This window comes from Parambassis ranga, chromosome 19, assembly GCF_900634625.1.
Source record: "Parambassis ranga chromosome 19, fParRan2.1, whole genome shotgun sequence".
NCBI classification, from domain to species: Eukaryota; Metazoa; Chordata; class Actinopteri; family Ambassidae; genus Parambassis; species Parambassis ranga.
The window spans coordinates 511,355-633,250 of record NC_041039.1 but is presented as its reverse complement, the minus strand read 5'-3'; the positions used below and the strand labels follow the sequence as shown (position 1 = coordinate 633,250).

Sequence of the window (121,896 nt, the reverse complement as noted above, 5' to 3'; positions counted from 1 at the left end):
TGCATGAAGTATGTGAGGCGTGAAAAGGTTTATAGCAGGGTCACAAATAGGCAAAAAATGGCCACAAAAGTCAAAATGGCGGACTTCCTGTTGGGTTTGGAGGGGGGGTCCAAGAGACTTTTTTGTGCGTCTTGGGGTGATACACATGTGTGCTAATTCTCATGATCCTGTGTCAAACTGGCCAGCGGGGCTACGCATTAGGGCAATAAATACAGTGAGTTCCTTTGTAATGGCGAATGGTCAACTTTGAGGCCACGCCCCCACCACACCGTCAGACTTTTGTAAGAGTTTTGGAATGCGTCTATTCCCTATGGTGTCCTGAGTGGACACAGTGAGTTTTAGCTCATTGGATGAAGTATGCGAGGCGTGAAAAGTTTTGTAGGAGGGTCACAAATCGCCAAAAATTAACAGAAATTTCAAAATGGCGGACTTCCTGTTGGGTTTGGAGGGGGGGTCCAAGAGACTTTTTTGTGCATCTTGGGGTGATACACATGTGTACCAATTTTCATGACCCTACTCAAAACAGGCCAGGGGGGCAGGCAGAAAAACCTATGAAAACACAACATTTTGTGTAGCCAGTAGGTGGCGCTCTGTCAAAGCCTCAATATTGTTGTATAGATGTGTTTAGGGTCAGACTCTGATCATACATGTGACATTTCGTACAGATCGGACAGAAAACGAAGAAGTTATAGAGACTTTCTGTGTCCTCAGAAATGGTCAAACTTTGAGGCCACGCCCCGGCCACACCGTCAGACTTTTGTAAGAGTTTTGGAATGCGTCTATTCCCTATGGTGTCCTGAGTGGACACGGCGAATTTCAGCTCAATCCGATGAAGTATGCGAGGCGTGAAAAGTTTGGCAGCAGGGTCACACATCGCCAAAAATGGCCACAAACCTTCAAATGGCGGACTTCCTGTTGGGTTTGGAGGGGGGGTCCAAGAGACTTTTTTGTGCGTCTTGAGGTGATACATATGTGTGCCAATTTTCATAATCCTGTGTCAAACCGGCCAGAGGGGCTACGCGTTGGGGGCGCTATAGAGCCATTTTCTATGTGCATTTCAAACGTCAGCAAATTTCAAAATTTTTCGGGGGAATGAATTTTTCTACCAAGTTTGGTGAGTTTTTGGGCATGTTAAGGCCTCCAAAAATGCTATCTAGGAGGGGGAAAAAAAAAAAAAAAAAAAAAAAAAAAAAAAAAAAAAATAATAATCCTAAGGGTTTCAATAGGGCTCTTGCACCATTCGGTGCTCGGGCCCTAATTAAAGCTGCAAGCAGCATTGCGGGCCCTCGCGCACCTTGCGATCCGCGGGGTCATCGCAGTCTTCTCTCCTATGCTCTCGTCTCCTATACTCTCCTGTGCTATGCTCTCCTCCTCTCATTTCCACAGATATACAACAAACACATGTTTACAACCAAACTTTCCTGCTACCAGTAGGTGGCGCTATGACCGTATCATCCTATTAGCATATATATCTGTTCAGACTCGGGTCCATAGCAGTACTGTAAGATTTTGTCCACATTGCATGAAGTATATGGGTAGTACTGCATAAAACACAGCGAGTTCCTTTGTAATGGCGAATGGTCAACTTTGAGGCCACTCCCCCACCACACGGTAATACTTTTGAAAGAGTTTTGGAATGCGTCTATTCCCTATGGTGTCCTGAGTGGACACAGTGAATTTCAGCTCAATTGCATGAAGTATGTGAGGCGTGAAAAGTTTTGAAGCAGGGTCACAAATAGGCAAAAAATGGCCACAAAAGTCAAAATGGCGGACTTCCTGTTGGGTTTGGAGGGGGGGTCCAAGAGACTTTTTTGTGCGTCTTGGGGTGATACACATGTGTGCTAATTTTCATGATCCTGTGTCAAACTGGCCAGCGGGGCTACGCGTTAGGGCAATAAATACAGGGAGTTCCTTTGTAATGGCGAATGGTCAACTTTGAGGCCACACCCCCACCACACCGTAATACTTTTGTAAGAGTTTTGGAATGCGTCTATTCCTTATCGTGTCCTGAGTGGACACAGTGATTTTCAGCTTGATTGGATGAAGTATGCGAGGCGTGAAAAGTTTTGTAGCAGGGTCACAAATCGCCAAAAATTAACAGACATTTCAAAATGGCGGACTTCCTGTTGGGTTTGGAGGGGGGGTCCAAGAGACTTTTTTGTGCGTCTTGGGGTGATAAACATGTGTGCCAATTTTCGTGACCCTACTCAAAACAGGCCACAGGGGGCAGGCAGAAAAACCTATGAAAACACAACATTTTGTGTAGCCAGTAGGTGGCGCTCTGTCAAAGCCTCAATATTGTTGTATAGATGTGTTTAGGGTCAGACTCTGATCATACATGTGACATTTCGTACAGATCGGACAGAAAACGAAGAAGTTATAGAGACTTTCTGTGTCCTCAGAAATGGTCAAACTTTGAGGCCACGCCCCGGCCACACCGTCAGACTTTTGTAAGAGTTTTGGAATGCGTCTATTCCCTATGGTGTCCTGAGTGGACACGGCGAATTTCAGCTCAATCCGATGAAGTATGCGAGGCGTGAAAAGTTTGGCAGCAGGGTCACACATCGCCAAAAATGGCCACAAACCTTCAAATGGCGGACTTCCTGTTGGGTTTGGAGGGGGGGTCCAAGAGACTTTTTTGTGCGTCTTGAGGTGATACATATGTGTGCCAATTTTCATAATCCTGTGTCAAACCGGCCAGAGGGGCTACGCGTTGGGGGCGCTATAGAGCCATTTTTATATGTGCATTTCAAAAGTCAGCAAATTTCAAAATTTTTCGGGCGAATGAATTTTTCTACCAAGTTTGGTGAGTTTTTGGGCATGTTAAGGCCCCAAAAATGCGATCTAGGGGGGGGAAAGAAAAATTTGTAGAGGGTCACAAATCGCAAAAATTAAGCTGCAAGACATTCGGGCCTCGTGTCCTGTTCCGGGGGTCTCGCAGCTTCCGGTCCTAGAACTTTGGTTCCTATACTCTCATGTTCCATTTCTGCTCCCCTCCATTTCCACAGGGCAACAGAAAACCTGTTAACACCACAACATTTGCTACCCAGTAGGTGGCGTTTCAGACCTCACCTATTAGCATTATATGTGTTTAGAGTCGGACTCCATGGCATACATGTGAGATTTGTCCACATTGCATAAAGTCATGGTAGTACGCATAAAACACGCGGTTCCTTTGTAAATGGCAAGTCAACTTTGAGGCCACGCCACGTAAACACCGTCAGACTTTTGTAAGAGTTTTGGAATGCGTCTATTCCCTATGGTGTCCTGAGTGGACACGGCGAATTTCAGCTCAATCCGTTGAAGTATGCGAGGCGTGAAAAGTTTGGCAGCAGGGTCACACATCGCCAAAAATGGCCACAAACCTTCAAATGGCGGACTTCCTGTTGGGTTTGGAGGGGGGGTCCAAGAGACTTTTTTGTGCGTCTTGAGGTGATACATATGTGTGCCAATTTTCATAATCCTGTGTCAAACCGGCCAGAGGGGCTACGCGTTGGGGGCGCTATAGAGCCATTTTTATATGTGCATTTCAAAAGTCAGCAAATTTCAAAATTTTTCGGGCGAATGAATTTTTCTACCAAGTTTGGTGAGTTTTTGGGCATGTTAAGGCCTCCAAAAATGCGATCTCGGAGGGGGAAAAAAAAAAAAAAAAATTAAAGCTGCAAGCAGCATTGCGGGCCCTCGCGCACCTTGCGATCCGCGGGGTCATCGCAGTCTTCTGTCCTATGCTCTCGTCTCCTATACTCTCCTGTGCTATTCTCTCCTCCTCTCATTTCCACAGATATACAACAAACACATGTTTACAACCAAACTTTCCTGCTACCAGTAGGTGGCGCTATGACCGTATCATCCTATTAGCATATATATCTGTTTAGACTCGGCTCCATGGCAGTACTGTAAGACTTTGTCCACATTGCATGAAGTATATGGGTAGTACTGCATAAAACACAGCGAGTTCCTTTGTAATGGCTGACTGGTCAACTTTGAGGCCACTCCCCCACCACACTGTAATACTTTTGAAAGAATTTTGGAATGTGTCTATTCCCTATGGTGTCCTGAGTGGACACAGTGAATTTCAGCTGAATTGGATGAAGTATGTGAGGCGTGAAAAGTATTGTAGCAGGGTCACAAATAGGCAAAAAATGGCCACATAAGTCAAAATGGCGGACTTCCTGTTGGGTTTCGAGGGGGGGTCCAAGAGACTTTTTTGTGCGTCTTGGGGTTATACACATGTGTGCCAATTTTCATGATCCTGTGTCAAACTGGCCAGCGGGGCTACGCGTTAGGGCAAAAAATACAGGGAGTTCCTTTGTAATGGCGAATGGTCAACTTTGAGGCCACGCCCCCACCACACCGTAATACTTTTGTAAGAGTTTTGGAATGCGTCTATTCCCTATGGTGTCCTGAGTGGACACAGTGAGTTTTAGCTCATTGGATGAAGTATGCGAGGCGTGAAAAGTTTTGTAGCAGGGTCACAAATCGCCAAAAATTAACAGAAATTTCAAAATGGCGGACTTCCTGTTGGGTTTGGAGGGGGGGTCCAAGAGACTTTTTTGTGCATCTTGGGGTGATACACATGTGTGCCAATTTTCATGCCCCTACTCAAAACAGGCCAGGGGGGCAGGCAGAAAAACCTATGAAAACACAACATTTTGTGTAGCCAGTAGGTGGCGCTCTGTCAAAGCCTCAATATTGTTGTATAGATGTGTTTAGGGTCAGACTCTGATCATACATGTGACATTTCGTACAGATCGGACAGAAAACGAAGAAGTTATAGAGACTTTCTGTGTCCTCAGAAATGGTCAAACTTTGAGGCCACGCCCCGGCCACACCGTCAGACTTTTGTAAGAGTTTTGGAATGCGTCTATTCCCTATGGTGTCCTGAGTGGACACGGCGAATTTCAGCTCAATCCGTTGAAGTATGCGAGGCGTGAAAAGTTTGGCAGCAGGGTCACACATCGCCAAAAATGGCCACAAACCTTCAAATGGCGGACTTCCTGTTGGGTTTGGAGGGGGGGTCCAAGAGACTTTTTTGTGCGTCTTGAGGTGATACATATGTGTGCCAATTTTCATAATCCTGTGTCAAACCGGCCAGAGGGGCTACGCGTTGGGGGCGCTATAGAGCCATTTTTATATGTGCATTTCAAAAGTCAGCAAATTTCAAAATTTTTTCGGGCGAATGAATTTTTCTACCAAGTTTGGTGAGTTTTTGGGCATGTTAAGGCCTCCAAAAATGCGATCTCGGAGGGGGAAAAAAAAAAAAAAAAAAAAAAAAAAAAAAAAAAAAAAAATAATAATCCTAAGGGTTTCAATAGGCTCTTGCACCATTCGGTGCTCGGGCCCTAATAATAATCCTAAGGGTTCAATAGGGCTCTTGCACCATTCGGTGCTCGGGCCCTAATAATAATCCTAAGGGTTTCAATAGGGCTCTTGCACCATTCGGTGCTCGGGCCCTAATAATAATCCTAAGGGTTTCAATAGGGCTCTTGCACCATTCGGTGCTCGGGCCCTAAAAAATTAAAGCTGCAAGCAGCATTGCGGGCCCTCGCGCACCTTGCGATCCGCGGGGTCATCGCAGTCTTCTCTCCTATGCTCTTGTCTCCTATACTCTCCTGTCCTATGCTCTCCTCTTATTTCCACAGAGATACAACGAACACATGTTTACAACCAAACTTTCCTGCTACCAGTAGGTGGCGCTATGACCGTATCATCCTATTAGCATATATATCTGTTCAGACTCAGGTCCATAGCAGTACTGTAAGATTTTGTCCACATTGCATAAAGTATATGGGTAGTACTGCATAAAACACAGCGAGTTCCTTTGTAATGGCGAACGGTCAACTTTGAGGCCACTCCCCTGCCACACGGTAATACTTTTGAAAGAGTTTTGGAATGCATCTATTCCCTATGGTGTCCTGAGTAGACACAGTGAATTTCAGCTCAATTGCATGAAGTATGTGAGGCGTGAAAAGTTTTGAAGCAGGGTCAAAAATAGGCAAAAAATTGCCACAAAAGTCAAAATGGCGGACTTCCTGTTGGGTTTGGAGGCGGGGTCCAAGAGACTTTTTTGTGCGTCTTGGGGTGATACACATGTGTGCTAATTTTCATGAACCTGTGTCAAACTGGCCAGCGGGGCTACGCATTAGGGCAATAAATACAGTGAGTTCCTTTGTAATGGCGAATGGTCAAGTTTGAGGCCACGCCCCCACCACACCGTAAGACTTTTGTAAGAGTTTTGGAATGCGTCTATTCCCTATGGTGTCCTGAGTGGACACAGTGATTTTCAGCTTGATTGGATGAAGTATGCGAGGCATGAAAAGTTTTGTAGCAGGGTCACAAATCGCCAAAAATTAACAGAAATTTCAAAATTGCGGAGTTCCTGTTGGGTTTGGAGGGGGGGTCCAAGAGACTTTTTTGTGCATCTTGGGGTGATACACATGTGTACCAATTTTCATGACCCTACTCATAACAGGCCAGGGGGGCAGGCAGAAAAACCTATGAAAACACAACATTTTGTGTAGCCAGTAGGTGGCGCTCTGTCAAAGCCTCAATATTGTTGTATAGATGTGTTTAGGGTCAGACTCTGATCATACATGTGACATTTCGTACAGATCGGACAGAAAACGAAGAAGTTATAGAGACTTTCTGTGTCCTCAGAAATGGTCAAACTTTGAGGCCACGCCCCGGCCACACCGTCAGACTTTTGTAAGAGTTTTGGAATGCGTCTATTCCCTATGGTGTCCTGAGTGGACACGGCGAATTTCAGCTAAATCCGATGAAGTATGCGAGGCATGAAAAGTTTGGCAGCAGGGTCACACATCGCCAAAAATGGCCACAAACCTTCAAATGGCGGACTTCCTGTTGGGTTTGGAGGGGGGGTCCAAGAGACTTTTTTGTGCGTCTTGAGGTGATACATATGTGTGCCAATTTTCATAATCCTGTGTCAAACCGGCCAGAGGGGCTACGTGTTGGGGGCGCTATAGAGCCATTTTTAGGGCCCGAGCACCGAATGGTGCAAGAGCCCTATTGAAACCCTTAGGATTATTATATGTGCATTTCAAAAGTCAGCAAATTTAAAAATTTTTCGGGCGAATGAATTTTTCTACCAAGTTTGGTGAGTTTTTGGGCATGTTAAGGCCTCCAAAAATGCGATCTCGGAGGGGGAAAAAAAAAAAAAAAAAAAAAAAAAAAAATAATAATAATCCTAAGGGTTTCAATAGGGCTCTTGCACCATTCGGTGCTCGGGCCCTAAAAATAATCCTAAGGGTTTCAATAGGGCTCTTGCACCATTCGGTGCTCGGGCCCTAATAATCCTAAGGGTTTCAATAGGGCTGTTGCACCATTCGGTGCTCGGGCCCTAATAATCCTAAGGGTTTCAATAGGGCTCTTGCACCATTCGGTGCTCGGGCCCTAAAAAAAAATAATAATCCTAAGGGTTTCAATAGGGCTCTTGCACCATTCGGTGCTCGGGCCCTAATAATCCTAAGGGTTTCAATAGGGCTCTTGCACCATTCGGTGCTCGGGCCCTAAAAATAATAATCCTAAGGGTTTCAATAGGGCTCTTGCACCATTCGGTGCTCGGGCCCTAATAATAATCCTAAGGGTTTCAATAGGGCTCTTGCACCATTCGGTGCTCGGGCCCTAATAATAATCCTAAGGGTTTCAATAGGGCTCTTGCACCATTCGGTGCTCGGGCCCTAAATATTTTACTGCTCGCTATTTTTCATGAAATATTTTTCAAGCATATGAGGGAGTTTTAAAGTATGGGCACTGGAATACAGCGTTGGTCATCACATAATTACTTTAAGATGGCTGCTAAATGATGGGAGTTAGCACTCAGTTTCTCTCTCTCAAAAATAAAACTACAAAAGGGTCAAACATTTACTTATTTTACAGACAGAGCTTTGGGATCTAATCACTGAAAAAATAGTAAAAGTAAAGATACTAGTTGCTGAAAGAGAAAAGTAAGGCAATCAGGTCACTTTTGACCTTTGTCTATTGATAAACATACCTGGAGGATGTCTGTGTCTAGGGTGTTAATACTTGCAGTTATGCCTTGTCTTAGCACAATGTGATTAACATGGACCAACAGGGAGAAGTTCAACAGTATTAAAAGTTGTCAAAGGAAGACAAGAAGGCTGCTTTGTTGTAAATACATACAATTTACTAGCAGTTTGTTTTTAGATGGTGCAAACAGTCTTACAGCAAATACTCAGAAACTTCTTGTTCCTCTACAGGTGAAAGAAACACCAACTGTTTACAAGAGAATGATCTAAACCAACAGTGGCAACTACAGACCAGACCAAAAATGCAAAACAACATCACAGCAGACACATAACAGAACAGGATATATATATGGTTAGAAAGGGGGTAGTGATTGAAAGTGTTGCTTGGAAGCATAGCACAGTGGACGAGATACATAACAGAGAACATATTTCTCTGTTATGTCAGAAAGCAGCCAACATATATTCCAATACTGACATATCTGATGGGCTGATGAATGTCCTTAGGGATCTAGTATTCACTGTACATGAGCTGACAGAGTTGTAACTTAACTAGAAAAAACATGATGATCGCTGTTTTTTTAACTGCCTCCTCCAAAGTCTAAATATGTGGCAAAGCAACATAGAGAGGTGTGTTTCTGCCTGAACTGCAGCGTATGTGTAGACCAACACAGGATGTGGCTTTGGGTAGGAACAAGAAGCAACACAAATTCATTCAGAAGACATTTAAACAAATGCATTTACAATACCTGTATATGATGAGGGATCTGGTAAGTGCGTGCATGTGTTTTTAGTATACTTTTTACATAGCTAACATGTGCAGGTATCTACTGCGGCTTCCTTCTTGTTTGTGCTATTTCTGTTTAGGCAAATGGCTGCAAACACGCAAAACATGGGGCAAAAGCAGAATATGTGAAAATATTAAATGTGCACTTGCAAATTCTAGTTGTAGTCCGGCTACATGTGATACTGTGTTTCACGTTCACCGGTCCATCATGCTGAGGATCATCTCAGGTGTCAGGTCTCCATTAGCAGCAGCTGCTGCAGTTTCCTCATTTACACCCAATTCAACAGTCTCCACCCCTTCATCTTCAAGCCCCACTCCCTCCACTGTTAGGGCCACTCCCTGCCTTGTGGGAGTTGTAGAAAAATCACCCTCCTCCTTCTTCACTATGATGTTCTCCACAGCGCCCGTGCTCTCATCCTCCACCTGAATGATGGCAGCAGCTGCAAAACACAACACAAGACACTAGCATTGCATTTCCACGCAAACATTACAGCAATAACTTTACCATCACATAAAAGCAAGACATAAAGCTATATTGCCATATTAAAATTCTTTTAATTGAATGAAAATAGATGAAAATAAACAAAATCCACCACCGCTTTGAATTGCTTCAGTTGTTCATAAGATGTTCTGAAGTTCTGTGAGGAAAGATAAATATAAATGATGCCTAAACTAGGGCTCAACATGTTGTGAGTTTGCCCAAATCTGCTCTTTGTGTTGATCTGCTTTTCTTTGTAGGCTGGACCAATCTGGGGGCCAGATTTATTGGGCACTTTTCTGCCATGTTTACCATTTCTCTGCTGTTATTCTTGCTTCAGTCAGAAACATTAACATGTTTAGAAACATATAAAGACAACAGCTAGCAATGATCCAGCAAAGACTATACAGGTTTATTACAACTCGCAAGTAGCAACTGGACCTGACCTGTTGTGACTTATGAGTAGTTAAAGTGTATTATCTAAATTTACATTATAATATTTTTTTCTTTTGGATCCCACCTTGTCCAGGCATCTTTAGCCCTCAGGCTAGCTATTGACAATGTTACCCTAGACCCAAGGTCAAGAAGAGTCTGCACTTTAACTCTCAAGTACAGGTAACCTGAGGCAGCCAAGACTAAACCCAATGGTTGTGAACTACACAGTGGTATATGAGCTATGTGATACCATGTAAACCTACTTGAATCACAAGACTGAAATAGTTTTTGACAAATGCAGCTTTCAAAAAACATTGTTTAACATCAACATTTATTCTCACCCGAAACAGTTGTTTTGGTAGTTACTCTGACAGACTTGCTGGGTATTGGAGGCTTAGGGGCATTCTTAGGGGGTCGACCCCGTTTCCTCTTGACTGGCGGTTCCTCAGGGGCCGGTACTGGGATGGCAACAGGGGCCTGGTCTAGTTCCATTCTCTCTGGATCCTCATCATCTTCCTGCAGCATTGATGCATCTTCCTCACCTTCGCCCTCTTCCTCCTCATCCAGCTCAACATGTTCATCCTCTGAATGAGAGGTAATACAAACAGGTGTTAGATAATCCAAATTAAACAGTGTATTGCCCACAACTGCAGACAGTTTCTCACCACTGTCATCCTCATCTCTCCTGCTCCTCATCTTCCTCTTTCTTCCTCTCCTCCCCTTTTTTGGGGTCAGAGCTCCATTCTCAGCATCTCCCAGCTCACCGTTGCAGTTTTCAGAATGACGGGCCATGGTGTTCTAAAAAGAACAGACTGTTAGTCTATTAACCTCATGAGAATTTACTTCAGATGTGACAAGTAGAAAGATAGGTGCCCTTACTCTGCGAGTAAATGTCTTGTTACACTTGGGGCAGACAAAGGCAGTAGGGACAAAGTTGGGGTCATGGTAACGTTTGAAGTGCATATCCAGGAGCTGCTTCTGCCTAAAGGTCTTTTCACACTGGCTGCAAGCATATGGTTTCTCTCCGGTGTGGGTTCGACGATGCATTACCATATGGCGCTCCTGGACACAGCAGCATAAGAGACAATGGCATGTAATCAATCTCAAAACCCACACATAAAAAGCAAATACATAAATATGAACAACAAAGTCACAGAACATCTGTAAATCAAAACCCATTCTGTGAAGGGGTATATCTGTTGTTTGCTACAGTACATAAAGCTAAACTAAGTGATGGTGACTAAGGTAACCATAACCCACAAATCCATGTAGTGTTGTTAATGGTCAAAGTACCAACATTTTCAATAGTTTCACTACAAACAAACCTGGCGGCAGCAGTAGTCACACATGTCGCATTTGAACCTTTTCTCATTCTTATGAGACTTCTGATGCTGGATGAGAGCGTAACGCTCATGAAAGACAGCATCACAGTAACGACACTTCTTTCCAGTCTCGATAAATGAGTGCTGCTTACGAAGATGGACACCTATTGATACACACAAATCACAACAGAAAAAATTACAACAGATGATACAATGGCTCATTTTTCTGATAAATTTTTAATACGTTACCCAAATCACTCTTCCGTGCAATGACAGTGTCACAGTGTGGACAATGGAATTTAGCCACATTTTCTGTGTGTTTCTGCAGAATGTGCATCTTCATGGTTCCACTCTGAGTAAAACGGGCATGGCAGATGTAACACTCATAGGGTTTCTCTCCTAGGAAAAAGAGTTAGTATAATGAAGTCTAAGAGATACAATAATAGAGGTAAACCACAATAGCCATGTCTCAATTCAGGGGATGCATCTTTTGAAATCCACATTGACGATGCTGTCAAGTTTAACGCTAATTTATGCACGGGTACGATATCGCACCCCTGCATAGCCCTCTACAGCGACTGAGCGCTACTTGATGCACACCTCCAAAATAGTGTACTACAGGTTGAGACAATGCAGACTACAAGCACTGTGACTGGTTGGTTTGGTAGCAATGTATTTCCATTATTTCGGACTAGCTTGTGATGCGCATATCCCCTTTCCTATAGCAAAGGACACAATAATTGTACCTTGCAAACAACATTTTCTACCATCAAATACAGTGAAGTTCAGCAGGGAAATACATGTTTTAATTAAAGTCCTATTAGCATATATATCTGTTCAGACTCGGGTCCATAGCAGTACTGTAAAATTTTGTCCACATTGCATAAAGTATATGGGTAGTACTGCATAAAACACAGCGAGTTCCTTTGTAATGGCGAATGGTCAACTTTGAGGCCACGCCCCCGCCACACGGTAATACTTTTGAAAGAGTGTTGGAATGCGTCTATTCCCTATGGTGTCCTGAGTGGACACAGTGAATTTCAGCTCAATTGCATAAAGTATGCGAGGCGTGAAAAGTTTTATAGCAGGGTCAGAAATCGCCAAAAATTACAAAAAAAATTAAAGCTGGAAGCAGCGATGACGGGCCCTCGCAGCCCTTGCGGTCTGCTGGACCAGCAGCCGCCACCTCTCCATATGGTCCCACGAACTCTCTCCCCCCGGTGCCGGCAGGAGCTGTGGTGTGCAGGGCAGAAGAGTACAGCAAAACACACATGTACAAAAGACAGGTCCTCCGGCCAGTAGGTGGCGCAGTGACTGTAGCACTGCGCCACCAGTGACTGTAGTTTCCTGGCATGAGGCGACATATCATCGTTCCAATTTTCATGGCTGTAGCTGTTAAGCTGAATATTTTTAAATTCCAGGGGGCGCTGTAGAGCCATTTTCCAAGTCACTGTCGTGGCGACAGTTTCAGATCGCCATTTTTCGCGAACCAGACCTGTGTGCAAAATTTGGTGAGTTTTTGAACACGTTCAGGGGGTCAAATTAGCGGCGAATGACGCGGAAGAAAAAAAGAGAATAATAAAAATTAAAGCTGCAAGCAGCGATGACGGGCCCTCGCAGCCCTTGCGGTCCGCGGGACCAGCAGCCGCCGCCTCCCCTATTGTCCCACGACCTCTCTCCCAGCTGTACCGGCACGAGCTGTGGTCTGCAGGGCAGAAGAGTACAGCAAAACACACATGTACAAAAGACAGGTCCTCCGGCCAGTAGGCGGCGCAGTGACCGTAGCATGTCAGCATGTCAATCTGTGCAGTGTCCGATGTTAAGCATGACTGTAAAGTTTCATCCACATAGGATGAAGTATGTGGGAGATACAGCCACAAACACATCCATTTCCTGTGCATTGGCGAAGGGTCAACTTTGTGGCGGCGCCACGGCCAGACCGTGTGACGAAGTGCTGCGTTTTTGATAACTGTTGGTCCCTAATGCCTTAAGAGTAAGCAGACCAAGTTTCAGGCGGATTGGAGAAATCCTCTAGGAGGAGTTCGTAAAAGTGCGGGGAGTGAAAAATGCAAAATGGCGCAGGTATTGCAAAATGGCGCAGGTATTGCAAAATGGCGCAGGTATTGTAAAATGGCGGACTTCCTGTGCGTTTTAGAGGATACCTCCAAGAGACTTTTTTTCTTGTCTAGAGGTGATACATATGCGTACCAATTTTCATGTCTGTAGGTCAAACGGGGAAGCAGATCTCATTCAAGGGGGCGCTACTGAGGCATGTGGCCACGCCCAAATATGACGATGAGGTGATATGAAAAGGTGCACAGGGGCTGATGTCATGATAGAGTAAGAGGCAGGTAGGATGAACAAATCAAGAAACACAGCAGCTTTCTCTATGGTGGCGAAGGGGCACCTTTGTGGCGATGCCCCGCCCACACGGTGTAACATCGAGCTGCGTTTTTGATAACTTTTGCTCAGCCATGTCTTCAGAACCAGGTGACAAAATCTCAGGTCCGTCAGAGTATTTCCCTAGAAGGAGTTCGTTCAAATATGAGGTGTGGAACATGGATAATCAGCCTGAACACAATTCATACTGCCAGTAGGCGGCTCTTGCACCATTCGGTGCTCGGGCCCTAATTAAAGCTGCAAGCAGCATTGCGGGCCCTCGCGCAACTTGCGATCCACGGGGCTATCGCTGTCTTTTCTCTTATGCTCTTGTCTCCTATACTCTCCTGTCCTATGCTCTCCTCTCCTCTCATTTGCAGACATGTACAACAAACACATGTTTACAACCAAACTTTCCTGCTACCAGTAGGTGGCGCTATGACCATATCATCCTATTAGCATATATATATCTGTTCAGACTCGGGTCCATAGCAGTAGTGTAAGATTTTGTCCACATTGCATAAAGTATATGTAGTACTGCATAAAATGGAGCGAGTTCCTTTGTAATGGAGAATGGCCAACTTTGAGGCCACGCCCCCGCCACACTTCAAAGAGTTTTGGAATGCGTCTATTCCCTATGGTGTCCTGAGTGGACACAGTGAATTTCAGCTCAATTGGATGAAGTATGCAAGGCGTGAAAAGCTTTGTAGCTGGGTCACAAATAGGCAAAAAATGGCCACAAAAGTCAAAATGGCAGACTTCCTGTTGGGTTTGGAGGGGGGGTCCAAGAGACTTTTTTGTGCGTCTGGAGGTGGTACATATGTTTGCCAATTTTAATGCTGCTGTGTCAAACTGACCAGAGGGGCTACGCGTTAGGGCAACAAATACAGTGAGTTCCTTTGTAATGGCGAATGATCAACTTTGAGGTCACGCCCCCACCACACCTTAATACTTTTGAGTTTTTGAATGCGTCTATTCCCAATGGTGTCCTGAGTTGACACGGTGTATGCGAGGCGTGAAAGGTTTTGTAGCAGGGTCACAAATTGCCAAAAATGGCCAGAAAATTCAAGATGGCGGACTTCCTGTTGGGTTTGGAGGGGGGGTCCAAGAGACTTTTTAGTGCGTCTTGGTGTAATACACAGGTGTACCGAGTTTTATAATTCTACACAAAACAGGCCAGGGGGGCAGGCAGAAAAACCTATGAAAACACAACATTTTGTGTAGCCAGTAGGTGGCGCTCTGTCAAAGCCTCAATATTGTTGTATAGATGTGTTTATGGTCAGACTCTGTTCATACATGTGACATTTGGTACAGATCGGACAGTAAACACAGAAGTTATAGCGACTTCCTGTTTCCTGTGAAATTGCCAAACTTTGAGGCCACGCCCCGGCCACACCGTCAGACTTTTGTAAGAGTTTTGGAATGCGTCTATTCCCTATGGTGTCCTGAGTGGACACAGTGAGTTTCAGCTCAATTCGATGATGTATGCGAGGCGTGAAAAGTTTTGTAGCAGGGACTTTTTGCGTTTCAAAAGTCAGCAAATTTCAAAATTTTTCGGGCGAATGAATTTTTCTACCAAGTTTGGTGAGTTTTTGGGCATGTTAAGGCCCCCAAAAATGTGATCAAGGGGGGGGGGATAATAATCCTAAGGGTTTCAATAGGGCTCTTGCACCATTCGGTGCTCGGGCCCTAATAATCCTAAGGGTTTCAATAGGGCTCTTGCACCTTTCAGTGCTCGGGCCATAATAATAATCCTAAGGGTTTCAATAGGGCTCTTGCAGCATTAGGTGCTCAGGCCCTAAATATAAGCACTGCAGCTCAGAGCAGCATGTGATTACTGCTGGTGTTCTGGTGCCTGACATCCTGCCTGCTTAGTCTGGTTAATGCAGAATGGTGTGTATTGGCACGACATAATAGAACCAACACTTTTCTTTAATGGAGCAGAGCATAGGGTTGCTTCTGGGAGAACTAGAACGGCAGTGATTAACAGTGGGTGTCGCATAGAGTATACTATGTGATGTAAATCTGGATCTCCTGGGTTAGGCACAGCTATCTACCCAAGTTTCTTGGAGGCAGTTTTTATCTGATGGTCCTCCATTAACTGCTTATCAAATCTGTTAATGAGGTACTCCAACCAAGCAGTTACTACACCTGTAAGATGTGCACCCCTCTACCTAAACTGCCTGGCAGTCCGACTTTAAGAAAAAAAGGGAAAAATATTGACTTGGTGATTTTCCCATTACTTTCTACAGTATCTAGTAGTCTTCCACAGTGAGTCACTATTTATGTTCTTCGCTACACACTACAGTCAAGCGGACAAAATTGATTCATCACTATGAGTTTTAGACATTTCTCTGGTCCGGCCCCAATTTGTACTTGATGTGACCTTTTCAGACTACAAAGGCTTTACAGATGTCTGAAGGACCCTGAATTGAGACACACCTCAAATATGCCAAAAGTACAGTTTTTTAAAACAATATTGTCACTTAATAATAGTGAAAATGATGACTGTTGGTGCTGACAATTGGAGTTTGACAAAGACTCCAGAAACAACAAGATGCAGAAAAAAAAACGTGTAAAACAAGTGTTCCACCAGGACTGAAGCAACGTACCCCTGTATTAGTACAATCCTAAAAGCATACGCTTTGCAGAAATTGATAAGGAAGTGTACGTAGTGGAAAAAGAAATAAGCAGCCCCAGACTTCAGGAAAAACCTGCTGTCTTTTGGGCGTTATGTGACCAGTGTAAAGAAAATAACCCTCATATCCCCTGACAGAAATCAGTCATATGTAATCAACTTAAAGGTAGGGTAGGTTTTGTTAAATTAGTGTAACTTCTCTTTACAATCCGATAGCAACCAATTAGTTACGCAGTTTCGCATTAAAATGAAGAATATTAATCATCTGTGGAAACTATAAAACACTAAAAACATCACCCAATCCTCTGGGTGGACCCTGCGCAGAGTATTGGCTGGTTGTCACTCTCTTCCTGCTTTGCGCCAACCAGAGAGGTACGTGCATGATGGCAAAATTCACAGACAGCAGCTTGTCTTCAGGAATGTGATTGGAGGCGTGGCTTCGGGGTGAGCTCAGTGAGAAAGGGGCGCGTGTTTACTTTCGAAATCTGGCTGACTCTCGCTGAGATTTAAAAATCTCCTACCCTACCTTTAAAATGAGAAGAGCCACATTCTTGTTTCAAAACATGCTAACAGCTTTTGTTACAGCATTTTAATATGTATAACGGTATCCAAGGAGGCAAGACCAGCTGGCATTATCATTCGGGTTAGAGGAAGATTTTCTTTTTTCAAATGTAAGCATTTATATCATAAAAGAATAGATTTGGTCTTCAAAAAGGTTTTTCCCCAAAAGGGACATCTTTTCTTCTCAAAAAGAGGATTGTCTTATAATTGGTGTCATCTTACATTTGAAACAGTAAGATATACCACTAAGAAAAATATATATATATTTCTGTACAATATTTGCCATGAAACAAAGCAGTTAAGGTGTTGGTTTTACCTGAATGTGTCCTCATGTGCCTCTTCAGCTTGTATGTATCCCTGCTGGCATAGCTGCACAGACTGCACTGAAAGGGACGCTCACCAGTGTGGGAACGAATGTGCCGCTTTAATTTGCTCACCTGCAAAAGTCACACAATAATTGTCCACTCTTTGTCTCTGCAAAGTTTGAATACAATTAAGCAGATAAGACTCTCATACCTCCACACTGGCATAGTCACACATGGAGCATTTGAAAGGTTTCTCATGTGTGTGTTTATAACGACGGTGACGCACCAATTCTCCACTGGTCACAAAAGCCATATCACAATCTGTGCACTTGTGTGGACGTGTTCCTGCATACAGAAAAGAACTGTTATCCTGTCATGTACGTGTCATAAACCAATAAAATATTATTCAATTTTTACAAAAATATTAGTAATATGAGTGTACCAGTATGTGTGTTGAGATGATTTCTGAGGAGGGTGACGGTCCTGAAAGCTCTTCCACACAGGTGACATTTGTGAGGTCTCTCATCAGTGTGGCTCTTCATGTGCCTGTCCAGGTTGGAGCGCCTTGGGCACGTATAGCTGCACAGCTCACACTGAAACGTCTTCTTTACTCCTAACATATGACAATGATACATACAAGCCTTAAATTCAGAAGCAGTGTCCCAAAGCTATTGCATCAGCATGGAACTATAAAACATTGTATTTAGAGTGTTTTTTATTTATTTATATCATTTGTAACATTAGCAGTTGTTGAATGATGCCTACACTTGTATCTGAAACTGCAGGCAGCCTTTTTGCTGTGCCTGCTGTGGAACAAGTCCTCTCGATTTGTTTCTTGCTTTCAAAGCTTATTATGCTTACTTGGTCACTCCAGTTAACATACACAATTTTTACTGTTCCCTTGCCATAGAGACTGAAATGGAAACATGAACAAAAGCCCCTTATACACAATTGGTGGGCTAAAAAATACATTAAGCATTAACAAAAATTCTACTGTTGGGAACTGCTGTTCAGGAGTGATTCCAGCACTGCATATTTTTTAAAATGTAGTCCACTGCAGTCAATGAATGTTACAAAGAATGTTGTAGTTCTGTAACTGTAATTCCTTAAATGTGCTATGACGTGACCTACAGAAGCTAAAACCAACAAAAGACAATAGCAAATGATACATCATTTATAAGCCACCTGAATTGGCATCAGAGACTAAACTCATCAGACAATCATTACTATTGTTTTCTTCTTTACCACTTATAAAGCTGTGATGCTGTTGTGATAATAGAGAGAAAAAATTGTTATTTTAACAATATCCTTTTCAGTTGGTGGTACTGTATTGGCCAACAGCAATTTCTTACCTTTCTTCTTGATCTTGGTAGGTTTAGGTGGTTTCATACTGCCAACCACTTTTTCTGCATTAACCTCAGACAAAAGGCCCTCCTGTTGTTCCTCTTCAAAGTCGTAGACACTGACATCCATATCTTTATCTCCTTCAGCATAACGCAGACGACTCTTTTTACCCTGTAAAAATGGTGAGATCATTTTAGTGGAGAATCTCATATCAATGCCTAACAAAGATAGTTATAAAGCTCAGCAACTTGCCTTTTTGGTCTTTTTAACAACTCCAGATGGAGGCTGATAGTCTGGGTCTTTAGACCAGTTCGGGTCATCATTTGGAGGCTGAATAGGCTCATCATCCCCCTCTAGTAGCTGGTTCCCTACCTCCTCATCATCCTCTTCTTCAAGGTGGCCTTCTGCATCATCCTCCTGTTCTACTGTCTCCACCTCTCCATTAGCACCAACCTTAACGACCTAAACAAATGTATTCGTTGTTTAGCCAGTTTACATAAACATTGTGGGCTTCTGTACATGCCCCTATAGAAAAAGAGGAGCTTTGGCCTTGGAACAGTATATACAACTACTTGAAAATGATATCCAAGTACATCAAATATCCAGCCATGCATTAGTACCAAAGTTATTAAAACTAAACTCTGACAACCTGAAATCCTTCCGGCAATGGCAGGGTGTGGCAAATGACAGGATCTCCATCCTTTGGCATTGCAGTAGTGTCTACATAGGTGCCTTGCTGCAGGTCCTCCACAGTGGCGGCAGAAACAGGTACCTGGACCAGCTGGAGCTCCCCTAGGCCCAAAGCTGCCTGCTCTTCCATGTTTACCACCTGAAAAAGAGGAAACAATGGTCTATATGCATGGGGAATATACAGGTACAATGTTTACTAGAACCAATGCAAGACTTGGGAATGGTTTTCTAAGTATCAAAAAAGCACTTACCTGTAGGGTGATGATTTGACTCTGGTCCACTGTTGTCACAGTTGCTTGGTGAGCAGCACCTCCTACTCCTCCAACCACACCCACTGTAGCTGATGACCCTCGAACTGCAGCATCTATTGCCTGCAAATCCACAACATTGGATGAAGACACAAACACTAACAGGCATTTTTGGTGTCTTGTACACACTCATTTGAAAAAAACTAGGCAACACATAGTGAGCTTACCTCAGTCTTCATCTGCAACATGGTGGGATCCAGTGAGTCCATAACCATCATTTCAACCCCTGCTCCTCCTTCCACACTTACCCCTACCCCAGCTTCCATCAGTTGGTGTTGTGACTGGGCAGCTGCTACTATTCCTTCCCCATGGCCTAAAACACAAAAATGGGAAGCAAATAAATCACCGCATCCTCTACAAAAATTACCCTGCTTACAATGTAATTATACACTTAAATTTAATAATGACACAATTTCACATCTTAATAATAAGAACCTTGTTCCAGTACAACTTCAGTTTGTGCCTCTACCACTCCCCCGGCCTCTGCAGCTTGCTGGAGGAGGTCAGCTACTATGGCATCCTGGCTGTGAATGGCCTGGATAGATGGGAAGTCCCTGCTGGGAACGTCTACCACCCCGACACCCTCTGTTGGCCCACCGTCCATTCTAGGTAGGAACTAAAATATGATGTGTAAAGAGACATCTGAGTATTATGCTATCCAAGATGTGTCAAACCAGCCTATCAATTGGTGCCTTTAAAACAAAAGGAGAGAATGACCTAACCAGACAATATGTGTCAGACTCAAAGCTCTCCCCATTCTTGCTGCTGCTAAAGATGACTGATGGGATTAAAAACAACATTGTGTATAATGAAGTGAAACACATACATATGTCTATATCAGCATATGTACTTGTTTATGTGAAGCTGCTACTACTACTACTGTTACCTGGAACTGCAAGGATAGATTGACTGTAAACATTATTTTGTAGCCTGGTGTGCAGTCTGAAGAACAGCTGTATCAGTGACCTCCCCCTTGCTTTACTGAGCTCTAATCAAATGTCTGCAATCTGTCCCTGCCAACCTTAAAGAAGGAACATGGATATATTACACATTAAGACATTTTCCATATTCTGTCTGTACATCTCTGTTTACAACTATTCTGCTCACCTGAAGGTCCAACCAGCTATATATAATATATAATTAATATATATATATATATATATATATATATATATATATATATATATATATATATATATATATATATATATATATATATATATATATATTTCTATTAAAGTCCTTCAATTGTATCTCTCTGCTTTACTCTTCAGCTTAAGTTAAAGCTGCACAAACTATTTTATTTGGTGGTCTTTCCACTGGTGTAAGTAATAAAAGACAAAAAATAGTGAGTGGGAGTGTGTAACTAAGGCTGTAAACGCAGCAGGATTGGAACATCTTTCAGTGTAATTACTGGCTTTACAGGAACAGCAAAGAAATAGGAGTATAGCAACACATATATGATACTGTAAATGCCATTTCAGCAGAGGGATGCACACTTACAGATATCAAAAGAAAGTGGTTTGACAATAAAAATTGAGGTAAAATAGGGTATCTCTTGCAAAAGCAAGAGTGAAAATGTATTGTTCAATTGACGGATGATATTTTCAACCACAAACTAAATAATCAATTATAGAAATTCCTCTAGAATATAAAATAATTTGAATTTGATTGCATTACGCGTTTCTGTGTTCCTGAAAAACGTGTTTCAATGCAGTGAGCATATTTTTTAAATAAATATGAAAACGTTGAATCTTGATTTTTCTTGAAAATTTGATCTCACATGCTTGTTCTTATTTTGATTATGCAACACTGTTCTTCTAAGTAAGAATGACAGTGCATTTCACTTCATGTGTGTGATAGATGTGAGCCATGCAACCGAGCACTCGTTGGTATATGTTAACGTCTTCATGTGACATAAACAAAGAAAACCTATTAGATTACTTTGGATTTAGGTATTGGCAATCATTTTAGGGCATATGTGGGCAAATTAGGTATATGGTTTTGTTTCGGCATTTGGCTGTAAATCATAAGTCCTCAAACTCATTACATTTTGTTTTTAAATTTCGGGGAAGATATCTTGATGTGTAAAGGCGAGTTTAGGTACTTTGTAGTTTGGCACTGTTAAATGACAGCGTTTGCATGGTGGTATGCACATTCTCAGGACAGGTGCAAAATTTGCGTGGCGGTGCACGCAAATCCATGCAAAGCTGAATGCTTTATACATCCCAAAGTGTGCGTGGAACATGGCGCACGCATCCTAAGTACGTGAGGCCTCAGAGCTTTTAAGTATTACTGTGATAGTAAAATTACGAAAATTGGACACTTAATATCCAGATTCTTAAATCAGAACATTATAACACTTGAGTGTAGCTTGAAAGGTTGAGAACCGTTTAGAATTGTCTATATTTTTGCATCATTACAAACATCAGCTAATTTTCACACAAGTCCTGACAAAATATCCAACCCCAAAAACATCCAGGTAAAGAAATGTGCAAAATAAGTACACATCAGATTATAGTAACTGCAATTAACTCTACAAAAATAAAACGCGCATTTTCAGATTTTAGCTGCACAGTGGTTCGTGTACCGGTAACTTAGTAAGTGTAATGGCCAGAAAGTAAGACAGCTGTCCAGTGATGTTGTCGACAATGCATGAAATCTGTGTAAGAGTACCTGTCTTTATGTTGCTATGTGGATGGAAGTTGAGTAGGCTGGAGTAAATGCTGTCATAGACGGCATAGTAATGGCACATGCCACCTCACTGCACTACATACATATGTGGTATTTTTGTAGCTCTCCAAGGCGAGTCGTAGAGGGAGCTCTTTGCTAGAATATATATCTGGGGCTATGAGGCTCTAGGTGGGCTTAGAATAAGACAAGCGGCGACGGGTGCAACAACTCCCTGTCTGACTGCAACGCGATGAGCTAAAAAGAAGACAAATGCGATACTCGAATACAAAAGGTAGCTGAGTTTAGAAGAACACTAATTGTGCATTTCGTTGTGAACCCGTGGCCTTTGATCATTGCGGCTCGTTTATCTGTGAATGCCTAGTCATTCTATTGTCGGCGCTGGCCTCAACATTCCGTGTGTGTACGTTGCTACCAGGAAAACTAGCTACATTGACTTTTAGTTCACAAACGGAATATGCATCAAATACCAGTGCGGTCAAATGGACGCCTAAAGCAAATACATGCTCGGGTCATGTTTTGGACTCTTTGTGTACTTTAGTTACGTTAGGTGGGGATAGCCTTAACCTGTGCTAGGTTAATGTAGCATTAACAAGCAGCTTTCTTCAATTTGGGTCTGGTTGAAGGTTATACAACTTGTCAAAAACTCCAGCAACACCGGCGTCATCGTCGACAAGTCAAGTGTGTCTGTTCCGATTCTGTGTTTTCGTGTGTATAATAATGTTTATTCTATTCTGAGTATGTTAATCCACAGAAGCTAACAACAGCAGTGGGCGTTAAGTTAAACGGGCCAGTTCCGTCTCGTCAAGGCTTGTAAAGACGGGAAACAAAGAAGAGAGAAGATGGACGCCTTGGCCTAAACTCTCCAACCAAATCGACGAAGTATTCGCAATATATCCTCGATTATGTATTCACAGTTTGGCATGAAACACAACAGACTGTGTATACGTTTGATTTAACTTTGGTTATTTAAACGTATTTTAACAGGTTTTTCAATAACGATAGAGGGAGACAAACACTCTCCGAGCAGCTCGAACCCAGAGCCCCATCGTGACACCTAGAGGCCGATTAAAGATCCTGCAAACTCCCCCTTATCAGAAAAGTAGTAATACTTTACCCGTTTTAGTGTGTTTTCCCTCTCGTTAAACTTGGTCGAAAGCACGGAGTCTGTGTTACAAAGTTTAACCGTCTTGTGGAAAAAGCAGGCTTCTTCGCAGTTTGTTTTAATCCCTCTCCCTCTTTAGCAGAGTAGCTTCTGCCACAAAATGGCAGTTGGGAGCTCAGTGCGCCTGTGCGGCCGCTGGGGGGTGGTGTCGAAGCTGCTGCAGACACCCTGATTGGCCAGGAGGGGCGCCCGATGGAATACACTGAGGCTCATTTATCACAGTGTTATGTGAGGGATGCTTTCACTCTCCTCGGAGATATGACCTTTATAACACAACTGTATGGATTTAAGTTCTTTAAATAAAAAGAAGAGGAAGTGTTAATATGCAAAATATAAAAATAACAAGGAGAAGCTGAAACCCACATAAATCTTTATTCACTGATTTAAAAAAATAAACTGAATGGAATATAGGCTACAGGTATTCATCAGATAAAAATCAATGCATTAAAGGTCTGATTTAAGTCCTCACGATGTACCTGCACATGTGAGCTGATCCTAAATAAATGCAGCATATTATATTCTGTTTCCTCCATGTAAAATATTAGTGACAAGTCTTCCTAAGAAAAGTGCAAGATGAAATATGTGTGTGTGAACTTGCCACGAAATAATGAACAAAATGAATGGCACGTGAGACAATCTATAAGCACATTTTAATGGTTTGTATATATTTGGCATAAGAATGGTTAGAACTGTTTTTGAAAAGAAACGAATTCTGCATAAATTTACACTGTTCTTCATAGAGTCTCTTACTATCACACCTTAAGGCACTTAAAAAACTTTGAGAGGTATAGCTGCAGATTTCTGCTGTCGTAATAGTGGTAAATACATTCAGTGTAGTGGCAGCCTTCATATACACAGAGTGAGTCCCTACATGATTACATCAGTCTTATATAACAATTCCAGTAACACTGCATCCTGTTGCTCATAACATCAAAACTGAGCACAAAATACAATTGGGTATTTGTCTTGTCACCTCTCCTTTCTAGCAACTGGAATAATAAAATATCATCTCTATTTAGTGCACAACTGACATGAATAATTCATTATTATCTTTAAATAATCTAAATGCAAGAGACAGGATGGCTAGAGCTTTGAGGAAAAATACTACTGAGAGATGAATCAATGAGTACTAAAATCTCAGATTTCAGAAGTTATATTCAGAATTAGTCTGCATCTATCCATCTTTCACAAATGTCATTTTGACATTGAACTGTAGACCTATATTTCATTTTCAGCCCTGGTCTAATCTTCTGCATAGAGGCCTACATATTAGGCCAACTTTTCAATTCACTTTCATTTACTTGGCACATTGTACATTACTGATCCCTCCAGCTCAAAAGCATATTCTATTGGCAAACTGTACAGTAATCCCATCTGTTTTAGTATATGGCTTTGTCACACTGGGAAATATGATAATGATACAGTTCAAACATTTTAGCAATCCAACTGTTGCTGATTTTTTATAATGTTGGTGTGGAACAATTGTGGAAACTGGTATAAGAAGGGCTGCAAAAACAGCAGCCCAGCAGCTCTGTTAGGCTTTACAAAGGCATAGCAATATTTAAAGCTAAATGCTAATATTGTCACTCTTATAGCCCCACACTGATGTTTAGTTGTCTACAAACTAAGTTTACAATGCTAGTATAAAATCAAACATATAATACAGTGGAGGCTGATGGGAATGTCATTATGACTTTGGTCATGAACAAGTTGGACTGATGATGGCACACAGTAACGTCACCCAACCCATATTGTTTCTGGGTGCCTGGATCATATTTTATGGATCCATCATCGTTGAATGACCAACCTGACTCCTAACTAGCTAACCACCCTAATAATCTTCTGGTGGTTCCTGCAAATATAAATAAGAAAATAAATAAATTCACACGAATAACTTCATAACTTCTATGATAGTAAATCAACACTTTTTTCCTCATTTAAGCGGCCCAGTCCATCGATCGCATGACTGCAGTATTTCCGTCTGCTATTTTTTTTTAGTTCCTGCTCTATCTCAAATGTTTTAACTCACATTATCTTTAACTACTTTAATAGACTGATTCAGAAACCTCCGTTAAAGCAGATTTACAGTGATCAGGGGATGAAAGGCATTGAATGGGTAGTGTTTGTTGTTTGTTGTTGTGTTCTGAGTTAGCTGTGGATATAATTTTAAAGTTGTCTAAAAGGGGCCATTCAAATTGACATGCAAAGTGGAGCCGATGGCTTTAAGATCTACAAAAGCAAAGCCACGTACAGTGGGTAATGTTCTATTTACAGTCATGCTACCTCAAAGAATGAGCTATCCATCCATATTTACTCCAGCTATACTGGTTCATCATGTTCATCAGAGTAACCAGTAAAAAAACACTACAATGTACCACAGAGTTTACGGCAAACAAATGTAACATTCTATTTATGCTTTGAAGTCTTATGCCATATTTTGTACCCGATTATTTTTTACCTGTGGACTTCCTGTGAGTTAAACTGACTCTCCCTCATCTGTTCTATGTGACAGAATTTTTCGCACAGAATAATTTTACCAAAAATATCTATTGTTACCTACATAATAGACTTTAATATAGCCTCCCGAGAGACAACAAAATGTTATTCTTATTATTACTTTTAATTTATTACTATTATTTTTTAAATGCATGCTCATCCTCTGTAACAACATATGCCTCATAAAGCAGTTTTTTGTGGTCTTGAGCACTAAAAAGGCAGTGGAAAAGATTAAAGAAGGCAAATACCTTGCAAAATAATAATAATAATAATAATAATTATGGCATAAGATTAAGCCCACAGATAGATCAAGACCAAGATTATTCCAAATTACCAGAGGTGAAACAATCCCATCCAAATAGGGTTTAAGTGACTTTAAACAGCTTTCTATACTTGATGCATTCTAAAATTTGTGGACAGACAAGAAAATTTGTCTTAGAGTAGTTACTTATATATTAGTGGGATAAGAATTGTTGACATATTGATGTGACTCTGTGTCAATCATATAATCATTCTGGCTTGTTGACTTTGTTGCTGCCCTGTATAGGTGTGTCTTCTTGTGTAGTGTTAGAAAGCAGTACTGGCCATGCTTCCTGGAGTGAGGAATCTTGGTATGCTGTCTTGAGACGTCTCCACATGTCTGTGGGCCATCTTTCCTTCTTCACCTGCTCCGCACAATCAATGGAAGAACAATGAAAAAATCAAAAGAATGAAAGAATGGATGAATTAATAAAAATAAAGTATGAGAAGGTATGCACAGTTCTTAATCAATGTCTTATATCAAAAATATGAATGAATGGAAAGAGAAAAAAGAAAAGTTGTTAGTCACCCAGGTAAGCATAATAGGCACAGTTCATCAAATCAACCCTACCAATGTACACGCACCCTACTGTATTTTTCAATGTTTGGTCATCATTACTACCATTTTCACTATACTTACTATATTACTGAAATTACCAAAAGCAGGTAACATAATAATAATCACATGTTCTCTGCATTATTTTTATTCAGGAAATGTATTGCTGTAATAAGAGGGTTATTATTACCAAGCACCAGCAGTGTTTGTTTAGCAGCATCTCTGACTTCATCCCTGTCGGTCCGGCAAAGGTGCACTAACTGATCAATGCTTTCTTTGGCCTTAAAAACAGACAGAAAGCGGTGGTCAGTATGAAGAAAGCGTATGACACAGTACAAACAAACTGCAGACAGGCTAGTGTTTGTACCTTGAGACAAGCTAAGGCTTTACACCCACAGACTCTTGTGTCCACATTCTCATCTTCTAGCAGTTCCAGACAGCTGACCAAAGCCTATGGAGATAAGGAGAATGCATAGTGTTTACTCTCTCAAGCCCTTTTCACACATCACCTCTGGTTAATTTCCCAAGAATCAAGTTCAGACATGTTTGCAAGTGTCCAGTTCAATCATGCAGCTCACAGTGTGTGGCTGTCTATGCACACTAACAGTGACAGTAGGCACCCCAGCAGTGTGGAGCAGGAACACAGGAGCAGGAAGAGGATTGTTAATTGTTAATAATGAGGATTTGTTGAATTGATATTCAAACTATATGTCATATTTGAACGTAACAAACAAATGGAAAACAATATATGTACAAGCTAGCAGAAAAGCATTGCTAATTCTATGATGGCATCAACATTGTTAGCATACCCTCCTGCTGTTAATGTGTCACTGACTCAAAACTGCATTACAGAAACCTGTGGGTAGCTCCATGGGTCATGGAATCTTTATTCGTGTGTATTTACATGCTGATTGTGTCCTCATAAGGAGGGCCCTCTCACCCTCTCTCTCTGCCTGGGCTGTGCAGCCAGGCTTCTGAGCACAGAGCTGGCAAAGGCTGATACTTTGCCTCGTGGATCTTTCAGTAATTTTGCGACAGCATGAACTCCTTCCCTCTTTAGGCTGCACTCTGCATGATGGCGAAGAGCATGTACAATCACATCCTGGTCACATGATGCCAGGCTCTGCACCAAACACACTGTTAAGGGAGATTATTATGGATTATTACAATAAATCAGACATTTGTCATGCAGTTTCCTTGTGTATGTGTGTGTGTGTACCCTCTTCTGCCAGCTCAGTGATGTGTATCTCCATGTCAGTAATGGCATTAGACTCCAAGTAACTCCACAGCTGGAACAATGTTACCATCACTTTGTCTCTATTGCTGCCTCGCCGTGGTAACCTTTGATCCAGCACTCGCTCAACCAGGCACAAGAACACTGGATGAAAATACACACAGGTGTTAACTTGGCACGCTCACTTAAACATGCACTATATACACACATACATGTAGTGGTACCTAAGTCTGCACTCTCAGGCACTATACTGGAATAGTTCGTAGACAGTGTGGCCAGGAAGCTCTCTGCAGAGATGCTGTACACACTGCCATCTTCCACACACTGCTGCCACAATGACACAGCACCCGCACACAAGCCTAGTTGCGGAATCACTGCAACAGAGAAAAACAAGTCGTTAGTACTCTAACTATTCTTTAGTTTTAGGCAAAACTGTGAGCATGTTTTTCTCAGTGCTCAGTTCAGAATATCAGGTGCCTCATGCAAACACACCTCATTTACACCAATAACATAAATAAATAATTACACAAATTTACATAAGTTGTCATACAAGTTTTGTAAAGATTTTTAGTTAGTTTTCACTTCCAGTATGCCAAAGGGGTGCTACCCAACTCACAACAACTGTCCTGTCAAGTTTTTAGTCAGTGCTCATTGTTCCTGTACATTAAGAAACAGCATGGCTACAAGAGGTGGCAATTTAAAAATGAGTTTTTTATTCCGTTTTCCCTGCCACTATAAGCTATTAAGGAGGTCAGGCTCTGGGTCTCTGGTTGTATTTAGGAAGTTTATATTATTTGATCTGTACATTTTGTCTTGCAACAAGATAATGATTTGAAGCATATGTCACTTCTATTGAAGATGTTGATGAAGATTCTCAGTCATCCAGGTCATCATACGTAGAGAAGATTGAAACAAGGCGTCTGGACTTGTAGAGTTTTCTTGAAGACGTTTCGCTGCTCACCCAAGCAGCTTCATCAGTTCTAACTGTTTGGTGGGGAAACATGGTTTATATGTGGTTACAGACCCCTCAGTGGGTGGGTCTGGGTAAAACTTAAATAAACAATAGCACTAAATGTTTCCATACTTACCTGTGATGTTCTGGCTGACTGGGCCAGGTGTGTCTAACGACTGGCTAATGACTATGAAACTGCCGGAGGGGGACTGGTTGACAGCCCTTTGTTCTTGCTGTGAGTATTTGTAAACTTCCTGGGAATGGATGGAATCACTGCATTGTATGTGGTAGAAAGATGATGTCTGAGGCCACCACCTCTGTTAAGGGAAGGTTTTTCCAGCTTAACATAGATGGCTTCCTTGACTCCTCTTTCATACCACCTTTCTTCCCTGTCTAAAATGTGAACATTGTTGTCCTCAAAGGAGTGTCCTTTGTCTTTGAGGTGGAGGTGAACAGCTGAGTCTTGTCCTGAGGAGGTGGCTCTCCTGTGCTGAGCCATTCTTCTGTGGAGTGGTTGTTTAGTTTCTCCAATGTACAGATCAGAGCATTCCTCACTGCACCTTTACGGACCAGTACCTGTTGTTTGATTCACACCACCCACTGGAACACAAACTGGGAGTCATCAGGACCCTGCAGCACAGAGCACAAACTGTACCAACCAGCTCAGAGGGGAAGAAGAAGGAGCAACACCACATCAGGAAGGCCCTGCAAACCTGTGGCTACCCAAAGTGGGCACTCATCAAAGCCACAAAACAAGACCCCCCAACAACAAGAAGAAGGACAACAACTGGCGGAGAAAGAACATCTCCATTCCATATGTGTCAGGAGTATCAGAGAAACTCCGCAGGATCTTCAACAACCATGACATACCGGTCCATTTCAAACCTATGACAACACTGAGACAGAGACTGGTTCACCCGAAGGACAAGATTCCCAGGAAGAAACACAGCAATGTGATATATGCAGTCCAGTGCAGTGAGGAATGCTCTGATCTGTACATTGGAGAAACTAAACAACCACTCCACAGAAGAATGGCTCAGCACAGGAGAGCCACCTCCTCAGGACAAGACTCAGCTGTTCACCTCCACCTCAAAGACAAAGGACACTCCTTTGAGGACAACAATGTTCACATTTTAGACAGGGAGGAAAGGTGGTATGAAAGAGGAGTCAAGGAAGCCATCTATGTTAAGCTGGAAAAACCTTCCCTTAACAGAGGTGGTGGCCTCAGACATCATCTTTCTACCACATACAATGCAGTGATTCCATCCATCCCCAGGAAGTTTACACATACTCACAGCAAGAACAAAGGGCTGTCAACCAGTCCCCCTCCGGCAGTTTCATAGTCGTTAGCCAGTCGTTAGACACACCTGGCCCAGTCAGCCAGAACATCACAGGTAAGTATGGAAACATTTAGTGCTATTGTTTATTTAAATTTTACCCAGACCCACCCACTGAGGTCTGTAACCACATATAAACCATGTTTCCCCACCAAACAGTTAGAACTGATGAAGCTGCTTGGATGAGCAGCGAAACGTATTCAAGAAAACTCTACAAGTCCAGACACCTTGTTTCAATCTTCTCTACGTTCTATTGAAGATCTACTTTTAGGGGAGCGAAATAAAGGCCTTTACAAAACCCTAACATAAATCTGAGTAAAAATATGTGCAGGGTACTAAAGACCTGGGTTCATGAAAAGTTACCATCAAATCTGGAGAAGCTTGAGAGGAGGAGCAAAAATGAACTTGGATTCCTCAGGAGACGTGTTCAGACATGTTGAAAACTACCCCAAGCTAATCCAGACTGTTATCAAACAAAAATGATAAGCAATTGACTATTAGTATCAGAGAGGCTCATAATTTTGCCTTGTTATTTTTGGGAATAGAATGTATTTATTGTCATTCCATTGATAACTATACAAAGAAATGTAATATATATATATATATATATATATATATATATACATATATATATACATATATATATACATATATATATATATATACATATATATATATATATTAATTCAGACCCCCTTTTTTCTCATTTTTTTGTTATATTGCAGCCAATTGCTAGAATCATTTAAGTTATTTTTTTCCTGATTAATGTACACACAGCACCCCATATTGACAGAAAAATACAGAATTGTTGACATTTTTGCAGATTTATTCAAAAAGAAAGTTAAATATGACATTGTCCTAAGTATACAGAGCCTTTGCTGTGACACACATATATTGAACTCAGGTACGTCTATTTCTTATGATCATCCTTGAGATGGTTCTACACCTTCATTTGAGTCAAGCTGTGATGATACTGATTGGACTTAAATATGTAAGCCACACACCTGTCTAAAGACGACCTTACAGCACCTCACAACTGTGTGACTTAAAAATTTACACCTGACTATAGTCACAACTAACATCAACAGACTGACTCCTTTGCAGGAGGAGCAGTGTGGCACCTTTTTCATTTCCAAAAGGTTGATCTCAATAAATGTGGCTCATTAAATGTTGTATGAACCGAGATCCATTAGAAGGGAACTGCCCCAGTAGTTAGAGGAAGCAGGATAGACTGCTGGCAGATAGAGGCAGGTGAGTCCACCTCGCCCCCAGCTTAAGTAGTTATCCAAGTAACCCATAAGGGTAATACTCTGCAGGCTTAAAGACAGGATTCTAGCAAACAGAGAGCTGGTACATTGTCAATTCGCCCTACTTTTTGTCATTCTGTATTCATGTTGGAACTTGCCATCGCTCTGGGTTGATGTACCCTTCCAGACCTACACTCTGTGTTTAGACACAACTGTAGAACAAGTTTAGAACAAAGACAAGATTAGCCAAGATAGTTATGTGTATATGTTAAATATGTTTCAAATTGTTTCAAATATTTTAATATCATTTTTAAGTTCTTCCTTTGCCCACAAAACCTGAATATTTGGACCCTATGAGGCACAGTGGACTACTACTCCAGTATAGCTTTAAATAAAGAATTTGCAATGTTTTTCCAACCTTGACTTCACAGACACAGTTCCCCTAAAACACTATACTTTATCAATGCCAGGTCAATCTGGGCACAGATCAAGGGGGCACTATAAAATATTATAATAACAGTTACACATGCTGTCACTGGAAGGTGTTATTGGCGATAAAGGTAATATTTCAGACACCACTGCTAATCTTTTCTGCATATGGGAGTGCTGACTGGATCTTACTGCACACAAACAGTCAGACATTAAAGGCCATGTGGATACATAATTATTTCTTACCTTCAGTAGGCTGCCTGAGGTGTTGTGGGTTGTCCTTAGTGATGCATCTGATGATTTCAAGGACACGAGCCTCTCTCAGCAGTCTGTCTAAAGCGTACATCTCTCCACACCGCAGAGGGCCAAACATGCCCAAACGCTACAGAAAGACTTGTTAATTTGAAGGCCTCTCCACATCCAATGGCAAATGATTTAAGAGTAGCAGGTCTCCTACCAAAAGCTGTGCACTGCACTTCTTCAGGTGGACCACCAGGCAGCAGTCTAGAGTGAGACAGCCAGTGGTGAGGGGAAAGGTGTGGATGCCTCTGTCCTGCAGAGACCTACTCATATTCAAAACAAGACTGAGTAGATAAAAAAAAACATGATATGTAGTAAAATATAGTAAAAAATACAGAACAGTGCATAATACTAAGACACTAGGAAAGAATGTTTCATGTATTGCAGGTAATCAAGTATGCTGGAGCAGCTCGTTTTTTTGTGGTAGAACCTCTCTGCAGAAGGCTGGGTCAATAAAGATACACAGAGTTCAGTGCATCATGTGCTCTAACAAGCTTACATTTTTAACAATCAGCTCTTGCTTGGGAGGGCCTTATCTAGTGTCCTTGAGGACAGGTGCTAAGTGAAACTCACACAAACAGTGGAAAAATAGTAAGCAAATAGGTAAGCAATAATTTTTACCACCACAATCTCTTCGGCTGAAAACACTGCAACTCACATTTAAACAATTCAGATGTATAAACCGTACTGCAAACCATAGGAAAAAACATTTTGATTTTGGAGTCTTATAATTTAATTCTATCCAAATTTAAACAAGGTACCTGGCTATTCAAACCTGTTCACATGGTAGTATACTGATGGTACAACAGGCTCCACTAGATGGCATCAAAATACAACAATGACTTGTGCAATAATAGTAGTATTGCATGTTTGTTTGCCATGTCTAAAAAACTAGAGCTTTGCAGTATGGTATAGCCCAACTATAGACTACCACCTGCTTCTGTTGTCATCAGGGACAAAAGGACATACACCATCACAAATGGGTTGCCATTGATAAGTTAACTAATATTTCTTTTACTACTGCTGTAGTTTATCTCTTTATAACCCATTCGATGCATCTCTTGAAAGCTCTCAAAACCTATATCGATAGATTTCAGACTGTTATAAGAACGCCCATTGCATTATTTTATCTTAACAGAATATCAGAGTAATTTGACAAATGTTATTATACTATGCCTATACACTATGATGATTAAACATTAAAAACAGCTCATATGTCAGCACTGACCTGCCCTTTCTACTCCGCTCCTCCTCTGCCTCTTCTTCCCATTCTGATGTGTCAAGGAAGTCAAAGCTACCCAGAGCTGTTTCCACAGTGAGGCTGACTGCACTCGGGGATCGGCTGAGGCTACCACCCTACACATACGTATACACACACACATTGGAAAGTGAGTCAAACAACCTAGTCCCACTTAAAAAGGCAGTCACATAGCTGCATACACCTAGTGCATGGTGTCACAGAGAGCTATATATAAATAAAATGTGTACATACATTGTTGCATTTTCAATAGCATGATTCTTATACACCAATATTTTCAATAAACAATCTGCATGGAATTGTTTTGATACAGGCATGTACTTGGTGCATGTCTCTTCAGAGGCTTCTTTTAATATAAATTAATCACCTGAATGTGTGCCTCTAATTTGACATGAAACATTTGTTTTCAAGATTTGTTTTTACCAGTATACTTTTGTATGCCAATACTGTGTAGTATAGCCCTTCTGAAATATGTAGATATGTAGAGAAAATAAATATGTATATGTCGAGAATGGTGCCATGTCAGTGAAACATACTTGCTACTCTGAAGTTGGACAGCTGCACTCCATTCAAGATGCTATACCCTGTGGTTTGATCTTTGTGAAGACGGATTCATAAATGAGCAGGATAATAAGCCCAAAAACACAGTGACGCACTCTCCCTGGGCACCAGGGAGCAATGAATGTCCCTCTCCGTGTCCATGTCGCTTTAACTCCTGCCTGGGCGAGGTCGGGCAGCAATGAGCGTCCCTCTCTGGGGAATGTGCTGGAGCATTAGTATTGTTATTGATGGGGCGCACGGGAGCGGGCTCCCCTGTGCTCTTGGGGCTCCCCAGCGCTCCAGCCATTCCTCAGAGAGGGACGCTCATTGCTGCGCGGCCCGGGCAAGAGTTAAAGTGACACGATGGACAGGGGGAGGGACACTCATTGTTCCTTGGTGCCCAGAGAGGGTGCGTCCTGGCTGGGGACCCCACTTCCCTGCGCTCTTGGAGCTCCCCAGTCAATACGGGTCAATCGCCCCGTCAATAACAATACTAATTCGTGGCCACAAATTAGTATTTCGTGTGAACGAATTAATATTTCGTGGCCACAAAATAGTATTTCGTGGGAACAAATTAGTATTTCGTGGGAACGACGTAGTATTTTGTGGCCACGAATTAGTATTTCATGCGCACGTTATACATATTGCGTGGCCACGATTTATTTATTTTTTTACCATGTCATCAGAGGGGCTCCGTAAAAAACAGCAAGTTATGCTAATTGTCACTGACTGTCCTCCACAGTTACCTAACCTCAACTCTACTATACCGTAATGGCAACAATTGAAAACTACGAAAGATAAACTTTGTGACATCACAAAAACCTTGTTTAAATCTGTCATGTCATGCTCAGCAACCAGGATAATAAAGTGTGATCAAATTCCATACAGCTCATGTGGTGCTGTCATTAAAGTAGAACAAGGGTGTTTCTCAGTAAACAAGATTCTCAGTCATCCAGGTCATATTCATTCAAAAGCTTAAAGCACGGCATTTGGACTTCTAGAGTTGAAATGTAGAAATAAAGCTCACTGGTGGATAGACAAGTTAACATCTCTCACAAAGAGCGAGTGTGTGTTTCATGAGGCCATAATGTGCTTTAAAGAGACATGGGTGCATGACAACATACAGTTGTCGTGCACTTAGTGTATTCTACTGTGAGTTTAGCAGGCTTTCAGCTGGTATGGACTGTGCCACACAGCTGTGTGTGGACTTCCAACACATCTTCTCCTTGAGCTCGATCCTGATTACTGTCCCTGCCCTGTGGAAAACAACGTGCCTTGTTCCTGTGCTCAAGAACAAACACCCACGTACAAACAGCAACTACAGACAAGTTGCCTTGACTTGCCTTGCCAGTGACTTCATGTGATGAAGTCACTGGAGAGGCTGATTCTAAAATACCTGCGTGCTGTTGTGGAACCATCGCTGGACCCCCTTTGCTTACCAGCCCTGTATTGGAGTGGAGGACGCCATCATCTACCTGCTGCACAGAGCCCACACCTACCTGGAGGAGGCAGGCAACACAGTGTTATGTGAGTGGCCCATGTCTCTTTAAGAGGACTAGGCGGTGTGTGTGGGTGCGTACCTGTGACGAGGTGGATGAGCGAGTGGCGCGAGAGAGAGAACGTGTGTATGGGGAACGAGAGAAGGAGGAAGAGGAAAAAGTTATTGAGAAGAGTGCTTGTTAAACAAAGTACGTGTACAGTGTGGAAGGAAACGAACAATAAAGCTGCCGCTGTGCAAAAGGAGAAGAGTGTTGTGGTCTTCTTTGATCCAGCTGTGTGACGGTGGGGAGTTAACTACGAGCGTAGCTCGTCCCTGGAGCTGTCCATTGCTCCTCTGCGCTTCTCGACTACGGTCGGGAGCTTCAAGCAGGAAAAGGTTAACATTGGCGACCACGAAGGGACTCTTGCACATCTACAAACACAGGACTGGTGAGATAAAGAAGCCCAGAAAATATCAGAGCGGTTAAGCTAGCCGAAAATATTGTTTACAACGCCAGGCGGACCAAGATGGCGGCGCCCAGCGGATACTCGGATGCAGACATGTGCGAGCAAGCTACAACCTATTCCAACCCATTTATGTCGCCAGCCACAGTAAACATGAGTCAAATACAGGGACAAACGGACAATGTGAGTGACATATATGAACGGCATGGACATCACAATCCTTTTCTCTGTGACCATGAGCCTGCTCGGCTGGGGCAGAACGAGCGAACCACCTGAGGTGCTCCGACCCCAGTTAGCATCCACTAACCCTTTCGCTAATTCTATGGGGGAGAGTCGTTGTTTCCATGGAAGTGTACTGAACAGCAGCCCCCCTCTGGATGTGTATAATCATCGGAATCCTGCCCAATCATTAAAGTATCCATACGCAGCTGTTGCGACTCCTCATTCAAACCCCTTTTCTCCTGCCCACCAAAACAGTTATATGCAAAGCACGCCAGCTTCTTGCCACCACCATCCATGTGCCCCATGTTCCAAAGTACACATGTTTTGTGATGACTCATCCAGAGACATTAACTATGGACATTCACCTGTCCAAGTGTGTTGTCCGACAGCACGTGTGCAGGCATCTCCAGTCAGGTGTAAACAACCCAAACCATGTGTACGACAGGCTCCTGATGCGTCTGATCAGCCATCATCTGAGGGCGAGGAGGACTACGACCAACAAGAAAGAGTCCCCACCTTGCGTCCTGGGCAGTATGATGGCACCACCCCCTGGAAAGAGTTCCTGTGCAGGTTTGAAAGCTGTGCCAAAGCTAACCATTGGTCTAGGAAGACCATGGCCATCCAGTTGAAGTTCTGCTTGATAGGAGCTGCGGGGACTATTGTCCACAGGAACCCCCGATCCACACAGTGGGGTTATGCTCGCCTGGTGGAAGAGATGGAGACTGCATATGGCCCCTCCTCCGAGCATGCTGCAGCGGTGGCTGTTGAACTAAGGCAGCGTGTTCGTAACATGGGTGAACCCCTCCATGTTTTATGAGATGACATATATGAAAAAGTGTCAGTGGCCTACAGTGACAGGACTGAAACTGAACAGGACGCCATTGCGTCGTTGAAGAAGTGCGTTGAAGTTTTCAGTAATGCTGTAGGTGATGCAGAAATTGTCCAGAAACTGTTGGAGCAATGGCCCCGCAGTCTCTCTCAAGCTTTTGAAATAGCCCGTCGCCATGAAACTACCAGACGGGCTGCATCATATGTGACTAGCCTCATGCAGTTAGGTGCACGTAGCACAGCGGAACGGAGGCCCAGAGCAGCTGTCATCAGAGAGGGAACGGAGATGGGGGAACCCCAGCCTGCTGCTGCCGCTACTCCCCTGCAGTCTGCCGCTTCAATTCCAGTCACAAGCCAGAAATTTCAATTTCATGAGCCCACCCATACAGCACAGAGATGGAGGGGTCCTAAAAACATCAACTGGGAAGAGGTACGCTGTCACAACTGTTCCGGTGTGGGGCACATGAAAAGGGACTGCCCTTCTACACGCAGAAACACCAGAGGCATGGTTTCAGCACCACCACCGGGAAACCCAGACCCCGCTGTACTCAACATTAAATCTCAGACCCGGGAGATGAGCATCCTTATGCTGGTGAATGGAATGGAGGTGTGCGCTGTCCTGGACAGTGGGGCGACGAGAAGTTTGCTACCTTTGTGTCACTACAATGCCATCCACCCAGAGGCTCGCCCTCCATTGCAGCCTTCTGTTGTAAAGACTGTACAGGGTGTTGGACCTGGTGGTGTGCCTGTTCTGGGTGAAGCTCACATTCCTGTTCAGATCAACAACCAGCAGGTGGGCGTGAATTTCCTTGTTGCTGATATAGCGGGTGCTGAAGCCCTGCTGGGCCATCCATTCCTGACTCATGCCCGGGCTCGCCTTGATTTTGGGAAGGGCCAGATTATGTTGTTTGGGGAAGAGGTGCCATACTTTCAGCCAAGAAATAAAACAAAGGCAAGCACAGTGAGAGTTGCCCGGACTGTTGTGCTGGAGGCTGGTGAGGAGTATGTTGTGCGAGGAAACGTCCATATGAGAGGACCACTCAAAGGGGAGGTTATGCTAAGTCCAACCAGAGGCTTTGTTGAAAAACACAAATTGCTGGTTGCCCGCATAGTAGTGGACGCACAGCCTCTGAAGACTGTGCCTCTCCGCATCTTCAACCCAGGTAACACTACAGTAACCATCAAGGAAGGAGCCATAGCAGGGTTCCTCCAGCCTGCTGAGATTGTGCAGCCACCAAACACCACACCCCAGCCTGAGGAGACTCAAGGAAGCCCCATGTCTGTCCCCCAGCACCTGACAGAGCTTTACATTCAGAGCCCTGCTGAGCTTGGGGAAGAGGAGCGGTGTCAGTTAGCCCAGCTGCTGCACACCTATGGCAGCGTGTTCTCCACCGGGCCCCAAGACCTTGGCCGCACTAGTTTGGTGCAGCATGATATCACCACCAGGCCGGGTGTCCCAGTGAAGCAAGCACCGCGCCGGATGGCTGGAGAGAAACAGCACAGCGCTGACCAACAGGTGCAACAGAGTTTGGAAGCTGGACTGGCCTGCAGAAGCCACAGCAGCTGGGCATCACCAATAGTCATGGTACGCAAAAAGGACGGGGCATTCCGCCTTTGTATTGATTATAGAGCACTGAACGACTGCACTATTAAAGATGCGTACCTGCTGCCCCGGATTCAAGACACACTTGACACCCTCTCTACTGCCAAGTGGTTCAGCACGCTGGACCTGGCCTCCGGCTATTGGCAAGTTGAACTGACCCCCCGAGCACGCAAAGCAGCAGCCTTTTGCACCAGAAATGGGCTGTTTGAGTGGAATGTGATGCCATTCGGGCTGTGCAACGCTCCGGCGACATTCCAGCGTCTGATGGACCGAGTGCTAGCTGGCCTGCAGTGGGAGACCTGCCTGGTCTATCTAGACGACATCATTGTGCTAGGTCGGAATGTGTCAGAGATGCTGAAACGGCTGGACCAGGTCTTTAGTAGACTCCATCAGGCCAATCTCAAGCTGAAACCAAGTAAATGCTGCCTCTTCCACCACCAAGTGACTTACCTGGGCCACGTCGTGTCAGGAGAGGGTGTGGCCACTGACCCTGACAAAGTTCAGAAGGTGCAGGAGTGGCCGACGCCCACAACACTGCAGGAAGTCAGGAGATTCGTCGGCCTTACATCCTACTACCGCCGGTTTGTGAGAGATTTTGCCACCGTAGCGGAGCCCCTCCTTGCCCTGACAGAGAAGCATGCTCATTTCCGATGGACTGTGGAATGCCAGGCAGCTTTTGATGAACTGAAACACCGGCTAACTACCGCTCCAGTCCTTGGTTACCCCCTTGATGAGGGCAACATGATACTGGACACAGATGCCAGTGATGTGGGCATCGGTGCCGTGCTCTCGCAGGTGCAATGCGGCGAGGAGCGGGTGTTGGCCTATGGCAGTCAAAAGCTATCCAGGACTGAACAAAACTACTGTACCACCCGAAGGGAGTTGCTCGCTGTAGTGCGGTTCACATCCCACTTTCGTCAGTACTTGTTAGGGCGGCCTTTCATTGTTCGTACTGATCACAGCAGCCTGCGGTGGTTGACAAAGATGAAGGAGCCTGAAGGCCAGCTGGCTAGGTGGCTCGAGAGGCTGGGAGAGTATAATTTTGTGATTGTCCACCGACCTGGGCAGTTGCACAGCAATGCTGACAGCCTCTCCCGGAGGCCCTGCCGTCAGTCCTGCCCATGCAAGCTGCCAAGTCCCCTCCCTCAACTGGTGAATGTCAGTCATCAGGCGGTGCAGTGCGACTTGGACTCTGACATCAACCCGGTGGTGCCGAGTCCAGTGGGGGTAGCAGAAGCTGTGGCCGCTGATACTGACCACTTACAGCACCCAGAGAGGATCTACATGACCAAGACCAAAGAACCTGAGCTCTTTTGTGGCTGGTCCCTAGGAGAGTTGCAGCAGGCACAGGAGGCTGACCCAGACATTGCACCTATCCGGAAATGGATTTTAGCTAATCAAGAGCGCCCTCTATGGGAGGCAGTCTCGCCGTGCAGCCCAGCCACAAAGACATACTGGAGCCAGTGGAAACGGCTCTACATCCGGGAAGGATTAGTGGTGAGACGTTTCTACTGTTTGGATGATACCCAATTTTACCCCCAAATTGTGTCACCCCGTGCTTTTAGATCTGATGTCATGAGGCAGATGCATGAGCGACAGGTGGGAGGACACTTTGGGGTGGAGCGTACAGTAGCCCGGTTGCAAACCCGGTACTTCTGGTATCGGATGAGGGAGGATGTGGCCCTCTGGTGTGCCACCTGTACCAGCTGTGCGTCCAAAGCCAGACCACACAAGACTCCACAAGCCCCCATGGGCTCCGTTCGAGTAGGGGCACCAATGGAACGGGTTGCTTTGGATATCATGGGGCCACTAAATGAGACGGAACGAAGAAATAAATATGTACTTGTGATACAGGACTATTTTACTAAATGGGTGGAAGCTTTTCCTTTACCAAATGATAAGGCAGTGACTGTGGCTGAGGTACTCGCTGCAGAGTGGGCATGTCGTTATGGGGCACCACAAACATTGCACAGTGTCCAGGGCCGAAACTTTGAGTCTGAGGTGTTCCAGAAAATGTGTGCATTGTTTGGGATTGAGAAAACACACACCACACCTTTCCGACCTCAGTCAGACGGTCAGGTGGAGCGCTTCAATGCAACTCTCCAGAAGATTTTGGCCACAACAGCAGAGCGCTGCCACTGGGATTGGGACATCATGATTCCCTATGCTGTCATGGCATACAGGGCCACCAGGCACAGCGCAACTGGACTCACTCCCAACTTCATGTTATTTGGAAGGGAAGTCAGTGAGCCAGTGGACTTGGTTGCTGGACTGCCCCCAGACCCAGAAGTAAGTCCTTCAGCCCCTGAATATGTCCAGCATCTGAGAGAGCGCCTGGAGCTAGCACATCAGATTGCCAGGGAAGTTCTTGGTGAGTCTGTAAAACGAGCAAAAAGACAGTATGACAAAAACTGTTGTCGCACACAGTACAAGATTGGCGATGCTGTGTGGTACCTGATAAAAGGCACAAAGACTTTCAAAAACAGAGTGAAGAAGTTTCTTCCATCTTATGATGGGCCGTACTTCGTCCTTGGGCAGCTGGATGACCTGATCTACCATATCCAGAAGGGGGCCAAGACGAAAGCAAGAGTGGTGCATCATGACCAGCTTAAGCCATATCGCTGCCGTGACCCCTTGGACAATTCCTGGGCGATTCAGCACGCTCAGAGCTGGACGCCAGTAGAGGTGTCACCCCCAGCTCTGAACAGTGACATTTCCGATCTGGGTCTGTCCCAGTTGTTCTCCAGCATCAACATGGAAGCAGGGTGTGCCCCTTCAGATGGAGTGAGTGATGCTGCAGCTGTACACCCTCCTGCCTCTCCTCATCAGGACTCTTCTGCTGTGTGGGGCCCTCAGGACAGTGGGGGTGGTGCAGCAAGAGGGGAGCAGTCACGCTGTCCTCCCCAGAGCCAAGGCCGCCAGCGCAGGGCGCCAGACAGGTTTGGGGAGTGGGTGACTCACTAAGAGTGTTGAAGGACAGTTAAGAAAATTTGGAGACTGCTGTTGCAGGCTAGTTACGTTGTTCAAGATCAAGCTAATTTTGTTTTCTAAGTTTAGTCCTTAAAAAAAAAAAAAAAACCCTTGAGGAGCAGCAGCAAAATGTTTATTTGTATTCCACTGTACTGATGATTGTTTCTTGCTAATGATAACAGCTGTGAGGCTTCAGCGTATTTTGGTTTTGATATGTTAAAGTTCAATATATATGTTACCATTAGGTGAAGAATATTAATGTTCTTTATTTTGACTGATTTTGCACACAGTTCAGAGGGAGAGAAAAACAAGGACTGCTCCATGTCTTCGTTAGACTGCACTTTCACTAGGGCCTACCTGTACTGGACTCAGTCAAATCTACTGGTTGTGCTGTGATTCCCCTAAGAAACGCAAAGAGGGTTGTGAATTTCAAGTGTAACCTTATGGATGTGAGTGTGCCTGTATGTGGCTATGCTGGATTGTATTTAGGGTATGATATCAATCCAGAGTGGGGGTAGTGTTATGTGAGTGGCCCATGTCTCTTTAAGAGGACTAGGCGGTGTGTGTGGGTGCGTACCTGTGACGAGGTGGATGAGCGAGTGGCGCGAGAGCGAGAACGTGTGTATGGGGAACGAGAGAAGGAGGAAGAGGAAAAAGTTATTGAGAAGAGTGCTTGTTAAACAAAGTACGTGTACAGTGTGGAAGGAAACGAACAATAAAGCTGCCGCCCTGCAAAAGGAGAAGAGTGTTGTGGTCTTCTTTGATCCAGCTGTGTGACGGTGGGGAGTTAACTACGAGCGTAGCTCGTCCCTGGAGCTGTCCATTGCTCCTCTGCGCTTCTCGACTACGGTTGGGAGCTTCAAGCAGGAAAAGGTTAACAACTGTTAGAATCATGTTCTTTGATTTTTCCAGTGCGTTTAACACCGTGCAGCCTGCCCTTTTGAAGAGGAAGCTCCTGGACATGCAGGTAAAGACCCTACTGTTCACCTGGATCACTATCTCACAGGTCGATATGTAATGCTGAGAAACACTGTCTCAGACATTATGGTGAGCAGCATCTCCTAAGGAGACCATGCTGCAGATGTTTTTCCACTCGGTGGTCTTCAGCATCATCTGCAATACTTCAGCAATACTGAGGAAGCTCCTCAGTATTCTTAACAACAGCTCTCACTGCCTGCATGCCACACTGCTGTCCTACAGGAGCACATTCAGCAGTAGACTGAGACTACCCAGGAGCAGCACAGAACGCCACAGGAAGTCCTTCAGACTGTATAACTCCTCCCCTTTTCTGTAGGGAGGAGAGCTGGTAGAACAGATAATGGTCATACTCTCAATCTGTTTATATTTTAGCACCTTTATCCTTACCTTATATACAGTGATACAACATACATTGTGTAGTCATACTGCTACTGCTCACTGTGCTTTGATTTTTGATTTTTAAAAATGTGTAATGTGTAACTTAACCTCTGGCAAAATAATTTATATATAATAAAGTACTACTATACATACATACACAGTTTGAGTATAATAACAGAATATGCACATGGGAGGTATGTGAAGCAGCCTTTTTGTTTCTCACATGTTATCCTTACCTTCAATGTAATCTGCAGCATCTTCAGTTCCTGTTCCAGTAGTTGTAACTCAGGGAACTGTCCTCTGTAATCATCAAGAGAGGAAGCTACAGATCCCAGGGCATCCTCCAGCCTACTGTCCACCACGGCATCACCCTGACAGTCTCCTCCTTCACCCAACATGTCCTCCTCCACAACTACCCGCTGGGCTATGTATTTCACATCCTCACTATCTAAGGGAGTGCTGCACTCCTGATGTGGGTCTTTGTACATTTGTTGCAGAATGTCGTCTTCAGTCTTTAGAGTGGAACATGTGAAGACAGAGCTATTCTGCTGCTCCTTGATAGGGTGCTGATCTGTGACATCATAAACAGTTGTATTTTCTTCTATGACACCAAGCCCCCACAGTGGCATTTCTGTGGCAGCAGAGCCAGGCGGCTCAGGCGTTCTTCTGGGCATCTCCATTTCAATGTCATTGATGGAGACGCCTGAGGCCAGGGACATAACCTCCAGTGATTCTCCTGCTGTCAATACGACACCATCAGCACTACTTTCACTGATGTGGCTCAGAGAGCGTGAGTACTGCTGAGATTTGGTCAAAGAGGCATCCACCAGGGGAGACTGTTTCACTGCAATTTCTTCTTCTGGCCTTGTTATCACGTTGACAGTCTCCTCTCCATCCCTGTATATCAGCACATTATCTAGTAAATAATACATTGTATATAATAATTTATGATAAAAACAATGCAGAGTAGAATCAAAATGAATAAATTTTAGCACCACCTGTTGATCTCTGTTTGATGTTTGGCTGCGCTAGAAACCTCAGTGACAGTGCTGACTTTGTGGTGGGACTTTGGAGTTGAGGAGGATGAGTCTCTATGGCAAAATGAAACATCAGGCTGTAAGGAGGAGCTTCCTGTCACAACTGGCTGAATGTCTGGTGTCACCACTATTGCCTAGAGAGGGAAGGCAGAGAGAAAGGGAGAGAGAGAGAGTTAATAAATACAAATGTAAAGTATTTATTAATAAAGTCAAAAACCTTTTTACATTACCCTGTATTCAACCATTTAGAACCTCTGTAATCAACAATGTTAAATGCTTTGTTCCTAAAGTATTTTGTGTCTATATATTAAGATAGAAAGATCTGAATACAGATGATAAATCTGTAGGAGCTGTGTTGTGTGTTACCTTTTGATGTGTAAAGTTGAGCAGCCTCTGTACAGACAGCTGAGGGCTGGAGGACTCATCAGATGACTCAGATGAATTAGACCAAGGTGTTCCATTTTCTAACTCTTCTCGATGTCGAAGCATATTCTTCTAACAGAAAACAGCACCATGTAAGTGACCATAAGTGACCATATTTCTAGCTCTATCACAGAGCCAGTTGACACAAAACTAAATGGAACTGATCTAAGAGCCATCAGAAAGATTTCCTGCTTTTGCATGGCTTGTTATACAACCTTGCTATACCTAATTAAGAACAGAAATGGTTAACCTTCAAATCCATTTTGTTAAAAAAATATATCAGAATCAGAATTACTTTATTTATCTCTGAGGGGAAATTCTGTAATACTAACTACTACTTAATACTAGCAAAAAAGGAAAACTAAAGGCCTGCTAGCTAGTTGGCTCACACAGTTCATACACAGTAGTCACACCTTCTTATTAATTTCATACATGAGTGACAATGGGCCAATCACACTGCTCATCAGTCCCACATCACAAGCTGTCATTTCTTGCTGTCAAATCCTTTTTGGATCACATGTAAAGCTTTTTGGATAACATCAGATTAAACATTTTGGCAAGGTCAGAGTAATTCTATTAATTATTGTAACAGAACAAACCATTGTGCTTTGTTCTCTGTTCTGTATCAGTGATCTAATTAGGCAAATCAAATCACTGATGCTGCACAGGAACAAGAGACAAGAAATGTCATGGCAAACTTTGATGTATGTGATGTTTCTAATGAAACTCAGTAAACAGTAAATAATAACACACACATACATAATACAAAATAACAGTAGTCAGTTATTTGGCATCTCTTATGATTTTCCTCCCTTATAGGTCTTGTCTAAACTTAGACCAGGTGAAGGCTTTAAGTGCTATTCCTAAGGGGTTGGAAGGTATGTGTGCAGATCTGCAGCTCTACAGCAGCAGATTTTCATCAAACAAACAGTATAATCAGCTGAAAAGGTAGCTAGAAAATATGCATAAATACCCCAAAACATATAGAGACTACTGCTATATATGTGTTACTATCATCCTATTTAGGGGTTCTACTTCCATCATGACTTACTGCAGCTGGCTGTCTCGTTGGTGAGTTATTTCTACAGGAGCAGCTCTGGCTAAGTGTGCCTCTGAAGATGTCCACCAGTGGCCAGTGCTGCCACCTGATTACACTTCGAGGCAGAGACTGCATGTCACAGTGGCAGCAGGTGGAGTGAAGGACAGCAGAGTGGTTATGTACCAACTCTCTCCTGTTATCAATCAGTATACTATGAAATGACCCAGAAAGTTTTTGCTACTTCTTTTAACGTAAGTGGCAAATGAGAATTAAAGTTGCATATTTTTTTTAAATGCTAGTCATACATTATCAAAAAAAGCATTTCGTTCTTTGCCTAATTTTGTGGATGCAAGCAGTGGCTTGCTGGTAAGTATACCTGAATCATAATCAATAATAACAATACGTTTATCCTGTAAATTTGTAGGCTTTTTCTCATACTTGTTTTGGTTGTTGCTGTTTTTTTCCCTCAAATATGTATACTCCCATCCCTCCATGGCCTGAATTTGCAGTTGATGAACTCACATAGAAGGCTTGTTCACGTAGAGATGGTGTATCTGGTGGACTCTGGTTAAAGATTGTTGAGAATCTCTTACTGACAGATGGAGCTTTGTTGACAGTGCTCGCAACTGACCCCTGGTCATCTTTATCAAATGGACTAAGAGGAAAAAATACATTATTAAGTAACCAGACACCTAGACTAATAATCTGAAAAGTCAGTGTTATGGCAACACTTACTTCCAGGTGACCTCAAGGCTTAGTTTAATAGTGCCAAGGTCATTAATGTCCACAGCAACTGACTGGGGTAGTGCACCAAACAAGTCCTTAGTTTCACAGGAAACACTTCCTACAACCACATGATTGGCCAAGCTCTTCAGCTCTGTCACCTAAATCACACAAAAATGTTATTTTAATACGCTGCTACGGTTTGTCAGTCAGCTGTCAGTCACTTAGACTGACATTTACAACCTATCAAAGACATTAATTGCACTGCAATGTCCACACAGAAAAATTGAAAAACAGAAAATACAGGTTTAAAGTAATGAAAGAGACACAGACCTTTACAGAGAGGAAGTCATTGATGAGAGGCAGAAACACCATCTCTTCACTGTCCCACACTTGTTTAGCATTGATCTCTATTCTACCTCTGAGCTTCCACCGCTGTCGTCCATACTTCATAAAGATCTGAATACACACAAGTATTGTATTATACAAGTATTGTTTTGTGCAAACTTGTTTAATGGTTTGTAAGCACGTTATTTTATATCATGCCAGTCAAGATCATTTGAAATTAATATTTGACTTGAATGTAGACCGAGAGTGAGAGAGACACCACAAACCTCATACTGATCACCTGCACACAATCTAGCAAATCCAGCAAGACCTGAAAGACAACAAAGAAAAAGTGGCAACATGCTTCTTATTGCATTTAATATGCAATAAGATATAAGATATATATATACTTTTGAAAAATAGGCAAGTAGCCATTGTAAGTAGAATGAATCAGGGACACGCCATCAGTGTTTCATTCTTACCTTTCATCTTAATGTGAAACTCTCCCAGCTGGTTCTCCAGTTCACTCTCCAACACACACATGTTCTATAGAAAAGGTCAGAGATTACATTATTGCTGTATTATTGCTGTTGTAGGTAATTATTAAAAACCTGATGTTCCGGATGCTTTGACATATCTACTCTGGTAACATGCAATGGCTGTGCCCAGCCACACCGAATTACGGTAATTTTAATTTCATTCTAGTTGCATTCTAGTAGTTTGTTGTTTTGGCTGTGCACTGTATTCTAAATGAGGTGCACATATTTGGTTTACATTGTATTGTCATTAGTTATACTTAACACTTATTCTTTGTCTCTGAGTTGTCCTTACTTCCTGGTCTGAGAAGGGTGGAGTCAGCTGAATATAGGGGCGAGACCTGGCAGCATGGGGTTGAGCGCGATGATTTTGCTTTGATTTGTTGTGTTTGTCTTGGTTGTTTCCCCTTTTGTGTTGTAATGGTTTCATCAGGCCAAAATACATGTTTTCCTTCTCTGTTTGAGTTGCTGTCTTCCTCATTCTTTTGCCTTATTTTAAGTAGAGTTATATTTTGTTGACCATTTGTTTGAAAGTTGATTTATTCTTTGTAATTCAATCAAAGCGCTTTGAGACAAAAAATGTGCTATATAAATAAAATTGAATTGAAATATAATCTGTGTGAATAAAGTCCCAGTCTTGTTGCAGTTGAAAACATGTGTCTGTTCTCCTACTGCTTACATAACAGATAGCCCTCTGCTGCTCTGTCATCTTCATCTTACCTCTGTGTACTCTTTGTATCCTTTATTGGCCTCTGCTAAACTCTCCCTTGCCTCCTTACTTCCTGGAGAAGCTGTGTACGCCTTCACCATTTTGTCTGCTCCATCCCTGAGTCTCCTCTGTAGACAGTAAGCTTCATATAGCTCCTCAATCTAGGAAAAGGACAGAGATGGTTACACAGTTGAGCTTTGTCATTAAGTTATGCTGGTCAAACTGATCTTAACAATAACGCTTGATGTTGATGGAGATTCTCAGTCATCCAGGTCATATTCTTTCAGAAGGTTGAAGCAAGGTAACTGGACTTGTAGAATTTCTTGAAGACGTTTCACTGCTACTCCAAGCAGCTTCATCAACTGTATGTTCTAACTGTATATATTAAACATGGTTTATATGTGGTGGAGGACCTCAGTGGTTGGGTCTGTGAAAAACTATTTGCACTGTTTACACAATCTTGCACTACTTGCACACTAGTACCACCTCACCGACCCATGTGGTACCTGTTACATTACTACGTCATTACACTGTTCCATTTGTTCATATAAGAGTCTATGTTTACCATTTCATCCGCCATTCATTTTGTGTTCTGTTCATTGTATGTCTGTTATGTCATGTAAATTTAGCCTTACTTTAGTTTATTTACTTAATTTTATCTTAGTTTTATCTTATTTCATGTTAATTATTATGTTCTTTGTATGCACCAATCACTAAGGCAAATTCCTAGTAATGTGAACCCCCTTCACTTACATGGCAATAAACACGATTCTGATTCTGATTCTGATTCTGATAGCCAAGTTTATTAGACAACCAACTGCCTGACAACCCAGGGTCAAGGCCAGGAGGCAGAGTCGCTGTCCTACACACCTCTCTGCTGCTTCTAATAATGTAATAATGCAATAATGTACCAAAGTCAATATTTTGGCTAATCTTTGACACATCGGTGACAGATTTAAAAAATAATGCCTCAGCCACCCAACTTTTATTTTTATTTTTTCATAAAAAATTGACTGTGACATCAAGTAATCAAATCGGCATTTAAAGGGTTAAATTCCTAAAAATGATAACATATTTATGCTGAAAAAAGCAGAAAAAATATGAATATGTTAAGTTTTTATAGCAGTTTTTGGAAGTGGACATGCTTGTCCCTAATGACAGAAAAGGGTAGTAAATTAAAGTGTTGCCTGAGGGTTAATTAAAATATTGCAGAATAAACATAAGTGATCTCTTAGTGTCTTGGGTCCTAATGTGCAGTAATATAGCACGATGTTTTTAGGGACCTCTGTACTTACTCTGTAATCACACACTGTAAGCCCAGATTTTGTTTCTAATTAAACTTCCCAGTGATCATTACTTATTCTTTTATGTTTTTTAAAAACCTACTCTCATTACTAATCAACATTAGTTGTTTGTACTATTTAGTTGAAAGATTAAATAGTACAAGATATATAACAGAAAAGATGTTTAGTTTTATAAGAAAGGTGAGGGGAGTAATTCAAAAACCTGCCTGGTCACATGACTAGACCAGCTTTATTTCTGTATTTAATCATTTATTGTGATACTATTTTTTAAAGATGTCAGCATGAAAGTGTTCAGGGTGTGGTTGTGCTGTTGCTCAGTTGCATGTTAGTTTGTATCACTTATCAGTTAGTTGTGAGATTTATTGACTTGCACCATCAGTGAGGAGGGTTGTTAGGGTGTGTATATATGTGTATGTGTTGATATCATGGCAATATCATTCAGACCACTATATATATATTATATATATATATGTATATATTTTGGTAGACATTTCATTGTTCTCCCAACCACCCTCACTCATGGTAAAATCCTCTGTTCATTTTTTTAAATAATTTTATCTTATTACATTTTACAGTGCAGTGACACCTTGTGGTTTACCTGTAATATTGATTTGCACCATAAGTGAAGGGGGCTTTTAGGGTATAGATGTGTATGTTAACATCAGAAGAGCTGTTCTGGTTGGCATGTGGCTCTGCTCACTGAAGTGGACCACTTAGTCTTTCACTCTTGCATCATATTAATAGTACATTTCATAAAAACATATTAAGAATGTTGACATATAATGTGGTAATGAGTTATAATCAATCAGGGTAATGCGACAGCCAAGTGAATAAATGAAACCAATTGTACTCATACATTTTTTTTTTTAATTTCTTGTCCGTAGACATTTTACTGCTCCCCCAACCACCTTCACTCATGGTACAAACTACTTTTAATTTATATACTGAACTTGAGATTCTATGTCAATATAACTAAACCTATTGAGCTTCAGCTTGTGTAAAAAGTTAAGGTTCCATGTTAATAAAACAACATATTTAGTTTCAGCTTGTGTAAAAACTAAAGTGGTACAAGGCAACGGGTTTCCTTATATAATTATATATTATGTTGAAAGTGCTGGACTTACCTTGCTGAGGTGAAACTCCAGTCGTCTTGTGTATCTCTCAGTCACCTTCACTTGCTGTTAAAGAAAGGCACAGAGTGAAGTTTATTCCTACTATTTAACACTGACTTGTATAAATTAGGACACATACAGGCTCCAGCCAGATGAAACAATAAAGCCTGGTGCCCTAACACTGAAGTGGAGTTAACTTCCTGTTACACAATCTTCAATATACAGTATACAACATTTAACACTACAAATCTTTCAAGTTCAAACACTTAGCAAGAAAAGGAGGGATTACATGGTTGGAGCTGTTGGAAGGGTTCTACGAAGAACTGACAGTAGCTCACCTTGTCTAGTTCATACAGGAAACCCTGAAGAGGCAGGAAACATCAAGTTGGATTATCTGACATTTGTAATTTAAGCAATAGAAGCAATATTAAAGTGGTGAATATTTTTGTTCACTTTTTGCAGTGCCAAACAGTGAAACACAGTCAACATACCAGTCTGGAATTCCTTTTTGATTCTTTCATCTGTCTGCTGAGGCTTTCCAAATCCATCTGATGAACCTGCAGGTGAGACCTGAGGAAACACACAGTTGGTAGATAAAACATACCATTATAATGTGTATTCATACATGTTGATGAACACTCTCAGTCATCCAGGTCATCATACGTAGAGAAGATTGAAGCAAGGCGTCTGGACTTGTAGAGTTTTCTTGAAGACGTTTCGCTGCTCATCCAAGCAGCTTCATCAATTCTAACTGTTTGGTGTGGAAACATGGTTTATATGTGGTAACAGACCTCAGTGAGTGGGTCTGGGTAAAAACTTAAAAAACAATAGCACTAAATGTTTACATACTTACCTGTGATGATCTGAAAGAACATCTCCATTCCATATGTGTCAGGAGTATCAGAGAAACTCCGCAGGATCTTCAACAACCATGACATCCCGGTCCATTTCAAACCAATGACAACACTGAGACAGAGACTGGTTCACCCAAAGGACAAGATTCCCAGGGAGAAACACAGCAATGTGATATATGCAGTCCAGTGCAGTGAGGAATGCTCTGATCTGTACATTGGAGAAACTAAACAACCACTCCACAGAAGAATGGTTCAGCACAGGAGAGCCACCTCCTCAGGACAAGACTCAGCCGTTCACCTCCACCTCAAAGACAAAGGACAGTCCTTTGAGGACAACAATGTTCACATTTTAGACAGGGAAGAAAGGTGGTTTGAAAGAGGAGTCAAGGAAGCCATCTATGTTAAGCTGGAAAAACCTTCCCTTAACAGAGGTGGTGGCCTCAGACATCATCTTTCTACCACATACAATGCAGTGATTCCATCCATTCCCAGGAAGTTTGCACATACTCACAGCAAGAACAAAGGGCTGTCAACCAGTGCCCCTCCGGCAGTTTCATAGTCGTTAGCCAGTCGTTAGACACACCTGGCCCAGTCAGCCAGATCATCACAGGTAAGTATGTAAACATTTAGTGCTATTGTTTTTTAAGTTTTACCCAGACCCACCCACTGAGGTCTGTTACCACCAAGCGGCAACCTTCGGGGCTCAAAGTTGAAGCCCATGCGGAAGTGTCAAAACTTGTAATTCACGCTGCAACAGCTGGGGGTTGGCTCCAAAAGCGAGTAATTTCCCATAGACTCCCATGTTAAAATGGCCGATTTCACAGCAGAAAAGAACATGTTTACGGCCTGGTACAAAAAATCGCTGTGGTCTCAGATGATTCTCTTCTAGTGTCAATTGTAGGAGGGGTGAATTTTTTTACAACTCACTCGTTTCAATTGTATTCGGACTTAAAATTACGCTTAATTATGGGCGTTGCCGCTTGAGTGACAGACAGTTGACCTATCACAGCGTGAGTTTCCTGCTTCCACGATCGCCCGCCCCCCTAAACCCCGCTCGTGCTCCCGGCGGTCATCACGTCCCGGAACCTCCCACTGAGACTCAAAACGGCTCTTCAGAAACAAACGGGTGACGTCACGGAGGCTCTGTCCATAGTTTTTACTGTCAATGGTTACCACATATAAACCATGTTTCCCCACCAAACAGTTAGAACTAATGAAGCTGCTTGGATGAGCAGTGAAACGTCTTCAAGAAAACTCTACAAGTCCAGACGCCTTGCTTCAATCTTCTCTACGTGTATTCATACACTTTTCCCCCTGCACTGCTGTTTTTTTTAACCCATTTGCCAGATGTTTTGTTCGATGTGTTTTCTGTCTGTATGCTGGGTAAGGATACATATGACCTTTACAGTAATCATTGTATATACTTATGTATCAAAAAAATTAATTAAAGTTTAACCTATGGCTCTGTTGGTTAAGGATAGAAAGAGTTTTGTATAATTTTTTAAGTCTGTAAGGGTTCAGATCATATTTGACTTTGAAGAACAATTTGGTGGATGGAGTTACCCTATTTTGCATGTAAAAAATTGGGTTGAGCCGTACCTATGCAAGCCACCACCTCATTCACTTCCATGCACAAAAAATGAGATAAACTTGTTGTGGACGACAGTGCCTAATTTTTATTTTTTACATACAGTAGGAACCCAGACTACAACAGAGACATGCCCCTACAAAATAAAAGCTGAATTTTTCTCTATCTAGCAGGAGTAGCTGTTAGTGTACTCACTGAAGGCCATTCTTTAATGCCTCATAGACCTGGTCCAGTCGTTCTGGTTGAGGAACTTTAGGTGGTGGGTTGGACTTGGTAGACATGGTGAACATTCTGGTGGCTCTGCTTGGCTTTCTGCTGAGACCTGGGGTACTGAACACTGAGAGTTTCCTGCAACAGAACATCAAATTCATGTCATAATCCAAGGCCAGCTTGATCTAAAAACTGGCAATGTTATAAAGTTTTAGCAACTTATTGCAAACAATATTTGCAATAAGTTGCTAGAAAATAGAGCAAAGAAACATTAACGCAACATTTTACCATTGTATTTTTCTCAGGAAAGCATTAATTACTGTAATTTGTTTTCACAAAAATCAATCAATCAATGACACTATATGGGCTATGCGTTAGCTCAGTGACCCTGGGTCAGTGACCCAGTAAGCATTTGATTTGTACTTAAAAGTGAGGATTGGTATCACGCAGTGCCTTGACACCATCACATTATGGCAAAAGTGAAGAAATGAGAAAAAGAATTGTTAATGTTTACAAAGCAGGAGAAGTTTATCAAAAGACTTCCACATTTCAAGAACTGGTGTAAGAGGTTTTATCAAGAAGGTCAAAGAGAGTCAAAGACTGGCAGAGGTAGGAAGTGACTACCTGGAGTCACTAGAGTCATGCACAGGAATGTGTGTGTGTGTGTGTGCACCAACATACCTGTAAGCCTTATCGTGTGTGTTGACTCCAGTAAAGCTTTGGCTCCTAGTGATGGATCTGGAGGTGAGGTGTCTGACTGGGCGAATAGACAGTGACATGGTGGACACCGTGCGGGATGGACTTCCTGTCACAACAGAGGAAAAACACATCAGGCTGCTAACACAACATGACAAACTTTCTGTCATCCATCCACTTGGGTATTAAAATCACTATCACTATCACTTGGGAATGTGATTCACATTCATATGTATTAAGCTGTAACAAATACACATTTTACATGCAAATGTCCATTCTTGAGAGGTGTTCTTGTGTCTGGATTTCCTTTTTAATTTCATATTACTTCAAATCTACTAGATTTCAGAGAGAAATATTTTATCATTTACTTTCTCAAGCAGAGTAGGCCTTCATATCCCACATGTTATACTGAATTACATAAAATACATTAAATTGTTAAGTATATATATAGTTAAATCTACAGAGTGCCTAAAGGGACATTGGAAAAGAAAAGAAAAATAAAATCTGGTGCACACGAGAAACTATTATCATTTTCCTTAAAAGCCAAATAAATATCCCCAGCAATATCATTAAGAGACTTAAGGATAAGGTATTTGCTATTTACTTTGCCTACATACCATTAACACCATAGCCTATGGTGTTAATGGTAAGGCAAATTTTTGCCGATATATATATATATATTTTTTGCCGATGTCCCTTTAGGGGTTACGTAGAAATCACCTTATAGCCCACAGTATAAAATAGTCAGGCAGGAGTATTTAAAAGCAGACCTGCATATGAATGAATCTGGAATGAGAATCTTCTACTATAACACTTGAAAGTATTACAGTAGTTTTTAATTAATTACATAGTGTGCAATAAATGCTTTCACACATTTTTCATACAACCTATAAGAAACAAAACAAAGCAAAACATACATCCAACGCAATAATACATTAAAATTAAATCTGAGGTCACAGTTCTATCCCAGAAAAAGTCATGCCATGCTCCCATCAGGCAAAGAGGAGGTGGAATAAGGTGTTAATCTAGTTCACTAAACATTTTCTCAGGGCAACAAGAGAAGCAGACAAGAAGTGAAAGGCGGAAGCAGATGAAACAGAAATTAAGCTGCGCATTATACAATCAGAATTGTCTCAAAGCACTGCACAGAGACCCAGCGCCTGAACCCCCTTAAGAGCAACAGTGACGAGAAAAAATCCCTTTTAACAGGAAGAAACCTTGAACAGGACCCGACTCATAAGGAAAACCTTCCTGCTGACAGTCGGCCGGGTAGAGGAGGAGAAGAAGAGGTAGACAGGACAGAGAGGATGAAGGAGAGAAAGAGGAACAAACATGCACAAACATCATACATTACAGAGAACAAATATGACGGTTGTTGATGTTGACAAGCAAGATGAAACAGTGGTTATATTATAGTAGGTATCTATATATATCTTCAGTCCATAAATAGTAATAGTAATTTGATAGTAATTAAAACAAAGATGAGTAGCAGAGACTGGTGTAGTATCCTCGGCAGTCACGTGGTTGATTTGTTCTCTAATATTAGGGTGTTTTTGGTAAAGAAGCTCATGAAGTCTTTGCTATTAAGAGCTGCAGGAATACGAGAGCCTATCGTCTCGCGTTTCCTCTCCCCTGTTACTGTCATGAGCTATGGTCATTTGTGTACTGATCTGCAGTGAATATTTTCACATTTTAGGGGGCGTGCAGAGCCGTTTGGTAGAAATTAGATTTCTCTGCAGAATGGTTGGCTCTGCATTTTGGTGTGAAGTTTGGAAAAGTAGCTCAAAGCAGATCTGCTGCTTCTTCACATTGAGGAGAGCCAGGTGAAGTAGTTCAAGCACCTGATAAGTGTGCTCCCACCTCTCCTCTTTAGTGCCTTACCAGACATGCCTGCTGGCCCAAGGATCCCAAAACTCACTAGAGGGATTAATTCTTACAGGTGGCCTGGAAGCAGCTGGGGATTCCCCAGGAGGAGCCAGAGGAAGCTGCTATAAATATAAGGGTAATTTCTGCGCATTCTGTCGCTAGCATGGCCTTAATGGACTAAGCTGGAGGAACAGAAATTTCTAAATTTAAAGTTAAATTCAGTTTTATATATATAGCATCTTTACAGAGATTCAGAGCCTGAATCCAAACACCTAAAAGCAGACTATGGTGAGGAAAAACTCCCCTTGAGCAGGACTCAGCTTGTAAGGGGAGACCCCTTATTCAGTTCAAGGGTATTTTAATTTTCCCTGTATTCCAAATGCTCTTTTTTAGCCATGCGTCTTGGTTTAAACCTCAGGAATCATATGTGTACAGTGTGCAAAAACCTTCTTGTCAAAAGTGATGCTAAAAACAACAACAAAAGCTCTAAACATTATACTGTCAGTACACAAAAAAACTGTATAACACACACAGGGAGAAATGACTTTGGTTAAAGTAGTTTTGTACCTGTTCTTGGTTCTCATGTTAAAATCATTCAGTTCTATTACAGTGGCCCTTAAGCAACACTTGAAGTTAGCTTTTGTTATTGTGAGTAAAGTCAGCAGATATTTTTTTCCGTTGGCTAAAGCAGTAATTTTTTTTTCTGCTGCTGGCCTATACTGTCATGCATCCTGTGTCTCACCCCCATAGCCACCGACACCCGCACCACCTCAGAACAGGAAATGTCACAATCCTACAGGAAGTCAGATGCAGCAGGCACTCTGAACAGGAAATTGAACAAAGGGAGATAGTCCTGAGGGCTGCAGTCATCTGGTCACTGAAGCTGAACTGACCAGATGACTGCAGCTGAACAGTGGACATGGGCAGAGTGGTATTACTGTAAAGTTAGAGTGTTAAATCAATTTAGGTGTGGGTTAGTGTGCTGACAGGCTTTCTGGGCAACCAATTGGAGACTTAACCTACTGGTGAACACATTTCAGAGACAGTAAACAGTGGAGTGGAAAGGCTGTATTATACCAAGATCCATCACATTTTCACACTTTACCCTTTGATTTCCAGATAAATCAAATCAAATCAAGTCAAAGCAGTGCCACAAAGACAAAATCAAGCAAGATTGAATGTCTAATCTGTTTTTGGCATGCTTAATTTTCTTGTGGCAATTTTCCTGCAATATGTCAGCCCAAACTACAGTGTCAGACCACACACAATTTACCACATTATGTAAATATCTACAGTGCTCTCCTCCTCCAGCCCGGTAACATATTGCGTCACTTCTTGTTTCTACACTATCCTGCTTGTTCACCTGTTGTGCGGTGGTGTTATGGATTTTCTTTAACCAACATACTTGTGTTTCCTTTTATTGTGGTGGCTGGCCTCCAAGAAGTTCCAACTTATTTCTTTGAAGCCTCATTTGACAGGAGGTAAACATTTCCCTTCTGTTTGTATTGAGTTGCTGGGCCATCACTAAAGTCATGGAGGCGATTGACAAGATCATGATCTTGTCATTGACAAGATCAACATCTTTTCCCTCACCATCTTGTCACCTGGAAGGTGAGATGAAGCAAAAAGTGACTGCTCAGCTGCAGTGTAAAGCACTTCAATATGTAATGATGCTTGCTGGTGAGACCCTTGAAAATGGGCCAGTTGGATTTCCTGAGAATACCTACAGGAGTAGTTCTTACTGAAATCTACATGTAGTAAACATTCATTGTTTTAGGTTTTCTCTGAGGTGTCTATAGGCCCCATACTGCCAGCAGATGTTAAAGATGCGTTGCCTAAACCTGAAAACCCTGCAATGGAATTTGCTTGTAAGTGCATCTTCTGTTGTCATCACATTATTCTTCACAGCAGTTGTTGACTTTTTCCAGACTGCTCTCATGTTTACTTTAGGATTATGTTCTAGAGACCATTGAGTAAGAGCAATCTTAGCACTGAATGTGTCAAGCAGACACCATTTTTACACTCACCATATGCACAAAGTTTGGATTTGAGATTGCACATAGTTAAGTTGGGGGTACCAACTTAAATATTACTCCTGCAGAGCTGGACCGCTTTGTCAACAACACTGCAGACACACTACACTCAGTCTTAAACAGGATTGCTCCACTGAAGAAGAAGAAAACTACAAACCAGAAGAGGCTAGCTCCGTGGTACAACTCAAATATCCGATCACTGAAACGGATTACACGAAGGATGGAGAGGATGTGGCAGTCCTCTAAATCAGATGACTCCCAGAGGGCCTGGAGAGACAGTCTGCTGACGTATAAGAAGGCCCTTCGCAAAGCCAGGATAGCCTACTATTCATCACTAATAGAAGAAAACAAGAGCAACCCGCGCTTTCTCTTTAACGCTGTAGCCAGGCTGACAAAGAGCCACAGCTCTGTGGAGCCTCGCATTCCTGCAGCTCTTAGTAGTGACGACTTCATGAGCTTCTTCACTGATAAAATCACCACTATTAGAGGACAAATCAACCACAATCTCTCTGTGACCGCTGAGGATACACCGCCACTTCTGGAAACGGATCCTGATCTAACTCTGGACTGCTTCATACCCATTGACCTCCCTGAGCTGACCACCAGCATCTGCAAGTCTAAACCTACTACCTGTCTTCTGGATCCGATCCCCTCACGTCTCCTCAAAGATACTATTCCTCTGATCGGAGAGTCTATATTAGGACAGAACTGAACTAAAACTGCTGTGATCATTCCGATACTTAAAAAACCTTCACTGGACCCGGACGTCTTAGGAAACTACAGACCGATCTCCAACCTCACCTTTATCTCCAAACTACTCGAAAGAGCTGTTGTAAGTCAGCTAAATGACCACCTGCATAGGAACAGTCTGCTCGATGCTTTCCAGTCTGGATTCAGAGCCCATCACAGCACAGAAACAGCACTGCTTAAAGTCACCAATGACCTCCTCATGGCATCGGACCGGGGACTCGTCTCTGTACTCGTTCTACTGGATCTCAGTGCTGCCTTCGACACCGTAGATCATCATATCCTGCTACACAGATTAGAACACGAGATCAGGATTACAGGAACAGCACTGCACTGGTTTAAATCATTTTTATCTGACAGATTTCACTTTGTTCATGCTAACGATGTTTCTTCCACAGGTACAAGGGTTAATCACGGTGTTCCACAGGGTTCTGTGCTCGGACCGATCCTGTTCACCCTCTACATGCTCCCTCTAGGAAACATCATTCAGACGCACGGCATAAACTTTCATTGTTATGCTGATGATACCCAGCTGTATTTATCCATGAAGCCTGAAGAAACGGAGCCGCTAGTCAGACTACAGGCGTGTCTAAAGGACATAAAGGACTGGATGTCCTCCAACTTTTTACTATTAAACTCGGACAAGACTGAGGTCATTGTTTTTGGACCTAAACATCTCAGAACTAGTTTATCAGATAATACTTTCTCTCTGGATGGAATTACTCTGGCCTCCAGTACGACTGTGAGGGACCTTGGAGTTATCTTTGACCAAGACATGTCGTTTGTCTCTCATATTAAGCAGGTCTCCAAGACCACTTTCTTTCACCTGCGTAATATTACTAAGATCAGGAGCATCCTCTCTCAGAGTGATGCTGAAAAGCTCATCCATGCTTTTGTCACTTCAAGACTGGACTACTGCAACTCTTTATTGTCAGGATGTCCACATTACTCCATCAACAGTCTGCAGGTGATCCAGAACGCAGCAGCTAGAGTTCTGACAGGAAGCAGCCAAAGGGATCATATCTCTCCTGTTCTAGCGTCTCTTCACTGGCTCCCAGTGGACTCAAGAATACACTTCAAGATCCTTCTTCTAACCTACAAGGCTCTTCATGGACTTGCTCCATTGTATCTGCAGGACCTGATTGTACCATATGTTCCTAATAGGACACTCAGATCTCCGAGTGCAGGTTTACTTGTAGTTCCTAGGATTCATAAAAGTAGAATGGGAGGACCAGCTTTCAGCTATCAGGCACCGCTATTATGGAACCAGTTACCAATCTGGGTCCGAGAGGCAGACACTGCCTCCACCTTTAAGACTAGACTTAAAACTTTTCTGTTTAGTAAGGCGTACAGTTAGCCTCAGACCTAGTGTGTAGCACAGCTATGCTGCTCTAGGCCTACGTTGTCGGGGGGCACAAACATGATCCGCAGAGCAGTTTCCCTCTCACCCTCTAACCTCTCCTTTTCTCTCCTTAGTCTGGCTCACACTGGTCTCAAGACCTGCATGCTGACCTGCAGTCCGGCCGTGAAGTCTCTCTTGCTCTACGTTGTCGGGTGGCACAAACACGATCCTCTGAGCACCCTCTGACCTCTCCTCCACTCTCCTTAGTCTGGATCATACTGGGTAATATCGTCTCATAATCTGTGTTTACTGTTTTCCTCGTAGTTCTGTGCCTCGCTCTCTCTCTTTGCAGGTCTCAAGACCTGCATACTGACCTGCAGTCTGGCCCCTGATCTCTCCTGTGCTCATCGACTTCACTAGCCCCTGCTGCTCATCTTTGCTACCAAATTACTATTCCTACTTATGGACTAACGATATATATAGATATCTATTACAATATAATCACTGTTTCATCTTGCTGTCATGTTTGCTCTGTACTGTATCATGTTTGTATCATGTTTGCTCCTCTCTCTCTCTCTCTCTCTCCTTCATCCTCTCTCTCTCTCTCTCTCTCTCTCTCCTTCATCCTCTCTCTCCTCTCTCTCTCTCTCTCTTCCCTCTCTCTCTCTCTCTCCTTCATCCTCTCTGACTAGCAGCAGGACTGGTTCCCCCTTAAGCTGACGGGTCCTGCTCAAGGTTTCTTCCTCTTAAAGGGAGTTTTTCCTTGCCACAGTGCTCTTAGGGGGGGTTCCTGTGAAGCGCTTTGAGACAATGTCTGATTGTAATATGCCCTATATAAATAAAACTGAATTGAATTGAATCGCATCTGCCATCTCTTCCGGGATTTCTGTTGCTAACAGCCCTTGGCTGTACAGGGTGTTGGCCATGAATTTTAGGCCCCGTTCACACTGGGGAAAAAATGTGGCTTAAGCAGGATTTGGCCGCATCCAGATCAATCCAGATGTGTTTTTTTCCGAGTGTGAACACCTCCAATCCAGCTGAATCCAGTTTGATTTCAAGCCGGCTAGATCCACCCTCGAGAGGTGGATCTAGCAGGATTGGCTCAAATGTGGCTCAGGTGTGAATGCAAATGTGGCTAGCGAATCCGGCTTGCCACATTATTAGCCATATTACGAGGCGCCACCTAGTGGTTTGGAGAACAGCAAACACGCTGGATGAAGCCGGATTGAGTGCGGACACAACTGTGTGCTAGCCAGATTTGAAAATAGGTCTGAACGCATCCAGCTTAAAGGCTGTCTGGGCTCAATCCTACTCTAGCTGGAATGACTTTCTCCAGTGTGAACTCAAGATAACTTCACACTGAATTTTCTTTTTCTGATGTCTTTAATTATCTTTACAACTATACTTTGATGGTAACATTTTTTGTATTCGTTAGACTTTTAATGCATATGTTTTTTGCGGAATGTAGGCATGCTAGAGTGGGGATATGGTGTTTTAGATGACTTAAGCTAAAATAAAGGGCAATATTTTTTTAATTAATAAATCCTGGAAACATATTCTATAGTAGAAATGGGCTAATTGTACAATATGTGCCTAAAAGAAACAATGAGAAAACAATGAGTAAACTTAAAGCACAAGTTATATTCATCCAGGAAACACATTTATCTCAGGAAGAACATGAGGAGATAAAGAAATCCGGTTATAGAAACACCTTTTATAGCACATACAAACGGAGCCGCAAAAGAGGGGTTGCGATAATGATCCAAAATGCAATCAATTTGTAATGATGTAGAGGGAAGATTTTTTCTTGTTAAAGAAAAATTAGAGAACAAGATGTTCACATTAATCAATGTATACGCCCCTCCAGAAAGTGATAAACACTTTTTAAAAAAACTATATTTACAATTATAGCATCAGAATCAGAAGGTATTAATTTGTGTGCTGGGATTTTAACGTTATTCTGGATCTTAGGATGGACAAAACAAGCACAGAAAAAAGTAAGACTCACTAATTCATGAATATATCACAGGAACAGGGGATGGTAGATTTATGGAGACAACTTCACCCAACAGGGACTATACACATTATTCCAACACTTCCAACACTAACTCTAGAATAGACTATATTAATGAATAACTGGGACATGCACAAAGTGAAAGAATGTAAAATTGGAGTGGCTGATATTTCGGACCATAACACAATACATTTAACTGTACATATTAATAATAGACATAAAAACACAACTTGGAAACTAAACTGTGGCATAATGAACAATAAAGTAATAATTGAGCAAATTAGAAAAAAGATACATCGGAGAAAATGCTACTGATGATACAAACCCAACTATCTTATGGGACACTTTAAAGGCCGTAACTAGAGGAAAATTAATAGCTATAACATCAAATCAAAAGAAGCTAAAACAAGCAGCATATCTTGCTCTTAGAGGAAAATTGAAAAGCCTGGAATGAAAATATCAAAACACCCAAAATATTAAACTCCTACAGGAAATGAAAACTATAAAGGGGGAAATAGACAACATTCTGACAGGAGAGACAGAGAAAAAGCTTAGATTTGTGAAACAGGAATATTATGAAACTGGCAGGCAAACAACAGGCACTGAGCTGGGTTTAAAGTGCACTGGGATCTGATGTGATGCAAACTCAGAAGGATTTTCAATGCACATCAGATCCCAGAGATATATACGGGATGACATCCCATATATATATATCAGGAGTTACTGAGAAACTCAGAAGGATTTTCAATGCACATCAGATCCCAGTGCACTTTAAACCCAGCACTACACTGAGACAAAAACTGGTCCACCCCAAGGACAAAACTCCCAGGGACAGACAGAGCAATGTAATCTATGCAGTTCAGTGCAGTGAGGAATGCTCTGATCTCTATATTGGTGAAACCAAACAACCACTACACAAAAGGATGGCACAGCACAGGAGAGCCACCTCCTCAGGACAAGACTCAGCAGTTCACCTCCACCTCAAACACAGTGGTCATTCCTTTGAGGATAATAATGTCCAAATTCTAGACAGGGAGGACAGATGGTATTAAAGACGAGTCAAAGAATCCATCTATGTGAAATTGGAAAAACCCTCTCTAAACAGAGGGGGAGGGCTGAGGCATCAGCTCTCACCTGTTTTCAACTCTGTCCTTTCATCCCTTCCTAGCAGACTTCACTCCCACTCAAACTCTAACGATGGGCCGTCAACTAGCAACTAGTGAGGCAACAGCTCTCACCCGTTCACAACCCTGTCCCTTCATCCCACAGTTTCTGGTCGTTAACTGGCCATTAACCAACTATAGGGATCTTAGTCATGTGAGCTCCTGCAAGATCCACCCACAGAGGTCCTGAACACATAAAACTCAGATTCCCAATCAGAAAAGTAGCAGAACTGAAGAAGCCACTTGGGGGAGTGGCGAAACGTCATCAAAAAACAATCCTTGAGTCCAGTTGCCTTGATTTAAAGTCTTGGAAAGTCCTAAAAATGTTTTAGTGTTATTGGCCATGTGCAAAAAACAATAACAAGAAACTGATACAAGGCTGAACCTCCCACTACAAATCAGTGACTAGAGATCATAAGAGAGGTTTGCATCATAGAGACAATGACCTATCTGCTTAGAATGAGAAAAAATGTCTTAAGGACTACACAGGACAGAACCATGACTGTTGGTTTGTTTAGTGTTGTTTTCTTATCACATATGTCCAAATGTTCACACAACAATGGAACATATAATGAAAATGTGTACTTTTATTGTTTAAAATGCAAAAAAACCCAATAAAATGTGAATTTATAAAAGTAGAATGGGAGGACGATCCTTTAGATATCAGGCACCTCTACTATGGAACCAGTTAGGTTCCATAGTAGAGGAACCTCCACCTTTAAGACCAGACTTAAAACCTTTCTGTTTAGTAAAGCATACAGTTAGCCTTAAACATAGTGTGTAGGGCTGATAGGTATAGATACAGTCACTTGTTGACATCCAACCACAGGTAAAACAGAATACTAACTCTTATTCTTTAAACGTTACCATAGCTATACTGCTATGACCTATGATCCATTATTTCATTTCAGTACTTTGTGTCCAGTCTTCCTTGTAGTTTTGTCCCTCTCTCTCTCTGTATCTTTCTGCAGGTCTCTGTCTCTCCAGATCAACATGTTGAACTGCATCCGGCCCTCTGACAAACCCAGTGTCTACTATCAACATCTTCCTATGTCATTTTCTATGTAGTGCTAATATAATGAACTTATACAACAGATCTGCTAAAAACATATAAATACATTACAGTTTCTCAGCATTTTTATTATAACAACCTGTCATGTTTGTTCTCTGTAATGTATGATGTTTGTTCCTCTCTCCCTCTCTCTCTCCTTCATCCTCTCTGTCCTGTCTACCTCTTTTTCACCTTATGAGCCGGGTCCTGTTCAAGGTTTCTTCCTGTTAAAAGGAGGTTTTTCTTGCCACTGTCTGCTTAAGAGTTCAGGCTCTGACAATTTTGATTGTAAAAGGTGCTATCTAAGTGAATTGAAAAACAAAATATGCTAACAAAACACCAACCTCGATAAGGATCCAAGTCTCTGTCAGGTAAGACGGATAAGACAGGTCAGTGGTAGCCAGCACATTTCTACCTCTGTCTCCTGTGTAGTTCCCTTCTTTATTCTCGCATGAGCTAATTTGTGATTATCCATCAGCTCCATCTTCAGCTAAAGCTCATCCTGACACTAGTCAGTCAAAGCCATCAAACTCAAAATTTGTGTTGTCTCCCTACCTGATACAAACTGTGGTGCACCCCACCCAATGATAACAAGAGTCCTGTCTTCTGCCGTTGATGTGCTCACATAGACAGTGGGACCATGGCTCTGTGCCAAACACTCAGCTGTCAACACACCTCAGTGTGACATCACACCTATTGTTCAAAGCTCTCCCCCAGACAATTCTGGAAACACACTGCCTAGGACCTAAACACCTACACACACATTTGCCCCACAAATGAGAGTGACTGGCAGTAAGTGAAATTGGTGTGATGGTGTGTTTGGTGGTGGCTATGGCTACATATTAATGATCCATAGACAAGATTTTATTTCCACACAATAAAACTGACAAATACACTTAGAAATGAACCCTCAATAAGAAAAAAAGAACCTGATTAAAAACCACTGAAATGAAACTAAAGCATATATACAGAGATACAAATAGATAGTTAAAGTTTAATTTTTACCATGTTCATTCACAACAATAAATGGTGCCAACATCTGTCACTGTACACCAAAAAACGTGAGAATTGTGAAAAAGAGCCGCTAGGATGAAACTTCCCCTCTAGTAAAGTGCAGGCAATGAACACACCTCACTCACCTCCTTATCCAACCAGCTGTCTTATATCACATTATATACAGGCAAAAAGTATATAATTCTAAACACCTTTTTTTTTCTCTATTACCTACATAGCAGTTGAACAGACAGATGAAGTACAGCTATATCTGGAAAACACAAATTCATCTGCAGCATGTTTTCCAATCCAATCCAACTTTATTTACAGAGCACTTTAAAAAAACAAGGTTAGCCAAAGTGCTGTACACAGCCTAACAAGAGTACCGTAGGTTACATCACAAGGTAGGGTGTACTAATAAAGAAATTAAAATCTACCTAGAGTCTTTAAATCATATGATTCATGATTCAGGGTCATGTTTCTTTTGGTCTGATGGCAATTACTGTGTTCTCACCAGTCAAAACAAAATCAACCAGAGCAGACCAGAGTCTCTTCAGAGTACACGTCTAGTATAGAATACAAAAATATGAATTCACATCCACTAAACAATGCTATCTGTTTTTTTTTTCAGGACTACATTTGTGATAAAAAAGGCTAATGCACAGCTTATATGGCTAAAAGGAATGGCTCTTACAAAACAAATATTTTACAGATTTTTGACATATTTTGCAGTTTACACAGCTGTCTTAACTTAGAGGTTACTTGAAACAGAAGACCCCCGAGCTGTTTGTCACACAGGAAGACACACACACAGACATATACCGTGCATTTAGTTTACTTCCAGAATTCAAAATCCTCCCCTCTCTTACATTACTGTCTTTAGAAGAAGGAAACCCAGGAGGGAGGGACATCCTGCAAGAAGGGCAGGGTCAGGAAAACACTTATGGCTATAGTGAGTCACAGGAATAACCCATGCGCACATTTCCAGGAAAAGGACATTAGTGTCATTAAAAATAATTTTAAACTGAGAAAAATGGTATGGTGTGGGGTGTGGGAACAGCAAGAGCACTAAAGGAAATATATACTATATCTATCACATTAAGTAGATTGATAAAAGGTCAGAGGAGGACTAGTCAGACTGGACCAGAGCTGGAGGTTGTCACACTGGGGCTGTGTCTAAAACCACTCACTCGTTCACTACTGCCTGCTGACCATATGAGGAGTTTGTCAAAGGGGACGTTGTAAGGTCATCAGCACTTTTGGACTTTTAATTAAAATGACATGACATAAATGAATATTGAAAACAATACATGATGGTATATAATGCTAATGTTGTGAATTAGTTCTAGCTTGCTTTTTGTGATGTAATGTGGAATACATTGGGTTGCTACATAGGGCTCAATGATTCTCACTATATACTTCACTATATCAGCTTATAACCTCTGCACTAGTGAATATTTGTTTTCAAATGCTTGTCATGTCATGTATTTTGTGTATGTTATCTTCAGTGCACTGAAGGTGATTCTGCTACAATTCGCAGTTGTTGTGGCTGTGACAGCACAATTCTTCAAATAAAGATATTACTGCAATTGTAAAATATAGATTTTTCAATTACAAGCACTGAGTAGTAACTGTACCTGGTAAACCAATTGTACAATTTTTTTCAGTAGGTTACCCTTAACCCTTTCAGGACAGCTCTAATATACGTCGAGGATGCTAAAGACAAATAAAAAATTAATAAAATAATCTCAAACTGATGCTATCTGTGGAAACTTGTGTCAAAGCAAACAACTAATAATTGCTACCGTGGTTAGCATTAGTTCTGCTGCTCACACACACTCTGTGAAGTGAATGTACCAGTATAAATATCCTCTTTTAACAACAGTAACACTGCTGCTGAACTGTCTGCTAACTTCACTCATGTTCAAATGAGATAATGACCACAGAAGAGCTGTACTGTTTGTGTTTCTCTCTGGTTTCATAATAAGTTACAAAAACATCTGGTTAACCAGCAACTGGATGTTTCGTCTGGCAAACACTGAGTTAATGATTAGTAGTTACATTGGGATGCACTACGGGTTCATACCTCCATATCCACTGTACATGGTAGCTGTCGTTGATAGAAAAGTAAAATTCCACGCGATTCCAGAAAAAAGAACTCAGTTCTTTCCTCCAAATGATCTGTAGGTTGGTTTACTTTTCAACTTTGTCTTTTAATCCTTTACCATTTTTAAAAATGATTTCCTGAGGCAGTGGAAATAAAAGATATCCTCTACTCTCTAACTCAGTTGATTTCCCTTTTATCTCGACCCATCTCCACTGTCACAATCCTACATCCTCTCTCTCCCTCTGATCCAGTTTCTCTCTCTCTTGCTGACTTGCACACTGATAAGACAAGGGAGGGAGGAGGAAACAGGAAAAAGCAAGGCGGACCTCCCTTCTCTTCCCTGCTGACATCACTGCACTTTCCTGCCTGAAGAGCAGTTTTGAGTGTGGGTTATTGTGGATAATTTTGGCTTTAAGAGGTGGAGCACATGAACCCTAGAACATGTAAAAATTATCAAAAAAGCACTTTTTGTACCAGGCTGTAAAGACACTTGGAGCCAGCCCACTGAAGCCAGAGGTGAAACTGCACTTTCTAACACTTCCACATGGTTTCTCTGTGGACAGTGTTGGGGAGTAACGAATTACATGTAACGCTATTACGTAATTTAATTACAAAATGAACATATTTGTAATTAGTTACAATACTGGAGAAAAGTATGTAATTAAATTACAGTTTCTTTTGGAAATTTCAAGCGTTATTTACATTTGATTTGAACAACTTTCACAAAAGCTTGAATGAATGATTTTTCACGGCACATCCTCTGTCTAAACTGCGTTTTTTGTGTCGTCACCTGTTTGATGCTGCCAGCGCGATTTGTCAGACAGGAACAATGGCGATGAAAAGTGCGTATATGTTTTTGAGATTCAGAAGACATTTGACCCAAACCGCAGATAAACGCCACATTACTGTACTGTGCAAGGAGTGTTTGCCAGCAGTTAAGATACAGTCTAACTTGAAGATGCGTCTACGGTATGTATCTGTCCACACCAAGATTTATCTATGCAGCTGTAATACAGCATAGTACTGAAGGTGCTCACATTAGGATAAATAAAATGTGAGCAGAGCCAGCATTACATGTGTCTTCTGCTGCGTTGTGTTGAACACACAACATGATTCAAAGTCATAGGGTTTTGTATAGGGGAGGGGGGAGCTAGCTTGCTGTGGTTAGCAAGCTAGCTAGCGTATAGCTAACCACAGCCTCGTCTGTGCCATTACTGTGTCAACCCACTTTGTTTACGTAGCGGTCCAGCTGCTCCATGACTTTCAGAAACAGAGTATGTGATAAAATCAGCTTTCGCATTATAAAGTTTGCGCTGTGAGACAGTGTTATTAATTAAGATTTAGCCTAACCATTAGATGTTAAATGTTAATTGCTACCACCACCTAGTGGTGTAATCTTTTTTAGTTAATTGAGATGATTATTGAAGGTGTGTTTTATCGGGTTACCTTATCAAGCAATAGGCTACTGGCTGAATTAGTGCACTTTTGTCATTAGGTCAACATAGTATCATACTTTCTATTATATTACACACACTTAATGCAACACATTTTATTTATCTGTATTTAATGGTTTTTGTAGAAAAAAGTATAATAATTCAAATGATCTAATCATCATTTCAATCCACTTTTTTTAGAGGAAACACCCAAGGGTCCTGTTGAGCACATCCAGTCTGCCTGATGAGAGGCAAGATGGATCAGCCAGCACTTCCCAAGTGAACCTGAACCTGCTCTGAAACAAGCAAGGATAGCAGCATGACTCAGTGTATCACAGGTTGCTGTCTTGTATACTGTCAACTGTCAACACTAATGTTCTTTTTCAACTTTGAACCTTCAAGAGTATAAGCTGATTTGGTTGCATTTGCCAAGTACATGGACTGCTGTGAAAGTTTACATTCAGATGTTAAAATGATGTTTCCTTGTTAACACTACACTTGGTGTTTTAGTTTTAGTTTGTTTATTGATCAAGATATAGCACAATAGCCCACTTTTGTGTGTGGGTGTATGTGCTAGCCTGTCAGTAAAGTGTTGTGTGTGTGTGTCTTCCTGTGTGACTGTCAGTGTTCAGTATCTCTTTTTACTTCAGTAAAAAGAGATACTGAAATTCAGTCTAGTGATTGATTTTATTATTGTGTTAATGTTGACCAAGCTACTGCTGAAAGGTTTTAAAATGTGAATATGGAACAGTTGAGAGCATTCATTCAAAATTAAGAAAAGTAATTCAAATGTAATTAAATGTAATTAGTTACATTACTTTCATAAAGTAATTGAAATAGTTACACTACTATTACATTTTTAACAGGGTAACTTGTAATTGTAACCAATTACATTTCTAAAGTAATCTTCCCAACACTGTCTGTGGATACTCACAGTCATTCAGGTCATGTTATCTCCAAGAGTTTAATTTGAGGCAACATGACTCATGGATTTTTCTTCTGAAGATGGTTCATCAGATTACCCACTCGGGGGAGTGGTGAAACGTCTTCAGACAAAGTCCAGTTAGCCTCGATAAAATGTACAGGTAACATCCTTTGAAGAGTGTTTTTTTCTACCAAAATCTTTAAAACACACTGTTGTGTCCACTTTTGAAACTTACATTTACAAGATTCAGGCTCGATCATGTATGTTTTAGACATCAGCATTTGCAGTGGACTATTGTGTTGCATTAGCCATATCTGCAGCCAATGAAACAGTTTTTACTCGACAAGATGGCGGCACGTGTACATGCAGCGGCTCAGGGCTCTTGGCTTTTGTTTGTTTTGTTTGTGTTTTTGTTGTTGTTACAGCCACTTGAAGCATTAGTTTAGTACAGCAGGACTGAACTATTGCACATTGGAAAAAACTTTTTGCAATTCCTGAGCTGCATTTTATACCACCAGAGATGCAACGAGATGCAATCCACCACAGCTCTCGACATCTCCCGTCTGTGGCCTAGGAGACTGAAGAGGAGGCACCATAAACAGAAACGGGGCAAGAGGAGCGGCGTGCACCCTAGGCTACATGTTAACCCACACCGACTGGCTCTTCAAAGTCTCTTCCTCGCCAACGTAAGATCACTGGCTAAAAAAATGGATGAGATTCGGCTGAGGATCATCTCGTGGAGGATGGACAGCTGTGTGGTCATCATCACCAAAACCTGGCTGGATTACAACACACCAGACACGGCGGTGAAGCTAGCGGGATGCTCTTTGTTCTGAGCAGACAGGACTGCAGCTTCTGCTAAACACAGAGGTGGAGGGCTCGCACTTTACATCCACAACTCCTGGTGTACAGCCACACACATGATCGGAACGCACTGCACAACCGATCTGAAATACCTTATTAGCTAATTGAAATGCAGACCATTAAAGAGGGTGAGAGAGTTCTGCTCTATCATTATCATAGCTGTGTACACTTCACCGCGGGCTAACGCTAAGCTAGCGCTAGAGGAGCTCTACTGTTTCATCAGCAGGCAGATGAACTCCAACCCTAAGGCAGCTGTGAACATGGCTGGAGACTTCAAACATACGGAACTCAAAGCAGTGCTTCCCAAATTCCGCAGGTTCATACACTTCCCCACCAGAGACAGCAACATACTGGATCAAGTTTACTGTAACATTTCAGGAGCATACAAGGCTGCAGCAGCTCCTCAGCTGGGTATGTCAGATCACATCTCTGTGGAGCTGAGTCCAGTATATAAACCTCTGATCTGCAGGACAAGACCATCACCAAAACAGTTCAGGTATGGACTGAGGAGGCTTCCTCAGCACTAGAGGACTGTTTTGAACTCACTGACTGGGGAGTGTTTAAAGATGGCTCAGACCTGGAGACATACACATCATCTGTCCTGGACTGTGTGCAGTTCTGCACTGATGCTATTCTACCCAGAAAGTCCATCAAGGTGTTTCCAAACCAGAAACCATGGTGGGACAGCACAGTGCGGTCTCTGCTCGGGATGCAGCCTACAGGTCAGGTGACAGACTGGCCTACAGCAGGGCCTGGACAGAACTGAAAAAGGGCATCCAGCAGGCCAAACACCGGTACAGACAGCACATTACTGACAACAAACCAAGGGAAATGTGGAGAGGCATCAGAACTATAACAGACTACAGGAACGGCAACCAGCAGATCAGCCACAACCCCACTCTGCCTGACACCTTAAACACCTTCTTTGCACACTTTGACAGCCTGGCAGCAGAGAGACTGTTCATCTTCCACTGCTGGAGGAGCAGCCCCAGCATCACCAGGTGAGCTCCACCGTGATGAGGATCAACATCAACAAAGCTGCAGGACCGGATAAGGTGTCAGGTCGGGTACTGAAACTGTGCGCATCAGCTGGCTGGTGTTTTTCTAGACATTTTCAACCTGTCCCTGCAGCTCGCTTCAGTTCCTGTGTGCCTTAAGTCCTCCATCATTGTGCCTGTGCCAAAAAAATCTGCTGTCACCAGCCTCAATGATTACCACCAGTAATCGTGAAGTGCTTTGAGAGGATCATCCTAAGCCACATCAAGGATGTCATTCCTGCTTCTCTGGACAGACATCAGTTCGCCTACAGGGAGAGTAATCACTGCACACCGCCCTGACTCACCTGGAGCATCCTAACACCTTTGTTAGGATGTTATTTGTGGACTTCAGTTCAGCATTCAACACTGTGATCCCGGACAAGCTGACACTGAAACTCCACAACCTGGAACTGCCTGGCTCTCTGTGTTTCTGGATCAAGGACTTTCTCACCAACAGGCCTCAAATGGTGAGAATTGGGGACCACACCTTATCCACACTGATTGTGAGCACAGGCACACCACAGGGGTGTGTGCCCAGCTCTTTTCACCCTGTTCACACATGACTGTTCTGCCATTTATTCCACAAACATGGTTGTGAAGTTTGAAGATGACACCACCGTAGTGGGTCTCATATCAAACAATGATGAGACTCACTACAGAGAGGAGATCCAGCACCTGACAGGATGGTGTTCAGACAACAACCTTGTCCTGACGTAGACAAGATTGAAGCAAGGCGTCTGGACTTGTAGAGTTTTCTAGAAGACGTTTCGCTGCTCATCCAAGCAGCTTCATCAGTTCTAACTGTTTGGTGGGGAAACATGGTTTATATGTGGTTACAGACCTATGTGGGTGGGTCTGGGTAAAACTTTAAAAAACTTACAAACAATAGCACTAAATGTTTCCATACTTACCTGTGATGTTCTGGCTGACTGGGCCAGGTGTGTCTAACGACTGGCTAACGACTATGAAACTGCCGGAGGGGGACTGGTTGACAGCCCTTTGTTCTTACTGTGAGTATGTGCAAACTTCCTGGGAATGGATGGAATCACTGCATTGTATGTGGTAGAAAGATGATGTCTGAGGCCACCACCTCTGTTAAGGGAAGGTTTTTCCAGCTTAACATAGATGGCTTCCTTGACTCCTCTTTCATACCACCTTTCCTCCCTGTCTAAAATGTGAACGTTGTTGTCCTCAAAGGAGTGTCCTTTGTCTTTGAGGTGGAGGTGAACCGCTGAGTCTTGTCCTGAGGAGGTGGCTCTCCTGTGCTGAGCCATTCTTCTGTGGAGTGGTTGTTTAGTTTCTCCAATGTACAGATCAGAGCATTCCTCACTGCACTGGACTGCATATATCACATTGCTGTGTTTCTCCCTGGGAATCTTGTCCTTCGGGTGAACCAGTCTCAGTGTTGTCATAGGTTTGAAATGGACCGGGATGTCATGGTTGTTGAAGATCCTGCGGAGTTTCTCTGATACTCCTGACACATATGGAATGGAGATGTTCTTTCTCCGCCTGGTGTTGTCCTTCTTCTTGTTGTTGGGGGGTCTTGTTTTTGTGGCTTTGATGAGTGCCCACTTCGGGTAGCCACATGTTTGCAGGGCCTTCCTGATGTGGTGTTGCTCCTTCTTCTTCCCCTCTGAGCTGGTGGGTACAGTTTGTGCTCTGTGCTGCAGGGTCCTGATGACTCCCAGTTTGTCCCCAGACCCACCCACATAGGTCTGTAACCACATATAAACCATGTTTCCCCACCAAACAGTTAGAACTGATGAAGCTGCTTGGATGAGCAGCGAAACGTCTTCTAGAAAACTCTACAAGTCCAGACGCCTTGCTTCAATCTTCTCTACGTATGATGACCTGGATGACTGAGAATCTTCATCAACAACCTTGTCCTGAACACTAGCAAGACCAAGGAGGTCATTGTGGACTTTAGGAGATCCAGGAGGATGGAACACATCCCTCTCATTCATGGGGAGGAGGTGGAGTGGGTGGACAACATCAAATTCCTGGGCATCCACATCACATCTGACCTGTCTTGGTCCATGCACACATCCCACCTGGTGAAAAAGGCCCAACAAAGGCTCTTCTTCCTCAGGAAGCTCAAGAGGACTGGACTATCCCCTCAGCTCCTGACAAACTTCTACAGGATCACAATAGAAATCATCCTCTGTCTGAGTGCAACAGTGTGGTACGGGAGCTGCACAGGACAGGAAGGGCTTGGCCCGGGTGGTGAAGACAGCACAGGGGATTGTGGGGAGTCCTCTCCCACAGCTGGACTCCATATACGACAGCCGGATTCAAAGGAGGGCTGGTCGTATAGCTGCAGACCCCACCCACCCAGGACACAAACTGTTTGTACCTCTTCCCTCTGGAAAGACGTACAGGAGCATCAGAACTCACACCAACAGACTGAGACACAGCTTCTTTCCCAGAGCTGTGAAATCCATCACACCACTTTCCCATACACATCCCACCCACCCAAAGACTGAGCAATAAGTCTGTACACAGACAGACTGTACTTTTTAACATTAATATGCTGCAATATATTCATATTGGTCACTTTTAAAAAGTTAATTTGCACTGTTTACTGCTTTTATTAGGGCCCGAGCACCGAGTGGTGCGAAGGCCCTATTGTAATTGCTAGTATTATTATCAGGGCCCGAGCAAGAAACGTGCGAGAGCCCTATTGAAATGCATGCGTTTCTTATTAGGGCCCGAGCACGGAACGTGCAAGAGCCCTGTTGAAACGCAAGCGTTTATTCTCTTTTTTTCTTCTGCATCATTCAACGCAAATTTGACCCCCGGAACGTACTCAAAAACTCACCAAATCTACAGTGCCCCCTGGAATTTGAAAATATTCAGCGTAACAGCTACGACCATGAAAATTCGTACCCTGATATATCGCCTCATGCCAGGAAACATGCCTTTGAAAAAAAATTCCACCCCCTACAGGGCGTCAGCCATCTTGGAAAAACCACGCCATGTTCCAATTTGCACACCCCGCACTTTCGCGAACTCCTCCTAGGGGAATTGCTTGATACAGCTGAAAATTGGTGCACTCACCCTTCAGGGGGCAGGGACCAAAAGTTATCAAAAACGCAGCACTTTGTCATACGGTCTGGCTGTGGGGCCACCACGAAGTTGACCCTTCGCCAACGCACAGGAAATAGATGTATTTGTGGCTGTATCTTCCACATGCTTCATCCTATGTGGATGAAAAAAATCAGGTATGCTGAGCCTGCCATTCTGAACATATTGATATGCTAATGACCACAAACTCTCATAGCGCCACCTACTGGCGGTATGAATTGTGTTCAGGCTGATTATCCATGTTCCACACCTCATATTTGAATGAACTCCTCCTAGGGAAATACTCTGATGGACCTGTGATTTTGTCACCTGGTTCTGAAGACATGGCTGGGCAAAAGTTATCAAAAACGCAGCTCGATGTCACACTATGTGAGCGGGGCATCTCCACAAAGGTGTACCTTCGCCACCATAGAAAAAGCTTCTATGTTTCTTGATTTGTTCATCCTACCTGCCTCTTACTCTATCATGACTCTATCATGACCCCTGTACACCATGCCCTCATCTTCATATGTGGGCATGGCCACATGCCTCAGTAGCGCCCCCTGTAATGAGATCTGCTTCCCCGTTTGACCTACAGACACAAAAATTGGTACACATATGTATCACCTCTAGACAAGAAAAAAAGTCTCTTGGAGGTATCCTCTAAAACGCACACGAAGTCCGCCATTTTGAAAAAACTGCGCCATTTTTCAGTTTCCACTCCCCACACTTTTACGAACTCCTCCTAGAGGATTTCTCCAATCCACCTGAAACTTGGTCTGGTTACTCTTAAGGCATTAGGGACCAAAAGTTATCAAAAACGCATCAGTTCGTCACACGGTCTGGCCGTGGCGCCGCCACAAAGTTGACCCTTCGCCAACTCGCAGGAAATACATGTATTTTTTCTCCCACATACTTCATCCTATGTGGATGAAACTTTACAGTCATGCTGAACATCGGACGCTGCACAAATTGACATGCTGATATGCTACAGTCACTGCGCCACCTACTGGCCGGAGGACCTGTCTTTTGTACATGTGTGTGTTGCTGTACTCTTCTGCCCTGCAGACCACGGCTCGTGCCGGTACAGCTGGGAGAGAGGTCGTGGGACGATAGGAGAGGTGGCGGCTGCTGGTCCCACGGACCGCAAGGGCTGCGAGGGCCCGTCATCGCTGCTTGCAGCTTACTTGTTATTCTTGGTCCGGCTCCGGTAACGCCATTTTGACCCCCTCACCAAATTTGGCACAAAATTGTCCCCCGACGAAAATCGCAACTTGACACTGTCACCATTGGCGGGCGTAGCTGCATGGCTCTGCAGCGCCCCCTAAAGTGTGAAAATATTCACCTCAACTGCTACAGACCTGAAACTTGGTACACTGATGATGGTATCGCCTTGTGACAAGAAAAAAAGCCTCTTGGCAGAAAATTCCACGCCATTCCTTGCCATTCGGAAAAAACTCTGCCATGTTCCAATTTGCTCACCCCGCACTTTTGCGAACTCCTCCTAAAGGAATTGCGTGATACGGCTAAAAATTGGTGCGCTCTCCCTTAAGGGGTCAGGGACCAAAAGTTAAAAAACGCAGCACTTCATCATACCATCTGGCTGTGGCGCCGCCTCGAATTTGACCCTTCACCAAAGCACAGGAAATGGATGTATTTGTGGCTGTCTCCATCCTATGTGGATGAAAAAAATCAGGCATACTGAGCCTGTTTTTCTGAACAGATTGATATGCTATGACACTCATAGCACCACCTACTAGCAGTATGAATTGTGTTCAGGCCGATTATCCATGTTCCACACCTCGTATTTGAACGAACTCCTCTTAGGGAAATACCCTGATAGACCTGAGATTTTGTCACATGGTTCTGAAGACATGGCTGAGAAAATGTTGTCAAAAATGCAGATCGATGTTGCACGGTGTGGGCGGGGCAACACCACAAATGTGACCCTTCACCACCATAGAGAAAGCTGCTGTGTTTCTTGATTTATTAATCCTACCTGCCATCATGACATCAGCCCCTGTGCACCTTTTCATATCACCTTATTGTCATATGTGGGCGTGGCCACATGGCTCAGCAGTGCCATGTCCCCGTACTTTTACAAACTCCTCCTAGGGGATTTGTCCAATCAGGCTGAAAAGATGTTTTTGTGGCTGTAACCCCCTCATACTTCATCCTATGTGGATGAAACTTTACAGTCATGTTTAACATCTGACTCGGCACGCACTGATATGCTGATAACCTACAGTCACTGTGCCACCTACTTGCCGGAGGACCTGTATTTTGTATACCGTTTTTTCGCGACCATACGGCACACTGCATTATAAGACGCAGTCTTATAAAAACCAGGCGAAGCTAATGAATTCAGTGCTTGCCGTAGTCCCGGGAGGGTTAACAAAGAACTCCAACCGCTGGACATCGGCGTAAACAGGGCGTTCAAAGTTAAGTTGCGAGCGGCGTGGGAGCAATGGATGGCAGACAGCGAGCACAGCTTTACTGGGAGGCAGCACCGGGCGAGTTGCGCCAGCATATGTGAATGGATTGTGGATGCGTGGACTCATGTTTCTGCAGTGACTGTTGTCCAAGCTTTTGTGAAAGCCAGCATAATTTCTGAACAATAATAATAATAATTTCCGAACAGCCAGCCGGCAACGTGTGTGGCTGTGACTCTGACAGTGATGAGAGGGAAGCTGGCAGGTTTGAACTCATGCAGTTGTTTCCTGTTTATAGTTGTAATAAATATTCTGTAGAGTCAGCCACTGGTAAGGATGAATTAGGAATCACTGTGGTGCATCTGATTAAAATGCGGGACAATTTATATTTATTAATTTAATATTTTTAATAACTTTTTTAACAACTTTATTTATTAATAAAGTGTCAACATAAAGTTCGAATCACAACAGGCATTCAGCAGCAGCCACTGCTCTGCCCATAGAAACACACACGCTGTTTCTCTGTCGCTACCACTGTCGAGAGAGAGGCTGCACCGGCTCTCCTCACTGATATCCAGCCGGTTTTTACTGAATCGCTGCTGATAGATATGTGAGCAGCGTGCGGAGGATGCAGAGCGGTTTCCTGGGTTTTCACTTCTGCAGCGCAATGTAACTCTCTGTCTTAAAGCTCAGAAGCGAGGGTCCGATCGCACATCATGCAGCTCAGAGCACAACAAGAAAAATGCCACACAGGCGCGGCAGCAAAACAGAAAATTGTACATACAAGTTACAAATTGTTATGCAGAATAACATGTGAGTAAACCAATCAGCTGTATCTGTATTATGGAATTATTGCGAGCTACAGCGCTATATGCATTGAGTAATCAAACTATATAGTAGTTTTATAGTTTGCATATCACATCCCTGTGTGTGGTACTCAACCCATACACAAGACGCACCAAATTACTAGGCGCACGGCTGACTTTTGAGAAAATTTTAGACTTTTAAGTGCACCTCATGGTCGTGAAAATACGGTATGTGTGTTTCGGTGTTCTCTTCTGCCCTCCAGACCTCTGCTTGTGCCGGTACCGGGGGAAGAGAAGATTGTTCCAGTTAATGATCTGGTCGTTAACTGGCCATTAACCAACTATAGGGATCTTAGTCATGTGAGCTCCTGCAAGATCCACCCACAGAGGTCCTGAACACATAAATCCACACTGTTGTCCCGTTTGTCTCTTGTGTTGTTTGTCTCTTGTGTTGTTTGTCTGTTGTTCCGTGTTGTGTCGCTGTCGCTGCTTTTGTTTTTCCCCGGCTTGGAGGGCAAAAGTTATGACGTTGCGCCCCAACCAGGAAGTGCTTTGAATTTATCCCATTTATCAACGGATCCTCAGGAGGCCGCGTCCTCCTGAGGATCCTCCAGAGGAGGCTGCGTCCTCCGGAGAATGCAGACCCTGAATTGGGACACAGCTAATGAATGAACCATGAACCATACAGGAACATATACAACTACACTCACACATGCACACACACTTTCACACACTCACACACACACACACTGATTTTCAAAATAAAAGCCTCCAAATCATTACACACCTTACTAGGCCTGGTAAACTACATACAAGCCACCCAGAAATATGCAGACACACCTGCCAACACACAGACACACACATGGATTTTCAAAATAAAAGACCCTGCACAATAACAGGATTATTTTTCAAAATAAAACCCTCTAATTCATTACACAGCTAACCCCCCCCCCCCCCCCCCCCCCCAAATTATACATCAAATCGTCCTACTAGCGATCGGACAAAAGGTGTTTGAAGGAATCCAGAAAAACTGCAATCGACCCTCACCACAGGCATCAAAACACTGTAAATTTCACACTCAAAATTTCTTGTGGAATTTTCTAGTTAGGGCCCGAGCACCGAATGGTGCAAGAGCCCTATTGAAATGCAAGCGTTTATTATTCTCTTTTTTTCTTCCGCGTCATTCGACGCAAATTTGACCCCCTGAACGTGCTCAAAAACTCACCAAATTTGGCGCACAGGTCTGGTTCGCGAAAAATGGCGATCTGAAACTGTCGCCACGATGGCGACTTGCAAAATGGCTCTACAGCGCCCCCTGGAATTTGAAAATATTCAGCGTAACAGCTATGACCATGAAAAATGTGTTTGTGTGCGCACGCGTTTGCGTGTGTGTATGCGCATCAGCGAATTTTAAAAACGCCACCATGTAGACAGAAACACATAAAATAGCAGAGATGGCACAAGAGGACCGGGCAAGAGAACTAGACTGGGTGGCGCTGCAGCGAGTGCCGCCAGTGAGAAGGCAGAGAACTTCACTCGTACAACGCGGACTCTCTCTGATGGCACGTTGTATTCATAAGCATGTTTAGTCTTGTGGTGAATTGTGTCGAAGTGTTGAACCAGTGTTGTGCAGCTTCACAGCTCTCTGTGTTGCTGTAACGTCCAAGCCCTGCAGCACTGTGACGCACCGTGGCGACGCAGACAGCGAGCTGACAGAGGTCTGCTCAGAACATCACGTAAACGTCACACAATGAGTTCAAAAAATAAGAACTACCTGTTGGTTTGACACATTTTAAGACAGAAGCCGCGGGCCATATTAAATCTGACGGCCGGACTTCGCACACTTTATACGCTACGATGCACCGGAGTGACGCCTTTTGTCATCCAGCCTCTTTGGCAGCGAGAGGGAGAGAGAGAAAGAGAGGAAAACAAACCAGCATGCAAATGTAATTTAACGCGGCCGAAAAACTTATCGAGCCCATTTAAAGTTATCGTGCAATTAATTGATTTATTGTTTACCGCGACAGGCCTGTGTGTGTGCCGTGGCGGCGTTAACTTTGAGAGCCCTAATAAGTATATATCCGAGTCCTGATCGGGAGGTAATGTCCGATTCCGATCGAGTCTGAAATCACGTAATCGGGCCCGATTTCCGATCATGTGATCGGATCGGGACATCCCTACTAATTATTCAACCAAATTCCTCCTCTTCCTCCTCCTACATAAACATATTTGACTTCACTTTGCATGCATGCGCATATTTGCTGAAATAAAGCCACATTCTTTCCATTCTGTGCATATTTCTAATATCCTGCCTGACAAGGTGTGCTTGTTTCCTTTCCGCCTTCCTACATCTTCCTCTGCCTTTAATAGTTACAGTTAAACATTTTACTGTTAGAAAGTAAACAGTGCTCTCTAACAACAATGATCTTGTGATTATCATGATTACTACTTATGGACGATGATATATATAGATATCCATTATAATATAATCACTGTTTCATCTTGCTTGTCATGTTTGCTCTGTACTGTATCATGTTTGCTGCATGTTTGCTCCTCTCTCTCTCCTTCATCCTCTCTGTCCTGTCTCCCTCTTCTTCTCCTCCTCTACCCAGATGACTGGCAGCAGGACTGGTTCCTCCTTAAGTAGACGGGTCCTGCTCAAGGTTTCTTCCTCTTAAAGGGAGTTTCCTTGCCACAATGCTCTTAAGGGGGTTCAGGCTCTGGGTCTCACGCTCTGTGTTTCTGTGAAGCACTTTGAGAGAATTTCTGATTGTAAAATGTGCTATATAAATAAAACTGAATTGAATTAATTTGAAAATTGAACAAACACCCTTCTTTAATACCATTAGAGCCTAAAATATAGGTTTATGTATGGCAGGTGTCTCATGCTGCTGGTTAGAGGTTTATTCTGGCCTCCTCCTTCCAGTCAACACCCCATTTACAAAAAATGTTTGCAGTGGTTTGCAACTCCACATGTGTATCCACCATCAAAACTTTGACAGGTTTAAAAACAGTAAACTACAGTATTTTTCAAAAATTGGAGCGCGACGGAAAATTCAGTTCTTCTCCCAGAGCGTTGAGGACAGTTGCTACACATGAACAAGCAGTCCTGCTTCATCTGCATTGATCCGATTCAAAAACACTGTAATTCAAACTAAATCAAACTCCGAGGAGGGAGAGCTGCTGCTCAGTTAGCATTACACGGCACGTTAGCATAATGAGGCGAGGTCAGCAAGGCAGAATTAGGGGTTATTTTGAGCAAACTAGAGTTGGTGGTTGATGGAACAGTGAAATGACCGACAGAGATGGTTGGGGTGTGTTTCAGTTTTCTTTATGTCGAGTTTGAATAAATTTAGGTAAAAGGTTACGTTAGTTGCTCTCCTGTGTGCCACACATCCACAAATGCACACGCACACAGGCCTACACATACACTGTAGTTGTTTTTTCTTTCCTGCTATGTGTTTAAATATTGAATGGCAAATCTATGTTTACAGCAGGTTACTCTCACCTGATGTTTCTGATCTGATTTTCCCATTATATGTCTGTTCCTTACAGGTGTCCATCTCATTGAGACAACCCTCACCCCTCCTGAAGGCCTCTCTGATACTGCTTGGTAAGCATTGTGTTTTCATTGCTTCATCAAATTGGTCATAATTATGAGACTTTGTGGATGTGTACATAAAGTAAATGATGTTCTTGATGTTGCTATCAGCCTGAAGTTTCATATCTGAGGACATCACTCCATCCTTTTTGACGGACTGGCTGCTGTGTTTCGATCTACTATACATTCAACCTACAAGAGGGAGCTTGTATTCTGGATCAAAGGCCATCTGAGGAAAGGCTGTCTCCAAGAAGACAGGTATGACCTGGTCCACCTGCAGCCACAGAACACCCCCCTGGTGGATGAGGATGTCCAAAACCACTCGTTTAATCAGGAAGTGGTCACCTGAAGCAGAGGATGCTCTGAGGGACTGCTTTGACACCACTGACTGGGATGTACTGCTGAAAACACATGGCGAGGACATAGAGGAGCAGACTCACTGTCTGACAGACTACCTTAACTTCTGCCTGGACGTAGTCTCCCTAAACAAGTCTGTCCGCTGTTACCCAAATAACAAACCTTGGGTAACACAAGATGTTAAAGCTGCCCTCAACAGGAAGAAGGTGGCCTTCATGAACAGAGACAGAGAGGCTATTCAATCAGCACAGCGGGAGGTGAAACAATGCCTGAAAGAGGCAAAGGACAGCTACAGGAGGAAGGTGGAGAAGAAACGGAGTGAGAAACGCATGAAGGAGGTCTGGGATGGTGTCAACACCATCACAGGCTACAGATCAAAGGCCACAACAGCAGGGGGGACAGTGGAGGAAGCAAACAGGCTGAACAACTTCTTCAACCGCTTTGACCAGCCCACTGCCCCCCCCCCTCCTCACTGCAGTGTATGACCCCCCTGACTCCACCCCCTGTGCAGCCCTCTCCCCACCTGTCACCCCTCCCCCCATCTCAACACCCTTCACTTTACACCTCAGACTTCTGCTACAACTCAGAACGGTGTCACATCCAGAACTTTGCAGATGACACAGCCATCGTGGGGTGTATCAGGGATGATGGAGAGGATGAGTACAGAAGTGTAGTCAGCGACTTTGTCACCCGGAGTCAGGTGAACCATCTCCAGCTTAACACCTCAAAGACTAAGGAGCTGGTCATCGACTTCAGGAAGTCCAGCCCACAGCCACGTCCAGTGACCGCCAGGGACGACGAGGTGGAGATTGTAGGCAACTACAAGTACCTCGGGTTGTGGCTGGACAACAAGCTGGACTGGACATGCTGTACAGATCACCTGTACAAGAAGGGCCAGAGCCGTCTGTACTTCCTGCAAAGACTGGGAGCCTTCAACATCTGCAGGAAACTCCTGTGGATGTTCTACCAGTCTGTGGTGGCCAGTACACTTTTTTATGCTGTTGTCTGCTGGGGGGGTAACATAAACAAAAGGTGTGCTAACAGGCTGGACAGACTTATCAGGCGGGCCGGCTCTGTGGTCGGCATGAAGCTGGACTCCCTGGTGACAGTGGCAGAGAGGAGAACACTAAGAAAACTCCTGGCTATTGTGGACGATGCCAGTCATCCTCTGCACACTGTCATCAGCGCTCAGAGGAGCCTGAACAGTCACAGGCTGCTCCTCCCCAAGAGCAGGACCAACAGACTCAGAGACTCTTTTGTCCCCCGATCCATCAAACTTTACAACTCTGCTTTTGGCAGGAGGGGGAGAAGGAAGGGAGGAGCACAGCCTGCCTGATACAACACACGTGCAATAATTTATATACTGTGCAATAATCCATCTGTACCATTTATGCTGCTGTGTAATGTTTGTTTACATTTACTGCACTATACTACATTACCATTTATGCTGCTGTGCAAATTTTGTACATAATTACTTTACATTTACTGCACTATATCACATGACCATCTATGCTGGTGTGCAATGTTTGTAAATAATTCCTCTTTTATTTTTTTACTGCACTATATTCTATTTTATTCTATTTAACTCTTGCTCTGACTGTTGGTGTGTATTGCTGCTGGTACCCAAATTTCCCCGAGGGACCTTCCCAATGGGATTAATAAAGTATATTCTATTCTATTCTATTCTAACTGTACAATTAAAATGGCCCCCATTCTGTTATAGGCTAAACACTTATTTCCTTTGTATTAGTCACTTCAGTATTCTGCCCGTTTGTTTGTTTTTAATATTAAGACAATAATAATGATAAAACATTGTATGTACACAACTGTATGAAAACAGTTGCACCTTTTGTGTCTTCATGTTTTAGTTTATTGGCGTCCAGCAGACAGTACTTGGCTGATGCTATTTTGCTAATAATAATGACTTTGGCTTACATTTTTAATGTTACATAGCCTGTTTAAATAAACATTTGTGTGTTTTATATCCTTTGTTAGTTGTTGATTGATTTTTTAAGTACTTCTTAGCCCACAGAACAAGGTTAATTTCAACTGCACTGAATATTGACATTTTAGATACTCTGAAGTCCTGATCTTGGTCCTTGTTATACTTGTCTTCAGTAAACAGTGAAAATGTAACTCCCATGTTACTGTAAAATGAAGTAATTACAGAAGTATACTGCATATTGTTTTTACTGTAACAGACAATTCAAGTTCAAGTTCAATTTCGCAACAGTATGAGTGCTGTAAAATAACAGTAAAGTACAGGCGTCCCTGCTGCCAGCACTTTACTGTTATTTTACAGGGAAATTATTTACAGTGTAGTACTATTTGATGGAACAAATTATTTTAATCATTCTATCTAGTAAAGCAGATTAAGCTTGGTAAATTATTTGACACAGGGTTTACAGCACCACACTGACTCTTGTGTGTGTGCAAGCGGACCCCTGCGAAGTGGGGACTTTCTGGTTAATCTCCAGCTGGCTAATAAGAAGCTTAACTGTCAATGGAGTGCAAGAGGCTAATTATTAGTTTGTAGCCAGTCTACTATGGTTTATAGTCACGCATAACTCTTTATTAATATCCATGTTCAAAATTGGCTAAAACAGTTGTGTTGGCAATGTGCTTAAATGGACTATTACATAGATGATTCAAGCTCAAAGTGTCTCTATATCATTTTCAAAACTGTTCTGTGTGTTACATTTGTTAGCATAATATAATCCCTGCCTTAGGACAACGCTGACAGTTCCCGCACCTCTGTCTGAATACTGCTTGGTTCAGTGAGCTGGTTGTTCACACAGAGAAAATTAGGTTAACCCTTCATGGAAAGCCTTGGGGGTTAAGCTGCTGTATGACCAGGTAAAGAGACACGGAAGGCAGAGCCTGGACTATTTTTAATCTGTCAACAATCTGTTGATGGTATCTGAGCAAGATACAACCACTGAGAATCTATAAAAAAATATCAACAGGAGTAGGAGCTATCTGTTATGCCAGCAGCAGTATGGGGTTCTTTTTGTTGTGTATTTACCTCAGCATAAAACAATGTGCTGCATGAACCATGCTCACACTTAAAAACACATCCCATATTTATAGGTCACAAATACTAACACAAGATGTGAGAATGCAATACCTTTTGACTATACACTCAAAAAATAACTCATTGGATGAACTCAATTAAATTGTGGGAGACTTTTCCATCAAATAAATATGGGTAGCCCCAACTCAAAACAAGAACGTTTATACAATATAATGTATTTCAGTTGGACCAAGAGGATTTTTTCATGTTGGTCCAACTCAACCTAAACATATTTATTAAATATAATTTGAGTTAGTTCAACTTATTTGTGTCAAACAGAGTAAGTACAGAAAGTAAATTTGTTTATTAGTAATTAAAGTTATTTGTTTGTCCAACCTAAAAATATTATAAAATTATTATTATAAAATTACCTTCAAATTAACCTACCACCCCTTAAGAAAAACATGACACTATACCTGGTTGAGGTCCTTTTATTTAAATGCAGCAAAAATAGAAACAGTAAGGTGAATGACATTCCTCCATGACATAAATCTTTGCATTTCAATTTACCAAATTAAGTTGGATGAAACAACCACATCACTGGGCTCCTTTCTTCAGAACATGTAAGCTGCCCTCCTATAGGGTTGAAACACAAACACACACTCATGTTACATGCAATTCTGAACATCACATAAACATGTGAATCTTTCATTAATATTGAAGTTCCTCATTTGTTCTGGGAAACTTACAGAAGCTTCTTGGAGAAGTGGTTGAGCCGGGCCATGAACTTCAATGCAGCGGCTTTGTGGTGATCTGCAAGAAGTCATCATTCATCTGGAAAACAGTAGTAGTACAAAACAGTATAGTTGTAGTTACTCTCAAACAGACTTGAATAGCTATAAAGAAATGTGAGTTTTCATTTTACATTCATTAGTACATTAGTTACATTGATTAGTACTAAATCACATTTTTATTTGTGTTTGTATTAACAAACACAAATAAAAATGTGATTTAGTAATAGCATAATCCATGTATTAAAAGTACATCTGCATGCAGGCAGTCTGTGTATGGTGTATGATAAGCTGCAGATGCCTACCTGGTTCCAAACTGCACTCTTCACACATCCACATACAGCATCCTGTAAAATAAAAGAAGTCACAAAAGAGTCAGATCACATTGACCAAATAACAATAAGATGCTGTAATTGATTACCAAGTATATAATTAGCTACAGTCATTAAGAGCATAAGATGTTTGCATAAAATGAGATTATATATTAGAGGTATGCATATAATAAATACGTGAAAGATGGTATGCTGCAGCAGCCACTCCCAAATTTCACAATGAAACAGCCCAATTTAAAATCTGAAAAGCCTCTGAGGTCCACTCAAAACTTTAATCTGAAATCTCAACTCGTTTTAATCAAATATCATTTAATAGGTATTTTTTTAGGTTGAGTTGGACCAACATGAAAAAAATCATGTTGGTCCAACTCAAACACATACTGCATAAACGTACTTGTTCTGAGTTGGGGCTACCCATATTTATTGGATGGAAAAGTCTCCCACAATTAATCTGAGTTCATCCAATGAGTTATTTTTTATTTTATTTTTATCTATAGCGCCAGATCACAACAGAAGTCATTTAATTGTCCCCTTACTATAGAACAGGTTTATACCTTTTCATCTTACTAAACAAAGTCATTTCAGCACGTTTACAGGTCTCCCCTGCTCTGTCACGTACACCGCAGTTCCAGCCCGATGCGCACACCCAGCAGCACAGACACACACGCAGCAGACATAGAGCGCACATTGGAAAATATATCGCGAAAATATGCCGACTACTTCACTTCAATAAATCCCTGCATGACTGTATTGTTTCACATTAACTACACTTAAGCACTGGCTGTACCCCTGCACATACAAGTGCCTCTCAGGCTAACACAAAGCGTTAGCTCTGTGCTAACGTTAGCCTGCCAGCTACGCTACAAAAGTAAAGCAAAGCACTTTTGGATTGCGTTAGCTGGCGATGAGCTGCGCTCTCATTGTGTTAAGGATGGATTCAGCGTGCCTGTGTAGAAAACTCCAAGTACTAACCGCGTTCACCTCTGATACGACCTATATGACACGACCATAGACGTTAGCTACAACGAATGCTAACTAATCTTAGCTGCTTGTAGCCTGTCTTCTCCAATGTGAACAATGACTGACATTTCTTTTTAAGCTCAGTGTCCATTTAAATTAAGACATGCACATTATTTCACATAAAGATAATACACTTATTAAGTAGAAGACAGAAAACTTACCAACAATAGTTTCAAGCAGAGGCGGATGACAGATAGGACAGAGGCTGATCTCCTGCGCATGCTCTTGCTCTGGTTATTGAACTCATTCTGGTTAGGTTTGCCAGTGGAGTCAAAGCAAATATATTTATGTTACATCTGCTAAACATATTTGGGTATTGTTGGAATTAATAATATTTTCATAAGACAAACAAAATAATAATGTTTCACCTCTAAGAGGGGCTTGAATCAGTTTTTTTAAGTGTACTGTTCAATGCATTCCTTTAGTAGAATTAACATATTACATTCGTATTTGTTGTGAAGGAAGACTCCTCCTCACAGGACCAATGCCAAGCTATCACCAGCAAACAAAACCCTCCTATCAGCCTCCCAAACCTTTAAGTCCAGCCAGTGTGGTTGGCTATCCTTTTAACAAGTGTAAAATCCATTCAACTAGAAAACCCAAATGTAGAAGAGAAGCAAGGACAGCAGCGATAACCTCGGCGCTGCTACCTATTCAGTATGTGTTGCTATCCTTTAGGTTTACAGACGAAAGGCCAAGTAGGTAATCCTCATATAATCTCACCCACTTGAACCATCTGTATAGGACTGTAATCTCCCGGTCGACTGGTCAATTTATTAGTCGATACGTCCTGGCTCGACCAAAATTCTGATTGGTCGACTTTTTGTAGCGTTAATTTTATCAGGAGGAATGTACCAAGTGCTAATGGAGGTCACACAGGTAACAGTCGATCTTTGAACACCCCCCTTGTTTTCACTACTTTGGTTCAGCCCGACCCACTACAGACAGAGAGTACCGGTGGCCGGTGGTTTGCTGAATATTTATTTAGTTTTGACCGTGCCATGTAAGTCAGTCCTTCTCTACCCTGTCAGAGACATGTGCAGTGTGGTAGCATTTCATGGAAACAGACAACGGAAAAAAGTTTGCACCCTGTATTTCCCGTCACGGATCAATAAAGTGTCAATCTATCCAAGCTCAACTACAAACACCACATATCAGCTAAAAATGGAAAGCTGCCTTGTCTGTGTTAGGCTGCCCCGTTGCCATGTTTTAGTCTAATAAATAGTTTTGTAACTGTAGGCACACCTGATTATAACAGCGGCAGCATGCTTCAGACATACCCAGACCCCGCTGGATGTCATTCAGCGAAGCTGCGCTCCTGTGTTCAGTGTCGCTTTGTGCGCAGGACATGTGCAGAGCGACATGATAGTCTCTGTAAATTATTATAACATGACAAAAACAATTGTGGAAATATTCCTTCTAGGAAGCACAGAGGAGTAATACAGCTCCAGGAATGAGCAGCACCTGTAGTCTACATAAATAACTGGTCTGGACAGGTAATGTATGATTTCTGCTGCAGTTCTCATGAATCACTCTCTACAAAGTTGCACTGCACAGACTCATGCTGTGTATGTTTATCTAAGTCATATCAGGTAAACTTCTAGGCTGTGATAATGACAGGGATCCAGCGTCACCCTGCTTTTTAAGGTCCTACCTGTGTAGCTAATGATCTAACAACAACTGATGACAATAATAAATGTTTTGCTGACCACCACAATCCATTTTGTGTGAAGAAAATGATAACCTCCTATGTATCATTCAGGTTGGGATTCCATCACACAACACCCTGTCTTACAAACAACCAAACTCAACAAAGAAAGCTAACTTTTTTTTAATGTGACAAATGATACATAAACACACAACATAAAATATAACGCTCTCCATCATAACCAGATGTTCCTCCAGGATAAAGGTTGGACCAAAATGTTCCATTTTCTTGTAGACATAAAATACTGAAACGATAGTGGCCTGGGTTAACAAAGAAAGTTCATGTCTACCATGGTAGTACCTCCAATCCCTGACTGTGAGATTAAGCTTTGTGAAGCCCCCTCATCCAAGGTAGCAAGAACAAAGCATTAACAGTGAAATGGAGAAATAAGTCATTTTAAAACATATACACACTCATTTACAGCTCTGGACAACGCTAAAACATGGAGCTGAGTAGGCAGAGTGCAGTCAAAGGAAACACTTAATCCAGTCTGCTATGGCCTCTACCTGTGTGTGTGAAGCGTACCCTGCCCTTGGTCAAACACACAAACACAAATTTCTAAGTGGGGTTCATCTGTAAGTAAGCCTTTTTTATCATCAATAGCATAATGCATCAATACCTTTGTTGTTTGTTGTGTTTAGCCTTGTTTACCTAGCTTTAGAGAATCTACAAGATGATCTACACACCTGATACAAAGCTCCTCTTTGTTTAAAATAACCATCTGACTTTTTCCCTGCCAATTAATACGGACAAGGTAAGGTAGAGCTATTCAGATAAATACAGCACCCTATAAACTATCAACTAGTGCTGTTCTCATCTAAATACCTAGCAGCATAGCAAGACTTTAATAGATTAAAATGGCCAAAATATCCAATTTCTTCAAAACTTAAAGGTAGGGTTGAAGATTTGAAACTCAGCGAGTCAGCAAGATTTCGAAAATAAACACACGCCCCTTTCTCTCGGAGCTCACCCAGAAGCCACGCCCACCAATCACATGGACGCGCATTACCTCAAGACGAGCGGTCTGTGACTTCGGCCATCATGCACAGACCTCTTTGGTGCGTGCAGAGTAGGAAGAGAGTGACAACAAGCCAATACTCCATGCAGGGTCGTCCCAAAGGATTGGCTGATGTTTTTAGCGTTTTATAGCTTCCACAGATGATTAATATTCTTTGTTTTAATGTGAAACTGCCGAACTAATTGGTTGCTATCGGACTGTAAAGAGAAGTTACACTAATTTAACAAAAAGTGCATCAGAGTAAGATCTCTTACCCTACCTTTAATGACATATATCTGAACAATCAGTCATTTACTGCCATTATGCTTTAATCATCTACTAATCTGAGACCATGTTTGAGAGTTGTGTTATTAAGTCATTTGTCCAGGTCTTTGAAGTAGTAAGTGGACAAAAAGCCAGCACCCATAACATCAGATTTTCTTATTTTACAGGGCTGTGCAGCAGCCTTTGCTAACTTATTGTATGACAAACTTCATGTTCTTTTGCTGGTACAACTGCATTATGGATAATAATATTTTAAAAAGAGACAGAATAACAGAAAGTGCTACTAACACTGTGAGGCAATATCAAAAACTGAAATCTGAGAATGGGTCTGTCTCAGTTCATTTCAAGCAATATTTTAAATTGTGGGATATAATGTTTATTTGCACTAAAATAAACATATTGACTTCTTCCTAATACTACGCTCCTATGTAATCTTGCATTATGAATGATAAGTGGGTACAGTTAGCCCACTGCTCTGTATCTGTTTCAGATAACTTGTGAGCTCAGCCCGTCATTAGCTGAATTAGGTCTTTAAACACTGAGAGCCCTATAGTGGCACAATGGACACACAGCAACACAGGGGGAGAGTGTTTGTGATTTCAAAAGGAGCGTTCCCACAGTCAACTCCAAGCAGTTTGTTTTTGTCACCTATTACAGCAACATTTAGATTCCCTGGATATGGCTGTTTCTTGGAACGTAATCTAACAGGACCATGTGTGTGTGCCGTATTTCAAAGCTATGCCAAAAATGTTGCATCTAGAGACAGACAACCTGCATGACATACCACTGAGATGAAAGGATGACTCTTTCATTCATAAAATATTTTTTGACATACATACATGAAAAACACAGCAGCCTAGAGTGATGTGTTTTAATCAGTTATTTATTGTTGACTTATGATATATGTCTTGATATGTATAATGGGAAAAAGCATGCATGCATATTATGTATATTTTTTTAACTAAAAATCATTGTCCATTCTGTTAAATGCTCAGCTTATGTGAGTGAATAAAAGTTTTAAAGTCTAAATAGCCTCAAAGTTGTAAGGCTTTACTGAAACATGAGAAGCTTGAGAGCACACATATGATCTGACGTATAATCATGTATTATGTGTTGCTGACTGTTAAAACATGTGAATGCAGCATTAATGCCATTAATAATCTGTGACACATGATCCCCACAGGTGGGGTTTTCTGGCACTTACCTAAATATTCTCTTTTTGTATGTTTATTTATTAGTTTTTTTATTTTTGACTAATGTAGGCTACTGTACCAACAACATTACATTATTCCTAAATGCGCCAGGAGAGTTAAAAGATATTTTTTCATAGTTTATGGCAGGCCAGTGGCTCCATACAGCGGGACAAGAGACAGGTTGGAGTGACAAGACAAGACAGCAGTTTGACAGCCACTAAACAGCATGCTAACTTAACAGCTCACGTCCTCACAGCTTGTGTGACAATCCCTAGGAAGCTAGTGGGAGACAAATGTCACAGAGTGACGCTTTCAAATGACAAACATTGAGGCTACGTACATGTTTACTGCAGTGTTTCCTTTCCTCTCTCCCAGCTGACACAAATCTGCAGTTTACAGAGCAGTTTCCCGCAGGCTGCCGCTTAAGGTTGCTCTGAACACCCTTCTTTTCTCAGTCCATCAGTCTCCTTAACAGCGTCCCGTGCCGTCACAGAAATCCACTGCGTCCGTTCACTGATCAGCTTTCACGCAGCTAGCACATTATGGTCCATGATTATTCCACGTTCGTTAGGAGCTGCGCCGTCTACGTGTGTACTTCCGGTTGACGCTTTCACAATAAATGTAGGCTACCCAAAAATGGTTAAGAGAACGCAGCAGTGATGTGTTTTTGTTTTGGATTTTAGGGTTTAAATTTTTGCAGACAATAAGCGTCCCCCTCTGATATAATGGCAGCTACAGCACAGTCACATAACAACTGCCTTGATGACATCTGTGGTACTAAACACATAGAATGTGTCATAGGTACTAGGGTACTGTGTATTTTATGTCATGAATCAAATCCTAAAAAATCTTAAAAGATTGACTTGCTCACAAAAAGTAGTAAAATAAACTAGTGTAATAAAGTGAAAGCATTTTTACACATGTTTTTATATTTTAAAATACAAAACTCCTTGTAAACTCCATGTGAATCACCACCTTAAGGTGGTGGAGGGGTTTGCATGACTGAAGATCCTAGGAGGTATGTTGTTAGGGGCAACTCAAGGCGAAATGATCCTAGGTGACAAACTAGACTAAGACTAACTATCTAACAAACTACCACTATGGAAATCTTAAACCCAGTTTTCCTCACAAAACTGGGCTGTCCTGCTGGAAGCACACATTGGCAATGGGCGTGATTGGGAAGAACAGCCTCTCTGATCTGAACCTGAGCATTACTTTGTTGTTGGGCTTGCTCAGTTTACACATTGAAAAGTAGCCTCACACTGTAACCTATTGCAATTTTAATAGAATAAACCTAATTTTGAATGTTGATTCAGCTTGTAACATTTTGTGTGTGATGTTATTTTATTGCAGTATTTATTAGGTAGTACCATATAGACCGTAGAGTGTCTTATTGATAACTACAATACAGAGCAAGGGTCTGCACAACATAATTAGGATTGCTGCAAGGACCCATCTTATGAGCTACCCTCAAGACCAACTATCATCAACAGGATTCACGAGCTATATGAAACTGAGAGGGCAAAGGATTTAGAACTTACAGCCACCATTACTCTTAGAGGTCATTAAGCACAGATAGCACAAAGAATATGATGGCAGCCAAGAGACATCTACTGTAACATATGGTCACAGTGGACCTACAAAATGTAAAATCTAAGTGTCGCAAAGTGCTGGGGCACTTCAAACACAAGGTGAAACATCTGCAAAGACACCAACAACGAATAAGTAGGATCTAAGTAATTATACATTTTTTAGATACTTTACTGAAATCCTGGGAGGAGAAAAATTCGTTTCCTGTTTGGTCCTGTTTTGCCTGCATTGTGCCACCTGTCTCGGGTAATGGAGAGTTCAGAGGATGACCCTGCCTACATAGTCAAGTTCAAGCAGATCATCAGCTTGGACATGGAAAAACGTAAAGAGAAAACAAACTTTACCTGGCTTTCCACAGGTCTTGACCCTAGATTTAAGGTGTCTGCACAGATCTGAGAGAGCTGAGGTGTGGGCACTGATTGCTGGCATTACGAGGGAAGAGATGCCTGCACAGGAACCAGTGCAAACGATGAAAACTTTTGATTGCTTCAGTATCTGATGATCAGAGTCTGATGAAGAGAACTGTATTGAAAAATGTCTGGAGCGCTATAGAGCTGAGCCTGTCATTAGCATGGGAGACTGTTCTTTGGAATGGTTGTCTAAACATGCTGAGTCACACCCCAAATTGGCCTGCCTTGCTCACAAGTACTTGGCCAATCCTGCCACATCAGTACCTTGTGAGGGAGCTACTTTATCATCTGGCAATGAGACCAGGCTTGTATGCCTTAGCAGCATGCTTGGGTCAGCAAAATAGAAACTGTGCCTAACCACCAATATTTAAAATTAAAGCCAACCTGTTGTTGCTGTTTTGATTAAGTAGTCTAACTTAACTTTGCTTGACTTTGAATTAGGCTTAGGCTTATGTTATACTTTCTACTTTTTGCTGTAGCGCTTTGGTATTTGGCACACTACATAACTTTAATAAAGTCCACTTCATTATTGTTTGTGCAGTACTGTGAAGTACGGAGCCCCTCTAAAGACATGGTCAAAAAATAAATAAATCGTGGCCATGAAATATGTATAATGTGCGCACGAAATACTAATTCATGGCCACAAAATACTAGTTCGATCCCAGGAAATACTAATTCATCTGCACCCTATGCGCCCCGTCAATAACAATACTTAATCATGGCCACGAATTTGTCTTTTGTGCACACGTTATACATATTTCGTGGCCACGATTTATTTACTTTTTGACCATGTCATCAGAGGGGCTCCACAGGGAAGTCCTATCAATGTGACTAAATATACAACTCCAGCACAATTGAAGTCAAAGTCAAAAACAACTTTAGTAGTCCCCAAAGGGCCAATTTAGTTCAAGCAGTCACCCCAACGCAGTAGTAAAAGACAGAAAAAAAGTTTTCTTTTGTTACACAAATCTGAACACAGTAGTATGTGACTACATGCCATATACTTGAGACTATAGCTGTTTGTATTTTGTTGGGTATTACTGCCTAATGTGTCAGTGAATAAAACTCACTTACAGTTTTCTCTTGTTCCAGCAGTTTTTTAACATAAGTACATTTAGCATAACATGTGTTCACCATTTTAATTGTAATATCACGTAACATTTACACAGACTTTTTTTTTTAAATTGTGTTTAATTGCGATTAACTATTGCAATTAAAATTTTCACTTAGTTTAAAGCTGCAGCCACTCTGGATGACTCCAGTGTAAAAGGTTATGCTGACTATGTGGGCACTTAGCACTTGTGTGGACAATATTGTGCCCACCATTCAAGTCTGCATGCATCGCTCCACTGCATTAACATCTGGCAATGAGACTGAGTACAAAGCAGTGAAGTACAGACTGAGAAAGGTCATCACAGCAGTGTTAATTTTGGCAGCAATTTCAGATTTAGTTTTTATTTTAGTCTTGTGACTAAAATGTCATTTGATTTTAGTCACGTTTTAGTCATCAACATTTTTTAACTTTTAGTCTAGTTTAATCAACTAAATATCAAATAATTTTTATATATATTTTATATTATTTTGTATATATATATATATATATATATATATATTATATATGATATATATTTTTTCATGAAATATTTAAGGTTTGATTGTGCAATAAAAACAGGCACAGCTTTAACTTTTGTTATTTGAAACAAACAAACTCTTTATTTAATTGCTATTACCTTTTCACAAAAGAACCAATGAACAGTGAGCTGCTCTCCCTGAATACACTGTTCAGTCATGACCTTCTTCATGAATACTCCATAACTACAGCAAAATAATTCAGTGACAACTTAGAAACAGTGCGCATGCTGTAAAACCATCAGCAGCGGTGTCTTCATTTATAGATTTTGTCATGTGTATCTTTGAACGGAAGTTAAGATGACTCACCTGCAAATGTCGCTTCAGGTTTATTGTGTTTTTACCGCAAACCGTGTTGTTTGTCTTGACATCAAACGTGTCCGTGTGTCTGTTCTCCTGTTTTGTGTGACCATGCATGAGTACGCCTTCTTCCAGCATCGTGGGGCAACGTCCTTACGCAGAGAGATCACTTCTGATTGGCTCTCTGCCGCCGTCTCCTGATTCGTGATTCGAAAATGATTCGTCAACAAAGTAACACTGCAGCAGCCAAGAGGCAGTACAGAGAGAAGCTGGATGGCTTCTATTTCACTGCTGACCCTAGGCGCATGTGGCAGGGCTTGCAGCCCATCATGGATTAAAGAAGCAGCTCCAGTACCATTAACCCTGCAGAAAGCCTGCTGAACGACTTCAACACATTTTAAAACCACTTTGAGACCTCCATTCTTCACACAAAGAGGAGGCTGGACACCTGGACCACCACACCCCCACCAGTTGTCTCATCAGCCCAGCCCTGAAGAGGATCAACCCCGCAAAGCGGCAGGACCAGAATTTTCATCAACATGCTACATCAGGATGCTCTTTATTGACTACAGTTCCGCATTTCATCTCTCATTTCATGTCATCCCCCACAAGCTCACCCACAAACTGTTCTCCCTCGGACTGCACCCTATCCTTTGTGACTGGCTCCTGGACTTTCTGACTGGCAGGCTTCAGTCAGTCAGGATAGGGAACAGTATTTCAGCCAGCATCATTACAAACATTGGCACACCACTGGGCTCAGGTCTTTAGTCCCATCCTCTGTTCACACTTGACTGTGTGGTCTTCCACAAGGATATCATTATCCTAAAGTTTGCTCTGTGTACGCATCACTGGGGACGAGGAAGCCTACAGGACGGAGGTGGCCACTCTGGTGACATTGTGTGAGGACAACAACCTCACCCTCAACACAGACAAGACCAAGGAGATAGTGGACGCAGGTACAGGAGTGTTAAGTGCAGGATCACCAGACTCAGGAACTCTTCCTTTCCTTCTGCCATCAGACTTCGCAACAGCTGACAGGAGTCTGTTGCAATGGACTGTTCCCTGCACATACTGACTGTTTACATACAATGACAGTAACAGCAATATTGTTTATTTATTTATTGTTCTATGCACTTTAATATCCAATAACTGCACATGTACCGTGCTGTTTACTTCCTAACAGTTTTGCACAATGATTCATTCTCTGCTGAATTTGCACAACAGCTGATGTAGCACACGTGCACATTTATATGTATATAGCTCTACTTACTTCCATAGTTTATTTTTATGTGTACTTATTTGCATGCTTTTTAAATTGCTCTTTTTGTAAATTATTCTATTTTTTGTTGGTACCTCAAACCTTTACCACATTATGGCATGAAGTGTGAGCAGCAAAGAATTTCATTGTACAGGGAAACCAGTTTCCTTACTGTGCATTTGACAATAAATGCTTTGAATCTTGAATCTTGAAACAACATTAGCAATTACGTCACTGTGGGAGAGTGTTCTTTCACTGGGCCTCAGGTTGATAGTGGGATTATTGTATAGTCCTCAAACAGCAGAGGTTGTGGGTGTCCTAGTCCCGGATTGCAGTCTTGGTGCTGTTAAAGGCCTTAGAAGCCAGTGGTCTGGGTGGTGGCCGGGAAGGCAAGATGGTGTGCTTAGGGGAGTGGAAGAGGGAGGGGTGGGTTGGGTTGACCTGGCTGCATAATTTGGGGGGAGGAATGAAGGGAGATACAGCATCTGGGGGCCTTGGAGGAGGTGGAGAGGATGCAGCTGAGGGGTGCAGGGCTGTAGTGGAGGAAGTGAGGTGGGGAGATCCATGTGGAGGGCCAATGAAGTGGCCCTGCTGTTGTCCCCCTGCAGCCGGTGTTCATTCTCCCCAGGGAAGGTCGGAGACGTTTTGGTACCTCAGAGAATGGAAAAGATTATCGGTTAGCCGCCTCAGTCCATGTCCATTCAGATAAGGCACTCTTCCTTTGAACAGCTCACATATCATATTCCCAGGTTGAAGTTACCTATAATGTTCACTGCATGTGTACCACAGGTCTTAGACAGCCATGTATTCAGTGCAAGCAGGCGATTGAATTAATTTATCTATCAATGTTTGGGTGCGGCCCGCTAATGAATGATTGTATTTCCAGTTTCTAAAAGTATTTCTAAAAGTTTGAAACCTTTATTAGTCCCACCATAGGCGTCGCTACCATTATATCAGAGGGGGACGTGTCCCCCCCACATTTTAAAACGGCCTGTTTGGACCCCCCCCCCACATTTAGTGAGTAGGAAACTCCACCTAACGCTGTTTCGATTGCTCGTGAAAAACTCTGTTCCACTTGGTTCATAAGAGAATAACCTCACCGCTGAAATCCACTCCATGTTTTCCTGGTTACCACAGCGCTGCAATACCGTTACTATAGTAACGGACCTAACAAAGCCAGTGGCTTTCTTCGAGCGAGCCTAAAACACCGTAAAGAACCATCAGTGCTGGTCGAAGCTGGAGGAGGTAACGTCAGTGTCATCCCACAAAGTCCAGCTCATGCTGAAGCCTTACTGCTTTGTCACATGGCCCCAGGTGACGTTAGGTTGATGTTAAATCAACTTAGAAAAGTTGGGAGGAAGCTACTGTTTACTTTCAGTTACAGTAGACGGTATTATTTGTCTGATGACATGTTGTTGCCTTTTCTGCTCCCTCCCCACACACAATGGACATGAGGAGATTCCCAACAAAGACACGGAGAGTTAGAGTTGTTTTCAGCATTAACCCATATTGTAATGAGGCCAGGTTAGCTCCTGTTAGCCTGCTAGCTTCAGCCTCGCCTAGCCAGTGCACATAGCCACCTGCTCCTATTCTTATCAGCAAGAATAAAATACATGTGATGGACCGTCAGGACACAGTGGAGCATTATATGAACACAGAAACACTGATGTAGCAGATGAGGCAGGGCATCATTATAAACACATCCACAAGGTTTGTTGTGAATTGAGCAGTTTTATAAGCAAATAAAGATAAAGACATGCATCTTTTTGTAAGTTAGTATTTTTAGTGTTTCAGTATTATCTGCATTAAGCAGTTTGGTTCATTTTTCTATGGGATTTGCCAGTTTTTTGTCTCTGTAAATGAGAGAAGGCCTCAGATATGGAGGCTGTTAGTGTAGTAGCACCAGTATGTTTGACAAAACTGTTGTTTCACTTGGAATTAGTTTCTGTTTGTCACCGAGTTTTTGTTGAATCTGTCTCTGAAATAGTCATTAAGTGTTTACTTCTGTAGGTAAAATAGTTTAACAACCTGTTAAAATCCACAGGAAATCGCAACTACTTCATATTATTATATTATATTTCATAATATACTGATGTACTTTTTTCACCACCCACCCACAGAAGGCCCCCCCCCCACATTTTTAATGCTTCCTACGCCACTGAGTCCCACAATGGGGAAATTGCTTAAGGCAGCCCAGCAAAGAGCACCATACACCAGTGAGTACACTGGAGGCTATGCAGGTAAAGTGTCTTGCCCATCTTCCTAATCTTTCTCCCTTACTCCTTTGCTCCCCCTCACTTCTGCTCTTAGTCAGGTGCTTAATAGAAAGCACCTCCCTCACCAATCAGCTGTCGCTTTCCATCCCTCTCCTGACCAATCACAGCTTAGCACGAAATTTAAAAGTCTCCATCTCCTCTCCAGCTTTCTTCTGATCGAACCGGCAAACCCTCCTCCACCCCAAGCACCACCAGATGCACGCCAGTTCAGGCCTCCTATCTCCTGCCCTCCAGCTCTCCACCACCACCAGGTCTCTCTTCTTGCGTTTCCCCCCCTTTTCGGATGTGGTCTTCACAACGAGGTCTAAGACGCCAATGCACATTCAAACTTTGTACTTAATAAATATTTCTCATTCAGTTCGCCGAGTCTCTCATGATTGAAATGCAGTTGGGAGATGGGAGAAAGTTGTGGAAAGTCAACCGTCAGTGCAGCCCTCCACCAGTCGGGGCTTTTTAAATAAATCTGCAAAAATGTCATTCATTCACAATTCTGTGTTTTTCTGTCAATATGGGGTGCTGTGTGTACATTAATATGGGAAAAAATGAACTTAAATGATTTTAGTAAATGGCTGTAATATAACAAAGAAAATATAACAAAAAAATGTTTTAAGGGGGTCTGAATACTTTGCGTAACCACTGTATCGCTGTCCTTCACTTTTGGCATAGATTCTTTGTCTCTGTGTGCCTGATGTTTCTTCTTCCCTTGCCTTTTAAGTCATTCTCATTTTCTGTTTCTTTCCTGTCAGTACAAGTAGCCTACATGAAAGTTTCAACCCGGAATCCAGCTGTACAGCAACTTTGCTGTCTCCTCTTACCTGCGTGTTGTAGTTGCCTGGCGTTGTTTCTTCTCCTTCTCCTGGTTCCTGAGTCCTCCTTCTTTTCCCATCCTCCTGTCCCTCTTCTTGGATTTACCTTGTTTGGTTAGTAATTTATTTCCTGGGTTTTTGCTTGGTGCTTTGTTTGAACTCTGGAATTTGGATTCTACTCATGCTCCCAGCCTTCAGTATTTTGTTGGAATTTTAGAACTTTTTGTTGAGTTTGTACTTTGGCTTTTTTGAATAAAAGCTCACCTTTTGTTGGACTTTGCTTTACCTGCTCTGCATTTGGGTCCTACTTTACCACTCCACATTACGGTGCCTGACTTAATAAGTCACTCTCTTGAAACCTTAGCATGAGGGCTACTTCACACGCATGCACGCAAACACACTCAAAGATTTGGATAGTCTAGATCAGGGGTGGGCAATTATTTTTTTGCGAGGGCCACATAGACTTCCATTAGAAAAGCAAAGGGCCACAAAAACATACAAAAACATCTGAAGCTGAAGGTTTTTATTTCACTATATGAAGTCAACACTGACCTCATATATCAGCCTGTTCTTGTTTTGTAAAATGACATTTTCTGGTAAAATAAAGGTTAAAATAAATAATGTGACATAACCACATAAATACATTAATAGCATAAATACTATAATCAGATATATGGAACTACTAAAGGCAACTAACTGATTAATAAAACAGCTTTTGATGTTATTATTCATATGTGACTATTGTCATATGACGTAGTTTATCTCAACCGCAACCGCGTTTCACCTTAAATCACCTATAATGTTTGCTGCGTTACCAGCTCTGTCTGTGCTGAGTTAGGGTGCGCGATGTTCCATTATCAAGAACGTTGGTCGTCTTCTCTGTCAACATATCCGCGCTTATGTGTGTACGTGTGTGTGAACGCGGACGGGAGGGAGAGAGAGAGTTGCGCGGAGTTGAATGAATGGAAAGATAGCGATATTATAAAGTCGCATTGGCGGAAAAAAGGCTCAGAATCAATGTGTGGCGGAGGGTGTTGATGATGTGAACTGGTCTGTGTGTTTACTGCTCACTCCTCTGTCCTCTGTGTGTGTCCAGGTCCACTGAGTGTGTGCTGGTTGTATGTTGAAAAACACTCCCGCACAGTGCAGAGCAGCACAGATGATGTAAAGATATTTTTACAGAAGAAAACCATTAGAGTTAAAACTAATTTTAAAAACAATCCTAAAGCTCTGAAAGTTGGACAAGGTCTGAGCTTTTTAAGAGCAGATGACGATGTCGGCTGCAGCACCGCGGTAACATCTGAATGCGCCGTGGCGTTTCTTCTCGCGTTACCGTACATTTCAGCATAGTCGCGCAGCATTTTTAAAGTGTACACAGCGCGACCGTGTCTCTCCAAAGAGTAGATGGGATGAAGCAGTACAGCAGCGTGGAAGAGACAAGGAGGGTTGGAAAGACGTTACCGGTAATGCCGTGCTGACAGCTGACTTTTGATGCCTTCTTTTTTTTTTTATTGTGTGTACGAGTCCGCGGGCCGCATTGAAGACGCAAGCGGGCCGGATGTGGCCCGCGGGCCGTACTTTGCCCAGGTCTGATCTAGATAGAGCTTTTACCTAGGGTCAAATTTGGCCAAACCCTCTTGTTTTGGCATGCAATGGCATTTCACATTTATTTTCCTATTTTGAAAGTACAAGTTGCTTTAGGCCATTCACATAAACACGTAAATAATGGCACAAGACACTAGCAGACAAATAAATTTGTATCTATAGATCAGCTTTCACATTTTAAAGAAATGTTAGATCAGGTCACTTTCACATAGCAGCATGCACACTTTTAGTCTGCCAGTAAAACTCAATGTCAGACAAATTCATATAAATGCAATTTTGTATTTGGTCATTTAGATTTTAATCCGACACAGCGATTAACATGAAAGACTGACAGACCCCAGCCTATTGGGTGAAAGTTTATAGGAAGACATACTGTGTTTCAGAGTACATATTAGACTAAATATGTAGAACATTAACAAATTGAAAGACTTCATTACTGTTCAAGTTGGAAACAAAATTCTAGCACTGAGCAGCCCGTCATTAAAAGATCTTATTCTACGTGGCCAGAAGAGGGCAGTCAATGATAACAGGAACTAGTGCAACAACACACAGTTTTCTGTCTACACAGCTGTCTGCCACAGGAGAATTTCACAGTTAAGACTAAAAAAATGAATAAAATTTATATAAAAAAAAACTTTGATTTGATCTTTTTTTTTTATTGTGTAAACTAGAGTAATGGTTTTATTCCTATGTGTTCTGTATACAGAGAGGGAAAGTAAACCTGGAACCTCCCTTCTAGATCCTAACCAGGTCTGCCATAGGGAAGTGAAATCAGTACAAGGTAATTCAAATGTGAATGTTCTGTGTGATATGCATTTTTTAGTAGTCAACATGCAATTGTTCTGATGTAATTGCAGTTTTGTATTGGTAATATATTGGTACTATACCTAGTGCGGGTAATCCTGGAAATACAGTGACATCTCCTCAGTACTCCACCCAAACCCACCCGTTCCTTGGGATATATATATATATATATATATATATTAAAAAATCACACAGTGAATGAGGATATGTTGGGCTGCAATGCATTTCCAGATGGATATGTTGCACCACTGAGACTCAATTAGTCAACAAATGTGTTGTGAAACAAAAGTTAATCCTTTTCATTATTGTTACTATTTTTAAACAATTTGACTATATTAAATAAAACTTCATTAGAAATGTGCTGGTTGTTGTGAAACAGTCAATGACCCATCACTAAACTCTTTTGATCTACTTCTCTGTGATTGTATGTAATTAATGTTATACACTTGTAACCATGTGTGGTCTTGTAGCCAGCATGTATTTAATGTTCTGAGGTAGATGAAACAGTTTGTCTATAATTACTGGATATAGCAAAAGCTTTGCATGTATGTATACATGCATGCAATAAGAGGCTTATTTTGTCCAGTGTCTATCACCATAATGATGTTACAATAAAGAGCAGAGGGACTAGATGAAAGGGAAGAGAGACAGTGTAGAGAGGGGAGGGAGAAGTGGGAGAAGAAAACAGGTTGTGACCAGAGAGTTCCACATATCAAGACCCAATTTCTACTGCTAGAGCCAGTGTTGGCCACAATATCTTTTAATATTACGCCTGATTTCTGTGATGGACCTTGCAGGTGGTGGGCCAATATGGCCTCTTCACATCATCAATTCTGGATTCTGTGGGTAACCAGGTACTTGCAGTGAACTTTACCTGCATGCCTGGCTCTAGGTTTAGGCCCTGGTTTCCCTTTTCAGAACTTGGCACACAGTTTCTTTATCCCTTTGTTCATCACAGTCCTGCATAATATATAACCATTGTCTATATTGTTTCATGGCACCACTTTCACAAAATTAGTTTGAGTTTTGTCTTTCTGTAAAGTGACTCTTCTGTAAACTGTGGCTGATGCATTCCAGTTTGAGGCAACATGCTGGTTAAACAATTAATTGATGGGGATGCCCACCGCATATGGTTAAAAGCTTTGTTATTAATCATAATGTTATGGGAATAGTATTTGCACGTGAAATGGTGATGCTGATGCACTTCAGTGTGTTTCTTATTCTTTCTTTGTCTATATGTTTTTTTGTGCTTGGTCCACATAGTACTTTATTGGTTAAACATGTTGTTTTCTGATTATAAAAACATTCATGTTTTCACCCATTCGCTCCAGCAGTGTTGACCTATTCAGCCTTTCATGCATTTTGATCACATGAAGAGTTCTCCATGTATCATCTTAGAATAAGAGCTTAGGGCCTTGTTACAGCTGTTGAGAGGATTGCTGTGATTCCATTGAAAAAAAGCTTCCCTATACTTGAGATCATCATGCTCATATAATGAAAAGCCCATCAGCAATCAGTCTAACAATCAGAAGCTATCTACTGCAACATTAAATCTTCACTCTAGAGCAATGGTCCTTTTGAGTCTGAAGTACTTCAGTGGTGAAATAACACTTGTTGGAACTGCTCCGGGCTGTCTACAGCACATCACACCTCAAATACCAATCCCCACTTTTTAAGTGCAATTAACTCAGATAAAACATTGCACAACAGCTATTTGTGCTATGTCTAAAAAGAGGACAGTTGTTGAGGGGCTAATAATATTGACTTTTGTGTTTGTGTGAAAAAATGGTTGCTCTGTGCAAATTAAAGTATTTAAGGCTGGTTAAAAAATGTGCTAAAAAGGGCTATACATTTTGTCTCCAACTCTACAGGTCCTGCAGGGAGGGTAGATTACAGCCAATCACCTTCTCAGTAGAGCAAATCTGCAAATACTGTAAGTCTGCTTTTGTCCTTAGCAGTAGCAGCGGAGTACTTGATGATGAAAATACCATCATTGTCTTTGGCAGGTTGAATTTTACCAGCTGCCACAAGGCCCTAAGTGAAGATAGTGCCCAAGAAATCTAAATACAATAGCAAGCCATGTTTGTCCTGTAATGTTTGATGTTTGATGCTGGTCTGTTCTCTCTCTCTCTTTCATTTTCTCTGTCCTGTCTACCGCTTCTTCTCTTTCTTTACCCAGCCAGCTAACAGCAGGAGGGTCTACCTTATGACACTCACTGACTCACTCACTCATAATGTTATCACTATGACTGTGAAGGCCAAAAGATGTTTCCCTTGAGTCTTCACTCACTGTCTCAGGCCTTCACCTTGCTGTCTTTCTTTCTATTTCAGCAAATGGCATTGATTGTGTGTTGAGGGTTCTTACCCTATGATTTCTGCTCATTATTTTGACCACACATTGTTCTCAAGACAGCGATCTGATTATAGCATTTGTCTGCGCTCCACCTCACAACAAAGTGCTTCAAATCACCTTTTCAACCCTCAAGGACAGCTCCACTCTGCCTCTGGCAAATAAACACATTTATTGACAGCGTAATCACTTATAGCTTGCAGTCTGCTTCATAGACAGGCACACATGCACACACACACACGCCATGCAAGGGTCATAGGTAATCTGGGAGTCATGAGGTCTATGATTGGATATTTAGAGAAAAGTGGGCGTCAGTCACCACTCTGCTAACTATCGACTTGCACTAATGGACAACAAGGAGATGGAGACAGCAGCAACAGCAGAGTGAGAGAGACAGCCAAAAAAGCAGAGGACAATGACATTAGACCCATCAACATGATGGAGATACTGTATAACTTAATGCCATGCATAAAATACTATCTGAATGGATAGTTAGCCAGCAACACCACTCCAGAGAAAGACGGCAGAGCACAGGAAAGCCACCTCCAAGACAAGACTCAGCAGTTCATCTAAACCAAGCGTCATCAACTATATTTGTCCGAGTATTTACATTGTTTTCAGCAGACACTATGAGGGCCAGATGCCCCTGTACAATAAAATAACATTAATGTTGTAATATATATTATTATTTGATATATGAATGTATTCATTTTCTTCCAAGTTATTTAGCCTTTGTCATTGTTGACAGACTCATTACCTATACAGCGGCAAACCATAGGGGGGCGATTGCGATATTTAGGCTTTATGTTTGTGAGTCAAGCTGTTGTGGGGGAGGCAGCTATTTTTAGCACACCTAAGACAGTGGGAAAATCAATCTACACAAGTCTAACTAGCTGGGTACTCCAGCTTCTAGCCACTTAGCACTTTGTGTTTCTCTGTTTAGTTAGCCGGACTGCAGGTCAGTATGCAGGTCTTGAGAGAGAGAGCGAGGCACTAAACTACGAGGAAGACGGTAAACACAGATTATGAGACGATATTACCAGTATGAGCCAGACTGAGGAGAGTAGAGGAGAGGTCAGAGGGTGAGGGGGAAACTGCTCAATGGGCCCTGTTTGTACCCCCCGACAAGGTAGGCCTAGAGAGAGGTCAGGGGCCGGACTGCAGGTCAGCATGGCCAGCATGGGTGTTAAGACCTGTAAAGAGACAGAGAGAGAGCGAGAGCGAGGCACAGAACTACGAGGAAGACAGTAAACACAGATTATTACCCAGTATGAGCCAGACTAAGGAGAGTAGAGGAGAGGTCAGAGGGTGAGGGGGAAACTGCTCAGAGGATCATGTTTGTGCCCCCCGACAACGTAGGGCAAGAGAGACTTCACGGGCCAGACTGCAGGTCAGCATGCAGGTCTTGAGACCAGTGTGAGCCAGACTAAGGAGAGTAAAGGAGAGGTCAGAGGGTGAGAGGGAAACTGCTCAGTGGATCATGTTTGTGCCCCCCGACAATGTAGGCCTAGAGCAGCATAGCTGTGCTACACACTAGGTCTAAGGCTAACTGTACGCCTTACTAAACAGAAAAGTTTTAAGTCTAGTCTTAAAGGTGGAGGCAGTGTCTGCCTCTCTGACCCAGATTGGTAACTGGTTCCATAATAGTGGTGCCTGATAGCTGAAAGCTCGTCCTCCCATTCTACTTTTATGAATCCTAGGAACTACAAGTAAACCTGCACTCAGAGATCTGATTGTCCTATTAGGAACATATGGTACAATCAGGTCCTGCAGATACAATGGAGCAAGTCCATGAAGAGCCTTGTAGGTTAGAAGAAGGATCTTGAAGTGTATTCTTGAGTCCACTGGGAGCCAGTGAAGAGACGCTAGAACAGGAGAGATATGATCCCTTTGGCTGCTTCCTGTCAGAACTCTAGCTGCTGCGTTCTGGATCAGCTGCAGACTGTTGATGGAGTAATGTGGACATCCTGACAATAAAGAGTTGCAGTAGTCCAGTCTTGAAGTGACAAAAGCATGGATGAGCTTTTCAGCATCACTCTGAGAGAGGATGCTCCCGATCTTAGTAATATTACGCAGGTGAAAGAAAGCGGTCTTGGAGACCTGCTTAGTATGAGAGACAAACGACATGTCTTGGTCAAAGATGACTCCGAGGTTCCTCACAGTCGTAGTGGAGGCCAGAGTAATTCCATCCAGAGAGAAAGTATTATCTGATAAACTAGTTCTGAGATGTTTAGGTCCAAAAACAATGACCTCAGTCTTGTCCGAGTTATAGTAAGTAAGTATAGTAATAGTAAAAAGTTGGAGGACATCCAGTCCCTTATGTCCTTTAGACACGCCTGTAGTCTGACTAGCACCTCCGTTTCTTCAGGCTTCATGGATAAATACAGCTGGGTATCATCGGCATAACAATGAAAGTTTATGCCGTGCTTCTGGATGATGTTTCCTAGAGGGAGCATATATGTCACAACCTGGTGTATATTTATGGTCTGTGTATTTAGTCTTTGTCTTCCCTACACCCATTTCTTGCTTGCTTTGTTTCGTCATTCATGGAGTTTGTTGCTCGTCTTGTGAGGATTGTTTTCATGCCATGCGTAGACTCTGCATGTGATTCGGGTTACATTGCCATGCCTCGACTTTTTTCTTGTTTTTGCTCCTGTTCAGGATTACTCTGTTTGCCTCGTCACAAGTGATTTTTAGTTTGGTATTTTTGCTTGTCGCCCTCCTGGCTTTAAATAAAAGAACTTAACTTAACTACTCTGCCTGCTTTCCTGCAACTGAGTCCTCCCACACCACAAACCCCGACAGTACAAACTGGCCAAAATGGACTCAGCAGTCAGCAAGAGCAGAATCACCTGTCATAATGAGGAGGACCTGGTTGTGCACCCGATCCTGTGGAGCCTGATTAACCAGCACAGAAGAAGGTACCAAGCCGAGCCATCCGTTGGCCACCCGCCATCTCCTCCGACAGGGAGGAGTTATGGCGGGTGGCCAACGACCATCACCAGATGTCATCAGCCCTGATCCTGAGAAGCCTCCAGCCTTGGGTTCCTGTCCTCCTGGTGGGTCCTCTGCTCTGGTTTCCTGTCCGGACCCCGGTGGGTCCTCTGCTCTGGTTTCCTGACCTGACCCGGTGGGTCTGCAACCTCGTCTTCACTGGTTCCCTGGCCGGACTCCGGAGGGTCCGCAGCCTTGTCTTCGCTGGTTCCCTGGCCGGACCCCGGAGGGTCCGCAGCCTCGTCTTCACTGGTTCCCTGGCTGGACCCCGTAGGGTCCGCTGCCTCGTCATCAACCCGGACCCCGGGGGGGTCCTCTTCCCTGTCTATGCTGTGCTTCAGCCCGGACCCCGGGGGGTCCTCAGGCCTGTCCATGCTGTGCTTTAACCCGGACTTTTGTCTTACTGGGCCTCTGTCACCGTTTCCCCTGTTGGTCCATGGCCTGGGCCTTCATGAACTCTCGGACTTTTAAATCCTTTGCCTTATGGACTCTTGTGTTTTAAACTTTGGCTCACTGTGTTTCTGTTGGTATTGTTTTGTGTTTTAGGAAAGTCTGGGAGCCGTTCCTTGAAGGGGGTGTAAATTTATGCTTTTGTTTTCCTTGTTTTGGGTTTTTAGTTTAATCTGTGTTTAGTTATTGTTATTTTCTGGTAGTTCTAGGGCTAGTGTTTTGTTTCTCTGGGTTTTTGTTTAGTTCTTGTGTCTTGTTGTCCTTGTTGTGTTTGCCTTGTCTTGTGCTTCCTGTTTTTTTTTTAAAGTCCTGTCCACCTTGTGTATTGTTTTAGTTTGGTATTTTTCCTTGTCGCCCTCCTGGCTTTAAATAAAAAAAACTGCTCTGCTGTCCAGGAGTCCTCCAACACCACAAACCCTGACAATATAAATAAAATTTAATTGTGTTCCTAATGAAGAATAATGTAATTCTAGGTGCAAAATCTGTTTTTGTGGATGATGCAATGATTTATTGCTAAATCTTAGCAACATAAAAGATTATTAGAGTTATGAATTAAAAAACAGGTAAGACTGGCTGCTGGACTATGGCCAGCAGCCACTGTCTATCTTATCCTATCTATCATTGGCCATAACAGCTCTAAATGTGTGTGTGTGTGTGTGTGTGTGTGTGATGATGATGATGATGATGATGATGATGGTGGTGGTGGTGGTGATGATGGAGAAGGGGAATTAGTTTTCGATTAGCCACAATGTCAGGTCATGGTGTCACATCTCACCTCTCTGTCTGTGCGACTGATCAATAAGAACATCACACACACTATTAGCAACTCTAACTCTTCTTTCACTGTCTCACTGTCTGTCAGAAACACAATTATTGACTGCCTCTGTTCTCCTCCATCTCTCCATCCACCACTCTTTCCAATCTCTCTTTTACCTTCACCGAAAAAAACCCAATGATGATCAATGTCTTTAACTGGCATACCTGGCAAGTTGGATTAGATTTTAAAATTAATGCACACACATACATGCCTCTGTGTGTGTTCTTGCCACAATACAAGCTGGTCTCCTTTTCAATAGTTCATCTGTCATCTAGAATGTTGAGCTGTGGGTTACGTATAGTTTAATAATCAGAGAGACATCACAGCCCTGTTGACTAAAAAATACAAAATATTATATAAATAACTGAGATTGGGGGGGGGGGTGCACATATCAAGGCAGGAGGAGGAGAAATATGAAATATCTGTAGAGCCACAAAGTGTGATACTATAAGAGGGTTGAGAATGGCACATTAGCTAAAAGGCTTCTCTCTCACCTCCTGCTGATGTGTGTGTGTGAGAGAGAGACAGAGAGAGAGGGACCACAGGCTTTCATTCATTCAGAGGGACAAAGTGACTTCAAGTCAACTTGCAGCTAGTCAAGCAAACAGAACAGGTCAGGCACACACAGATTGGCTACACTATATGTTTGGACATGTGTATTGTTTGAAGGCACTGATGTTGTTTCCAAGTCATTTAACTTTAGATGGTATTAGATTGTCCCAATAGTAATTCCACCATCCAAACAACTGCACATTTATGCTTCCATAGATACGACATCTACCTGCTATGCCTCTTCTAGGCAGAAGATGTATACTGTTGCCCCTTTGACAGTAAAAATAAATAAATAAAAGAAACTTGGTTCACCTCGGTCATGAACGAGTACCCGAGGTCTCACCCAGGAACTTGTTTGTAAACAACTGGTGGCCTGGCCCAGTCCAAAAAATTGATATGGGTTCACACTCTTGTGACACCACTGCAAGAGGTGCTCTCTTTAACTTTTTTAAGTCGCTGTAGTTGCTCAAGTTTTGTAGCATGTTGCTTTAGTCACTTTGGTCGCTCTTGGTGTGAACGCAGGGTAACAGCTTTAAAGCAGACACAGTCAAAAGGGATTGACTCATATTTAGGGCCAGCTCCCAGTAGCCATGGCATATACTGCACATTGTGAGACTCTGGCCTCTGTTCTCAACTCAAGAAGTTTCCATTTGTTTGAGTTTGGATTTATGGTGAACTGAACCTAAATGGGAGTCATTTGGATCAATGTAGAAGTACAGATTTAGCAGCTAAATTGAAATACATGGAGGGCAGATGTCTGTGCGAGAAAAGAATACCACAAACATGCCACCATTATGGTGACACTCACAGTTTTGGAGGTGAAAATGAGATCCCCCCTCTCTCTCTCTCTCTCTCTTCCTCTCTCTTACACACACGCACGCACGCGCACACACACACACACACACACACAGCAAGCCTGCTGTTCTTTACATGACCAGGAGGTGATGGCATGGGACCTGTAATCATCTCTCTTTTCCGTTTCTTTTTCTGTCACACAGCTTTAGAACTCTGATCTAACATAAAATTAACTACTGATTCTTTATCTTTCTTGACAACATTTTCTCTCTTCTCTGCTCTGTCTCTTTTATCTGGGAGCTGTCAGGGTAAATATTCATCTTGGTTACTGGAGCGGACAGACACCTTTTAAAGCTGTGATGTGTGTGTGCATGTGTGTGTCACATGTTTCATAAAGTGCAAATTCCATTTTTGTAGCAATGGTCTGGAGAGAATATCGTTTACACTTCATTAGCTGTGTGTGTGGAGAGAGCAAAGAAAGAACAGTTCTACAAGCCTGTGTGTGTGTCTTGTGCTGTCACAAAGTTGTGTTGATTGGTTTGCCTTGGCTAACAAAGCTGTAAAACCACCACCATCCTAACCTTTCTGACATAAACCAAGCTCTATTCAAGCATTGAAAATGAAACATATGAGAAACATGACTTCATCATATGTTAAATTACTAAATGATTCTACATGACATTTTAATTTTATGAGACCTTTTCATTAAAAAATTCTGGTCCTCCACAGTTTTCAGTTTGACAGATACAACAAGTCATCTGACCATTCTTCTATTTCTACCAAAGGAAATGTAAGAAATTGTGACAGTTTCTAAATGCATCAACATCCTCATATGTTTACTATAAATATCCCAATTTTACAACATGAAGATAAAGCCCTTGTGAATCCGTGGGCTTCTCTCAGATCTGGCAGGCCTAACAGGCCTATCACAGGGACACAGAGACAAACAGTGTCACTAGCAATCAATACTAGACCCAAGAGGACTGATACATGAATGTAATAAAGTCAATTGGCAGATTATTTAATAAGAGGGTGGGTCCATCTGCTCTGCTGCTCTCTGTAGCTTTTTTAAACTCCTTCTTAGCATGCCTGCTCTGCACGGTGAAAATTGAGAGCATTGCAGTGCAACAGTTACCGTTAGTTACAAAATATGATGGCTAATTCAAACAAGTAAAGACGGTGCTCATGTGACCCCACCAATAAACTGAGAAGACATGTTAAACTGGTCATCAGTCCTGAGAGGGCTTCCTTAAGTATAAAGAAAAAATCGAATCCTGTGGTAACTCTTTTAAATACCCCTGTCCATATTATTGCCATTTCTGTTGTTGCTGTAAATAAAATATAATCAAATAAAAATCCTTCTCCTTACCTACAAGGCTCTATATGGACTAGCTCCATTATATGTGCAGGACCTGATAGTACCATATGTTCCTAATAGGACACAGTGCAATCCTAGGATTTAGAAAAGTAGAATGGGAGGATGAGCCTTTAGCTATCAGGCACCGCTACTATGGAACCAGTTACCAATCTGGGTCAGAGAGGCAGACGCTGCCTCCACCTTTAAGACTATATAAAACTTTTCTGTTTAGTAAAGCATACAGTTAGCCTAAAACATAGTGTGTAGGGCTGATAGGTATACAGTCACTTGTTACATGGCCTCAGCCACAGGTATAACAGGTATCATAGGGCCAATAAAAAACGTTTACCACAGTTAAGGTGCTATAGGCCTACTCTGTCAGGGGGCACAAACATGATCCACTGAGCAGTTCCCTGTCCCCTCAAACCCCCTCTCACCCTCTGACCTCACCTCTATTTTCATTAGTCTGGTTTATACTAGTGATTCATGTCATAAACTGTGTCCTCTCTCTCTCTCTCTCTCTCTCTTTCCTTCATTCTCTCTGTCCTGTCTCCCTCTATCTTCTCCTCCTCTACCCGGCCAACTGTCAGCAGGAAAGTTCTCCTCATGAGTCGGGTCCGGTTCAAGGTTTCTTCCTGTTAAAAGGGAGTTTTTCTTGCCACTGTTGCTCTTAAGGGGGTTCAGGCTCCGGGTCTCTGTGAAGCACTTTGAGAAAAATTCAGATTGTAAAATGTGCTAAATAAATAAAATTGAATTGAAGTGAAATAAAATATTATTACAATATCATGATTATATGGCTAAATGCTTTATTGTATATTATTTTTACTCTTATTATTTTTAACAGTATGCATATAAAAGGTTTTAAAAAACTTAAAAAACTAATATTATAGTCTTATCGAAGGTATTACCTCACTATAGTAAAAGCATTAATATGTATGTTTTAACATTTGGGAAGTTATAATGAAATGGCCACTGAATGATTTTTGATCCATTTCACAGCACAGAGTGATTAAACATCAAATTGACATTTTCCACTGTTCTGCTCTTCACATAATTATGATGTGAAGGAAGGTCATTCACTCACAGTAACAGTACTGAAGTCAGATACATAATTAGAAAGTTGGACACAAACTTTTATTTACTGTGGCAGAGAAAGATTAGTAATTAGAAAGACACCGTGAAGTCACCTCAGTGAGCACAGCAAAACAACTGAGCAGAAAATTGCCATTTGCAGGAGCACAATACAATAACCTGCTGGTTGACAAGTGCTTTGTTAGTTGTTATTTTAAAGATCTGTTGCATTTCAGTACTTGGGTGGGTCTTAGAAATTCATGCACAATAAATATATGATTTTTGGTGGTAAATGTAGTAAGTTTTACAATATTATTTGTCATCAGCAGATTTTAGTTCATTTTTAAAATGTCCTCCAAACAGTGTATAAACAATAAATACAGAGTATGGACAATAAATGCTGTCCTCCTTAGGAGAATGTAAAAAGAGCCAATTTGTACAACTCTGATTCCCACCTGTGGGATTGTCTATAGTGCATTTAAAATGTTTTTTCTGAGTGGTATGACAGAGTGAGATGTAAAGGATTCACTGGATTGTTTGCAGCTCTGTGGTATGGTACGGTTGTGGAACAAATGTGTAGTGGGTATATGGTTCAAGGAACAGGCCAAGAGAGATAGGTCTTGATTGCTGCCAGTGATTTTCATTTACTGATTACCCTCTCCCTTTTATCTGCAGTTGAGTACTGGAACAGTGAGAGAGAAGACTCCACCATGTGAAAGTGTTGGCAAAAGTGTGCCTAATAGCGCTTGAAAGGAAATGACCTGGACAACTGAGACCCTGTTTCCACATACACGGGTGTCTGTAAAAATGAAGACTTTTCCCTTCGTTTGTGCCTTTCATTCACACATAAACAGAGTTTTTGCCTCTGAAAATCAATCTTTCTAAAAACTCTGGCAAAAATGCAGATTTTTGAATGTGAACTGACAAAAACAGAGAAAAACAGAGTTTGCGGCAATCTGTGTGTCAGTTTGTGCAACCTTTTTTGTGTGATACGGCTGCCAGAGTAGGCTGTAGCATTCTGGGTATTTCTGTTGGTGTAAGCACTTTTTATGTTTTTGCATTTGCAAATACAGCTCCTCACCTCTTATGTTCGTTTTTCAAAATACCCTGCTATGTGTAAACGTAGCCTGAGAGTCTTCATCTTCTTCATCGTAAAAAATCTTAGTAAGGACTCAACAACATTTTCTACAGACCAATCTCCAACCTCACCTTTATTTCTAAGATACTTGAAAGAGTGGTTGTAAATCAGTTAAATGACCACCTGCATAGGAACAGTCTGCTTAATGCATTCCAGTCTGGGTTCAGAGCCCACCACAGCCCAGAAACAGCACTGGTTAAAGTCACTAATGACCTCCTCATGGCATCAAACCATGGACTTGTGTCTGTACTCGTTCTACTGGATCTCAGTGCTGCCTTTGACACAGTAGAACACAGCATTTTACTACACAGATTAGAACATGAGATTACTTGGACAGCACTACACTGGTTTAAATCATATTTTCACTTTGTTCATGGTAATGATGTTTTACAAGGGTTAATCATGGTGTTCCATCGGGTTCAGTGCTGTTTGTGCATGTTTGTTCCCCTCTCTCTCCTTTCATCCTTTGTCCTGTCTACCTCTTCTTTGGCCAACTGTCAGCAGGAAGGTTCTCCTTATGAGTCGGGTCCTGTTCAAGGTTACTTCCTGTTAAAAGGGAGTTTTTCTTGCCACTGTTGCTCTTAAGGGGGTTCAGGCTCTGGGTCACTGAAGAAGCGCTTTGAGACCATTCTGATTGTAAAATGCACTATATAAATAAAATAGAATTGACTTGAATTAAATTGACTCTGAGGAAGGAGCAGACTAAAAGCTTCATCTTTGTTTCATCAGTGAGTAGGTGTGGTTGACCCCGTTGCTAAGTGTGTTAAGAAGTGTTAAGTATTGCTAAGAACATTCTTAGAATTATGATGTTTCTAAGTATTTCCTCTAATAGTTAGTCCTAAGATAAAAAAAAACTTTGTGGAGGACTTTGGAGCGTTCAGGAAATTGTAGGAATTCTTCAGATGTCATTCATCTGTATAGACACTCCACACTTAGAGGTCTGATGGTACCAGACTCCAGCATGATTAGTTTTTTTCCCTTCAGTATTTCAATGTCTTTTGCCTACATGCAATACTTGTAGACCATTTCACTTACCAATTGGTTATGGCTGTGACTACGTCACTGCACCTCTCTCTAACAGGACGCCCAGTGGTGGGAGGACCCTGAATGGCCCTGAATCTTGCTCTCTCAGGTCACTTAGGCCCCGTTCACACTGGAGAAAGTCAATCCAGCTAGAGTAGGATTGTATCTGGATAGCCTTCAAGCTGGATATGTTCAGACCATAGGCGTCGCTACCATTATATCAGAGGGGGACGTGTCCCCCCCACATTTTAAAATGGCCCGTTTGGGCCCCCCCACATTTAGTGAGTAGGAAACTCCACCTAACGCTGTTTCGATTGCTCGTGAAAAACTCTGTTCCACTTGGTTCATAAGAGAATAACCTCACCGCTGAAATCCACTCCATGTTTTCCCGGTTACCACAGCGCTGCAATACCGTTACTATAGTAACGGACCTAACAAAGCCAGTGGTTTTTTCGAGCGAGCGTAAAACACCGTAAAGAGAACCGTCGGTGCTGGTCGAAGCTGGAGGAGGTGACGTCAGTCAGACTTCAGCTCATGCTGAAGCCTTACTGCTTTGTCACATGGCCCCAGGTGACGTTAGGTTGATGTTAAATCAACTTAGAAAAGTTGGGAGGAAGCTACTGTTTACTTTCAGTTACAGTAGACGGTATTATTTGTCTGACGACATGTTGTTGCCTTTTCTGCTCCCTCCCCACACACAATGGACATGAGGAGATTCCTAACAAAGACACGGAGAGTTAGAGTTGTTTTCATCATTAACCCATATTGTAATAAGGCCAGGTTAGCCACTGTTAGCCTGCTAGCTTCAGCCTTGCCTAGCCAGTGCACATAGCCGCCTGCTCCTATTCTTATCAGCAAGAATAAAATACATGTGATGGACCGTCAGGACACAGTGGAGCATTATATGAACAGGGAAACACTGATGTAGCAGATGAGGCAGTGCATCATTATAAACACATCCACAAGGTTTGTTGTGAATTTAGCAGTTTTATAAGCAAATAAGTTAGTATTTTTAGTGTTTCAATATTATCTGCATTAAGCAGTTTGGTTCATTTTTCTATGGGATTTGCCAGTTTTTTGTCTCTGTAAATGAGAGAAGGCCTCAGATATGGAGGCTGTTAGTGTAGTAGCACCAGTATGTTTGACAAAACTGTTGTTTCACTTGGAATTAGTTTCTGTTTGTCACCGAGTTTTTGTTGAATCTGTCTCTGAAATAGTCATTAAGTGTTTACTTCTGTAGGTAAAATAATTTAACAACCTGTTAAAATCCACAGGAAATCGCAACTACTTCATATTATTATATTATATTTCATAATATACTGATGTACTTTTTTTCACCACCCACCCACAGAAGGTGTCCCCCCCCACATTTTTAATGCTTCCTATGCCACTGGTTCAGACTTATTTTCAAATCTTGCTCACACACGTGTGTCCATGCTCAATCCGGCTTAATCCGGCTTGTTTGCGGTCCTCTAAACCGCTAGGTGGGGCCCCGGTCAGGCCACGGCAGCGTGTGTGCATGCGTTGTGCTTTTTTTTGTCCCATGTCACTCGTTCCTTCCCTAACCCTAACCTGCTCTAGATGGATTGATTTCCCCAGTGTGAACGGCCACGCCAGTGGTTTTGATCATACAAATTGATCAGCTTCTGTATAAAACGCCCTGGCTCTCTCTATGGCATCTTTAAGTTATTCTTTCTTATCTTGAGTTTGTATGAACTTCAGCTACCTGAATTCACACACACATTTACAATTAATACAATGCATGCTTCAATAGACACACACTTGAAATCAAAGCACACATGGATACATACACATGCCCCACACTTATGCTTCAACAAACACACTGACACATTCATGACACCCAGTGTGCTGCTAACACGCTCATGCCAGCACACACGAGTACACACAAAGGCAGTTTATGCTGGGCGTTGGTGCATCTATGGTCTCCTGGATTTCTGACTGTTGGACAGACCCCAGTTTGTACAGCTGGGGAGCTCCCTGTCTGATGTGGTGGTCAGTAATACAGGAGCCCAACAAGGGAATGTCCTGTCGCCATTTCTGTTCACTCTGTACATCTCTGATTTTCAGTACAACTCAGAATCGTGCCAGCTGCAGTTGAAAGTTCTGGGGTGTATTAGAGATTAACAGGAGTTGGAGTACAGATGCCTGGTAGATAGCTTTGTGGAGTGATCCAGCAGGAATCATCTGCTCCTAAATGTCAGGAATACCAGAGAGATGGTCGTTGACTTTAGGAAGACTGGAGCAGAGAACCTGTCCATCTTCCGATGAATGGAGCAAAACAGGGGGAGCAGCCATGGCTCAGCGTCTAGGACACTGTCCATCTGGGTCCACAGCACCTGCTTCAATGGGACACAGGTGAGACACATTAGGATGGGGCAGGCAATCAACAAGGAGGGAAAAACACTAATGCCTGGTTTACACTGTGCGATTTTTTATTTTTGAAAGACTAGCATCGTAGGAGAATCGTGGAGATATCTTTGGTCATGGCTCTAAATCGGTGGTCTTACGTCGCACTGTGAGACAGGTTCCACGACAGCCGTTGTCAGCATCTTGCGACCGTAGATAAGCTAAGATAAAATTCTAGCGGTGTCAGAAATTTAGGATGACTGTCTCACAGTGTGACAGCTGCTACGACCTGTCACTCCGCATCCACGTCTTCCTCCTCGCATGTTGACAATGGTCATCGTACAATGTGCATGCATCAAACTTGGCGATCGTACCAAAGTTCATTCGATTCACATCGCATAGTGTGTCATGCAATGGTCTTATAAGATCGCTAAAAATCGCACAGTGTAGAACGGCCATAAGAAGTAACACTGACACAGAAACACAAGGAGATTGGGACCTTCAAATTATAATAGGAAACACAAAACAACAAAACAACCAGAAACACAGAATATTAAGGGGAAAAAACAGAACACAGCAAGAAAAACCAAATCACATCCAAAGGGTTAAATCAAAAACAAACCTCAGGACCATGACAATTTTAAGTGACTGTCCTCAGACCTGTATGGGCATCAATACTGTATTTGCTTCGTTTTATTAATATTAACCCCTGTGGTCACCATAAGTAATTCCACATTTCCACACCCCACATTACCTGTGGTGTGGTGTTTCCATTCCAACATGTTCTCTCTTGACTAAATTACATAGGACAATATTTTCACCAGCTCTATAACCCATGTTATTCAGTTATTTTAATTTTTTATTTTTTTTTTACTTCTGAAATTGTATTTGATGTCATTGTTTTAGTGTACTTCTGGATTTACTTTCTTTTTGTTTTTAGTGTGGTTGCTACATATAATTTGACTATATCTGTGTGTTGTGTTTTGCTCTTAGCCTTTGTTATGGCTTTTAACAATGTGTTCAGCACATTGTAAACTTATTTTTTTAAAGGTGTTATATAAATAAATCTGTTTGTGGCAGTGCTTCATCTTCATTAGACCATCTTGGGGCAGCTTGCAGGAAGGCTTGCTAATTTGCAATACAGTACATGCAGATCTTTGGCTTTGTGTTGTTTGATTTGATTATCACAAATACCTGATAAATACAAAATATAAAAATGCTCAAATATATATAAACTGTATAATGGTGAATAAAGTCAATAAAGACAACATGGATGTTGAATGGTTATATAATAGCAAAGCAGACTTAGGTAGTAACGTCTTACCCATATACTATATCATATACTATATTTTGGTTCAGTTGTACAAGGTTTGTTGTTTCTTGCTGTGTAATACAAATTAGAATGAATACAATGAGCTGAAAATGTGTGAAAATCTGCAAGAAAAATGGTTGGCCATCTGTATTTTGTGATGGCCCTAAGATTTATTTAGAAAGCAGCTGCTAGGAAACTTCTGTTGACCAGCTGTGCAACTCCGGCTCAGATTCACTGTGAGAAACACTACACACACAGATTTTTGCTGGTTCAGCAGTTGAAATCAGCATGATGCAACCTATCATCAATCACACACAAGCACTGACTGAAACACTCATGCTTTGACAATGAGTGTCTCCAAGCTAACAGAGGGAAGCAGGTGGTGACCAGACTGCCTGTGTATGTGTTATACAGCAGATGTGAAGACGAGGCGTGGTCTTTTTCCACTCCAGTGTTTCTGCATGCACTAGTGGTTTGCAGTTGATTGAATTTTGAGCATGTGTGTGAAGATTGTTAGTCCAAGATATCACATACCTCTGTGTAAGGCAACTGGACTTCTTTAAGGGGGTTTTCACCTCTCTTTGGAAATGTACTAGTGTGAGTACCTGTCCAGGCCATTATGTAATTTGTTAGCTTCATCGGAGATAATGGGTATATTAGTGGAAAGATATCAAGACTGTATTTTACAGTACTACAATAGTGCATTGGACAGAAGATTTGTTAACAATTGTTGACAATATACTTAGTATATAGTACTATATGTAATGCATGTAATGTATGTTTCTACTATCCAAGCACCCCCAACCCCCCCCCCGGAGAAAAATAACCTATGGCAGGGTAGATTATTTTGAGCACCCAGGAGAAACCCGGAAGAAGAACCAAGAACAGAAGAACACAGGACGAAGACATTGAAAGGAAAATTGAAAATAAGCTTTTTTGATTTATGCTAGCTCCAAACCTAGCCATTTCATGTAACCTTTCAGCATCTAAGTTTCAATGTCTAATCATGGATGTTAACCACCAACAGCCATTTTAGATCTATATCTGTAAAATGTTTTTAAAAAAGTGGATTAATTGGAAAACTGTATGTGACTGTTGTTTTTGATAATAATGATTAGTATTTTACTTAACACCTTTCTAATGAGCAGCTGTTCTCCATTTATGTGTGTATCCTTCAGTGTGTATGGATGCAGAGAAAGACTCTAACACGTGTGGGTCAGTGATTCTAACTGACATGTTATAGCTGCTTGTATTATTCTGCTTGTTTATCATGTTTTTATTGTCTTTTGTAATTAACAACAGTGCTATGATCACAAACAGTTAGACAGGTGTATATGTGTACTGTCTCTGTCTAGTTGTTCTTTTCCACTTTTAATGAGCCAGAGATTCCTGTTATCGTTTGTTGTTTCTTCAGATCACACGTTTCTAATGAACAGCTGCTCTGTATCTGAAAGCACTAGCCAGCACATATGCGTATGCGCACACAGACACACCAACACTCTCCTGGCATTGTGGCTACATTTGCTTAAATGTAATACGTTCTTTGGTCCGTCAAAACTACGAAGCAACATATATAGAATTGTGTGGACCTGAAATGGTTTTTAAAAAACAGGGTTGTGGCATGATTCTGTGTTAATTTGTGGAATGTCTTGCCCTCTTAATGTGTTTGACACATCAGTTGCGATGTGCAGAGGTAGGGTTGGTACACAGTTGTGAATAGCCCTATTCATCTACTGTTAAAATCCATATTATGGCAAGAACCACTTAACTAAGTTTTGTGACAGTCCATCATTACTTTTACTACTCCACTGAGCAGTTCCCCTACTCCCATAACCAAAAACCATAAAATGCTCTGATGACACAGGTTCTTGTGAGAATCATCCCAGGAAGGGAAGAGTTTCCTCTGCTGCAAGGATACGTTTATTGGAGCCTCATATTCGCAAAAGAACAGCACCTCAGATCAGAGCCCACATAAATGCTTCACAGAATTTAGTCTCATGAGTCCAACATTGAGATTTTTGGTTCTACTCGCCATGTCTTTGTCAGAAGCAGAAAGGTGAGCAGATGGTGCCTACTTTGTGTGGTTCCTGCTGTGAAGCATGTAGGAGGAGGTGTGATGTGTGGGGGTTCTTTTCTGGTGACACTGTTGATGATTAATTAAAAATTAAAGGCACACTTAACCAGCATGGCTCAGCCTACAGCAACATGCCATCCCATCTGGTTTGTGCTTAGTTGGATGATCATGTGTTTTTCAACAGGACAATGACCCCAAACACACCTCCAGGCTCTGTAAGGGCTGTTTGACCAAGAGGAGAGTGGTAGAGTCCAGTGATGTCATTTGTGATTTTTGACTGCAGACAGTCAAAAAGCATAAAGTCACGTGTAAATCTCAAATAATCAAATAAATTTACTTTGTTACTTGACTAATTAAGCAATAACTTGCCCAAAATGAAGAAAATATTACATGCACAACAATGTTAGTGTTTCCTCTTCTCCTGTTCCCTCTGTGGTCTCATTAGGAACCATAAGTGAGTGACAGACAGGATGTCAGATTATAAAGGTGTCATTGTGTCACCTAATCTCTTCTGTTCCCATTTCAATTAGCAGATCTTTTCTACCTTGTGTTTCCCAGTATGTGGTCCTGCACTGCTCTTTCTTTTGTTTCAGAGAGTTGGCAGTGGAAGTCTATACTGTAACAGATATTTTTACAGTGATCTTCTCCTAATTATTCAAACTTATCAGTTCATCACCTACATCCACCAAGACACATACGACTTCTACAAATCCATCCAGCTCTCTGTTCAATAATGGACTATTTACAATGAATCTGTACTGTTTACCTTCCAATAAATTCCCTCTATCTATATCTGTGGATGCTCTCATATATCCAGGTCTTAGTCATTTCCAAGAGTTTAAATCAAGGAAACTGGACTCAAGGATTGTTTTTTAAAGATGTGTGTGTTTCGACTCCCCCGGGTGGCTTCTTCAGTTCTGCAGCAGAACAAAATAAAAATATATAAATAAATAAAATCCCCATAAAATCTGTTTTTCCTTCTTGGGATAGTGCATGATGTGGTGTACTCTAATGCTTGCATTGATAGACACTGGTTACTGCTTAACAAATTAGCACAGCACTCACAACAAAAAAGATGTGATTAAGTTTTTCATGGAGCCGATAAGGAGGGGGAAATTATGCATACATAATAAGACTGCAGTGTTTTTCTAACCAATATAATTTTTTACATGATTGCTTGAATTAATCTGGTTGGTTAATTGTAGCACTTTGAAGTGGACAAACCAATACAAATCAGAGCAGTTCAGATTGTACTGTTAACTGGCATAACGTGATGTGACGCGACTATGGCATCCCTCTTTTTTTTCAAATAGCCTACATCCCAGAAGTTTACACAGATCAAATGTACCATGGTCAATTTTATTAGTCCCTTTAAGAACTGTCTTTGTTTAGCCACAGTGCCAAATCACTGTTATGCAATGATATGCAGTGTCTAACTCAGTGACTCTCTAAGCATTTGATTTGCACTTAAAAATGAGGACTGGTATCTACACAGTAACATTTTGCCTTAAAAATAAACATAAAACAATAAATGGTAAATATATTAAATAACCTCGTGATTTGCAATGTTATCCAAAACACATTTAAAAGAACTCAGGTAAGTTTTGGGACATTAATAGCTAGTTTCACAAATATCCACCCCCACCAAAACAGTTAGAAGCGATGAAGCTGCATGTAGGAGCAACAAAATGTCTTCAGCCTCCTCTAATAAGTCCAGTTGCATTGCTTCAGCCTCTTCAATGAAAAAAGGACCTGGATGATGAAGACTCTTCATCATCATCATTATATATATATAAGGTTCTCTCTGTGCTCTGTAAAGCTGTGAATGACTTTTTAATTTGTGTTCACTGTTTCATGTTAGACGTGTAAAACTAAAATATTTTGTGGTCCAAAGTACTTTATTTTTAAATAAACTAGTACGATATTTTTTACTGTTAATTACTGTTATGTTACAAGAAAAAAGACAGATAATAGGACTTTATGTTGTGATTCTTCGAAGCGGAACTTAAGAAAGCGGAATACAAACATGTAGGACTTATAACACCGTTGAACCCCATGTTGCCTCTCAGGTTATAGCTTTGGTTTTTCCGTTAAGGTATGTTTGTAATTTGTACTGAGAATTTAGACAGGATAGAAATAGTAATGAAATGTTTGGCGCATGCATTTTCGTTGTTAGCTTAATAACTACCGGTGTTTTTCCGAATATAAAGCTAGCGTTGAACAGCTAACCGTAGCAAGTCCGTTGGCTAAGGGTTAGCCACCATTGCAACAGTAGCAGCAGCCTGAAACAAAGCAGGATGGTTATGCTGTTTACACTAAATTCTAACCATCTTGAATGTGGCAGCAGAAATCCGAACTCACACTCACACTATGTTATTCAAGTTTGGTGGACAATAGTCTGCGTAAACTTTAGCTTCAGTTTCTTTTTCTTATTTGACAGGGGTGGTATTCCGTATTCTGTTCTGCTCCTGTAGCACTTCTGCTTTGAGGTTAGACGTGTTGCACGTTC

At 42.1% G+C, this 121,896-nt stretch overlaps 3 protein-coding genes across 10 annotated transcripts in view; 1 reads left to right on the top strand and 2 right to left on the bottom strand.

Annotated features, from left to right (window-relative positions):
- Positions 1 to 8,142: 8,142 nt before the first annotated feature.
- On the bottom strand, positions 8,143 to 23,228 carry ctcf (CCCTC-binding factor (zinc finger protein)). 2 transcript variants are annotated; one of them, XM_028431170.1, is made up of 16 exons: positions 23,059 to 23,228; positions 19,686 to 19,866; positions 19,418 to 19,563; positions 19,194 to 19,313; positions 18,902 to 19,081; positions 18,505 to 18,714; positions 18,261 to 18,423; positions 17,351 to 17,521; positions 17,120 to 17,253; positions 16,920 to 17,040; positions 11,275 to 11,424; positions 11,029 to 11,189; positions 10,583 to 10,765; positions 10,369 to 10,501; positions 10,045 to 10,287; positions 8,143 to 9,230 (listed from the first exon to the last, which is right to left on the bottom strand). In XM_028431170.1, exons 2-16 carry the CDS (start codon positions 19,852 to 19,854, stop codon positions 8,986 to 8,988), a joined length of 2,529 nt encoding a protein of 842 aa, XP_028286971.1. In that variant the 5' UTR covers positions 19,855 to 19,866; positions 23,059 to 23,228; the 3' UTR covers positions 8,143 to 8,985. The 2 variants fall into 2 exon arrangements, with proteins under 2 accessions (XP_028286971.1, XP_028286972.1); XM_028431171.1 differs by lacking the exon at positions 19,686 to 19,866.
- A 508-nt stretch (positions 23,229 to 23,736) lies between these two features.
- ripor1 (RHO family interacting cell polarization regulator 1) lies at positions 23,737 to 90,982 on the bottom strand. 6 transcript variants are annotated; one of them, XM_028431168.1, is made up of 24 exons: positions 90,750 to 90,982; positions 53,222 to 53,345; positions 52,526 to 52,678; positions 50,380 to 50,458; positions 50,227 to 50,250; positions 49,901 to 49,954; positions 47,484 to 47,633; positions 46,710 to 46,773; positions 46,515 to 46,558; positions 46,234 to 46,359; positions 45,913 to 46,061; positions 45,700 to 45,832; positions 44,082 to 44,210; positions 43,677 to 43,849; positions 42,915 to 43,575; positions 33,186 to 33,313; positions 32,115 to 32,241; positions 31,904 to 32,039; positions 27,917 to 28,066; positions 27,678 to 27,836; positions 27,399 to 27,595; positions 26,826 to 26,909; positions 26,649 to 26,739; positions 23,737 to 26,267 (listed from the first exon to the last, which is right to left on the bottom strand). In XM_028431168.1, exons 2-24 carry the CDS (start codon positions 53,317 to 53,319, stop codon positions 26,170 to 26,172), a joined length of 3,207 nt encoding a protein of 1,068 aa, XP_028286969.1. In that variant the 5' UTR covers positions 53,320 to 53,345; positions 90,750 to 90,982; the 3' UTR covers positions 23,737 to 26,169. The 6 variants fall into 6 exon arrangements, 5 of the variants coding, with proteins under 5 accessions (XP_028286969.1, XP_028286970.1, XP_028286966.1 ...); XM_028431169.1 differs by lacking the exon at positions 90,750 to 90,982 and adding an exon at positions 79,645 to 79,676; XM_028431165.1 differs by lacking the exon at positions 90,750 to 90,982 and adding an exon at positions 66,532 to 66,838.
- A 30,405-nt stretch (positions 90,983 to 121,387) lies between these two features.
- Positions 121,388 to 121,896, top strand: part of dnajc24 (DnaJ (Hsp40) homolog, subfamily C, member 24) — a 5,101-nt gene continuing 4,592 nt past the window's right edge. For both annotated transcript variants that reach the window (XM_028431094.1, XM_028431095.1), the window contains exon 1: positions 121,388 to 121,482. The gene's annotated coding sequence lies outside the window, so the exon portion shown is untranslated. The remainder of the gene's footprint in view (positions 121,483 to 121,896) is intronic.

Coding starts and splice junctions, on each gene's coding strand:
- ctcf (XM_028431170.1), bottom strand. CDS start 19,854: ATGGACGGTGGGCCAACAGAGGGTGTCGGGGTGGTAGACGTTCCCAGC. Junction 19,564..19,685: donor TGAAGTTGTACTGGAACAAG/GTTCTTATTATT, acceptor TTTGTGTTTTAG/GCCATGGGGAAGGAATAGTA. Junction 10,288..10,368: donor GAGAGATGAGGATGACAGTG/GTGAGAAACTGT, acceptor CCTCTCATTCAG/AGGATGAACATGTTGAGCTG.
- ripor1 (XM_028431165.1), bottom strand. Junction 28,067..31,903: donor CCTCAGGCAGCCTACTGAAG/GTAAGAAATAAT, acceptor TCTCTGTTGCAG/TGATTCCGCAACTAGGCTTG. Junction 27,596..27,677: donor CACTGAGCTGGCAGAAGAGG/GTACACACACAC, acceptor CTCCCTTAACAG/TGTGTTTGGTGCAGAGCCTG.